Source organism: Enhydra lutris, unplaced genomic scaffold (genome assembly GCF_002288905.1).
Source record: "Enhydra lutris kenyoni isolate GAN:26980312 unplaced genomic scaffold, ASM228890v2 scaffoldscaffold37, whole genome shotgun sequence".
NCBI classification, from domain to species: domain Eukaryota; kingdom Metazoa; phylum Chordata; class Mammalia; order Carnivora; family Mustelidae; genus Enhydra; species Enhydra lutris.
This window is the reverse complement of record NW_019154121.1, coordinates 22,903,566-23,047,744: the sequence shown is the minus strand read 5'-3', so window position 1 is coordinate 23,047,744 and position 144,179 is coordinate 22,903,566. Positions and strand designations below refer to the sequence as shown.

The following is a 144,179-nucleotide window of genomic DNA, read 5'->3' as shown; positions in this document are numbered from 1 at the left end:
TGAATAAGTTCTAGAGATCTTATGTACAACATTGTGCTTGTAGTTAATCATATTGTATTGTACATTTAAAAAATTTAAGAAGTTAGATCTCATGTTAAGTGTTCTTATCACAACAAATTAGGTTAAAACACATACAGACACACATGGACACACAGAAAGAGAGAGAGAATGCACTCATAAAAATGAATCCCTTAGTTCTGGGCTCACTTTAGTTATTTTCCTCTCCTTATGTTATGCTAGTAAGACCTCATCATCAGTTTACCTTTTTAATGATCTTTGGGTGAATTCATTTTACATTTTGCGCAGCTTTTCTATTTGCCCTCAAAGCAAAAAGGAGAGAGGTTGGCCTGATATATGATACTCTGCTATCATCAAAATGGTACTTTTACTTTGTTTTTGCAAATTTGGGTTTGTTGTGGTTGTCAGTAAAAGTTTCTTTTCCTAAATTTGTTTTTAGAATCACCCTTTCCCTTATTGCCATATTAATACCACCATAATTATCAAATAAGATCTATGGTAAACCACAGCTCTCATGTTATGAACAATTCTTTGTACAAAATCATCTCCAAGTGGAAATGATCACTTAATTACCATCACAGGAGGCAGCCACAAGCTTTTTCATTATGATCAATTGTTTCCTAGCTTCACCTCTGCTGTGAGCTAGCATTTCAGGAACTTTCTATCCAGAGAAATATGGAATAAAGTACCAAAGGTTCATAAGTTAACTAATATCTTTCTTCATACATATTGACATTTAAAAATTCTATTTATTAATTATGGCACATCTCATAATTAAATACTAAGGGCAACTCCAACCTCTGAAATCATCAGGCTTCAAGAGAAGGTCAAATTATGGTGATAATTAACTTGTTCTCAAATGCAAGACATTTCCTCCATGCCACCTAGTTATTCCCCCATTTTTTATTTTGCCTGGAGGACAGAGAACAATGCTAGTTGGAAAATAAAGTTTGATCTCTTATAAGAACCCCTAGAAAAATGCCATTTTCTCTAATTATTAAATTAGCAATTCTCAATGCTTCTGAAAAATAGGCAGAAATGAACAAAGCAATCATCGAAGCCACAATTTTAATATCCTCTCTTATTTTCAGCCTCCACCAGAAGTTTGATTGCCACTTTCTAAACCTCTAACTGCTTGGATCCAAAGCCAATGCAACATGTTTTGGGACTTTATTGTGTCATTCCACTGTTGGGGATATATAGCCATTTTTCTAATGCTCTGTAATAACTATACCAAAGCTAAATGCCTTAATAAGCACTGTTTTATTTTTTGCTCATGGTGGTTTGTCCACCTGCAGGTCTTACCTTTTTCAGTAAATGGAGCTGTGGCCGTCTAGCTCATCCATAGGGCTGGGTTGTGTGTAATGGCCTCATTCACATGTGTGGCAGTGAGTGCTGGCTGAGCTACATTGTGGTACTACTGAGTCACGGTAATGGTGCAAGTTCCAAACATTTTAAGGTTTAAGTTTAGAAACTGCACAGTTTTACCTTGCTCAATTAGTCAAAACTTGTCAAAAGGCCAGTCGAGATTTAGGTAGTGGATAAACCAAAGCCCCTCTACTGAAGAGAGGAAGTTTAAAGAATTTGTGGATATTTTTAATCTATCTATGTCCCATTTACGTTAGGTGATCTTATTCTCAGAACTCCACTTCCTTGTATCCATAGGAATACTAATTAATAGGTAATGTTCAAATCCTGCTTATGGTTGATATTAATTTCATTTGGTGTTCTTAATCTGTTTTGTAACAATAATTTTTTTTATTTTTATTGTTACTGTTTTCAAAATTCCTTTCATTTTAATAATTCCTAAAATTAATATTTTTAATTTATCTCCTAATGTAAACATTCTTGAAATCATATTTAATTCCTCTATATCCTTTATTTCCTGTATTTAATGTGGCAAATCCATTTGAAATAACTCTTGAACTTCTCTACTATTTTAATTATCTTGCTCCACTATGATCACAGCCGTACACTCATCAGCACAAGACTTTGATATCTGGCTTTTCTCTTACTACCTTCTCTCAATTTTACCCATATTATTTGATTAAACATCCTAATCCACTGATACTTTAACTATCCCTTTTTCTTGATCAGAATACTTGATCTGTTCTCATTCATACTACTAGATACTCTAAGGATTTTCAGGTTTTTAGATTTTTTTTTAATGATGTGGTTCCAACTAACCAACTTAACTTTAATCAGTCTGTATTTTTATGTCCAAGTTTCATTACTTGATATTTTTATATATGGTGTTTTCATGTCTGAATCTTTATATTTGCTATTCTTTTAATCCCAAATGTGAAATGTTTTTTTCATTTGTTTGCATATATGAATATAAAATCAATGCCCAGTTTAAGTAGAGTGTCTCCTCTAAGCTTTCCCTTACTACTCAAACTAAAACAGATATAGACCCTTCTTAAAGTCTCAGTTTATTTTACTTAGAAGAATACAGCTTAATACTAAATTTTCATAGATGTGGTTTTTTTTTTCACTTTGAAAATGTTTATCCAGTTATCACTACGTGACAGGCATTGAGATAAAGATTTGGGACACAAAGGTGGGCATAAACACACAAAAAAATTGACAGTGCTCTTTTGTATACCATAATCTAGTGTAGTGGGGATATATTAATAACATAATCACATAAGTATATACTCATAAGTGGATAATTTCTTTCAAAAATTGTATAATGCTATAAACACACTTTAATTTGGAGCTGACTTCATCTTTGAGTTAAGGAAGGTTCCTTGAGGAATTGTTAGTTGATATGTGAAAGTTTAGTTACAGCCAAAGATAACTAAGCGAAGAGGAAAGAAAACAATATTGAAAAATCGAGAACAGTGGTCAAGTCTCTGTGCTGAGAAGGGAAGAGTAAAGAAACTCAATGTGCATGATCAGTGTGACCTCAGTACACAAGGAGTAGCATGATATTCTGAAGTGGGGCTGGAGTGAGAGGCGAGACTTTGTTCAGTAGAGTTCTCTAGACTATGTTAAGAATTTTGGTCTTTCTGACAGAAATGGGAAAATACTGGGTGATTCATGTAGAGAAATGATAAGGTTAGATTTGCATTTTGAAAGGCCACCAGAGGTGTGGATTAGGGCAATAATCAGAGGGGTCATACTTTTAATCAGTGTGGGAGCTATTTTACTTGGTTGCCTAAGTAAGGATGGAGAGGAATGGGAAACATGGTGAAGTTGGAATGCTAAGCATTCAAAGGCCAGAAGAACAGTGTCTATATTTACTCAGGACCGAATAGGAAAAGGGTGGGAATCAAAGGAGGAAATCTTGCTGTATGTAACTCAGTAGAGTGAGTTCTTATCCGATGGCTTAGGTTTTATTTTTTAAATAGAAGGCATGTCATATGCCTCTGCTGCCCCCAGTTCTCATCAGGCCGTCAATGACCTCCAACCCAGCCATAGCTTTGACATAGTTATGTGTGGCATTGGGTTCAATTACACTGACAGTGTCTCAAATATGCACTCTTTACTTTCCTCCAGGACTCCATGATGCCCATGAGCATAGGCTAGAGTCTGTAGGACAAGCACATCGACCAGTGTTGAAAGATAGAATTGTTAACAACCCTAACAATAACCTTAGTCAATGTATTAAGAACCCCCCCCAAAAAAAGTAAAAGAAAGAAAACAAAAAAAACAAATTTCTTATTCAATTATAGGGTAGACAATTTGCAGATCACAGGCCCAGTCAAGTCTCTGTTGTCCACAGCTTGGAACTTTATAATATATTCCTATTTTGGTTTTTCTTAATTTCCTCATATTTCTGTTACCTCTCTGTTATCTTCAAATGGACTGTGTGCACACATGACTTTGACTACAACTTTGAGGGAAACCCAGACTAAGACTATAATAAGTAGGCTCTTTTTCTGAAAATGAGAAGTGTGTACTACAATGAGAGGTTTGAAATAGTTGATTTGAATAGAGAAAATAGGGAAAACCTAATTGTACAGAAAAACATAATAGAAATAAATGCAATATTTTTCTAAAATGCACATTTGTTAAAAAAATGCACATTTATATTTTCTCCTGTTAGCTTATCTCCCTGAAAATAGACTTACATCTAATAAATCTTATATTTTTTCTTATAGCATGTTACTGAGTATATGACAGATACTAATAGATACTTGTTGATTTTCTAATAAAACTGATTGATAATGAATTACTATATTTTGGTAGGGACTATAAAATCCTATACATGTCAGTATTGTATTTTCATTAAGGAAAAAACCTATACTGAAAGATAAATGTTGTTAATCCAAAAGGATATATATACATTAATATAGAATGATGAATTTAGAATACTTGCAATTTGTGGCTATTATGATTACCTTTTAAATCCTGGGAAAATATAATAGTTATAAATTCAAAAGATTGAACTGTTTTTACATTTACTCTTTCTGTCCTAAAGCAATTGATTTTGTTTAGTGGTATTGTGAGACAATGTGAGAGAAACAATAAGGCATTAATGAAATAAAACTAAATGCACTCAATGAATTATTTCAGTATGCCCAAATAGTGGCCCATTTTGTATTACATAAAAAATACTGTGAACACTTTGTTAGCGGTTAAAAAAGTAAACCTGGGGACAATTTCCAGAATAGTGTTAGATACTTCATGGATCCTCTTCTCACAAGTAACTATAACTGGTGAAATTTATTTTAAAAATCAACCATTTGAAGTCTGTGGAAATTGTCCAAGGGACATAGAGCAAATGACAAAACATTCACTCAAGAAAATCTACTAAATCTCAGAAGAATAGTGAGAATCTGTAGTGCTTGAGCCATGACTTACTCCTTCCCATCCAATCCATCTCAGTATGAATGAAGACTCTATTCAGTATGACTGAAAAGTTGGGGCTCCCTCTCCCAAAAGTTCCCATCAAGGCCTATAGTACCACCCTGAGATGTCTAGGTGGCCAACATTTTTCTTTATCTTCTCCTACTTCCATGTTGTAGAGGCTAAATATCCAATGACTACAACTGAGAGGCCTAAGGAGCCCTTTCTCAACCTATCCACCATTTTGGGGAGATGGTAGGCCAAGAATATTGGGGTCCTGATTGCCCTTCTTCACTCATGAGACGGATGTTCCAATCTAGGAGAGATAAATCAAGGAGGCCATAGGCTATCACTCTGAAGAAGCAGGCCATTCTTCCCCATCCCAGCTCTGGAACAGTGGTGCAGTATTGATACCTGGTACAATATGGATGAACCTTGAAAATATTATCTTAAGAAGCCAATTACATGGTAGTGCATATTGTTTGATTCTCTATCTATGAATTTATGGAATAGGTAAATCTATACAGAGAGAAAGTAGATTAATGGTTTCCTTCTGGAGTGATGAAATTGTTCCAAAATTGATCGTGGTGATGGTGGCCCAATTCTGTGAACATACTAAAAACATTAAGTTGTACACTTTAAACAAGTGAATTGTATACTATGTGAATTAGATCTCTCAGTTGTTATATAAAAAGTCATCTTAAAATGGCTATGACATATTTTATTTGGAACACTTAATGTAATAGGTAAGCATGTAATGATTTTAATAATTTTTTTGATTTTTTACAACATATGGATGAAAATAGAAAGGAAGTTTAGAAAGTTATACATCTTAAAATGTATAGTAGACTTGAATTTTAGTAACAATTTAGCACAGTTTTTGTACTCTAGAGTATTTTTTTTTACTAAAATTCAAGTCAAAATAACTATTCTTTCAATGATAGCATATAAATAATTAATAGCTTATGTAATTTTTAAAAATATTAAGATTGTTTTAATTCCAGTATATTTACCATATAGTGCTATATTAGTTTCAGGTGTACAATACAGTGATTCAACAATTCTATACATTATTCCGTGCTCATTATGTTAAGTGTATTCTTAATCCCTATCACCTATTTTACCCATCCCCCCCACACCCCCACCCCATTCTGGTAACCATCAGTTTGTCTTTATCAATTCAGCATATTTTAAAGACAAGCTATGGAGCTTTTATATCAATAAAAATACATGGTAGATATTTGCATGTGACTGTTACCCAATGCATAAATCAACTGAGGAGTTCAGATCCTGGTTAAAAGCCTATGTGTCGCTTTTCACGCCAGATCACAGGCAATTTCAAAAGCTTTACCTGGTGGGCCTCATGGCAGGAAAGCTGTACTCCCACACCACACTTGGTGCTCAGCCAGTGCACTGCAGTTTCAGAAGGGAATTGCAGTAAAGGACTCAGGCATCCCTGGCTGGTCATGCTCTGTCACAAATTCACATTCTTAACCCTGAGACTTTATCCTTAGGACTCTTTATTTGAGATCTTGGGCAGAGGATCTCTATGAGAGGAGGAGGGGAAACTCTGATGACACTTTCCCCTACTCTGACTCAGTTTCCAATACTTTTCTACTCCTAGCACCCTCCTCTTGCCCTTTTCCTTTGACCACAGGATCCAAAAACCTGCCAGATTCTCTTGCTCCTGTAACAGGAAGATGACCTCTATGTCTTTGTTGATCTACCTGACCCTTGACCAGTGAACCAATGCATGAGGGAAACCGAACAGGAGGCTTTAGCCCCTTCTCTGGTTTTAGACTCTTGCCTACGACCACTGCAGTAAGTGATTAGAGGCTTAACTCTTTCATTTTGGCTCTTGCTTTAATTGTCTACTCTGATACCCAGCAGCCCAGCTCTCTCTCACAGCTTAGCTGAACTGACATCAACTAATTGACTTGATCACCCTGTTGTATTTCTTCGAATTATGATCTATTCATTCTTGGTGGTTTCATCTTCACTGGGCCTGTAACCCATTATTTCTGAGCCTTTCCTGAGTTTCTGAGACTTATTATCTGTTGAGTATCATTACCCTCTTGCCAGAAAGGCACACTAAAATAAAATTATGCATATATTGTTAAGTACTTTAGGATTTGCAAATATGGAGTTGCTTCTATTATTGAATATTCTTTTAACTGCAATAAGTGGAAGTTTCAAGACACTAGTAAAAGGAAATTAATCCAAGTTTAATTGTCCCTTGCTAAACAACATTCACATATTACCTGGAATTCTTCCAGTCTGCCATTAAAAGTAAGTTTTCTGCGATCAAAAATTTCAGGACCTTAGGCTGCCATAGAATTAGAGACAGACACAGCCAAGACCTTGAGATAACATTCTGAGACAAAACAAAAGTGGATAAATATTTTTTCTACACTCATCATTCCCTCCAGTTAAAAATAATATATGAATCATTAATATTATTTGAGGTTGATTCATTTGTTCCAATTGATTATAAATGCCTTATCTCAGCTGAAGAAATAAGAGTGAAATTCTTCTGTTTTCTCTAGAAGTTAAAAAATAGATGATTATTTTTTTGACATAGAATACGCAAAGAAAGTTTCTATACTTCAACTATTCTCTTCCTTTGGTGTAATATGCACATTTTATGTTCTGTTTGTTGTTTGTGGTTCAATAGCTATAGTAATTATACCAAATTATCCAAGAAAAACAAAAGAACAAAAACTGCATGGTAATGTCACTACATGGAGTATTACAGATCCTTTAAATCCCATCTATGGATGGAGTTCATTGAATCGAGGTCAAAATCCCTGTTGTAATATTTCAGGTTAGGTTTTCCAAAGTATAGTTCCAAGGACATTAGTCCCTTGGAACTACATACACTTAAAAGTATATATGGATGTAAATAAAAAGAGCAATACCCATACACTTGAGTTTGGAAAGTGCTTTCACATTAGAGCTCCATATTGGAGATTCACAATGCATATTCATAGATAAAGGCTTTTAATTGTATCCCTTTAATGCTGAATACTCAATTCAGTAATGAAGACATACAATCCTTTTATCTACTCCAAAGGGAACAATATTCTTATCGGTTTGTTTTTCCCATGCCAGATATTAACAATCAACAGTTTAGGATAAACTATTTAAACTATTGAAAAGCTGATTTTTTGACTGTTTCCTTTGCTGTGCAGAAGCTTTTGATCTTGATGAAGTCCCAAAAGTTCATCTTCGCTTTTGTTTCCTTTGCCTTTGGAGACATATCTTGAAAGAACTTGCTGGGGCTGATATTGAAGAGGTTACTGCCTATGTTCTCCTCTAGGATTCTGATGGATTCCTGTCTCACGTTGAGATCTTTTATCCATTTTGAGTTTATCTTTGTGTACGGTGTAAGAGAATGGTCGAGTTTCATTCTTCTGCATATAGCTGTCCAGTTTTCCCAGCACCATTTATTGAAGAGACTGTCTTTTTTCCACTGTATATTTTTTCCTGTTTTGTCGAAGATTATTTGACCATAGAGTTGAGGGTCCATATCTGGGCTCTCTACTCTGTTCCACTGGTCTATGTGTCTGTTTTTATGCCAGTACCATGCTGTCTTGGTGATCACAGCTTTGTAGTAAAGCTTGAAATCAGGTAACGTGATGCCCCCAGTTTTATTTTTGTTTTTCAACATATCCTTAGCAATTCGGGGTCTCTTCTGATTCCATACAAATTTTAGGATTATTTGCTCCAGCTCTTTGAAATATACCGGTGGAATTTTGATCGGAATGGCATTAAAAGTATAGATTGCTCTAGGCAGTATAGACATTTTAACAATGTTTATTCTTCCGATCCAAGAGCATGGAATGGTCTTCCATCTTTTTGTGTCTTCTTCAATTTCTTTCATGAGTGTTCTGTAGTTCCTCGAGTACAGTTCCTTTACCTCTTTGGTTAGGTTTATTCCCAGGTATCTTATGGTTCTTGGTGCTATAGTAAATGGAATCGATTCTCTAATTTCCCTTTCTGTATTTTCATTGTTAGTGTATAAGAAAGCCACTGATTTCTATACGTTGACTTTGTATCCTGCCACGTTACTGAATTGCTGTATGAGTTCTAGTAGTTTGGGGGTGGAGTCTTTTGGGTTTTCCATATAAAGAATCATGTCATCTGCGAAGAGAGAGAGTTTGACTTCTTCATTGCCAATTTGGATACCTTTTATTTCTTTTTGTTGTCTGATTGCTATTGCTAGGACTTCTAATACTATGTTGAACAAGAGTGGTGAGAGTGGGCATCCTTGTCGTGTTCCTGATCTCAACAGGAAGGCTGCAAGCTTTTTCCCATTGAGGATGATATTTGCTGTGGGTCTTTCATAGATAGATTTGATGAAGTTCAGGAATGTTCCCTCTATCCCTATACTTTGAAGCGTCTTAATGGGAGAAGGTATTTGCAAATGACAGTACAGACAAAAGGCTGATATCCAGGATCTATAAAGAACTTCTCAAACTCAACACACACAAAACAGACAATCATATCAAACAATGGGCAGAAGATATGAACAGACACTTCTCCAATGAAGACATACAAATGGCTATCAGACACATGAAAAAATGTTCATCATCACTAGTCATCACGGAGATTCAAATTAAAACCACATTGAGATATCACCTTACACCAGTTAGAATGGCCAAAATTAGCAAGACAGGAAACAACATGTGTTGGAGGGGATGTGGAGAAAGGGGAAACCTCTTACACTGTTGGTGGGAATGCAAGTTAGTGCAGCCACTTTGGAGAACACTGTGGAGATTCCTCAGGAAATTAAAAATAGAGCTTCCCTATGACCCTGCCATTGCACTACTGGGTATTTACCCCAAAGATACAGAGGTAGTGAAAAGAAGGGCCATCTGTACCCCAATGTTTATAGCAGCAATGGCCACGGTCGCCAAACTGTGGAAAGAACCAAGATGCCCTTCAACAAACGAATGGATAAGGAAGATGTGGTCCATATACACTATGGAGTATTATGCCTCCATTAGAAAGGATGAATACCCAACTTTTGTAGCAGCATGGACGGGACTGGAAGAGATTATGTTGAGTGAAATAAGTCAAGCAGAGAAAGTCAATTATCATATGGTTTCACTTATTTGTGGAGCATAACAAATAGCATGGAGGACAAGGGGAGTTAGGAGAAGGGAGTTGAGGGAAATTGGAAGGGGAGGTGAACCATGAGAGACTATGGACTCTGAAAAACAATCTGAGGGTTTTGAAGGGCAGGGGGTGGGAGGTTGGGGGATCCAGGTGGTGGGTATTGGAGAGGGCACGGATTGCATGGAGCACTGGGTGTGATGCAAAAATAATGAATACTGTTACGCTGAAAAAATAAAAAATTAAAAAAAAAAGAAAAGCTGATTTTTCAACACTATCTGTTAATAGTGAAGTGTGTTGTAATGAGATGCTCTCAGAACAACCTCAGATGACTGCTATTTAAGAATAAAGACTTTGCCTATCATAGGTGTCAATTAAACATGGCAGTATTTTTTTGGAGTGGGAATAGAGATATATAGTAGTCAGAATAACAATTTCTTACTGGTTTCAAAAATATTGTAAGATGCTGATATGCATGAAGATATGACTAGTCTCATTAAATGGCCAAATGGACCATTGCTGGAATATTAAAATGTTTTTAAATTGATATGAAATATGGATGGAATAGTTTAAAATATTGTAAAGAGCTAATAAGAGTAACAGCCATGCCCCCAAATGATCTGGGCTAACTCCAGCAATAGAGTCTTTATTTTGTTCAATGACAGATATTGCAATGATCAAAATACTAAAATGAAAAAGCTGTGAAAGTGAAGACTCGGTAGTGTGCTTTAAAAATATATGGAATCTTGTTACTTTTACTATTTTGATTTTTCTATGTATTTTAAGTAAAAAAATACACATATGTTATCATACTTGTAGTCCTGAATCCAATGAAAGTGCTTAAAAATAAAATGAGATTCAAACAGTTAAAAACAAATTACAAACTCTTGTTTGGGAAACTCACAGAGATTTAAAAAAATAGCACACTAACATGTTTGGTGTGGAAAAAATCAGCATACTTTCAATGAAATATTTGCAATATTCTATCTGTTATATGGTAGTCAATTTCTTCCCAGTGCTGTTGCTTTTTATTTCACTTTTGATGTCCGGAACTAAGAAAGCAAGGATCTTCAGTTTTTATGAGGAAGTTAAAATGCTTTGGGAATTCTTGGGCTATTTTCAAGATTATTGTGGAAAGAGGAAGCACCCACTAAACTAGTGAAATGACATTCGTTATATTCCCCTGTCCTCAATTTATTTCCCACTGCTCTTATCGACACATGTTAGTTTCCTCAGTATTTGATTCTCTTGTGCTTTCTCTCCATTGAACGTTGTCTTAATTCCTTTACTGGTAATTATTTAGTCATGTTAAAATTGACATTGTCCAGTTAGGGAGTTGGAGAAATACAGTATTTAATCAACAGAGTAGAAACAAAATTCTAGCCTTAGGACTGTTACTGTCTTTTTCTATGATTTAGGGGAGACTCTCTATATCTCAAATTGACTATAAAATAGTGGGAAGAGAATTCATACTTGTTGAAATATTGATGCCTATATTGAAGGGTGTATAATAAGAAAATAGTTTTATTTCTTTCATTTTTAGTGGAACACTATGTGAATACTCTTGTATTCTCCTATATTATTAAAAGAATACTTTAGTAAGTTTCAAATGGTGTCAAATTGCATGCTCCGCTGGATTTTATTTACTAGATTTGGGGTATTAATTTATCACATATGAATATGAATGCTTTAAATTAATTTACTTTAAAATTCCATCTCTTCAATTGGAGAGAATTCAGTATTTGAATTTTAGAGAGAAATACTGTTCTTTGATAGTTTGCAGTTAAACTTCTTTCAGCAGCAATATCTTTATTAGTAGTTTAATGTGTACTTTTTTTTTTTTTTGCATTTTCCTCAAAGCTTGTCATCTGAATAATTGAAACTTTTTACAATTAATTTATTTTTCTGGTCTAGTATCTAATCAAGTTTTATAAATTTCCCATGAATAATTAAAAGTGATATTAGCCTTTGACTCTCAAAGATTCGTGAAAAGGTGAAAGTGGGTAGAAAAAATGCAGATTAGTCTCCGTTCCTTAGCTCAGTTGGCTTGTCAATGAGGTCCTGATTGCCCAAGGCAAAGTTGTCCATTTGAGCTCAGCTCTGTAACAGGACCATCACCAAGGCTCCGAATTCTGTGACACTGAAGGCTTAACCACACCTAGTAAATAACTCTATCAGGAATTCTGTCATGTGATAGGGCACTGTGGAGGAACAAGGCAGACAGAACTTCTGGAGAAGAACAGCTGTATCTGACTCAATACAAGAACATGTGTGTTTAATTTAGAAATTAGCGTGAACTGATTTCTCAATCCATAGTCATCACTCTCTCCTAATTACCTGGGCTCTACAGTTTGGGTGGGAGGATCTTCCTGCTCACATCTGTGAACTTTCTCTCTTAAAATAATAGACTGGGATCTTCTCACCAGCCATACAGTGGTGGAAAAGGAGGTTTGAGGTTGGCCAATAGACCAGAGATTCTTCTGGGTACTCTCATCGTATTTCTGAAATCATTCTCTTTCACTCCCAAGATCTAGGCCAACAGGTCCCACAAAAGGTTTAAAAATTCTTCCTAAGACCAGGTTCATATGGAAACAGGGTAGCCTCCATCCCGTTCCATTTTACGAAAGGTTCTAAACAGCCCCTCCTTTTGCCTAATAAGAGATTCTCTTTGGAGTATCGGAGGCCATAAGATGTGCATTTTCCACATAAGACAAGAGGAGGAAGAAACCCTTGTACTTCCTTAAACTGAGCATGACTATTTTTGAAATCTTTCCTCTTATTAACATGACAAAAATATTCCAAATCTTGCTACAGATGTAAATCATCTATTTCAGGTTACAGTTTCTCTGCCTGTGTCTGAGGCCATCACATCATCAGCTGATAAGAAACATGCCCATATTGCCCATGTTTGCTCCTATATCACAGAGTCGTTGTATGGATTAGATGAGGTAATTTATGCAAAATTGCTAGAGAGTGCCTGGTGCAGTATAAACTCCATATAGGCATTTGCTATTATTATGTATAATATTATGACTATGGTTATTAAGAGAATTCATTCTCTGCATGGTGTCTCCCATATGCCCTAAGAGCAGGTGTTCATACTAACCCTGCTGAAATGCCATAAAGTCAAAACTAGAGTCTTGACTATTAGGATAATACCCAATCTGTTTTAGGTCCAGAGCTGAATCCGTTCTTGCAGCCGGCTCCTGTGACTCATGGAGACACGGTGCCACGTGTTCCTTCTCTTCTGCCTTTGCCAGCTTCAGAAGATGGTAAAAGTGAAAAAAAAAAAAAAAGAATCACATGTAGTCAGAATGGGCTTGGAGTAAAGGGCCATTCTGCATTTACTCTCCATATTCCTGCTTTAATAGTTCAGATCCACCCTCCTTCGATTTAAATATCTCCGAAGCAGCACATTCTGTAACAATTTTCCAGTATGTGTATAAATTCAACCCTGAAAGAGATTCACAAGGGTGATCTGTAAATCTTCCCCTTTGATTAAAAAAAAAAAGCTTTTCTGAATGTCTCAGATACGCAGTCACAGTGAGATGTAATTCACCTAGCGTGAACACAAGACCTTAAAAAGGCCAGTTGGCCATTTCTTCAGGTTTTAACCCTCTGAACATCAAAGCAGTATTATTATTAAAGCTTCTTGGTATTGTGTCTTACCTGGCACTCAAATGCCTATGACTTGCATATCTAATTTCTGGAAAGCATCTTCTGTACCTGACAATTCATTGTTTCTGTTTCTGGAAGGTATACAACCTTTCCCACAGCCCGACTCAATATTACAGGCTTTCTGTAATCAGACTGAGTCAGATTGGATATCATTAGCCACAGTGTACTCTTTTCACTATAAGGAGAAATTTCACTTATTTTAGAAAATCAGAGATAAGGGTCTTTTTTTTTTTTTTAATTTTCAGCATAACAGTATTCATTGTTTTTGCACCACACCCAGCGCTCCATGCAATCCGAGCCCTCTCTAATACCCACCACCTGGTTCCCCCAACCTCCCAGCCCCCACCGCTTCAAACCCCCTCAGATTGTTTTTCAGAGTCTCTCATGGTTCACCTCCCCTTCCAATTTCCCCCAACTCCCTTCTCCTCTCTAACTCCCCTTGTCCTCCATGCTATTTGTTATGCGGTCTTTTCTTTTTTTAAAGATTTTATTTATTTATTTGACAGAGAGAGATCACATGTAGGCAGAGAGGCAGGCAGAAGAGAGAGGGGGAAGCAGGCTCAATCCCAGACTCTGGGATCATGACCTGAGCCAAAGGCAGAGACTTTAACCCACTGAGCCACCCAGGTGCCCCGAGATAAGGGTCTTAAAATCACTTTCAATTGCCGTCATTTCTCAAGTTCTAGGAGTCCCTGAGAAAGCAATTTTGCAAATTTCACTATGACTGCAGTGGCCCTTGCTTATTTCTTTAAATGAATATTAATTATTCTGAAATTTCCCAAGATTTTTGAAGCATATATTAGTATACTTTCAAATTCAGTTTCCTTTGAGCCTACTGTTTTCTCCAAACATGAGATTTTGAGAACCTTTGTATTTTTCCTGAATTCAGTTTTCCATGTACCTTAAATCTACTATATCACAAAGTCACCTGGTTTAAGTCCTGGGCATTAGTAAGTATGCCAGATACTTTCTCTTCATGGTTTGTCCATAATCTTTTTTTTTTTTTTTTAAGATTTTATTTATTTATTTGACAGAGAGAGAGATCACAAGTAGGCAGAGAGGCAGGCAGAGAGAGGAGGAAGCAGGCTCCCTGCTGAGCGGAGAGCCCATTGCGGGGCTCGATCCCAGGACCCTGGGATCATAACCTGAGCCAAAGGCAGAGGCTTTAACCCACTGAGCCACCCAGGCGCCCCGGTTTGTCCATAATCTAAGACAACACTTCCCCTCCCTTAATGTAAACACTATAGATCTCTGCCATAAAACAAATGTGTAAAAAACATCTCCTTATTAATTTTCTAAAACAAATAACTTGATTCAGTATCAACCTTCCTGTCTGGGAAGTTCACGTGGTTGGGAATTGGGTCATGAAAGTGGGAGCTCTACTTTTCTACTATTCCTATAGCATTAAATAATCCCCCAATTTTGAGAATTGTCCTTTGCTTTTGGGTCAGCTATGATTGCCATTAAAGCATTTATTATCTACATCCTCAAGGTCTATTTAATAATTATATTGGTCAGAATACACATTGCAGGGGCGCCTGGGTGGCTCAGTGGGTTAAGCCGCTGCCTTCGGCTCGGGTCATGATCCCAGGTCCTGGGTTCGAGCCCCACATCGGGCTTTCTGCTCAGCAGGGAGCCTGCTTCCTCCTCTCTCTCTGCCTGCCTCTCTGCTTACTTGTGATTTCTCTCTGTCAAATAAATAAATAAAATCTTTAAAAAAAAAAAAAAGAATACACATTGTATACTTGTTGTTCAGCCACTAGTATGTGCTGCTTTTCAAGGCGAACAAGACTATCAGAAATCCTGCCACTTGAAAGGTGCATATATCCACCTGTTTCAAAATTTAATAACTTATAAGAGATCCTTATCTCAGTGTGTACTAGTTACCTAGGGCTACAATTAAAAAAAAAAAAAAAGTTTCCAAAACTAGATGGCTTACATTGATGGAAATTTACTGTCTCACAGCTCTGGAGACCAGAAGTCTGAAACCGAGGTGATGGTCTGGCTGTGCTGTCTCAAGGGTCTAGTGAAGCATCCTTGTCTTCTCTAGCTTTTCTCTAGCTTTTTCTGGTATTCCTTGGTTCGTGGCAACAAGCTGCAGTCCGCCTGCATCTTCACGTGGCCACCTTCTCCTGGGTATCTGTGTCTTGGTGCCCAAATTTCCCTCTTCTTATAAACAAAACAGTTATACTGGACTTACGGCCCACCCTACTTCCATGTAACCTCATTTTAACCCAATATGATGTGAAATGACCCTGTTTCCAGCTCACATTGGTCACATTCATAGGTTCTGCATAGATGTGAATTTTGTAGAGGCACTCTCCAAACCAGTATATGGGAAATCCAACTATTCCATAACTTTGCACTTCCCAGTCTCTCTCTGCTCAAGACGGGAAATTTTCCCCTTCTCGGATAATTTTGTCTGTCTGCAAAGGTAAGTTTAAAAAAAAAAAAAAAATTCTGCTACATTTCTGCTAGAGTAAAGGAAAATCACCCTCTAGGATAATAGACTGCAAACTAGGGCACTGATTTTTGAAGTACCATTTTGTTGCACACAAAAACATTCCAAGGGGTCTATAGACAAGAGTATTTTAAATATATTACATTCCCGAAATTCAAATTCCCTACTTGTTCTTTCCTAAAATTCGTCAGCCTGATTGTACTATCCAAAGAGACGTAATGGTGATTTTCTTTCTTTATTTCTACTTGAAAAAAGAAAGGATTTGCTAGAATATAAAACAAAGCAATAGTTTGAAATAAGAATTATTTTTCAGAAGGATTCCTTTAATTAAGGCATGATTGTTTTCCCCTATCTTATGTAATCTCTCTTTCTAAAGTGGCCTTAGGAACAGTGTATTTTGTTGGATATATATATATATATATATATATATATATATATATATATGTATTAGAGCAGGACAGTGGAGAAACAATGACAATTTTAATTTGGAGAACTTGCCTCTTCCACCGACAACTATTGTGAAAAAATTAAGTTCTCCTGGGAGAATCCCATGAAGAAAAGCAAGGGAGCTTCAGTAAGAAATACTAAATAATAGTAATAGTAATACTAATACTAATACTAATACTATTTCAGTAAGAAATACTAAAGTAGTATGATGTTTCATCCATCCAAAAAAATTCATGGGAAGATTGTCTTATCTATCTCAGAACTAACTTCAGAAATTAGATGGTTGTCATAGAAATGCATTTTTAATATGTTTATTTGAATTGAAAAATGGAGTCAGATTTTCTGACAGAAAAAAATTCTGATCTGACTGATTAGTTTTGAAAATTTTGAATATTTTTGAAATATTTTTGAAATATTTTTGAAATTGCAATATTTTTGAAAATATTGACTGGCTTTGTCAATTAGGTTATATGGCTGACATTTTCCAAATTGAAAAAGGTAAATCTGTAGGTCCAGGTTTTGACAAACATGTATAATAAAGAATGTGATAAGATTAAAACATTTTAGGGGTGCCTGGGTGGCTTAGTTGATTAAGCAACTGCCTTCAGCTCAGGTCATGATCCTGGAGTCCAGGGATCGAGTCCCACATCTGGCTCCCTGCTCAGCGGGGAGTCTGCTTCTCCCACTGACCTTTCTCCACTCATGCTCTCTCTCTCAAATAAATAAAATCTTTAAAAAAAAAGATTAAAACATTTTATCCAAAACATTTATTGGCAAAGACATATTAAAATGAATAATATTTCAGTCTTCCCAAATATTTCTGAGCATATAGGGTTAATTGAGGATTGTCAGTGTTAAATATTAACATATAATTAAGAGGCATTTGGTAAGTCTCAGTAAAATTTTTGTTTGTGAGGGTTTGTTTTTTTTTTTTTTGCATAATCTTAAGAAATCGAAAGCAGGATGACTGCAAAGTAATAAATTCATTTACCGATAAAGTAGAAGTTTCTACAAATTATGTCCAACATAATTTAAACTTGTCCATAAAACTGTCTGTATAAGATTATTTAAACTATTTGTTTATTAAAAACTAAAAATATATTACAACTATTTAAGCCAATGATGGATAAATTTAGATTCCAACTTAAAGAAGACACACAGTACAATTTTTTAAAGTACAAACTAGCAAAAAGTTTTGAAAAACTGCTGTTCTGGAAAATGGAAACTGGGTTGTTATCTACAAATGGGAATGTGGAGCAGAAAAGAGGTACAGGGAAATTCTTCCATTCTTCTATGATGAAACTGTATCAAAAAGTTGGGTGCACATACTTATTAATCAGATTATTCAGTTACGTTGTGTTACTTGGAAGATTTTTTGTGACTTTTTGACTATTTTTGTTCTTGTTTTTCTCTATAACATAACTCCTATTCTACTTAATTCTTCTTAGAATCTACTAGGACTATGGTTGTTTTATTTATTTTTTTTTTTAAGCACTCCGTAAGAAACATGTCCGTGTTTCTTGTTTTTAACCAGGTTTGACTATCCTGAGACAAAGAATCTTGATTATAATAGTCAAGTAGGACCTACCAAGCCCCAATATTGCTATATGGTGAAATATATAACTCATGTATTAAATGGGCTAGCATTAGTAGAATATACCCAGCAAATAGTTCTACCAAATATACGTCACCGCATGTGCTTCTTCTACCACTTGGTGACATCTTGGATAAATCCAACTGACTTTTGCCCCATTTGCACTTACATAAGAAGATAACACAGATTCAGGTATTTAAAGTAAAATAAGACATAGTTGAATTTATATTAAAAAACCCCTCTAAACTAAAAAAAATAAATAAATAACCTCTAGGCTAAGTCAAATGACAAGAGACAAATAAAGAAAATGTGTCAATCATACATACTGCAAAGGACTAATCTTACTACACACAGAGCACCTAGCAATGGAGAAGGAAACACTATTAAACCAACAGAATAATGGGCGAAGTTATTAAAAGAGAGTTCTCCGAAGTGCAGGGACCTTAAACTATGAAGACGGCTCGTCTCATTCTTAACTGGAGAAATGCAAATACAAATGAGACTAAAATATAATTTCTGTTTTAGCGGATTGGCAAAAATCCAAAAATTTAACATCAGTGGTTACATAGGGTGGTGGGAAATAGACCTACTGATATGCTCTTGGACTGTGAAATGGTACTATTTCTATGAAATGAAATTTGGTGATATTTATCAAAACAAAAAATTGCATTTACCCTTTGACCCAGAAATCTCAGTTCTGGGAATTAGCCTAACTCTGCTAAGTTGGTTTTCGTAGCAGCAATAAACAACTTGGAAGTCTCAGTAGCTTACAGCAAAAACATGTATTTATTGCTTGTATTACACCGAGGCCGCAGGTCAGCTTCTATTCTGTCTGGTGGCTTCTCATTCCTGAACCAGGCTGAAAGAGCTCCCACTCTCTGGCACATTTTGTTCTTATCGCGGAGCCAAACTAAAAGGGTGTAGTGGAAAACGCACAAGACTTCTTAAAGTCTTACTTGACATTAGCGCGCAGTTACTTCCGCCCGCGAAGAAGTCATGCGATTAAGACCAAAGTCATCAGGGCAGTGAAATATACTCTACCCACCAGGGAAGCCTGGCAAAGTCACGTGGGCAGAAGTCTGGGTGTCTAATCCTATTACAGGGAGGAAGCAAAGCATTGGAGATTATGCCTGCCTGCCCGTGGATGATAAGAGATATATACAAGGTTATTCGTGGCAGCATTGTTAGTAATAATAAAGGCAGTGATTTGTAAACGTTTGTGGAAAGGTATCTGACAGTCTCGCCCTCTCTATAGATCTATCCTGTCTCTGTGTTAAGAATTCCTCTTTCCACAGCAATTGTTCTTGAGTTATTTCAAAGCACAAAGTGATCTTTCCTAGACTACAAATCTTCCATCATTTAAAACATGAAATTGTGCTTCCAATTCATTCATTCAATAAATATTTATTGAGGACTTGGTATGGTTCCGGTTGATTTATGTTGAGGAGATCTGATGGATTGGTATGTATGATAAGCATAATTAACCTATAGAAAAGACAAATTTAGTATCTCCCAATCCCAGATTTTTCTGCTAGTCTGCCTCTCTCCATCTGTCCTAGCTCAGGTCATAGGTACAGGAATTTGAGGGTGTTGAAAGAAGGTTAGGTTTTTGGCACCGGAAATGAGAAGTCTTTGAGAAGAAATTATTTTAAAGAAAATTAAGTCAGCTTTAAAAAATGCACTTGAGGGGTGCCTCCGTGGCTCAGTGGTTAAACGTCCGTTTTTGGCTCAGGTCATGATCCTGGGGTTCTGGGATCAAGCCCCGCATCAGGCTCTCTGCTCAGTGGGGATCCTGCTTCCACCTCTCTCTCTCTGCCTGCCTCTCAGCCTACTTGTGATCTCTGTCAAATAAATAAATTTAAAAAAAAATGCACTTGAAGGTGTTTGGACCTAACATTACTGCAAAAACAGCTGTGGGTCCCTGTTATGAGAAGATAGCCTAAACTTTTTTTGAGAATTCCGGGCAGGAGATGCCTCTGAAGGAGCATTCTAACTTGGAAGGCAAGCAAAAATATTTTATAGAGCTATAGAAGTAGGGATTCAAGCAAAATTTAGCTTGTTTTGTATGTAATTGTCCAAGGATGTTTCTCAAGATGGAGAAATTACACTTGTTGATTAGTAGCCATCATTGGGGTAGAGAACAATTAGAGGTTAAAGATGTGAAAAAGCAGGTATGGAAGAAAAGATGTTGCAAATAAGAACACAGGAGGACCACAGTAAAAATGTTCTCAGTCCCTCAGTGTTTCACACACTTTACTGGAAGGAAAATATTCAAGTTCCCTTGGTAATATTGGTAATGGGATTTTAGGTGTCTTCCAGAAGCAGATGCTTGGGATTTATTGATTCAAGGTATTGTTACTCAAAGATTTTTTTATTTTTATTTTTCTTTTCCTTTTTTTTGGCCAGGGTTTGGCAAACTATAGGATGGAAGGGGCAGAGGGAGAGAGAGAAGGTCCAGAGCCTGACACGGGATTCAATTCCAGGACCAGGAGATCATGACCGGATGCTTAACCAACGGAGGCACCCAGGCATGCCCTGACTTTTTTTTTCCTAAATAAAGTTTTATTGAAACACAACTATACCTAGTTATTTACATACCATATATGGCTGCTTTCACAATATAATGGCAGACTTGGATAGTTGACACATTTTCTTATGATCAACAAAGCTGAAAATATTTACTATTTATCATTTTGTAGAAAAAGTTTGAAGATCCCTGTTCCGGTGGTATGCTAGTGTTTGCATTAATCTGCTTGGGTTTCAATAATAAAGTACCATAAACTGGGTGACTTAAATAAGAGAAATGTTTTCAGTTTTGGAGGCTGGAAGTCAAAGAGATCTAAGTGCCATCAGGATTGATTCCTGGTGATGTGTCTCTTGTCTTCTCAGTGGCCACCTTTTTGCTATTTTCTCACATGGCCTTTCCTCGGTGTGTGGAGAGGGAGAACACAGAGATGGAGTAGGGGCGTCTGAGTACAGGCTTTGGTCTCCCTTCTTGAAGGGTACAATCCTATTGAATGAGGGCTTCACCTTATGACCTCATTTAACCATAATTATCTCCCTAAACGCCCTATCTGCAAATACAGTCACACGAGTTTAGGGTTTCCAGTGAATCGAGGGGACCAAAATTTAGTCCATAACAGTGGTTCTAACCTTGAATCAGGGAGTGAATGGGAAAGTCACTTCTAGAGCATGCTACACATACACTAAATATAAAAAAAAATAAAAAAACAATGAATTATTAAAAACTAAAGTAGGACCAAAGGCATCAGGTCAATGACATTTGTCAAAATTTCTTTTCAGGCTAAAATTGTGTTATATTTACTTGACATGTTCCCTTCCTGAGAGAACTAGGTTTTAAGGGATTATATAAGTCATGCTTTTTCTAATTTGCTTCTTTCCCAGAAAATACAGTATTTAGTCTTTTAGGACCTCTTTCTAGGGCCTCCTAGGAATTAGTAGAGATTTAGAGCAATTAAAGTTTTAGATGTCATATGGAATTCAGTATATATTCTTGAGTTGCTAAATATTAGCTTTTGTAATGTTCAGAAAATCATTTTACTTATTTATAGTATTCTCTCTGGCAAAACAACACAACAAAAACAATAATAATCGTGTCTCCCTCACAGATATGTGTGGTATTGAAATAATATATGCCAACATACTTGAAAATTAAGCACTAGCTCAAAAAAATAGTTTCCTCTTTTTCCCAGAACAATTGCCATTATATTTCTCTGAACTTTTTTTTATGAATCAACAGACTTTAAAAGCCCTACTCACTGATAAGTTATATTTTTTGATACTTAAAGTAATTAGAAATATTTTTATCCAAAAGGTGGCTACAGTCCACTGCTTAATACACCACCAAATTCTTTCCACTCTGGCAACCCCTTGACGAAGGGGAATGTTCTTATTTCTTCAAACACTTCCTTCCAACCCCTGGGATTTTGTGAGATCATCTGATTGTCTTGAAATAGACAATATTATGTGTTTTTAACTCTTAGTTAAACTCGTACAACTTCCCAGTTATATTATCCTCAAGGAGCTTTTTTCCCCTTCGGTTTTTCTTCCTTTGTCTTCAGGTGTCTCTGTGGATCCAGTTATCATTTTACTCAACTCCACCTCAAATAGACTCTGAAGATATGAAACGTGAGTATAAACATTTTCTAAATTCTTAAAGAGACCGAAATATCTTTCTAAACACCTGGTGAGATGAGTTCTTCTTGGATGACTGCAGAGTTCTTATGTTTTTCTCTTGAACAACTTTCATTCTCCTTCAGACTCTTCAATTGCTTTCTGGTTCCATATGTTGCATGTAAAGAGTCAGAACCATATTTGATTCTATTTCCATTGTATGTGGAAAAGTATTTCTACATTCTGTCTGGAAACCTGTAACATGTTTTTCCCTTATCTTTCCATGTCTGGAATTTGCCCAGAATATGTTGATTTTGTATGAGCCTTATTATTTAATTCTGTTAGGGTTATTAATTCTTATTAATTAATTAAATAAATAATTAATAAGAATTAATTAAATAATTAATTAATACTTATTAATTCTGTTAGGGTTAGGGTTCCTCTGCAGCTCAGGGAAGGATCCAACGATGACTGTTGATTATTACCCTGTTCTTTCTCTTCGTGTTATTTTCTTTCTGGAGAACTCTTTGGGAATTCCCCCTTGGAAATTCACTTTATGTCCATATTGGTCTGTTCAAGATTTCTTTCAGCTTTCATATTTTTTCCCTTCTGATATCTCGCCCACCTTCAATCCACCACTAATTATATTTTCAGTAATGACAAGCATCTTTCTGGTTCATCTATAGAATTTTACGTGAAATATATTAAAAAAATAATTTCTGTAAAGTCTTTCTTTTGGGCTCTAATCACATATCTCTGGGAGTACTGTATTTTAGGTTTTAATCTGACTCTTCCTTTGGTCCTGAGGGAACCTTTTCTACACATCCAGCTTGATTTTTGTCCTATAGGTTTTGATTCTCTTAGATGTAAGGTTTTGTTTTGTTTCATTTTGTTGGGTTTTTGGCCATCTTTATCATTTTGCTACAGTCTCTTGACCAGAGTTCAGCCAGCTGGTGCTAAAAGCGCAATGATTTGCTCTATTGAGGATTACCAGTAACAGACAGGCTTTGTTGGGCCAAGTTTTCTTGCCACCTCAGAAACATGAAATAAGTCTTCTTTTTAGTCTTCTGGGCAGTTCCTCATCCCAGGGTTGGTAGAACTGGCAACTTGTTTTGGAAGCTCCAGCAATAAAATCATGTTGGGATTCTTTCCTAAGAGGATTTGCAAAATTCTGCCACTGGATTCTGCTGGGAACCAGCAAAGCATCAGCTCTGCCCGAAGCAGTAGCTCACTTTAACTTGGCTGCAAATTAAAATAACTCAGGGATCCCTTAAAATTCCCAAGGCTCAGGTCACAGCCAAGACCTATTAAATCAGAATTTCCAGGCTTGAAACCCTAGCATCCATTCTTTTTATAGCTCCCTAGTTGATTCTAATGTGCAGCAAAGTAATGAAGAACACTGGCCTAAGAGCTCCGAGAAGAGCAGACCCTCTCCTTGACCTCTGAAACCCTCACCTGTCCTCCTGCACCAGCACTCCTGCAACTAGGAGACTTACTACCTGTTTGGCTCCTCCAGACCCAGACGGGAATAGGAGATGACATGTTTGCTTGAGTTCTTACCTTCCCAGAATTCCAGAATTGTAAGTTCTTTTTTTTTTTTTTAACATTTTTAAGATTAATTGCTTTTAAAAGATCACACATATAGTCACGTTATTTTTTTTTCCAAAACCCATCATCCTCTCTTTTGAGAAAAGAATTTTTTTAAATTTTTTATTTTTTAAATTAAAAAAAAATTATGTTATGTTAGTCACCATACAGTACTTCATCAGTTTTTGATGTAGTGTTCCATAATTCATTATTTGCATGTAACGTCCAGTGCTCATTGCAATATGTGCCTTCCTTAATACTCATCACTGGGACAACCCATACCACACTCCCCCCAAACCCTCAGTTTGTTTTCTGGAGTCCATAGTTGTTGAGAAAAGATTTTACTTTGTTTTCTCTTCAACAGTACAAGTTTGAGGTCACTCCCGATGTTACTGTTCTTTATTTCAGTGTTTTCTTTTCATTCCCTAAGCATATGGACTTGTTTTGCTCTTGTGATATGGTTTTCAACCTTATAAAAGTGGAGGAGAAATCTTTACAATTTATATTTTATATGCCTGGTATTAGGATTATTTTTCAAGTTCTGGCCTACCCTCTTTCTAACTTGGTACATTTAATTTATCTACGTAAATAAAGGAAATAGTTTCTCAAAATGACAATGTGACACATTCTAACCAATTTTTATTTCTCAAAATACATTTCTATCATTCAGCTTGTCATGGGAGCACATCAAATAGTTTTTCTCCATCCTTAAAATTTCTAACACTCTTCTTTCTAAATGTTCTCTGATGTTTAATGAGCCATAAGCTATATATGATTTACGGGTCTGGAAATCTCATTGCTTACTTTTGAATTAAGTTTAATTCTAGAAATTTTCAGCATTTATACCATTATTGACCTAAAATACTTAATCTTTAAGGTTAGATCAAATAAGATTTAATGAGTTTCACCAGGAGCCATTCTCTATTTTAAATAATTGTATTGCTTTAAAGCAAAGAAAAAAAATCAGAACGAGAGATTTTCCATTGATAATATGCAAAAAAGTCACAATAGATATTTCCTTATTTTATTTGCCACCTTCTGCTGTGAAGACATAGCCAAGTTTTAATTTGGAGGGAATTTTACAAGGTAAAAACTTAAAGAATATAACAAAGTGAGTTCATCTTTTCCCAAGAACTGTCTATAATATGAACACGTATCGTATGTTAGAAGCCCAGCAGCACATATTCGAGCAGATTTCTTGAAACTCATATTGAAAAAGACAATTATCCATAGGCAGCATAAGGGCTAACAGCAGGGGCCCTGCAGACTTAAGGTTACTATACATATGTATTATTTGTATTTTGCATACCCAACACACTTTAGTTGACACATGTATTGCTGGTTTGTCAGTTGATTTGTTAAACCATGGAATAATTCAATACACAGATAGCTAAATAATAGTAACCATATTTCTTCATTTTCCCCCCTTGATTTTAAGTTGTCTTATTTCCAAAATTTCTTGAAAGATTACACTCCTCGTTTTCATGACTCATATAAGAAGTTGGCCTTTGTAATATAAGTCAATATAGTACAATAACTTCTGGTGGGATTTTGAAGGGCCTAGAAATGTTAAATTTTTATTTTGGGAACTTCTTATTCAGGGAGAAATCATTGAGAAAACAAAGAGGCACACTTTAAACAGATTTGTAAAATTCTAAGTTTACGTTAATTTAAAGATTAGATCTCTGTCACTGATGCAATGTTGTTTTTTCCTTGTATATAAACTACACCTTGGAAGGTTTTTAGTAAATCCACTATGACTACAAGGGGCTCCTATTTGTAGTATGTTCAAGAATGAGTTAATTATAAAGCCAGTGACCTGCCAAAATTTTCCACTGCTGCTTTTCCTCCATTCTTTCTTAGCACTGACTGTGATGCATAACCCTCGGCCTGTCTGGGAGCAGTGTGCCGTGGTGTATCCACTTAGCTTAGAGAACCCTAGTGCAATATCGCATCTGATTTTTATCTCTAAATGTGGTCACACAAGATATTCAGTTCTCAGCTGTGCTGGCACAGTTGGCACAATAATACGAGGCAGCAAGATCCAGGTTCGCCCTGTCTCCTCTATTCCTCTTTTGAACAATTGTGGACATAGATAATGATAGCTAGCGCAGATGACCAAGGAGAGAAAAGTAAAACCATTTTTCTTTTCCGTGACTTCTACTGGGATTAAAAACCATTAAAAAAAAAAAAAAAAAGAGCATAGTTAACATTTACATCTCATACAAGTTTTTTCCAGCTAATCTTTTTCTCTAGATGACCCCTAAAGAAAGTTGTCTTAGTTATATGGAGAGAAATTTTCACTCGAGCAGTCATTTTCTGAAGGCTATTTCATCGTGAAAAGTCTTTGAAATATCATTTTTCATCTACCCTCTAAACCTATTGAAAATGTCTCCACAGTACCTGAAACATTTTCTCTGTTGAAATATATCATTTTACATTACTCAGATGTTCTGAAAATTCATAAAGTGGCAATCATAATTTATTGAGATTTCTTTCTGCCAGTCAGAAATGAATAAAACTATATAGTGCATTCAAGAGGAAAAAGAATAAAGAAAAATGAATAGAGTAACCACGGTACCTTTAGTTTGGAAGTAACAGAAGATTGTTCCAAGTAAATAATCTTAATTTCAGCTATCCTCTGCAAATCTTGTCATGTGTTTATTTCAAGCTAGTGGAAGACTGAGCCTAAAATGTGTGGCAAGCTGCACTAGGGATCTCTGATAAACCTGTTCTTTTACTTAAACCAACAATTACTCAGTAGTTGTCCGCTGGATTCCAACAATTTAGCCTTGTTTCCTTTGTGCCTCAGCTGGATTTTACTTATTTTATTTACTTTCTGGAAGATTCCTGAAGGGCTCCCTGTTGCTCTTTACATTTGCTGATTTCGAGCCTGGAGTGTTTCTAGGATTGTTTTTACCTACCCTGCAGATTTGGGGCTTTTCTCTTATACTGACATCCGGGCTTTTGTTCTCTATTAATACATTTCCGTCTGATTGATGCAAAAATAACCGTATATTGCATGGCTCCTTTTCTTATTTTATAGGACAGTCAAGGATCTAAATGCTGACATCAGAGGACTGGTATAAGGATTATATGAATTGGTAATACTGATAGAAACATGAGTCTGGCATAGCTGAATACATGTTCTTAGTATTGTTATTGTTATTATTAAATATGTTCTGTCATTTCAGAGAAAGGGAGAGGCAATAGAATTGTTCTCATTTTATTACCTTGCTTTGTCAATGCCCAGTGTCTGTGTTAGAAATTATATAAATTTTAGAGGTGAATTTCTCAAAAATTCAACTGTGTGGGTATCGAGAAATGACACCATTTTACAATTAAACTTAAGCCATCCAAAAGGAAACGCAGTTTACTGAGTGGTTTCACCATGATTTGTTTAACTATTCCCCTGTGCTAGACATTATGTTTTTTAAAATATGTGTATTTTGGCTATTATATACAATTCACAGTAATGGACATGTGTCTCTTTCTTTGCCAAGTTCTTCTGCTCTATCTATAAATCCAAGACATAGACTTGATCGGCTAAAGGACACAAGACATTTTAAGTTAGATCTGTATTACCAAATTGTTCTCTGAAGTTTGTGCTAATTTACATTAGCTCCAAGAAAGAACGGGTGTTCCGGCAACCCCATGCTTTCCGCTGTTAACACTGTTAACTGTTTCCTGTTTCAAAAGTGTTGAAATTTTACTTTAGATTTCTTTTACTTTAGATTTCTCCAATCATGACTACTACCTGGCGCAATTTCATGTTTATTGGCTATTTTGAAGGGGAGGGAGCATCTGCTCAGCTTTTCCTTTTTTTAATTGTAAAGCTCCCATGTATTCCTCCTGCTCTGAAGTTGCTTTTGTCTCTTTTGTATATCCTGCCTTATTTTTTTTTGTTGTTTCATCTTCTTTGGGTTCTCATTTAATACAATTCCATCTGTTCTCAGAAATGTCAGGTGTATCGATTGTAACCATTTCTTGTTTTCTAGCCCATTTAAAGGCATGTGTCTCTCTTACACTGAGCTGTCCTTGAGTCCTAGATGAGCTAGCCCAAGCGGATGCAGAAGTTTAAAACAGTGCCTGGCACACAGGCACAGATCAAAGCACAGCATGGGATTTCTTTTCCTTTTCTGCATTTTTTCTATGAATATCATATAATATGCTGATCATCATAATACAAACTGTTAAGTTTATTTCTTTCTTGTTTATTTTATTTTTTTTTAAGATTTTATTTATTTGACAGAGAGAGACACAGTGAGAGAGGGAAAACAAGCAGGGGAAGTGGGAGAGGGAGATGCAGGCTTCCCGCCAAGTAGAGAGCCCGATGTGGGGCTTGATCCCAGGAGTCTGGGATCACGACCCAAGCCGAAGGCAGACGCCTAACGACTGAGCCACCCAGGTGCCCCTATTTCTTTCTTGTTTATAAGAGCACTTTTCATTAAGACAGTTATATGTGGCGCCTGGGTGGCTCAGTGGGTTAAGTGTCTGCCTTCAACTCAGGTCATGATCTCAGGGTCCTGGGATCCAGCCCTGCATGGGGCTCTCTGCTCCACAGGGAGTCTGGTTTTCCCTCTCTGTGCTCCCTCTCTCTCTCAAATAAATAAGACATTAAAAAAAAAGAATTATCATATGTGCTACCTTTTAACTTTTGTGTTTTCTTTGAATATGAATATGTACTCCCATTATTTTTGTGTGGTTTTCATGTATAGGATTTTTTTAAGTGAATATTTGCTAATAAATAAAAGGAATGAGAAGAAAAATTGAAAAATGTTAAGGGGAAAATTAAAAAGATAAAGAACACAAGTAAGAAAAAGAGTTGTTTAACTAAAATATAAAACAAGTACAAAAATCAAGAAAGTAGAAAACAAAAAAAGAGGTAGGTAATTTAAAAATTTGGCAAGGGGAAGAAACGGGAAAACAAATGAAAAATATTGTGATAAAATTAAACAAGACTGAAGAGGAGGAATTAACAGAGAAATATAGGTTGTTCTCCCCTTCCCAAAAGTACGTTGTCCCTCTGTGGCCATTAGAACTAATTTGTTTCCTCCATATATGTAGTGTTATGGTTAACAGCCTGCCGTGTGGGTATCCTACTTCCACGCTTAGGTTGTATACCGAGATCTTTGCTGCTTCTCAACAAGACTAGGAACATATCCAGGGTAAGATTTCCGAATCAGAAGGCCCAGATTCAGATCCTGCCAACTGGGAAAATAAAGTTCCGGCAAATTCTTTGAAGTTGCTAAAACCATAGTAGTAGAGACACACTTAATTTGGGAACCATAATTCTAGCACATTGGCAGGCCAACTTTAAAATTAACTTGAAAATGCAAAGGACCTAATAAAATTAAGAGAATCTAGAGAAAAAAAGTAAAGTCTAACAAACTTACATTACCAGATTCAAGAGTTATAACGTGAAAGTTGTCAAGATGGTATGATACAGGGATGAGGATAAACACACAGAACAATGGAACACAGTAGAAGAGATTAGAGATTCTAGAAAAAAGATCCTCCCATATATGGAGGTTTGATTGAGCACAATGGCACCAATGAGGCAATGTAGTGAGAGTGAATGGTGATATTAGTAAGTGGGCCAGATTAACTGGTGTTAATTAACTGTTAATTAACTGGGTGTCTGCATGGTTAAAAAACAAAACAAAATGAAACAAAACCACCCTGAAAGTTGAACCTCCATGCCTTACACAGAGTTTAATTCAAGATATATTATGAATTTAAGGATAAAAAGAAACAAAAGAGTTCCCAGATGGAAACATAGGGCAATATTTTCATGACCTAGCGTAGGAAAAAATTTCCTTTTTCCACAAAATCATATTATAAGAAATTTCAAATATACAGTAACATTGAAAGTTTACTGCAAAAACCTATATACAGACGCCCTAAATTGTACTATTAACAATTTACTCTATTTGTTTTATCACATTAAATTGTATCAGCTTTTTCTGAGGAAGAATTCCTAGGTTCTCCTAGGAACAAATCCCATAGTTAACCCTTTCTTTTTACCCCATAATATACTTGTAACAGTTATAGACTAATAATAGCATACAACCACAAATTATATTATTTGTCACATGTTTTTAATATGTTAGGGTTTTTATTCTTTTTAGATGGTATTCCACAAGAGATGTAAGAATAATTATGCTTGAAATTCATTTGAATTTGAAAACCCAGGCATGATATGCTGCGCAACGTGCTGTGGCTAGGTCTTTAGTAATGTGAGGAGCTGTGGGGGTAGGCCTAGGAGGAAGGGTCAGGTTTTAGTAGCCTGGGCCCCTGGACGGTGAACTTGGCAAGTACTTCTCATTTTTTCCCTCTCCCCATGGTGGGGGGGTGGGGTAGGGACAGGTTGGCTAGAGCCGGCCGCGGCTCTGGTTCTCCTGTCCTTCAAGTGGAAGTCTAGAGACAGCTGGGTTGGGTGTGTCGCTTCTCCCGGGTTAGGCTTGATAATACCCAGCGGGATGGATACAGTGCAGTTAAATAGTTTCTCCTGGGGGCGAGCCTTGTTGGAAGAACTACACGCCCTTGTGGGTTTCAGAAGCACGGGGTAGGGGGTGGGATTCTTCTCGGCCACAGAGGGAACCTGGTAGAGCTCCGGGAGATAAAACCCCCAGAAGGCGAGAGGTCTTCTTCCCTCCTTCTGAGAGCTGGGCCTCCGGGGTTTCAAGTCTCAGGCTTGTCTACACTGACCTCCAGCAGTTTCTCGCTGCAAATTTCGGTTTCCCTCCGTGGGCGCTGTTTCCCGCAGAGCTTCCCGCTGCTTGGGTTTCTGCTGGTGAGTCACGCTTCTCTTCTCGGTGTTCTCCTGTTTCATTCTCTCCGGTTACGGGGAACCACTTAACCGCGTGTCCGCCCTTCTCTGTGGTTCTAAGAAAAACTGTTGATTTTTCAGTTCAGCATTTGACCGGTTGTCGGTACAGACTGGCGACTTCCAGCGTCCTTACACGCTGCACCTGAAACTGGAAGTGTCTTGGCTTTGCTTTTTTAATAAGCAATATAGTATAGAGCGATCTCCGTGGCCGTATAGATATTTTTCTTTCATTTTGAAGACTGCATGATAATGGTTGTTTTACGTTATATTAATTATGCATTTTATAAATGCATAGATTCCCTATTGATAGACATTTGGGTTTCTTGTCTTCACTAATACAAACAGTATGTATCATCATTTTATATATATATGCATATATATATATATATATATAAAACCATATATATATAATGGTTTTAACAGGGTATCTTTACGATAGATTTCTTGAAGTGTGATTCTGGATCAAACGGTCCATAAATCATTAATTTTGCTGGCTATTGCCAAGTTCCTCTGCGTAGAGATTGCATTATCTTGAAACCCCACTAGCGTTGTTTGAAAAAAATGCCTACTTTGCCAGAGCTTTAACAGCTTTATTCAATTGTGTGTTTTGTCAAATATACGAACTTTGCTAATCTGATAGGTGATAATGGCCTCAGGGTGTTTAAATTTACATTTTTTTCTCCCTTACTGTAGCAAGGTTAATCATTTTATCATCAATGTCATGGGCGTTTGAATTTATTTTGAATAAGGGTATGCACATACTGTATTTACCTCCTGCCCACTTCGGTCAGGGTATTTTTTTGTTTTTCTAGTTATAGGAGCTCTTTCTGTATTAGGAATATTAACCTTTTCAGTGATGTAACTTGCAAATAGATAAAACTTTTCAACAGAGATCTATTTCAGTAGGAGCCCGAAATGGGATGTCTACAGTTTATTTTCCTCCATCTGTGCTTTCCAAGTTTTGAAAACAGGGCAAAATAGGAATTATTGTGGAAAAATGATATGGTTGTTTCCATTTATTAATAGGCATTTTTCTCCTAACTCTTTAACATTCTTTCTGTCATGCATTTTATTTCCCATGGAGAAGGAAATTTAGACTATAATTTTCTTTAAATATTTCTATTAAATTTTACACTAACCAAGAATTCATAGCTAGAGCCATAATTATATTTCTGAGCGTGGGAGATGCTTTCCCATTTTGAAAAAATCCAACCGCCTTGCTTGACATTAGTAATTGTGGCCCGGAGAGATCACTTAGATGCTCCAGGGCCCCAAACTGGTCAGCGGTTCATTTATCCCTGCATGTATTCAGTTGGGGGGCGTGGGCTCAGTACCAGCGGTGGTGTGGTAGGTGATAGGTGGGAAGACAGAGGCGCAAGAAAACAGAAAATTGTATGTTTTCTTCTCTCATTTTACTTAAAATCTAGTGGGAAAGTAGGGCATTCAGGTATATAAAATGGCATCCCTGGGCTCCCATCATTGATTCTGCTTGAGTTGATCTTAAAAGTGAGAGGAACGTGGTGATAGATCCGGTAAGATGTGACAATAGGACGTTCAGACTGGAGTTCTGTCCCATCTCAGCACAATATGAATCTAAATAAGTTTTCAGGCAAGTAAGTGTTGGGGTTCCCAGCCTCGTAACTTCGACCACTACTGAGAATACTGACTATTAGGCAATCACTTTAATTTCGTTCGTCTTTTTGTCTGTAATTTTCAGGTTAATTTTGTAAGAGTTCTTCAGAAGATCAGTGCAGGGAAGGTGGTGGTACCCTAACAAATGACAGAGAAATTTACAGAGAAGTTACACAAATGTTTCTATTTAAAAACAGATAAGATGGTAGATATTTTTTGCCATTTCAATTATGTATGTTCAGGGATAAGATTTTCTTTAACCTGGGAATATTTATGGTATATAATGCAAACAATAACATAAACTTATTTGTCCTTGAAATAATTCATTTAGTGTACTCATAGAAGAGAGAATATCGGATATGACAATCTTGTTCTGTTTACTCATGCATTTTAATTGGTTTCTGACATGTGTCCTACCAAAAAAGATGCCTTGTAATAAATCAGTAATGAAAAACTGTATTTGATGCAGATAAATTTGTTATTTGTTGGGGTAATGCATCAGATGACTTAAGGCACTCAAATAGCAATTTCTTTTTTCTAACAGGTCTTTTTTTCTTTTTTTTTCCCCTCTCTTAGTAAAAAAAACATTTTCTGTTGTTCTGGAAGGGTGTTTGTTAAAAAAAAATAGGAAATGAGCTTTGCTCTTAATAAGCTTGATTTAAAAATAAAATCTGCCATCCAACATTTAAAAATATGATACTCATTTAATTTGTTTTCCAGATACACGTATGATCCCTTAATTTTTCCCTTTGTTAGCTCCGCATTTAGATTTAGTGAAAGAAAAGACAGGCTCCAGATTTAGCCATATATTTCAATTTGGAAAACATGATGTGAGTTTTAATAAAAATTGACTTTTTGATTAAAATGAATTTTCCCACTTCTGTATTAGAAAATAATTTTTAAAAAATTTTAAGTAGCTATAATTTTTCTTCTTTCCTTTACTGTCTTTCTTCCCTTTCTCTCATCTTCCTTTCTTCAGAGGATTTTTATCTTTAGTCATGTTCTAACTTCTTCAGATATATATGCCTGGAGCTCAGACCTCTCCCCTGTGTTCTGGATGGCTATATTTAGTTTCCCAGCAGGCTTCCCCAAATAAATGTGACCAAGAAATTTCAAATACATATATAGCATTAAATGTACGCATTTTCTGTCAAAACTTCCTTTCCTAGTCTATTTCTGTTATTCACCCGGTCAGTTAACATGCAACTCACAAATATTAACAATTAGTTCATTTTTTTCTCCTCCAGCTTGTTTAAGTCTTGTTTGTTAAATCTCATCCTTATTGCGATAATATAGGACTGCATTTGGTTATCTATTTATAACTAGGAAATGTGTTTTGTGTCTTGAGACCAATTCCCCTTCCTGTTATGAAAGAATTTTCCCCCTAAATTAGAAGCCTTACCACCTTATTATCGTGTGCATAAATCATGTGATTTTTTCCCCTGGTGCACAGAATGAAGGATAAACTCTTCATAACATTCGAGAACCCTCATCCTTTGGCCCCCATCTAATCTCAATCTTAGCCTCCCTCACATGATCCATACAGATTAAGACTGGTGTTAGTGTGGGTTAAAGCCTCTGCCTTCGGCTCAGGTCATGATCCCAGAGTCCTGGGATCGAGCCCCGCATCGGGCTCTCTGCTCCACAGGGAGCCTGCTTCCTCCTCTCTCTCTCTGCCTGCCTCTCTGCCTACTTGTGATCTCTGTCTGTCAAATAAATAAAAATCTTAAAAAAAAGGGGCGCCTGGGTGGCTCAGTGGGTTAAGCCGCTGCCTTTGGCTCAGGTCATGATCTCAGGGTCTTGGGATCGAGCCCCGCATCAGGCTCTCTGCTCAGCAGGGAGCCTGCTTCCCCCTCTCTCTCTGCCTGCCTCTCTGCCTACTTGTGATCTCTCTCTGTCAAATAAATAAATAAAATCTTAAAAAAAAAAAAAATCTTAAAAAAAAAAAAAAAAGACTGGTGTTAGTTTGGGCATGGCCTTTCCTGTGTTGTTTCCCACTGGAGGATCTTGTCATTCCTTGACATTCTTTTAAGACAAAGTTGCATCCATAAGCGTGTCTCTGTGAAGGTATCTGAGATACCATCTCCATCCTCAAGGCAAAACTCAGACATGTACTACTTCATATAGTCATACGCTCGTCACACATTATCCAGTTTATTTGTAAATGAGCTCACCTTTGCTAAACTGTGAGCATTTTGAGTACCCAGTCATTCTGGCATCTGTAGCATACTGCTCATCTAATAGGACTGATTATTACCTTAATGAAGAGAACCTAGTTGAAAGCCAAGACACTTCTGTCTCATCACAGGCCATGTTCATTTCTCAGTTTCTTTGAGCCTCAGTATTTGCAGCTATCCTATGAGGACATTTGATTAAATTGGAATACTCTTTCAAATACTCTTTCAACATGAAAAATAGCTGACTTTTCTCAGTTTTTTTGACACTTGAAAATATTTGCTGTTCATTCCACACAAACAGATTTTTTAAATTACGACTACTTACTAAAGATAGATGCACCGGCCTAGGTGGATATTAAATATCTGCCTCATTTGGAAGTATTTGGCTTTTGTTTATGAATAAGACACCGTTTGAAGAATAGTGTACACTCTTAGCATTAAAAGTGATGTTAAAGGGAGTCTTAACACTTCTACTCATTACTGAAATCTGAGACAGACTACTTGGCAATATTTAATGTATTCTGTGTCTTGAGTGAGCTCTGATTATTTTCCAAATGTGACTTTATTAATCTTTCAGTATTGCTGTGGAATAACAACAGATTGGTCAGATCTATTACAGTGTATATAAGAATTGTTAAGAAATTGAAGTAAAGCAATATCCTATTTTTATTAGACCATGTACTTGAAGCATAGAGTTAGGTAGCATGAAGTTTCGTCATTGATAACATCAAATTTGTGCCACATCCACCAGGAGCTGTAGATATACATTTCCTTCCTTTCTTCCTCCTCCTCCTTTTCTTCAAAAATGTTTTCAAATGAGTAAAATAATTCTCAAGTGGTTATTTGATATAACTATATTTACATCGATACTGTATAGTACCCATGTACTGCTGGTCCTTAAAAGGTAAATTATTTCATTTTATATTACTTTAATGAGATGGTGGAGAGTTCTTAGAATTTTACGAGGTGACTTGGGTACATAAATTGCAATGTATTGAAATTGTTGAGTATTTTCTACATTCTTACATTTATGCATCGCATTAATTCTGTATCTAAAATATTTTTTGTTTTTGGGAATAATATTCTTTCTTGTCACTTTATTTTGTTAAAAACTTTAATCTTAGTGATGGTGTTGAAATAAATGTCTGTTTTTAATGACTGAAAATGACTTCCTAAGATTTTTGGATAGAGTTGTCCCAGTTGATTTCAGTGGGAAGATGTTTTCATAGTAAGTAGAATAGTTCTAATAAAAAGCGTAGGGTATGTATGAGGGACACTTGCCTTTTTTTTTTTTTTTTTTTAAGATTTTTATTTATTTGACAGAGATCACAAGTATGCAGAGAGGTAGGCAGAGAGAGAGGGGGAAGCAGGCTCCCTGCTGAGAAGAGAACTCGATGCGGGGCTCAATCCCAGGACCCCAAGATCATGACCTGAGCCAAAGGCAGAGGCTTTAACCCACTGAGCCACCCAGGCACCCCGGCACATACATTTTTTTGACACTTATATTTTTGCAGCAATGATAAAATTACTCTATATTTTGAGGTACACATTTTTATAGGGTCTATTACTTATGTATGTCACGGGGACCCAGATCATGGTCACTCTTTGACTTCATTTTGAAAAGACAGGGCTTTTTTTTTTTTTAATTAAAAAAAATATATAAAAGGATGGAAAAGCTGTTTTCTGGATGTTCTTACGTTTCTTTGGAAAAAAAAATTGAGGAGTTAACACATAGGTGAGGAAGACTCTGAAAAATTACCAGTAAGGATTGAAAATGAGAGATTATGTCTCCCTAGAGAATTAACAGTTCCCTCTTCTTCATGGCAAAGAATTTCCCAAAATAAATAAATACATGGAAACAAGAGAACTTTAATTTAAAAATTGTGAGAACTAGGTAAATCCGTATTCTATGGGTCATCAAGATGTTGCATGGATGGAACATAGAAGGAAAAGAAATTCAGAATTTATTGAGATTCTTTCTCAACCTGAAATAAGATATATCAGCTATACCATAAAAAAAAGTACTAAGATGGCTTGTCATGATCCAAATAATCTATAGGTTTATAAACACATTTTAACTAGGAAGAAACATTTCATGAGCTGTGCAGTCTAAAGTGGGCCAAGGTTCCCTAAAGCTTGAACATTATTTATAAGCGATCAAGGAAGATACTTAAAAATACTTAGGACAGTGATGTGGAACAGCCTGACTATATATTATTTATTTCTACCTCAATTTTTTATTTGAAATCTTTCAAAAAGGGAGAAGAAAGACCAGTTCAATAAACACCTGTATTCCCCCGTCTACATTTAAAAAGTGCTAACGTTTTCCTACATTTTTCATCTGTCTCACTTTCTCTCTTGCAGAGAACCGTTTTAAAAATAATTTGCTAACATTATGGAGCTTCACCTCTAAATATTTTGGCTTGACTTTACTACAAATAGAATATTCTCTTACACTATCAGAATACTTCTTATCTTTATAAAGAATTGGTAATTTGCCAGTAATATCTAAGTCAATTTTCAAATCTCTCACATTACGTGCCCCCACAGTTTATTGTGCCCATTCCCAACAAGGATCCGTATTTCATTTGGTTGCTACAACTTTTAACTCTACAAGCAAACCCATGCTTCCCCCCCACAAAGACTTACTATTTATTTCAGAGAGAGCAAGTGAGTGTGAGTTGCGGGAGGGGTGGGGAGGGTTTGGGACGGACAGAGGGAGGTGGAGAGAGAAATTTTTTTTTTTAAATTTTCTTTTAAATTTATTTATTTATTTATTTTATTTATTTTTTTTTAGATTTTTTTTTTATTTATTTATTTGACAGACAGAGATCACAAGTAGGCAGAGAAGCAGGCAGAGAGAGAGGAGGAAGCAGGCTCCCTGCTGAGCAGAGAGCCCCATGCGGGGCTCCATCCCAGGACCCTGGGATCATGATCTGAGCTGAAGGCAGAGGCTTTAACCAGCTGATCCACCCAAGCACCCTGTAAACCCATGCTTTAAAAAACTTTTCAATAACCTTGATTTTTTTGAGTCCAGATCGGTTTTCTTATAATTTATAACAAATACTGGATATGTTTGCTTGCTTGTTCATTTTTGTCATTTACCTTGTTCCTTTATCCCCTAAATTTCCGTAAACTAGAAGTTATACAGACTTGATTAGAGTCTGGTGTACCTTGGGCAAGAAAAAACTTAAAAATGTTGCGTATTATCTGGAGGCCCAGTGAGAATTCCTGAATGCTAACCTGTTTCCTTTCACAACCCCTTAGTCGTTAAGCAGTGTCTTGCTACTTGGCATACAAGATGGTGCCAATTGACCTGCCATAGACTAGATTCTTTCTATGCAGGAGGAATGAATGTAAATATATATGAGCAGGAAGGCAAAATTTGAGAAAGCAAAGTCTTCTCCAGCAAATACACATTCATCTCTTTCTCTCTTTTTCATTTTCCTTGGGGCAAAGTATACTTTCCCAACCCTGTTACTTTGGGGCTGGCCAGGTGATTTGTTGTGGTCAGTGGAATAGAGCAGATGTACAAGCAGAAGCTTTAAATGTATTCATATGGCCCATCTTGTTTATTGTGATCCTTGATTTAAAATGAGAATAAGCCCTAGCTAGGATGTAATTAAAGGGAAATGAGGCGTATGTAGAACAGAAGTACATTCAGTTCACAGCCAACAGCTGAACTGAGATAATCAACAAGTGGGAACAGCCACAGCTAATGTACACAGCAAATGCACAGTGCATTTTATTTTTAAGAAGAGCAAATGAGAAAATATAATGATAAATTTTGCAATATTTTCTGAAGCAGTTTTATTGCGATAATACCTGACATAGGGCAGAGCATATGTGTCAGTAATCATGCTGTATATTGCCAAATTTCTATCCATATGGGAAAATAACTGTTTTTTACTCCCACCAGCAATGTAACAGTGTTTGTGTTTCCATTCATTATGTCAAAAAAATGTATCCTTAAACTTTTGTATTTTAGTCAAGTAATGAAAAGTACTATATAGCTGAAATGTGCATTTTTGTTCTACTAAAGGTGAGCATATTTTATGTTTAAGGGTCTTGCATATACATCTTCTGGATTATCTGTTCATACGTTTATTTTTAACAAGCTCCTTTTTTTCTTTTTTTTTTTTTTTTTAAGATTTTATTTGTTTAACAGAGAGAGAGATCGATCACAAGTAGGCAGAGAGGCAGGAAGAGAGAGGGGGAATCAGGCTCCCTGCTGAGCAGAGAGCCAGATGTGGGGCTTGATCCCAGGACCCCGAGATCATGACCTGAGCTGAGGACAGAGGCTTAACCCACTGAGCCACCCAGGCACCCCAGGCTCCTTACTTCTTGATTTTTTAATATTGCTCTATATTTTAAGGATGTTAATGCTTTGTCTCTAAGTTGCAAATGCCTTTTTTTTTTCAGTTTGACTTCCCAGATTTTTTTTGTGTGAAGCAGTTTTTAAATGTATTTTCATAAATTACACTTCTAGATTAGATAGACCTTGCTACCATGTTATAAAAAATATAGCTGTATAAGCTTCTGGGGTATATATGGTTAACTTGTAACACAAGGTACACACACAGACACACACACTAAAAATCATAGTACTTGATGAAGTAAGCCTCAATGAGTAAAAGTAAGCCAACAAAGAACTGAATTATTCCTTATAGATTCTGGATACCAAAATTTTCTTTGAGAAATAGAAAATATTTTAATTATGTCTAAATAAATAAGAGTATCTTAAATGAAAATGAAGGCATGACAGGCAAGTGTATTATAAAAGATTCAAACAATACTTAAAGCAAGAAAAATTTTTAAAGTTTTTATTTAATTTCCAGTTAGTTATTACAGTGTAATATTAGTTTCAGGTGTACAATATAGTGATTCCACACTTCCATACATCACCCAGTGCTCATCACAAGCCTGCTCTCTAATCTCCATCATGTATTTAACCCTTCCCCTTCCACCTCTTCTCAGGTAACCATCAGTTTTTCTTTAAACTTACAATAATAGTAGGGGACTTTAAGAAAAAACTTTTGACATTAAAATTTCAGAGTCCCACTGGAAAAAAAGATTGTTGTAGCAAGTAGAACACATGAAATTATTCAAAGTGAATCACAGAAGGAAAATTGGATTGAAAATATGGCAGAATGTTGTAGAATTTGTAAAAATTGTAGAAATTTATATATGTGTATATATATGTATATATATAGAAATTGTAGAATGTATAAGGAGCATAAAATAAAATATGTAATAATTGAACAAATAAAGGATTTATTAAACTTTTAGAAAAGAAAAATGAGAATGGAAAAAAAAAGTTCAAGAACAGTATAGTTGAGAATATTCTAGAATTAATAAAAACTTGAATCCTAAGATAAAGGAAAAACTGAAGAAGGACAATAAAAAGTAACATATACCTAAACACAGACACTCGATAGTGGAACTTCAGATCTCACACACACACACACACACACACACACAATCAGAGTGGCTAGGGAGGAAAGCTAGATTAAGTATATAGAGTTGACAATTACAGCAGACCGTGCAGTGGGAACAAATGAAGCCATGAGGAAATGGAATGTGATCAAAACATTGTATTGACAGAATATAGCTTTCAAGTCCGCAAAATCATTTAAGAAAAACTATGAAGTAAACTTCTCAAATAATATATACAATAAAACTTAGTATTAGGGCACCTGGGTGGCTCAGTCATTAAGTGTCTGCCTTCAGCTCAGGTCATGATTCCAGAGTCCTGGGATGGAGCCCTACATCGGGCTCCCTGCCCAGCCGGAAGACTGCTTCTCCCTCTCCTCCTCCCCCCTCTTGTGTTCCTTCTCTTGCTGTGTTTCTCTCTGTCAAATAAATAAATCTTTAAAAAAAATAAAAAATAAAAGTATTACAGGGGCACCGTGGTGGCACAGTTGGTTAAGTGTCCCAACTCAGGTCATGATCTCAGGACCCTGAGATTGAGCCCTGTTGAGCTCCACCCTCGGGGGGAGTCTACTTGAGATTGTCTCCCATCCTTTTGCCCCTCCCCACTCAACTCATGCTCTCTCTCAATCTCTCCCCCTCCTGCAAAGAGCAGTATTGCATTTAGAACATTACTATTTAAAATTCTGAAAGTACTTCAAGAATTTAAAAGAAAAAAGATTTCAAAAGGAAATGTGAAGTAAAAATACAAGGTAAAATGAAGGAAAAAATGGTGGAGAAACCTAAAAAGGGACTCTATAAAATGACAATATCTAATTGAAATACAGGGAAATAATATACACATGAACACATTTCAAAATATCAGTATCACTTAAAGTTTTTTTTAATGTAAAGATTATAAACAAAGTTAGAAATGAAAATATTAACAAAAAATACATATATGGGAAAGAGTTTACAATGCAGCTAAATCACTTAGATTTCAAAGATTAAAATGGCCTTATAAAATTACTAAAAACTAGATGGATATATGAAAATATACATATTCATTATTTCTTAATTTTTTATAGATGTTTCTTTATTTTTAATGCATTTTTAAATAATTTTGAAAGTATAACTCAGGTATTGTATGCTCTAAATGAAATGGAAGAAAAATATATATTTATATATGCCTATGTTGTGTCTATATATATTTAGATTTTGGATTTTTCTGTTATATGTTATGAAAAAATAAGATTTCCATCGTATAAATTTTAAATACTTAGAGAATTCACTTTCTGTTTTCCAAGAACTAACCTAGCTATATTTTAAATTACTTTTTAGGATCTAGTGAAACATTAAAACTATGAAGAGATACATATTTAGAAAGTGAAGAGCTCTTTGATATTTTGCTCCTGGTCCCTATATGGAAATTATTTAACAATATTCAAATAATATCCATTCTTTAGACACTCAAAATAGAACTTTGCTTTGTAGAATTAACATATTTCTTTTATATAATCAGGAATTATATTTTTAAAGATAAAATAAGTATGATAAAAAGCCAAAATTCTCACTGTCTGAATATTTCCCTAGAATTTAGATTTTAGAAAGAAAAGACTACTATTTACAATTATACATATTAATGCCTATTAGAAGACTTAATAAAAAAACTATTTAAAAAGTGTTAATAAAGTTAATGGTGGCTAACACAATCTTAGCCCTAATATGCTCCAAATGTTTTAAGATTCTTACATGTGTTAATTGATTTAATTTTCAAAATACTGTTACTATTTCACTTACAAGCGAAAAGCTAGTTCAGTGATTTAAAGTATTTAGGAATACATATATGTTAGAGTTAATACTGAACAGACAATTTAACAACATAACCTGTTCTCCTTATTGTACTAAACAGGAGTTAAAAAATACACATTTTCCTACTCTGTAACCGGGCAGGGAAGAAGCATAAAGAAGTAAATGAAATAAAAGAAGTAAATGAAAGGGACCAAGGCTCTTTCTATCTGCATGGCTCAATTGGTTTAGGTGTCTGGCTCTTGATTTCAGCTCAGGTCATGATCTCAGGGTCTTGGGTTCCTTGAGCTTAGCAGGGAGGGAGTCTGCTTCGATGCTGTCTTGCCTTCTGCTCCCCCCTGCCACTTGCTTTCTCTTGCTCTCTCAAATAAATCTTTAAAAAAATATAAAAAGGACCAAGAGGGGCACCAGGGTGGTTCAATGGGTAAGCCTCTGCCTTCAGCTCAGGTCGTGATCCCAGGGTCCTGGGATCGAGCCCTGCATGGGGCTCTCTGCTCAGCGGGGAGCCTGCTTCCTTCTCTCTCTCTGCCTGCCTCTCTGCCTACTTGTGATCTCCGTCTGTCAAATAAATAAATACATTCTTAAAAAAAAAAAAAGGACCAAGAGAATTTGAATATGAGTAAGATTTGAACGTTTTTTTGTTTTTTTTTTTTTTAATTCAGTGACAGACTGCAGGGGCCTATACTAAAATAGAATCCTAGAACAACGGGGCGCCTGGGTGGCTCAGTGGGTTAAGCCTCTGCCTTCGGCTCAGGTCATGATCTCAGGGTCCTGGGATCGAGCCCCGCTTCGGGCTCTCTGCTCAGCGGGGAGCCTGCTTCCTCCTCTCTCTCTGCCTGCCACTCTGCCTACTTGTGATCTCTGTCTGCCAAATAAATAAAATCTTTAAAAAAAAAAATCCTAGAACAATACCAGAAGAAAATCCTTGAAGTCTGAAGAATTGAAAAAGTGCAAGTGTTTTGCTTGGCAGGAGGGCTAATGAGGAAAAGAGGAGAGAGATGTAGATGCGGGTGCTTAGGAATGAAGGGCGGCTGAAGGAAGTCTTACTTGAATGCAGCCTTGTTTTCTTAAGGTAAGTTTGAGTGGGTAGATTGATAGGAAGAGAACACACGCTTGGTACATGAATGACAACTGTGCAGAATTAGTGAGAAGTCGGTAACAGCGGGGAGTGCAGGCTAATATTCACTAAGCGCAGGGAGAAAAATTAGAGATTAATTGGTGTAAAAATATGTTAGAGTGATTGGAGACATTTAGTATCATTATAACAGCACATTTTTCAGAGCTCAGAATCCCAAAGCAGGCGAGAGGCAGAAGCAAGTAGATTTACCAGGGTCTAAAGACTGGTGAGGCTGAGGCAGAAGTGGTGAGATAAAAGGCTTTACTCCTGATGATTCACAGACCTGTACCCCTGAAGCAAATAATACATTATATGTTAATTAAAAGAAAAAAAAAACTTTACTCATTTAAAAGTCTCTGGTTAAAGAAATCATAGTAATAAACTATGTAGGGCCAGAAAATATAAAATAATTGTCCTCTCTTGGTTACTGCCAGGGGCTATTTAATAATAGAAGTTTCAAGTTATCACATATCTGCAGAAGAAATTTTTAAAATCTATATATGAATGACAGAAAATTTCCGGTGATTAAAAACCAAACACATGAACCTAAGGACCAAACAGGATTGGGCTACTTTCTGGGTTTTGTAAAATGTCAAGTGCATAGGTTTATTGTGCTTTCTCTATCCAATAAATATATTTACAAGTATTCACAGTTGGCATAGCTCTAGGAAAAGTGATTGTGGCGTACATGGAGTATAGACGAGAGTGGACCCCTTAGTTTGGAGGGTAAGAACTGGGCGGGCAGCATTAAGCTGCCTCATCCAATCAAATTCCTTCCACCTGTCCTCCCCCCACTGAAGGTAGAAGCTCAAGTGAAGTGGGAAAGGGTTGAACTTGGCACAAGTTTACTTAGAAAGTTACTTTTATTTTGAAGTAAAAACAACTTTATAAAAGCCTGATTGAACTTTGTCTGAGACATGGTTTGCAACCATAGTATAGAGGAAAATCGTGTGGTCTTTCAAAATCCTGGGATACTCTTTTTCACAAATTCTGTCTTCATTCTTCTTACCATAAATTTTTTATCAGCATTGTTGGAGTTAGGGTACAGGTCATTGGAATTGGAAAGAACAAAAGACAATAAAATTAAAATAGGGAAATAGTGTAGCATAGTTAGTAAGAATAAAGTGTATGTTTCTGATCAGCTAGCCCAGGATGAGTAGAGAAGCATGTGAATATTGCAAAAAACTGATGGAGGGAATGGCAATGGTGCTGAGAAATGGAAAGCCAGAGTGATCCTGAAAGTGTGCATGTCATAATCTCAGAGGAGTAGGAAAGGTAGAAGGTAAGGGTTTTGGCTAAAGTTAAGTTTTCAGTGTGAGATCATAGCATCAGAATATATTTGAGTTGAAATGGTCTTATGGGACTATCTAGTCATTTACCGTATTTAAGAAAATTGCCCCTAAACAAATGACCATCTAAACTTTTATTAGTGTATTGGTGGATGAAACCACCTGATAGAAAGGCTAGCTCACAGGTTTTCAATATGAAGTGGTAAGGACCTAGCTTGATCATTATACGAAGCTATATTTGCTTTCCCTGTAACCTGAATTCATTGAGTCTACTTTTATTGTCTGGGCCAGCCTAGAATATATTACTCTTTCTCATGTTAAAAAGATTTAAGTATTTTGGAGCTCTTTGGTTTCCTCCCAGTGTTCTTTTTTCAAGATAAATCTTTCCCATTTTGTCAGCTATTTTTTAATTATGTCCTTCCAAAAACACAAATTAACTCATTTTTTTTTTTTTTTTTCTTGGTCTAAATCTTCTATACCAACAGCTCTTAACAGGTATGGTCTCTAAGCCTAAACTAAGTAAAGTACTAGCTAAATCATCCCTCCAAAGAAGAGGGATGATTATTTCTCTTCTTGTATACTTTATAATCTTGAAAGTGGTCTACACTCTGTTTTTATCATTTCCATACTATTTTGACTCATATTTAATACACAGTGAATTAAATTCCCTACATTTTGTTTTCCATGGATCATGTTGTGAAGTCATACCTTACCAACTTGCGCTTGACATTTTTGCTGCCCCATTAAATGTCCTCTTATTTCAATCTGTATTGGATTTTTATTTTTTGCTATTTTTTCCCACATTTATGTCATTTAAAAATTAGTTCAGTTCACAATCAGTGTTATCCTTGAATGAGTTAGATAAAAATTATTGAAATTATATGACTGCAGGGCATGGTGAAGATAAAATCACTAGGATGTACATGTTGTCATGAGGAAGAAGGTGAAATAGGGGTAAACAATGAGGAGACAAAATATTCTTCCTGAACCAAAATTCTGATATCAAACAGGGTGTTCTGCAAGACACAGTCAAATTTTAGGGAAGGTTCTAGAAGTAAGACATTTGCACCAGGGAGATTCACATGTTGGTATTTCAACATGAGCAGATTTCCAAGAGGAAGGAAGGGAGACAGAGCAGGAGAGGGGGAAGGAGGAAGAGATGACCTATGAAAAATATATTCATTTTGTTTAAGCTTACCTCTGGTTGGTGATTTTTCTTTTCCAAGCTAAAGCTTATTATTTTTCTATTGGAAAAAATGTTACATATTTGAATCAAGGTAGTGCTTGAACTAAGTGGTGTGATAAAACCAAAGACTGCCATTAGATAATATCCCAGAACTGAAGCATAAATCAAAAGATTTCCTTTCCTAAATAATTGAATTCATAACCCATGACTTTGAATTTCAAATTTTATTCATTCATTTTATAATAGCTTTCTAAATTGGCTTTTTCCAGCTGATATGCCTAAAACACTTGATAGCCCAAATTTTCCCATTATAGAACTTTGATAAACTAACTTTGAAGTCAATAGGATCATTACAGGCAAAAAAATAAGTGATTCTGCAGTGCTTGCAAATTTAGGTCAATGTGCAAAGATCACCTTAAAAAAGATTTTGTAGTTACGGTCCTTTTCATGTCACCATGCTAAGTAGTAAGAGGAATACAAATAATTAAAGTTCCAGAGCTTACCCTTAGTGCGTTTGAAATCTCGTAAGGTTGAAAAGAAATGCAACATTTATGCGTTCATAATTTATTCAACATCACTTATTAATTCATCATTTATTCAACAGTTTATGTTGGCAAAATACATTTCCTATTCCAGACACTTTTAGGCATTAGAGATACTTTAGTTAACAAAGCAAATATTCTTGCCTTCAAGAAGCTTGTTCTGCAAGCAGCGATAGACAATAAACAGTACGGGAATTAATAAGTAAATGAAGTGATGGGCTAGAATGGGGTACAGCTGTGCATAAAATAAGAACAGGAAAAGGAGTGCTTGAGACTTTAGAGGTGAGGAGGGATGTTGTTTTGTATTGATGCTGTTTTTATTTTATTTTTTGGGGGGTTGCTGTTTTGTATTGAGTGGTTAGAGCAGGGCTTACTGAGAGGGATAGGTCTAAGATTAAGGGATGGAGTTGGCATGGCTGAAGAACATTCTGGACAGAAGGAAATGGGTAGAAAACACCATGATAAGGGTATTCTTGGCATGTTCAAGGAATCAGTAGAGGAACCACTGGGACTAGAGAAGTGTAGACAGTGGGGTTAGAATAGGAGATGAGGGAAAAAAGGGATGGATTGAGAGACAGAATCATGGTTGTAGTTGGCAACTTCTAACATGGCTCCTGGGATCCCCCAGTTTCTGGGATTCATTCTCTGTATAATCCCCTTCACTTCAGTGTGGGATGGATCTAGTTAATTGCTTCTAGCTAATAGAATATTGCAGAAGTGATGAGGGGTGACTTCAGTGGATTATGCTACTTAAGACTGACTTTTGTCTTGCTGGTCCATCCTTTCTGGAATTCTTTCTTGCTCTCCTGCTTACTTGCTCTGATAAAAGCCAGCAGCTGTACTGTGAGGTGCCCTATGGGGATGTCTAATGGCAAGAAATTGAAAGAGGCCTCTAACCAACACTACACTAGGAATTAAATCTCATGAACAATCTTGTGAGTGATCCAGAAAACAGTATCTTTCCTGTTGAACCTTGAGATGGTATAAGTCTTGTAGAGCTGTCATATAAAAAGCTCAGTTAAACTTGAAGTTCAGGTAAATAATGAAATTTTTTTGAAAGTAGACCATATTAGGGACATACATTAAGAATTAATTGTTGTTTATTTGAAATAAAAGTTTATTTGTGTATGCTGTATTTTATCTGCTGAGTCTTGCAATGCTACTTGTAAGTGACCCAGAGAAAGAGAACTCAGCTAAACTCTTGATTCCTGATCCACAGATAAAAAAAGAATGTTTATTGCCATTAGGTTTGGAGACCATTTGTTACACAGCAACAGCTAAATGACATAGCCTGTTTTTGATGAATGTCAAAGAGGAGTGTTAACCCAGATTTGAATGAGGGCCAGGGAACTGTTGAAGAAAGTGAAGTAGGTTGTAGTGTTTTAATTTATTGGCAAGAATGCTAAGACAGAGTAGAATATAGTTAGAAGTTTAAAAATCTTGTTTCTTTTAATCTGGCCTAGAGGGGGTTACGATTCTTCTATTTACTCATCCTAATTTACTCAACAATAATTAAATTGTCTCCTTGAACATATTCTTAAAGTTGCCTCATTGTATCAATTTTGCAAGAAAATGAGAAAAGAGTATATGATATATCCTTGTGTCCCTGTTATGTAAAAAAAAAAAAACCCAAAAAAAAACCTACTATATAGAGCACTTTCTGTGTGACAGTAATTTGTAAATGTATATTTACTTAATTTCATAAGAACTACAAAATAAAATAAATGTATAGATGGGAGACGAAGACACAGATGTAATTTGCCTAAGATTATATAAATATTTAAAGGCAGACCAATATACACTCAGCAAACACCAAAGTTTTTTTTTTGTTTGTTTGTTTTATTTATTTTTATTTTTTTTTAAAGATTTTATTTATTTATGTGACAGAGATCACAAGTAGGCAGAGAGACAAGCAGAGAGAGAGGGAGGGGGAAGCAGGCTCCCTGACGCGGGGCTCGATCCCAGGACCCTGGGATCATGACCTGAGCCGAAGGCAGAGGCTTTAACTCACTGAGCCACCCAGGCGCCCCCCAAAGTTTTGTTTTTAATGAGCATAAAATTTCTTTATTTCTGTTGTTTGTAATCTGCCACAACCTTGAGGCTCATCTTTTATTATTTAGACTACTAATATTTTTTAGCATAAGAATATACATTTCGGGGCGCCTGGGTGGCTCAGTGGGTTAAAGCCTCTGCCTTCGGCTCAGGTCATGATCTCAGGGTCCTGGGATGGAGCCCCGCATCGGGCTCTCTGCTCAGCAGGGAGCCTGCTTCCTCCTCTCTCTGCCTGCCTTTCTGCCTGCTTGTGATCTCTGTCTGTCAAATAAATATAAAAATCTTAAAAAAAAAAAAAAGAATATACATTTCATCCCTTAGAAGCTTCATTATTTTTCTTATGAAATCCATCCCTTGAAAAATCAAATAGTCACAGTCAGCTGTATGTTAAAAATGAGGTTTCCTTTCATTGGATTCATTTTCCCCCTCAGGCAGGTGTTTAATCAATTTGGATTTAAGTCCTGACTCTGTCACATATGAACTTCCAAACCATTAGCAGTTTCCTTAATTGCTCGTAGCCTCAGTTTTCTCAACTATAAAATGGAAATAATTATTATTATTATTATGGGATGCTGAAAAGATTTAAAAAATTCATTGTACAGTGCGTGTACAGCATCTGATCTAAGAGGTGCATGCTAAATGCTAATTCCATGCCATCTCCCATTTTTCACTGTGCTGAGTATCCAGTCATTTCTTTCTTAATCACTTGAAATCTGGCCAGAATTCACAGCTAACACTGAGGAGCCCTCAGTGATTTATATCTGTTCAAAACCAGAAGCATTTCTTCAGCCCTCATTCTCCTTGTTATCTTTAGAATTTTTGACACTTTTATTGTCCCTTTGACTTCAAAATGTATTGCTCCCTGACTTCCGTTGTATTGTCTTTTACTGTTCTCTCACTATTCTCTCTGCTCCTTCCTTTTTGTACTGTGTTAGTAGTGCTACTAAGATGAATCAGTCCATCTCTAAGTATTATTAAGCATGTCCTATGTGATCATCAGTAGCCCGGGCTTCTCAAAATCGACATCCGTACGTGTTTACTTAGTTTCTTCTAATTTTATTAATTTATTTCCAAAATTCTTATGGTAAATAACTTTTTTTGTTCCCCCCCCCCCCCCCCCTTTTTTTTGGTGCCAGGTATTCATTTGTTTGACCCAGTCCACCCTTACTTGCCTTGCTTTGTGGTACTGGAGCTGGACTCGGTGACTATTTTGGCCAGCTGAGATGTTAAGCCCAGTCAGTGAGACCGCTGGAGGGATCCTGTAGGAGGAAGGGGATTCTCCTGGTTCTGGTGTGCTTTTCCCCTTCAAGCTCTGGCATTGTACACCAACCCAGCCTTTGAGCCGCTGCGTGCACACCAGGGAGTGCTTGTCCTCCAGCGATCCTGTCCTGTGGTTCCTGCTCATGGACCTCAGCCAGCCAGCAGTCTGGCAGGAAGCTTCCTGCTCATCAGGCTTTATTTAGTACCTGTGGGCCAGCTCTAGCAGGAGACAACCTAGGCACCGTCTTCTCCATCTAGTTGGTTTCTTACTTGCCAGCCTTGGCCTCACTTGGCCCCTCGGTGGACTAACTGCTTTGGCAGCTCAGTATCAATGGGCCGTATCAATGGGCCGTAGCCACAGCCTGCCCAAGAAGGCTTGACTCTTCTCTTTGGAGGGGATCCCTTTTCTTCCTTGCTGCTTCCTTGCTCTTTAAAATTCTTTTTTATTCTATTGTGTTTGATATGAATTTTATTTTCATATTCAGATTACTGGTGTGGTTTTTGTGTTCTGACTAGATTCTACATGATACCGGATAGGTATGGGGGATCTCAGGAGATAAACCCTAAAATACGGTATTTTAGAATGAGTTCAGTCATGTTTGTGTGCCTGAGCATGGTGCTGGGCTCTTTGTCAATGGGAAGTGAGATGCTAACAAACCATGTGTATAAATTCTACTTAGTGTGTTAGGCCAGGTAATTCTCTGAAGTGGTTGTACAAATTTGCACTCTGACTAGCAGTGTAGTTTGGTTCCTATTACCCTATAACCTTGCAAATATTTGCCATCGTGTATTTTTCTGACTTTACTTATCTTGGCAAATGTGTAGCCATGTCTATTTTTAGTTTTAATTTTAATTTTTAATTAAGACTAATGAGGGTGAATACCTTTTCATATGCTTATTGGGATGTTCAAAATATTTTAAAAAAACATTTCTTTTTTGAATAACTTGTCCGTCCCCCCCCATGGCTCAACTACTTTTTTTTTTATCATTTTTTTAAAATTTATTTTCAGCATAACAGTATTCATTGTTTTTGTACCACACCCAGTGCTCCATGCAGTCCGTGCCCTCTCTAATACCCACCACCTGGTTCCCCCAACCTCCCACCCCCCCACCTCTTCAAACCCTTCAGATTGTTTTTCAGAGTCCATAGTCTCTCATGGTTCACCTCCCCTTCTAATTTCCCCCAACTCCCTTCTCCTAACTCCCCATGTCCTCCATGCTATTTGTTATGCTCCACAAATAAGTGAAACCATATGATAATTGACTCTCTCTGCTTGACTTATTTCACTCAGCATAATCTCTTCCAGTCCCGTCCATGTTGCTACAAAAGTTGGGGATTCATCCTTTCTGATGGAGGCATAATACTCCATAGTGTATATGGACCACATCTTCCTTATCCATTCGTCCATTGAAGGGCATCTTGGTTCTTTCCAGTTTGGCAACCATGGCCATTGCTGCTATAAACATTGGGGTACAGATGGCCCTTGTTTTCACTACATCTATATCTTTGGGGTAAATACCCAGTAGTGCAATGGCAGAGTCATAGGGAAGTTCTATTTTTAATTTCTTGAGAAATCTCCACACTGTTCTCCAAAGAGGCTGCACCAACTTGCAGCTACTTTTTACTTACTGATTTGTAGGGGTTCTTTATATACCATAAAATATAACTATTATTATTTGTATGTGTTGTAGATATTTTTCTTCCAGTCCATGGAGATAACCATTTAGAGTAAGAAAATTCAAATGCTAAGGAATAAATGTTAAATTTACAGGACATGAGTGTAAAACTGTAAACTGCAAAAAACAATACAGTTTATATGAGCTGCTATGTTCTTGAGTTGGAAGCCTACAAGATGTAAAGATACTGATTCTCCCCAATATTATTACCTATAAATTCAGTAAAATCTCAGTCAAAATTTAAGCTAGTCTTTTTTGGAAATTGAAAAACTATTTGCAGAATTCATATGAAAACATGATCTTGAAGAATGTTTTACCAGATACTAAGACCTACTCCAAAGCATCACTAATACATACAGTGTGATTTGGGCACAAATACATAGAAATAGAACAATGAGAAATGACACTTTAGGAACAGAACCAGCATTCTTTTCCTTAGAAAAGAATCTCTAGGCATGGTGCCTAGAGATAGTAGATTAACAAATTCTTTGACCTCTACATATATAAAAATGTTTGCTTTCCAAACTTTTTCCCAAACAGGTTGTGTTTGGAAAACAGGTTTTTCCCAACAGGTTATGTACTGGTATCTTATATTAGTGCCTCTTCCATTAGGTAAATTTCCCTAAATAGGGTTCATGAAGGAAATTTTGAGTAGCATAGTTTGCATGTAACTGTAACTCACAAAAATTCCCCTTTGACTTTTATTTATAATTTATTCCCACTGGAGATTTTCATATATTTTATTTCTTAAATTGTTTGAAAGTAGTATTCAGCAGACTAATGTCACAAACATAGTATATTCCTTGTATTTCCTTGTAAATAAGTTCATTCCTTTTTTGTAGTCATTGTGATACTTTATCAGAGGTTAAATTTAACATCTCTCAACTGGTTTAGCGGCCTATTTGTAAAGGCTGGTCGGGGTGGGGGGAGATCTGGTGATCTTGTTTGATTAGCAGTGTTTTTAAAAAAGCATTTTGACAAATTTGAATGTTTTCATTTAATTTCATTTAATTTCAAAAGCTATTTAATTTCCAAGGGCTAGTTTTTTGGAGAATATGATTGCCCGTTCACAGAAAATAGAAGAGCCAGTGTTAACAACAGGCTGCCCTTTGAAGATACTGTTGAGCTTCTGACCTTTCTTGAAAAGATCATGCCAATTTACAAAGACTTTCCCAATAGAAGAAATGGAAAACTTTGTTACAACCATCACTCACATATTTTGTCAATTTTGATCGTGTTTTCTTCCCTGGTGATTGATGTAATTATTCTTAAATAGTTTCACAGTTTTTTTTTTTTTTCTTTTTCTACAATTAAAGTCAGTGTACTGCTCAAAGAATTTTACATGCATGAATATTTTTTTTCTTTTTTTTTTTTTTTTTTTTTTTTTAGTATGCTAGATCGATTTTTTTTTTTTTTAAGGGAGGGGGAGAGAGAGAGAGAAAGCAAGTGGGTGGGGAGGAGCAGAGGAAGAGGGAGAGAGAGAATCTTAAGCAGGCTCCATGCCCAGCACAGAGCCCCATGAAGGACTCGATCTCACAAACCTGAGATCAAGACCTGAGCCTCAATCAAGAGGTGGGTGCTTACTGAATGAACCATCTAGGTGCTCCAAGATCATTTCCATCCCCCCAGTCTTTCACCTCTTCCTTATTTATATTAATCTAAAATAGTTGTATTTTTAAAGAAATAGAATGTGGGGTTCCTGGGTGGCTCAGTCCTTAAGTGTCTGCCTTTGGCTCCAGTCATGATCCTGGGGTCCTGGGATTGAGCCCCGCGTGGGGCTCCCTGCTCAGCGGGAAGCCTGCTTCTCCCTCTCCCACTCCCCCTGCTTGTGTTCCCTCTCTCGCTGTGTCACTCTCTGTCAAATAAATAAATAAAATCTTTAAAAAAATATAATGAATAAAAGATTAATAGAATAGGACTTCAAAGGATGTAAGAACTAAAACGAAGGGTGATTTATTCTGAATTAAAAGTGGAAGGAATTTTTACTTTTGAAATAGGTATTTAATGGATAGCTTTTTGTTTACAAATAAAGGATTATTAAAATTTATGGAAATATTTAATATTTATGTTAAGCCAGCTGTGAGAAGGGAGGCGTTAGCAGATAGTTCCCAGCTGTTAACTGCTTTAAGCTCTGCTTCAGCCACAACAAAATGAGATCTTGCTTTGCTCATACCACTGCCAAGGCCGAGCAAGGTGGTGTAGTTAAGGATTTGCCTTTCCGGGGTGGCTTGCCGGCAGTGTTTGAGCAGATAAGTCAGTGTTTGAGGAGATAAGAGTTCCAACAGGGACTGCTAATTAATTGGGTTTCAAAAGTAAGTTTGTTTGAAAAAGATTGTTTCTCACAGCTAAAAATACCCATCTTCTCCTTCTTTAGCACAGGATTTACATGGAGTTCTGTCTCCATTCTTCAACCTCTTTAAAACTCATCAGAGTTTTCTACCTCCTTCAGGAAGCTTCCTCCCACAACCAGATCAGCATTTATATTCCTTGTGGCTGTTCTTTGGATTATGTGATTTCTTCTTAGCATTTGATTATATTCCATTTAGCACTTTTCTTGCTGTATTTTTACATTATTTCCTAAGTTGAAAGTACCTGACATGTCATCTTTTTCCAAATAGTGTAACTTCTTGCAGGGAGGAATGATGTCAAATATTTGTTTTATATCTACTTTTTTTTTTTTTTTTTTCATCACAAGCTATTGTAACTTCTAACAGGGATGAACCATGTCAAGTATTTAAACAACCAGGAGAATGTTTAAAGTTTCATAACACTTTTATTAAATTGAACTGACAGTAAATCTACTGTGGGTAATACTGTTCTTGGTGTTCTCTTTGGTTAATACGGCTGAATGAATGGAGTGAGTCATTCACGGATACTGAATTTTATATGTATATTTTCCATGAATAAAATTCACTACCTATGAAAATGACTCTATTGAGGAATCTGAAGATTAAATAAAAGTATAAAATAAAACACATCTGTTTTCTCTTGTAGTGTTGGAATTTAGTTATAGCTACAGGTGAGAAAACATTACGTATCTATAGTTTTCACTTAAATATAATTTGCTTTCTTTGTCTTTCATCCTTCTTTTACCTCTCTAAATTCCATTGGTGATAGAAACAGGTGCTATAAACTCCCACCCCAGTTTTTATATCTCAGACTGAAGAAGCCAGGCATATTTGCATGACCCTAAGTGAAGTAAAGATCGGACTAATTTGTATAGTTGCATCCTATCTTTGCACAGTCTACATACTGGGTGTTAAAGACTTTCAAGACTCTTTTAGAGTTAATAAAGAGACATGAGGGCATTAAACAACAGTGGTATTTTTACAAGATCAATCAATTATATATTTATAATATATAATTTAAATTAAAAATGTGTATAATCATATATGAATTATGTATCTTTATGTATAATTGAATCAGCATTATTTAGAAATCCCTTCAATATTAAGTTTTATTTATTTTTATTTGTGTGTAAGAGTAGTAAAATATGGGAGTGCGTGGGTGGCTCAGTGGGTTAAGCCTCTGTCTTTGGCTCAGGTCATGATCTCAGGGTCCTGGGATCAAACCCTCATCGGGCTCTCTGCTCAGCAGGGAGCCTGCTTCCCCCTCTCTCTCTGCCTGCGTCTCTGCCTACTTGTGATCTCTATCTCAGTCAAATAAATAAATAAAAAATATTTTTAAAAAAAGAGTAGTAAAATATGAAGATATAACATGACAAAAACAATTTTTTTAAAGATTTTATTTATTTGACAGACAGCACAGGTAGGCAGAGAGGCAGGCAGAGAGACAGAGGGGGAAGCAGGCTCCCTGCTGAGCAGATCCCAGGACGCTGAGATCATGACCTGAGCTGAAGACAGAGGCTTAACCCACTGAGCCACCATGGCACCCAACAAAAACAATTTTTACTTCATATTAAGTCCTTACTATGTTCCAAGCTTTGTTTCAAGCTCTTGGGATATGCTGGTAAGTAAAAGAGGGAAAAAAAAATAATCTCTGTCCTCAAGGATTTAGATTGTTGAGTCCTTGAGAATCCAAATGATTGCACTCTTGCGTATATATGAACAGTTTTTAATTGTTCTAATTCCAGGTAAAATTGAACTGCTTGAGCCAACCAGGTAAAACATTGTTGGTCTTACATTGTGAATTATTTATCATCACATCAGCATGGTATTTAATAGCTTAAAATCCACATTGAAACCTGTCTTTGTGGGTAGTATTTGTGGGTAACCGAGGCAAGCACATCTGTACATAGTCAGGAACACTGTGGAAACCTACAAGGGCATCAATACCATATTAAAAGTACAATGTTCATAAAAACAGATGATAGGTTCTGTAGTCACAGACACACGTGTACACATACAACCTCTGTGAGTATGTGTTTGTGTGTGTGTCCCACAAGCCGATGGTGTAAGTGCAGAAATTAAAGATTTAGTAACTACCAGTTTTCTTGGGGTTCACTCCTCTCATCACCACACAAAAGTGCTGGCTTAAGGCAGAGCATTTCAAGAAAGCTGCAATTGCATTCCTTCAGGCAGATATATGACAGATGAAATGAGAAAAGATGGATTTAATACAAATAATTCAAGGAAGTTGTCAGCTGTTCTTACTTTTTTCAGAGCAGCCTTAGGGGAAAAAGAGAAATTACCAACTAAAATATGGTTGTGGGAATCAACAAAAAGGAAACAAAGAGGGTTCTGCTAATACAATAGCACTTTCATCTAAACCAACTGCATTAATGAGAAAGTAGAGTGCTCAATTAGAAGAGTGGCAGTGCACTTTTGGGGAGATATTTTTTTGCATTTGGAATTTTAATTAGGTAAACTGTTCAATTCTGTTCCCTAAAAACCAGACAAAAGTAATAGAATAATTGAACTAAAAAAAAAAAATTAAGGCATTTGAGGCCTGGTGATAATCCATTATGGAAAGAAATTACATATTCTCTAGCTCTGTTGAAACAATGGATAAAAGATCAGTTAGTGCATTAAATTTGCCAGTCAATATTGTACTTTATTTTAAATTATCTTTGTTTCTTTTTAACTCCATAATACTTGGTGTATACCCACACTTGGATGTATCTTCATGCAATATTTTTCATAAGCAAAACTTACTAGTGACTTGAAAACTGTAAAAACAAAACTGCTATCGCTTTTGAGAACTAGCCTAATGAGAATAGTCAGTATAAAATTTATAGATGATAACATAGCCACAGGAATCTGTTTTGAGCTCTAGAGTAATGTAATGGTATTAGGTATTATGGTATTATGCCAAATGGTATTAGGAATTAGGTATTATACCAATGGTATTAGGTATTAGGTATTATGCCAAAATTTCGGTGCTACACTTATTGGTAGTATGATACTGTACATGGCTATTTCAATATTTAAAAAAAGGAAGGAGACCTAACTTCCTTGGAATATTTTTTTTTAAGATTTTATTTATTTATTTGACAGACAGAGATCACAAGTAGGCAGAGAGGCAGGCAGAGAGAGAGAGGAAGGGAAGCAGGCTCTCCGCTGAGCAGAGAGCCCAATGCAGGGCTCGATCCCAGGACCCTGAGATCATGACCTGAGCCAAAGGCAGCGGCTTAACCCACTGAACCACCCAGGCGCCCCTTCTTTCTTTTTTTTTTAGTGGACTTTTAAAGGATGACATTTATATAAAAGTGTACCTATTATTAATATAGAGCATTTCAGATACTGACTCCTCTGAAAACCAGTTACCCAATCTAAGAAACAGAGCACCCACTGACACCCTAAAAGCCCTTCTTATACTCCTTTTCAGTCTCTGCCACCTCTTAAATTTAGCTACTATTATTTTTTTTTCTACTTTTTAAAATTGAGGTGAAACTCAATAACATGTAATTAGCCATTTAAAAAATACAAGACTGGTAGTTAGTACATTCACAATGTTGTAAAGTCAAATCATTCTTTATCAAATGCCAAAACATTCTTACCACCTCAAAAGAAAACTCCATACCCTCTAAGTAGTCACTTCCCACTTTTCTCCCTCTAGCATCTAGTAACCACTAAACTCTGCTGTTAGTCACTATGGATTTACCTCTTCTGGATATTTCATATAAATGGAATTATATACCACTTGACCTTTTGTGTCTTTCTTTTCTTACTTAATGTGCATATTTTGAGGTCCATTCATGTTGTAGCATGTATCAAGGCTTCATTCCCTTTTGTGCCTTCATGACTTCACAATAACAATAACAACAAATTCAGCTGAATATTGACAAAGAACTTGAACAGACATTTCTTCAAAGACATTTCTTCAAAGACGTTGGACAAAGGATAATAAGAATATGGAAACTTGCTCAACATCATTAGTCATTAAGTAAATGAAAATCAAAACCACAAGGTAGCACTTTTTGATTAGCAGTAAAAAATAGGAAAGGAAGACTAATAAAAAGTAGAGAAAACACAGAAAATGGGGAAGAAGTGTTGACAATGATGAATGGGGAAATTTGAATCCTTATACATTGTTGGTGAGAAGGTGAAGTAATGGAACCACTGTAGAAAGCAGTTCGGTGGCATTTAGTCTTTCATCATTAAATATGCCGTTAATTATATGATTGTTGGTATTTTTTATCAAGTCGAAGAAATTCCTGGCTATTCTCACTTTCTGTTTGTTATTGTTGTTGTTTTGATGAATAGGTGTTGAATATTGTCCAGTACATCAGTTAATGTGAACTTTTTACTTTTTCTTTACCCCAATAATATGGTAGGTGGATTACAATGATTGTTTTCCAAATATTGAACCATCCTTGTATCCCTGAGATAAACCTCATGTGACAGTGTATGTAATTATTTTTATAGATTGCTGAAATGTATTTGATAATGTTTTATTAGAGGCTTTGGCATCTATATTCAGGAGAGATATTGGTCCATAGTTTTCTTCTTTATTTGGCTAATTTGTGTATTAAGGTAATATTCACTCATAAAATGAATTGGGATGTGTTCTCAATTCTGTTTTCAGAAGATCAAGTAGAATTAGTGTTCACATTTTGGTAGGATTCTTTGGGGAAATTATCTGGACCTGGAAATTTCTTTTCAGGAGATTTTAAAGTTAGGAATCCAATTTCTTTAGTAATTATAAAGCTTTTCAAAACTTCTGTTTCATAATGGGTGACTTAATAAGTTACTATTTTTTTAAGATTTTACTTATTTATTTGACAGACAGAGATCACAAGTAGGCAGAGAGGCAGGCAGAGAGACAAAGGGGGAAGCAGTCTCCCTGCTGAGCAGAGAGCCCAATTCAGGGCTCCATCCCAGGACCCTGAAGCTCATGACCTGAGCTGAAGGCAAAGGCTTAATCCACTGAGCCACCCAGGTGCCCCAAGTTATTATTATTTTTTTTTTAAGAATTACTTCACTTCATCTAAGTTGTCCAATCTATCTGTGTAGGGTTGTTTTTATCATTATCTTGTGTTTTTAATAATGAGGGGTCTGTAGTGATAACCCATTTCATTGTTGATATTGCTAATTTCTGTCTTCTCTTCTTTGTCAATATTGTCAATTTCTGTCTTCTCTTCTTTGTCAATATTGCTAGAAGCTTGTTAATTTTATTGATCTTTACAAAGAATCAGCTCTTTGTTTTGTTGATTTTCTCAATTTTTGTTTTTTCAAATTCATTAATTCGGGCTCTTACTCCATTCTTCTGCTTATTTTAAGGTTTATTTTGTTCTTATATTTAGTTTCTCTAATGAAAGTTTAGATTCTTATTTAGAGATTTTACTTTTTTTTTTTTAATGTCAGCAGTTAGTGCTATAAATTTCCCTTGCAGCACTGCTTTGTGTCTTAAAAATTTGTATAGGTTGTGTTTTCAATTTCATTCATTGACGCATTTTTAGAAATTTCTTCTGAGATTTGCTCTTTGATGAATGGGTTATTTAGAAGTATGTTGTTCAATGGCCAAGTGTTTGGGGATTTTTCTGTTATCATTCTCAATTGATTTCTAGACTGATTCCATTGTAGTTGTATATATTCTGAATTATTTCAGTTATTTCAGATATACTGAGGTTTGTTTTATGGCCCAGGGTATGGTATATTTTGGTATTTGTTGTATAGGAACTTGAAAATAATGTATATTCTGGTGTTGCGGGGTGGAATTTTCTGTAATGTTTATGATATCCTGTTGGTTGATGGTATTGTTGTTTTCTTCTGTATCCTTACTAATTTTCTCTCCAGTTCTTCTAACATTTGAGAGGAGGGAAATCTCCAGCTATAATTGAGCATTTTTCTACTTCTTCTCTCTGTTTATCAGTGATTACTTCACATATTTTGCAGCACTTCTGTTTGGTGCATACACATTTAGGATTGCTGTATCTTCTTGGTAAATAGATTCTCTTACCAATATGTAATGTCCCTCTCTTTCTCTGGTAATTTTCTTTGTTCTGAATTCTACTTTATATGACATTAATATAGCCATTCATCCTTCCTTTTGGTTAATATGCTCATGATCTATTCGTTTCCATAGTTTTACTTTTAACATCCCTGTATCATTTTCTGGAAATGAGTTTCTTAGATAGACATTTAGTTAGTTTCATGTCATTAACCACTCTGCAATTCTGTCTTTTACCTTCTGTATTTAGAACATCTGTGTTTAATATAATAACTGATAATTTTAGGACTGAAGTCCACAATTTCACTTTTTTGTTTTCTGTTTCTGATGTTTTTTGTTTGCTTGTTTGTTTCTGTTTTATTGTTTCTGCCTCTCTTTGGGTTCCTTAAAAAAATTTACAGTTCCCTTTTTATTTAGCACTATTGTTTTTGAGTGTATCCCTTTGTGTAGCTCTTTTAGTAATTACTCTAGGTGTTACACATACATACTTATTTAATCTATTACTATATTATATATATATATATATTTCAAGTATAAGTTATAAATATCAAGACTTTGAAAGTCTGTTATATTTATCCATGTTTTATCATTTTTTTTCACTTTTTTTTTCCTTTTGGATGTTCTAAGTTTCATTCTTTTATAATTTCCTTTCTGTTGAGAGAATTTTCTTTAGCCATTCTTAGTGTGTGTGTGTGTGTGCATGTGTGTATGGCATGCATATATATACATATATATGACAAGTTCTAGTTTTCCTTCATCCAATTATATCTTGATTTCCCCTTCTTTACTAAAGTGTATTTTCACTGAATATAAGATTCTGGATTGATGGTTCTTTTGTTCGTAACTTGGAAATACAGTGCCTCTTTATTACTGTCCTTTCCTTATTTCTTCTCTGTTTTCATTAGATTAATTTTTCCCTGGAGTTAAGGTGGGTTTTCTGCCCCCCACACTGCTACTTTCAAGATTTGTTTTCTGTCTTTAATTTTTCAGAAGTTTAATTTAATGCATCTTGCTGTGATTTATCCTTATTAGAGTTTGCTCAGCTTCTTAAATCCATAGGGTTTTTTGTTTTGTTTTGTTTTTGCCAAATTTAAGAAGTTCTTAACCATTATTTTATTGAATGTTTTTTTAGTCCCATCTTCTTTCTTCTCCTTTCCTCCTAGGATTTTAGATCTTTTGTTATAGTCCCACATGTCCCTCAGGCTCTGTCCCTTTTTTGTTTTTGTTTTGTTTTATTTTGTTTTAAAGTACATTTTCTCTCTGTTGTTTAGGCCAGGTAATTCCTTTTTCTTTTAAGTTTTTTTAAATTTTATTTATTTATTTATTTTTTCAGTGTTCCAAAATTCATTGTTTATGCACCACACCCAGTGCTCCATGCAATAAATGCCCTCCATCATACCCATCACCAGGCTCACTCAACACCCCGACCCCTCCCCCATCCAAAACCTTCAGTTTGTTTCTCAGAGTCCACAGTCTCTCATGGCTTGTTCCCCCTCTGATTCCCCCAACTCACTTCTCCTCTCCATCTCCCAGTGTCCTCCATGTTAGGTAATTTCTATTCTATCTTCCAGTCTAATAATTATTCTTCTGTTCTATTCATTGTGTGAAATCCATCCATTGGGTTTTAAAATTTTTGTTACTGTGGTTTTATGTCTTTCAGTTTCCATTTGTTTCTTGTTTATATCTTCTATTTCTTTAATAAGGCTGTCTGTTTATTTTATGAGACACTATAATTTTTAATACAGTTGTTTCAAGAAGGAAAAAAACAATGCCTGTGACTTTTACATGTGAATGGAAGTCCAGGTTTCCTGTTCAGCTTCCATTGATATCCTGAGGTGGTGGGCAGAGGACCATCATTACTGTTGGGCCAGGTTAAGAGTTTAGACCCCCGACTAGGCTTCTCTCAGTACTACTCCTTTGTTACTGCTCTTGACACTGCTTCCACTGATGCTGTGTGAATGGGGATCATTACTTCCAAAATGTGGGGAAAGTCCCACCTTTTCAGTCAGCCTCCTTAATATCACCCCAGTGGGGACAAGAGGGGCATTTTATTACTATTGGGTGGGGGTAGAATCTCTGCTTTTCACATGACTCAAGTAACACCATGAGAGATTTTTTTTTCTATGTTTCTTGGTTTTTCTATGTTGCCAGTTTCTCTAGCACCCAGTCTTGTTTATACTTGTTATGAAGAAATCCTAGGAAAATCATCATATATCATTTCTCAAGGGTCAAGATTCCTAGCTTTTTCTCCCTTCTTCCCATCTTTCAAATTCTTTTTAGGTTTCCTTTATATATTTAAAACCTATGTAAACACAGGGAAAAAAATGTGTCTTCAGGGGTTTTAGCTATAATCATCAAGAGAAATAGAAATCTATCTACTCCAAGAGTATGAGTTCTCATAAAGTAGATCTTAAGTACCTTACTAAGAACCCTCCATGGGTGGAGGAAAGAAAGAAAACAAGTTTTAAACTCTGAATTTTATTTAGGATAACTTGAAAAATTTGGAGCCAGCTAATAAAATACTCTAGGGTGAATATAAATGTTTGCATTTAATTTTATATTTTGTGTGTGTGTGTGTGTGTGTGTGTGTGTATCCTGTAAAACACTTCCACTGACTATTTTATTCAGAGAAAAACAAACAGAAAGAGACAAACAAAAATTCTGGTCATTTGCAGTGTCTATCAGCTTTCAGTTTTGTTCTGTCCAGAAGTGATTGATGAAAAATCCATCATTCTAGGCCTTTTGAGAATTTTACTGTCTTCTTTACTTATTTTAAGCTTGTGGTCTTAGAAACTCTGACATTTCTTTGCACAACTGTTTTCACATTATCAACATTTCTTTTGTCTTCTTTTGGAATATCATCTTTTTTCTTAGTTTTCTTTCAGCACAGGATCTAAGCTTTATCTTCTTCTCCTGGTTTTTTTACTTTTTGCCTCCATATTGCCCGCTTCATTGCATCCTCTAAAGCAGCTATTTGAGGCCAATAAAACCTTTTTCTCATCCTGAAAGACCAGTTCCCATTGTTGTCTTGGTCCGGTTGCATCCGAAAACCCCATAACAAGTCCACATGAATTGATACCAAGGTATCAATGGAGACATAGCCAGATTTCAGTGTAATTCAGGAATCAGGCAGGATGATAGTTGTAAACTGCTCTGAAGGACTAGGGCCCTCATCATTTTCTTTATGTGGTGCTCCCAGTATAAAAAATCCATTCTCAAGTGTTGTATGTTCATTCCTTTATCCATTTCAGTTGCTCTGGTCCCTGAAATTTCACTGAAGTTTGTTATGGTCCAACAGATTACAACAATACCAAGTTGAGTTTCTTCATCTTTTTCTTTTCTTTTTCTTTTTTCTTCTTCTCTTTACTCTTTTTCTTCTTACTCTTAGCCTTGGTTCCCTTGAATAGGAGTTTGGTGGCATTGACATAGGAGTATTCAGCTTTGGTTCTTGTTATACTCTGTATGAAGAGGTAGGAGTTGATTAAGAGCAAAATACCTCCACTGGAGTAAACGTGGGTAAAGGAGGCCATAAAAGGAAGAAAGCGTGCAAACGCCCTGAAAAAGCATGCAACAAGAGGAGTGGACATGTCTCTCCTGAGTCCCTGGTGTCTCTCATCCTACACTTAACTTTATTTTTAAAAGTCTCCTTATTTTTCAAAATTTCTTTCCAAAGCTCTTTTCACCTTCCCTTAATAAAACCCTCTCTCTCAGGAGCACCTGGGTGGCTCAGTTGTTTAAGTGTCTGATTCTTGATCTCAGCTCAGGTCTTGATCTCAAGGTCATGAGTTTAATCCCTTAAACAAAAAAATAGTAAAATAATAAAAAATAAGACCTTGTCTCAAAACAATATTTTTTTGGTAATATTTGAGTTATTAAAGATTGTTGATTGTTAAGCAAGAATTGCCATTACTCTTATGGACCATTGTCCAAAGTATTTCTAATTCAGATAATTCAAATAAAAACCAATTTAACCCATATCCAATGCCACCCTTTATCCTTCATGAATAGTTAGGGAAAGAAGGAAGTCCTGTGATGAATCTTTGGTGCTGTGACTCATGATTTGAGGAAAGCTTTCCCAGAATACCTCTTAAAATGATATTTATGTGGCATTATAAAGTATTTTTATTTGCCAGATAAATAAATTCGCCGTTGGTGAGAGGTATGTGCACGCGCGCGCGTGTGTGTATGTTTTTGCATGTCTGGCTTAATGTTAGAAAAGTTGTATTTAAAAGAGAAACAGGGAAAAAATCCCAGGTAATGCTCAAAAATAATGTATTCAGAATTTTAGCAGCTTGGGACTTACTTAAAATGAACAGTGTCTCATGCTTGCACCTTAATATCATTCCTATTTTACACATTCTGCTGGAAGACCAAAATTTAAGAAGGCAACAATTTTTCACTAGAAGCAAAGTTGGAATTCTCCACATGAACCTATGTGAAAGTTGCTCTTAGGAGTAACGTAGAAATAAGATATTTGATTAGTGGAAATTGGTACCTTCAGCATTGTTAGATAATCTCAAATTAGATTCCAAAGTAAGTGTAATAATTCAGTTTCCAAAATATCATATAAATTTTTCTTTGATACCCAGACTGTTTCACATCAGGAGACTTCAATTTTGGTCAATATGGTGGGCATAAGTAGTATATCACTTTCTAAAAAAATTGCATTTCTCCACTTTTGATATTGAGCAATTTTCATGTAGATAGAAACCAATTCAGTTTTTATATAATTTCTCTTTCTGCATGATTTTCCAATTTTTCAACTGGATTGACTTTTAGTGATTTGTCATGTCTTTAAATGTATTATAATCACAAAATGATCATTTTAAATATATGTTAAAATTGTCTTCTTACAGAGTATAATTTGTCTTTCTACTTTGAATATGACTTTTTTGAGATTTTCAGTGTACTCCAATTTATTAATGTTTTCCTTAGTTTTTGTGTTTCTTAATTTTTCTCTTTAAGAATCTTTTTTAAAAAATCTGAGGTTATAAGACATTTTCCCATACTTTTTTTTTAAATGGAGCTTTTTTTTCCCCCTTAGGTTTCTAATTAATTTACTGATTATTTTTGTAAGTGGTATGAACCTGAGGCTTTAGATGTAATAGTAGTTTCCTATTTTTGCCTGACAGTTTTCCACAAACTTAGCAACTTAAGACACCACCCATTTATTACTGCACAGTTCTGTAGGTCAAAAGTCTGAGTGGGCATTAGTGGGTGCCCTACCTAATGTCTCACAAGTTTGAGACCCAAGTGTCACTGGAATAGCCTCTTACTTTGGGAGGCTTTGGGAAATAATCTATTTTCAAGTTACTTTAGGTTATTTGGTAGAATTCAGTACAGATCTGTCATGGAACTAGGACTTAATTTTCTTGTTGGATGTCAACTAGGATCATTCTCTGCTTCTAGAACTGACTCAACTTCTTTCCATAAACCTCCTCCATCTTTAAACCAGCAATGAAATCTCTTTCCCTCCCTCTTTCTCTCTCATAATATCCTTCTTGAACTTAAATTTCTCTTACTTCCTCTTTCATTATCAGCCTGAGAAAATACTGCTTTTAAAGGACTCACCTGATTAGGCTTGATCCACCCGGATAATCTGTTGATCTTGTGGTCAATTGATTAGTAATAGTAATTACATCTGCAAAATATCTTTTATCATATAATGTATACCAATCATGGATGTAATAACAGAAAGTGGAGCTCACGGGTGGGTCCATCTTAGAATTCTTCTTGCCACAGAAGTGTTCTGTGGGTTGGGTTTGTTACCCAGTTATTTAAGATTTTCCTTATGGCTTTTGTTTGAATCTTCCCCATAGAGAGCTGAAAGAATGAGAGAGAGAGTTTCAGACCACATGCTTCCTAAAATCATTAAAATTATATTAAAATAATCTTTTTAAATTCTGTATTTTAACTTTGTAATATAGTCAAGAATGTAACATAGTATTTTTGCACATAATTTTTACCCCGTTATAAAAACTTTATATACATGTCTATTTTTAATGTATTTAACTTAATAATTGACAAAAATTATAAGATATATATTCTATGCTCCTTTTGAGATTTAGATCACTTTCATGAATATGCATGCCATCCATACTGAATTTTTTTTTCCATATTGAATTTAAGGCAGTAACTTAATTATGACCATGTTGATAGGATAGGAAAAAGAACAGAAGTATTTGTGTGTTTAGCATTTTCAGAAACTAATGTTCTGCAGGCAACATTAATTTTTTCTCATTCTTAATTGTAACAAATGCAGCCAAGTAGATTTTTGTAATGGAGTCACATACTCTGGAGCTCCTTAAATTACTGTTTGGTTTCACATAAAGTGAACATTACATGTAAGAATGACCTTGGGAGAATTGCCTGACCACAGATCCACAAATCCTTGATTTAATAGAAATAATTGAAGTAAGTGAGCTGTGTTATACTTTCCAATTGAATTGTGTGGCTTTTAATATATACATATAAAGAATACACACACACACACACACACACACACACACACAGAGAGACACACACTTTTTTTTTTCTTTTTCTTTGTTCTCAAGGCCACTATTCAGGACTGGGCCCTAGAGATCAACAAAACAACATAATCACTTCCAATGTAAATCAGTGAAACCTATGAAGATAAAATGTCTTGCCTAAAATTACATTTACTTGACTCTCAAATCTAGGCCATGTGGCTTAGCCTTGTCTTTGTGACATTATGCTAGCTTACCAAGTCATTCAACTTTATAACTCTGGTTATATAACACAAATTATTTGAAGGTTATAAATCATGTGTTAAGTTCTAAGATATAGAATGGTTGAATATTTGGGGTAAAAAAATGTCATATAAAGAAAAATCATCCACTTGTTGGAAACTGATTTCTCTTTTATGTGAATGGAAAGTAACTCTGTCTCTGTCTAAGTTCTATTTCTTAATTCAACCTTTTCTTTAGACATTTAATTCAAGTTCAGTTAAATTTTAATGGAATATGACAATGGCACAGCTATACCTCTTCCATTCTAGACTTTCCTTTTCATAGATTTGATATTTTTATATCTTTGACATTTCAAGCTATGGGATATTTTATATACCTTATTCATAAAATCACTGCAAACAAAAGTAATCCAGTCTTTGCTGGAAAAAGATGTTGTCTTTTCTTCTGAAACACCTGGGCACCTTGCTTTTCTTTGGTTTCCCTAGGAAATGATGTCACTTTTTGGTGTGTTGCATCAACCTTTACTTCCTAACTCTGTTTATCCTGCAGATTTCCCACCCCACAATTATTCTCACCTTTACAATCTTGTCTCTTAAATATGGTCATAAATCCGGTTTCTCATTACTTTTCTCCTGCTTCGGTCAGCACTAGAAGTGAGCATTTTGGCTTAAGAATATTGAAAAACCACTAAAAATACCATGCTGGTGTGTGTTAACATACAGTTAGCCCTGTTGGGTCCCCAGTGTTGGGTCCCCCAATAATGGGTCAATGGGTCCATGGTCAAAGGAGCGAGACTGATACAAAGCGAAGGACAAGCAAAGCTTTATTTTGCGCCAAGCATCAAGAATCAGACCGACGGTCAAACAGACCGGTCCCTTACAGAGAGGACGACCCCTCCCTGCTTTCCAGACTAACTTTTGTAGAACAAAGGCCATGTGGTTGGGCCTGGCCACGCACAGGTGGCTAATTGAATTACAGTTCACCCCACAGTAGCCATGGAAACTAGCCCATCACCTTGGTAGCTGGAGACAGTATGTGCCCCCACTGGTTGAATGTCTCCACCTGACCTGACCCACCCTTGCATTTGGGCTGTTACTTGGGACTGGTTTCCTGGACTTGCTTTTAAGTAAGTTCCCCTGTGGGGGGTAAGGTAAATTTAAGTTTTGTTTGTTTGTTTTTTTTCCCAACATTTAGATTTTTTTTTTTTTAATGTTTCAAGCTTTTTTTAAAGTTCCAGTTAACATAGAGTGTAATATTAGTTTCAATGTTAGAATGGAAGTTGTTTTTTTTTTTATCTAATGAAAGTGACCCACAAATTACATGAGGAGTCATTGTAGATTAGATGTCTTTAGAATTTTTTATATGGAGAGGATAAAGTAAATTGTTATTTTTTTGAAGTCTTCATTACTATTGATTTTGTGATCGTTTGACCAGGATTAGCTTTATTTTTTTCTTTTTTCTTTTTTTTTTTTGTTTCAAGTTTTTTTTTTTATTAATATTTTATTTTTTCAGCGTAACAGTATTCATTATTTTTGCACCACACCCAGTGCTCCATACAATCTGTGCCCTCTCCAATACCCACCACCTGGATCCCCCAACCTCCCACCCCCCGCCCCTTCAAAACCCTCAGATTTAATTTAAGTTTTACAACAAAATGGCAGTTCAACCGGGGGTAGGGCTGCTCTGGCTGATAGTTCCTTACAAGCCCCACTTGGAACCAGGGCTAAATTACTACCCAGTTAATACGGGACAGTAAAGGAAGGGGGGCGGTGATGGATGATGAGATTTAAGAGCTGCTGTAACACCTCCTGCCAGTTACCGGTTCGTCCTGCTAGAATAGTTTAATGGAAGACGGTACACTCAACCGCAGTGAAGGTGAAGGTGGTGTGTGAAGTGGGTTGTGAACTAGAAGCTGGGAGGCTTATGAAGGCTGTTACGGTAGAGTGTTATGGGATAAAAACTGAGCTAAAGAATTAGAACTGAGAACGAAAAAGACTGTTTTTAGAGAATACCTGAGCAAGTCTTGATGGTTAAACTGATGAGAGTAATTAGGGAGACTTTTAAAAAAGTGAAAGACAGCTCTGCTGTTCTGTTCTTACATGACCATCACCAAGTAGGAAACTCTGAGATAAATTTGGATTGGGAGAGGAGGATGTAAGTTGGGTTGAAGATAATATCAGTTAAAAGACATGATGCTGTGAAGGAAAATCATATGAACCTCTATGACTTATGGAAGAAACATCAGAAATAAGTTCTTTTAGAATACTGCTGAATTCTTTTAGAATACTGTGTTTTATAAGCTGTATGAGACATACAAACAAAATTGAATATGAAATAATTTAAAAGAAAATGTATAGCTTTAATTCTTTTCATCAGTGTCTTAACAACTTAGAAAAATATTTCAGAAGATTTAAAAAGTACAGAAGTTCCCACATGATTGCCCTGATTAACCCAATTCCAGCCACGTAGACCTCCCTGTTTACCGAATGGTTGCTTTCACCTTGGGGCCTTTGCTCTGGCTTTACTCTGTACTTGGCTTATCCTCCTGAATATTCACATGGCTAACACCCTCACTTCCTACAAGTTTGTGTCCAAATGAACCTTCTTGAAGTTGTCTCACCATCTTTTTAAAAACCGAAGCCTTTTCCCCCCAGTACTGAACTCTCAATCCTACTTTACCTTTTTATAGTACTTGACACGTTCTGACATACAACTTATTAATTATGTTTATTGGTCATTGTCTCCTTAATCTGCTAGAAGTCAAACTTCATTCTTTGAGGATTTCTGTTTTGGTCATTGAATATTAAGCTGCTGTAAGCAAATGATAGACGCCATACACACACACACACACACATAGTAAAAATCAGTACAATAATTTTGTATGGATAATGAAGGCAAAATTAAATATCCACTGAGAAACTTACATTCATAATATTAAATATATTTTATATTCCATTTTGATAAGAATAAATCACATTACAAAATCTGTTTTCAGATGAGGAATAACTTGATATAGAGGATGAGAAAGTCTGTTTTTGCCACTTATTTTTGCCCTTCTGCTGTGATTTTCTTTTATTGTAGCAGAAAGTTCAGTATCAATTCAGATTTTATCATTAGTCTCAAGAGAAAGATTAACCTATGGTTGAATCATATATTTAAATTATGTGAAATGGGATGTACACTATGAGGAAAACTAATAAGCCATATTTAACAAATAAAATATAGTTGTTAATTATCTTCTAGTTCCTTTAAATTTTTTTTTTTTAATTTTCCAACTGAAAAGTTGATGCAAATAGTGTTTGTTGTACCAAAAAAAATTAATTCTCCCTAAAAATCAGGAAATTTATTAGTTTTTTAAATCACAGGAAGTGAGATCCACCGCTTCTCCCCAAATTATCAACTGCCAGTTCTCCCTATGACTCTAAATATATTTGGTCATTATGGAAATGCCTGATTATATAAGCAATAAAATGTTCATCTACTTAAAAGTTTGATTTGCTTTCTAAGCTAAGCCAAGCAAAACAAAATCAAATACTCTTCTTAATTCTCTTATAAATAATTACATTAAAATTATATCTAGATTTCAGGCAGACTTCAGATGGAAGAAAGGTATAGCCATAATTTGGTCAGAATTTTAATAAACTATTGTAGCCATACACTATTTTTTTAAAGATTTTTTTTATTCATTTGACAGACAGAGATCACAAGTAGGCAGAGAGGGAGGCAGAGAGAGAGAGAGAGAGGAAGCAGGCTCCCCGCTGAGCAGAGAGCCTGATGTGGGGCTGGATCCCAGGACCCTGAGATCATGACCTGAGCCGAAGGCAAAGGCTTAACCCACTGAGCCACCCAGGTGCCCCAGCCATACACTATTTAAAATTAGAAATCAGTAGGATATTTTCAGAATCTCAAAACATTCATTCTAAATAAGTCTTAGTTTTAAATAAAAGTTCTACATTAAGATAGAAGAGATAATTTACCCAAAAACATTTTTTGGAAATCTAAAGTTATTTTTGTTTCTCATTCTTTATTTTATCTAACTTTAAGGATAGAGTTCTAAAGCCCAAACAATCAATTCCTAGACCTTTTCAGATCTACCTCAAGCCAAAATGCATTTACAACATTCTGGGAAGTTCTTTTCTCACAACATAGGACTATATTTTCAAGGCCAGAGAACTTCAGATAAAAGAGCCTCTTGTCAAAAAAATTCAACGCCAAAACTCAGGTTTATGTGCTTGCTGCCATAATCCATGAAATTTATAGAAAACATGTTACATATTTTTTCCTAATGCATAGCCTTTTTCTGACGTAGCTATTTATACGTGAATTTGGTGGAATGGGTTGTTTTTAAGGTTTGTACTTATAGTTAAATGAAATTCTTATTTAACTCAGAAACATTTTTCCTATAGGTCTTTATATACATAAAATTTTAAGTAAGAGAGAATAAATTTATGACAGAATTATAAGAAATAATACACAGTTCAGGAATATGGAGGGCCTGGCAATATATCCAACAAATGATTTTAGAACAGTGTTAGAAAGATAGCTTATTAATTTACTGCCGATATTAAGCCAAGTCCTTTCCACCCACCAGTGATAGTACTTTTTATGGAGGAGGAAATCCTGTAAAGAGGTGAGGAGTAGAGAAAGCAGAAGAAAGTGACAGGAAAGTTTGAAAAATCAGTAAAGGGTCATCAAAGAGTAGGTATTATGCTGTGGGCAACAGGGTTTTAATCTAACTGGAGTCCTCTAAGAAACTTAGTGGAGTAAGTCTCAAAATTGTCTTCCTGGGTTTACTTCCACAAAGGATGTGGAAAGCTGGTAAGACCACTCACTGCTGCCTTCACAACAAGAAAAAGCTGGATTAAAAATAGTTTCTTTGGATTATCGAAGAACAGAGGTTTCAGGACAAGCAAGTAGCCTGAATTCTTGGGGAAAAAAACAACAACAAAAAAACCAGCCCCTTCAAGAGAAATGGAACACCGATATTGGCAGAGCATGAGCCACATGGATACCAAGCACAACGTGATTGGATGAAAATAATGTAGACACAATACTTTAAAAGGTGCTAAACGTTGAGTGTGGAGACAGTAGAACCCCTGTGAACTTCAGACACAAAAGGAGTTAGGGTGCATTGGCAGGCTTTTTTCATAGATCTCTACTGGCTACTTAGGAGGATGGTTAGGGGTGAGACAGGCACTGAAGAAAGCCTCCCTCAATGATAAAGGCCTAAAGAATAAAATTTGCTGACATTGAAGGAAGAAAAATGGCCCAGAAGGACAGTTCTCTACAGAACAAACACTTTAAGCTACCGGGAAAGGGCAGCAATCTCTGTGAGTGCATGGGAAGATCCTATGTGGCTAGAGGAGAGGAAAGTAAGACAAAACAAAATCCAGAAAATGTTTGCCACGGGCTGAGGGGAGGAAAATGTGGAGAATCTCTACTTCTGAAGGAAAGATAAGAAATCCTCTCTTACATAAGAATTGCCCAAAAAGGCAGAGTTTGGCTTCCAAGAGAGTAAGAGTATGATCACAGTAGCTCTCAGCAACACTGCACACACGTAGTTCCCAGATTCCTGTTTCTAAACACTGTGGTTTTGGATAAAATTAGCAGTGAAATAACTTTGATTGGAAATTCCACTAGTTTGGGGGTGCCTGGGTGTCTCAGTCGCTTAACCCACTGACTGTGGATTTCGGCTCAGGTTGTGATCTCAGGGTTGTGAGATCAAACCCCACATTGGGCTTTGCAATGACCTTGGGGCCTGCTTAAGATTCTCTCTCCCCTTACTCATACTCTCTCTTTCTCTCAAAAAAAAAAAAAAAAAAGGAAAAAACCCACTAGTTTAAAAAAGTACTTTTTTCTTGTTCAAATTTTGAAAAAAAGTTTGTTCAAATTGCTTAAAGGATATATGTGTGTATAATTTTATAAGTATACATAATTATACATTATGTATGATGTATAATGATGTATAAATGAACTGACAACAGACATAAACAGAAAATGTTCACAAAGAAGAAAACAATATTAAGTAATATTATGTCCTTTTATTTATTTTGTGAATGTATATGCTCAAGCTGGAAGTAGCATTTTGCGACATACATAATACATTCAGTTTTTGTCACAAACTTCTCATCATCTTTTCTTTAAGCAATTTGAAATTACCATACATTGTAAAAACTGATCTTGTAAAAAAAAAAACGACATTAGATGAAACTGGTCATTTGAAAATAATATGAAATGAACCCTCCAGAGTACAAGTATGTATAGAATATATACTTGGTTTTATTGTTTTCTAGACTGATCAGTCAATTCCAAAATGAAGCTAAAACACACAACATGAATTTTTTCAGAACCACCAAATCTAGGAATATCTTACTCTTTTGAAAATTGATTACCATCCTTGAGTTGCACAAGAGTTACTACCATTCATTAACATTGATGGAGCCACCAAAAATGCAGTCTTTATTCATACCCTTTCAGAAACATAATAGATTCAAAGGTTTGATTTTGTGTTTAAGTTTAGAGATAAATTTAACTATCATTTTTAATCTAAAATTTTTCAAATCTAAAATTCATGAATAATGGGAATTTTAAAAATGTCTTTCTATTCTTGCTTGGTTTTGTGTAACAAATATATTTTGTAATAAAACAATTTAACATACTTTTTAGGTCATATCTCGGCAAGCTAGATAACTAACTCATTTTCAGGAAAAATGTAGTCAGTGATTCAGGTGTTAGACTTAAAAGTTTTTCTTTATTTTTTTCCTGGATTTACATGAATTTTATGAACATACGCTTGGTGAAAATTAATCATAAGGTGATTAAGCCAGAACATAAATCGACATAGCATTCAAAGAATGTGTATGTTTCCTTCAATTGGCTACCTTGCACATAGTAGGTAATTTTATTTTCTTGAGTCCCATGGATTCTAGACTCTTGAATATTAAAAAGGGATCCTTCTATTTTCTAGATTTTGCTACCATGAAAGATTATCACATATGGTATTAGAAACTTTCTTCTGCCAAAATCAGCTGGGAGTTGGAAGAGTATTAAAGTATGGAACTAGGTGAAAGAGGAAATGCAGATACATAGGCAGGTTCACATCAGAGGATGGTATAATAGTATATATATATATATATATATATATATATATATATAAAATCAGGAACCACAGGGGTGGTCTGTATAGTAGCAGGGATGGATATTAATGGATAATGTATTATCTGTGACCAACACCACAGGTCTTCTCACACCTGAACAAGATTTTGTGATAGTGATTTTCTTTCCTAAACCTCTTTTTCTGGCGATGTTCTCAGTAGTGTTCCCAAGGAGCTGTCTTTTGTGCAATGTAACCCTAGCTTTAGTTGACCCATACACAGAAGAGTCCTAAGAACATCTGACACCTGATTCTGATAATTCCCAAGGGGCATTCCTCACTGACATTCCCGTAGCTGATATTGTATCTCACTAAGATTACAATAATTTTTCCCCTTTTCTTGGGTTTCTTTCTACTCAGTTAGCTTTCGCTGCTTAACGTAGAATGATGTAGAAATAAATTCCGGCTGGCTGCCTGCCTGCCTTCCTTCCTTCCTTCCTTCCTTCCTTTCTTTCTTTCCAGTACACTCAGTACCCAGCAGGGAGCCCATTGCAGGGCTTCAACTCATGACCCTGAGATCAAGACCTGAGCTGAGATCAAGAGTCGGACACTTAAGTGACTGAGCCACCCAGGTGCCCCAAATTCCAATTCTTTTTTTTCTTAATTTTTTAAAAAGATTTTATTTCTCCATTTGTCAGAGAGAGAGAGAGAGTGCACAAGGGAGAGCACAAGCAGGGGGAGGGGCAGAGGGAGAAGCAGACTCCCTGCTGAGCAAAGAGCTCCATCCCAGGACGGTGGAATCATTACCTGAGCCACCTAGGCATCTCCCAAATTCCAATTCTTGATGCAAAGAACTTAAAAATCACAATTGAAAGGAGCATAATCTGAAGATTGGTGGAGAATTATGGCTGTATTTGCAATCTACCACACTGTCAACTGCAGTCTAACTTGTCTTAACTAATATAAAGTCCTCATTATGAAGAGAATTCTGTCCTAAAACAAAAGAGTCTTGCAGTAGGGCTCAGGTTCACATGCTTTTTATACTACAGTGAGAATTTACTAACCCCTTATTTAATTAGATTATTGGATGATGCTATAATCCTTCTTTGTAGCACAGTTATAGCCAGTAGTAACTACAGAAAATTTTTTTGCTAAGACCAGTTATGAAAAGAAATTAATACAGATCTTAAATTTGAGGTGTGGTATTGCTGGTTAGCTGAATGTTACTAAATTGTTCTGCACTGTGAGAAAGGCAGTTGTTACCAATATTGAGAGAGCAATATGAAACTTTTTAACAGGGTGCTTAAAGGATCATATGCAAGGAAAGCAAGAACGGTTAAACTTGAGGGTATTAAATGCATGGAGCACAGATGGACTGAGTAGATGAGGGAATTACAGAATTATTACATGATTAGTTAACGGGGGAAGATAACAGTGAAGATATCTTCTACATTATAATGTCCTATCACCATAAAGAGAAAATGAAACACCAAATATAATAGATTTGAATCCTGTTTACATCCATTGCAGTACTGATGTCCATTTTGATATTAGTGATGCAGACAAGAGGTCAGAGAGAGTTGAATTATTATTACTATTATTATTATTTTGCTTTGTAATAGGTATCCTAATGGGTATGAATTGTGATTTTTATTTATCTATTTTTTTCTTAACATATAATGTATTATTTGTCCCAGGGGTATAGGTCTGTGAATCATCAGGCTTACACATTTCACAGCACTCACCATAGCACACCATAGCACACACCCTTCCCAATGTCCATAACCCAGCCACCCCCCCAGCAGCCCTCAGTTTGTTTCGTGAGATTAAGAGTCTCCTCAGTTTGTCTCCCTCCCCGGTCCCATCTTTTATCCTTTTTTCCTTCCCTACCCGCCATGACCCCCTGCCCTGCCTCTCAAATTCCTCATAATCAGAGAGATCATATGATAATTGTCTTTCTTTGATTGACTTATTTTGCTCAGCATAATTATTTTTAATTTAACTTACCTTACATAGTCCTTATTCATAGCAGTGTAAAATATTATTCTTTGCTATAAAAGATGACTGCAGGGATGCCTGGGTGGCTCAGTCTGTTAAGTGTCTACCTTCGGCTCAGGTCATGATGCCTGAGTCCTGGGATCGAGTCCTACATCAGGTTCCTTGCCTAGTGGGGACCCTGCTTCTCCCTCTGCCTACTGCTCTGCCTGTTTGTACTCTCTGTTTCTGACAAATAAATAAAATCTTAAGAAATTTTTTTCAAAAAAAATAGTGACTGCAAAATCATACCAATCATCAATAAGAAACGTTAATAAGTCCTTAAAGAGGACACTTTGCTGGATGAGCCAATCAGGAATCTTTCTGAAATGAATTCTAATCAAGACCCAAGTATTTCTGGGACTGAGACCTTCACCCTCCTCACTCTGCCAACATTTCTGAAAGTACTTCTCTTGCCTCTTTCTGTTCTCCTGAGACTCAGAGTAAATTTCCATTGATGAGTAGAAGCATGCTATTTTTTTTTTTTCTCCTTAGTCTTTGGCTGCTAATTTTCAGGATAAGTAGGGAATATTAGCAGTTACAGAACCTCTTTGCCAACATCTCTTCCTGTTCAGTATAAAATAAAATTTTAAGCAAGTCTTCATGAAAAAATGTTGCATGTCATAAAGAAAATAAATAGCTTGGACACATGGCGGTGACCATATAAAAGGAAAACCTCAGGACGCCAAGTCTATCCCAGCTCATTTTCCCAAATACAAGAGACAGGGGCAAAAGCCCAACCCATCAGGAAAAACAATTAGGTGAATTTATCTTTAAAAATAGTAAGATACAATATTTGTTACCCCATTTTAATGTAATTGAGAATTATGAAAGTGATTACTACTGATGAGAATGTCCTATTATTTCATGACTTAGTAGTTTCCAATTTTAGAATATAGGAGACATTATTCATTTATTTTGAGCCCATTATTACATAGTTAGAATACTATTAGTATATTACAAATTATAGTTAGCATATAAACATGAATATATCTTGATTATCTATGAGTTTATGTAGTTATTTGTATAGTCAACACCAGACATTGCATCTAACATTTGTGTTCAGTTAAAAAATGTAGTACCTTTCAATGAATGTTAATAACAAGATTGAGACCATCAAGAAAATAAATGTCTTGGACACATAACTGTAACTATGTTATAGAAAAGCTTCATAAGACATCAGGTCTAATCCAGGTCATCCTGTGACCTACAGGAAGAAGGGAAAATCCTTGGATAAATACTAATCATAAGTTACTTAACTTTGAGCTTTTCTTGGTAAGATCAAACAATCATTTCCTGTTTTTCAGTCACTTAAATTCTAGTTCTGATTCAATAACATGCAAGATGAGTTTACTATTGAAATAGATTTACTCTTTTTTTAAAAAAAAGATTTTATTTATTTATTTGACAGAGATCACAAGTAAGCAGAGAGGCAGGCAGTGGGGGGTAGGGAGAAGGCTCCCCGCCAAGCAGAGAGCCCAATTTGGGACTCGATCCCAGGACTCTGGGATCATGGCCTGAGCCGAAGGCAGAGGCTTAACCTCCTGAGCCACCCAGGTGCCCCAAAATAGATTTACTCTTAAAAAATAGTTCTTAAGAATAAATTTGTCAAAAAATTTGTGATTTTTATTGTTGTTGTTTTGTTTTTTGGTAGGGAGGAAAGATACATCTTTTTTTCAAAATCTAATTTATCCATTTTAGAGAGCAAGAGAAAGCATGTGGGGGAGGGGCAGAGGGAGAGGGGAAGAGAATCTCAAGCAGACTCCACACTGAGTTGGGAGCCCAGTGTGGGGCTTAGTCCCACAAACCTGAGATCAGGATCTGAGCCAAAATCAAGAATCAGACATTTAACTGATGGTGCTACCAAGGCACTGCAGAAGGGCACGTCTTAGTAGTTATAGGACTAAGGACTATAATTTCCAAAAGTTAAAAAAAAAAAAAAAATCTAGGGAAAAAAATTTTTTTTTTCCCCACTAAATATGGAGTAGAGGCTGAATGAGAATTCAGCTAACAACAATTAGCTTCTTGTTATACTAAAGAAGAAAGAGACATCAAATTATTCCTAGTAACTGCATTTTTGAATGTTCAAACAAATCTTACTTTTAAATAGGAGTGTAAGATATGCAGTCTTGTTTTCATACATTAGTATTATCTGATGAATTCAGGATTGACAACACTTTAAAGAACTTTCAAAGAATGGGAATGGGTGTTCTATAGTTATCTATCGGCTTTTACATTTTAAGAAAGGGCAAAGGTGAAAATTCCAAACCCTTCACCCCTTACTTGAAAGCTGATTAAAATTATTCTCCGTTCATTGTGAAAAATGAGGAAAGCAGAGTAAATATAACCTCATTTATGGCAAAGGTGTTTCAAAGATTTTTCTAGATAACCTAAGTTTTCTCTCCTATAATGTTCTTCCCCACCCTTCACTTTATTGAGATATATTTGATAAAGCCTGCATATATTTAATGAATACAATTTGATGATTTTGGACATATGCACATACTGGTGAAACTGTTAGCACCATCAAAGGACTACACCTATCCATCATATCTTTCTTTTTTTTTTTTTTTTAAGATTTTATTTATTTATTTAACAGACAGAGATCACAAGTAGGCAGAGAGGCAGGCAGAGAGAGAGGAGGAAGCAGGCTCCCTGCTGAGCAGAAAGCCTGATGTGGGGCTCGATCCCAGGACCCTGGGATCATGACCTGAGCCGAAGGCAGAGGCTTTAACCCACTGAGCCACCCAGGCGCCCCCCATCATATCTTTCTTTATGGCCCTTTAATTTTGTTTTTGTTTGCTTGTTAACCCTTAACATGGGACCTACTCTCTTAACAATTTTTTAAGTGCAAATGTACTATTGTTAACTGTGGATACTATTTTATGCAACAGATCTTTAGAACTTGTTCAGGATATATATTCAGAAAAATTGAAATCAGGACCATGAAGAGATAGAATGGTGATTGCCAGGGCCTGGAGAAATTGGGAAATGGGGAGTTGCTGTTCAGTTGATGTAAATTGTCGGTTATGCAAAATGACTAAGCTACTGAATTCACTCTATCCAAGCTTTGATTCTGATCACTAAACTGAAGTTGTTTTTGTCAGAGTTACTAAATCCAATGCTCAACTCTCAGCCCTCCTCTTAATTGGTTTGTCAGTGTGTGTAATGTGGTTGATTAGTCGCTCCTTCTTGAAACTCTTGCTAATTTTGGTTCTAGGTGAATACATTTTATTGGTGTTCCATAAATCTTACTGACTCTGACTTCTTAATCTCTTTTCCTGGGACTTCCTCCCCTTTTCGAATTCCAAGTGTAGTAGCATTTCATCCAATCTGAACTAAATGTCTTAAGTGAGAGACTCAAGGCTTTGACACCATGTATATGCTGAAAAATTCCAATTCTTTTATTGAAATATAATTAACATACAATATTATATAACTTTCAGTTGTACAATATAATGATTGGACAATTCTATACATTGCTCAGTGCTCACCATGATAAGTGTAGTCACCATCTATCACCAAACATTATTACAACATTATAGACTGTATTCCTTATGCTGTACTTTTCATCCCTATGACTCACTATTTTATAAGTAGAAATTTGTTCCTCTTAGTCCCCTTTATCTATTTTGCCATCCCCTCTGATGACTACCAGTTCTTTGTATTTAAGAGTCTGGTTTTTTGTTTGTTTATTCATTTGTTTTGTTTTTTCGATTCCTCATTTAAGTGAAATCACATGCTATTTGTCTTTTTTTGACTTACTTTACTTATGAGTGTATTATTTAGATCCATCCATCTTGTTGCAAATGGGAAGAATTCATTATTTTTTATGGCTGAGTAATATTCCACCACACACACATGTGTACGCACGCACACACACACACACACACACACACATCATCTTTATTTATTCATCTGTTGGTGGACACTTGGGTAGTTTCTATATCTTGGCTGTTATAAATAATGCTGCAGTAAACATAGAGGTGCATATATCTTTTTGAATTAGTATTTTCACTTTCTTTGGGGAAATACTCAGCAATGGAATTACTAGATCACATGGTATTTCTACGTTTAACTTTGTGAGTAACCTTCATACTGTTTTCCATAGTGGTTTCACCAATTTATATTCCCTTCAACAGTGCAAATGCATTCCTTTTTCTCCATATCCATGCCAACACTTATTATTTCTTTTTTTTTTTTTTTTTTTAAAGATTTTATATTTATTTGACAGAGAGATCACAAGCAGGCAGAGAGGCAGGCAGAGAGAGAGGAGGAAGCAGGCTCCCCTAGAGAGCAGAGAGCCCGACGCAGGGCTCGATCCCAGGACTCTGAGATCATGACCTGAGCCAAAGGCAGCGGCTCAACACACCGAGCCACCCAGGCGCCCCAACACTTATTATTTCTTGTCTTTTTCATTCTTATACAACTCAGCACCAGAAAACTAAACAATCCATTTAAAAAATGAAAAGAGATGAATAGACATTTTTCCAAAAAAAAAAAAAGATTGCCAACAGACATATGAAAAGATACTCAACATCACTTATCATCAGTAAAATGCAAATCAAAACCATAATGAAAAATCACCTTACACCTGTCAGAATAAAAACTCCAAATTTTATATTTTAATATATTTTCCACTAAACCTGTTTTAACATAACTCTCTACCTATGTGATATGTATACGCAAATGCCCTCTCAAACTTCACAAAGCTAAAATTATTATTTTTTCTTTATGGTAGTCTATATAAGAGTCGATGCTCCTTGGATTAAGGTACTAGAGGTATAGGGGGAGTCTGAAAACAAAGCCAACAGAATTTGCTGAAGGTTAAGATGCTGTGGAGAGAGAGAATTAAATGAGCAAAACCATGCTTTATGTATTTCTTGCCTGAACTGTGAATGGGAGTCTCATTTATTTGAAATTTTAAGGGAGATGGATACATGAGATGGTGTCCGTTGTAAATTCATCAGGCAATATGAATCATATGAATTGATAATTACGTAAGGTTGTATACATTACACTTAAAGGTAATACATGCATTAAATCATACAAAAATATTTGGTGAGGGCTCACCAAGATAGAGCAATGAACAAAAACACAAACAATTTGCAGTCATAGCACTTATATTTTAATGGGGAGGAGGAGGAAGTAAAACAAAAATAAACAAGGTAATGTAAATAAAGCTAAATAGTAATAGATTTAATCTAATAGGTTTAAGAAATTTAAAATCCATAAATATTATGAAATGAGGTGATAACTTGACAGGATGAGAAGGGGTATTATTTTAGCTAAGGTGGTTAGGGAGAGCCTTTCTTCAGAGGTAAGAGACAAAGATCTGGGGTAGCATGTTCCAAGCAGATTTGAAGTCCACCATCTAAATGGGTGCTAGCCATGATAATCCCTGGAGAGCAAGGGTTAGGAATTTTGTTTCCAGTGAAACGGGGAAGCCCCTAGAGAGTTTCATGCAGGAGAATTAACGATGGTATTTCGATTTTACCAATAATGATTTTACATGTGTGTGGTTTAAGGAGGGATCAAGAATGGCAGCAGAGAGAAAATTTGGGAAACGTGTGACACTTGTACATATGACAGTGACTTGGATTAGTGTTCCCTGGCCAAATTTTAAGGCCCACAAATATAAATATTTGGTATTATAACAGATAGTGCATATTTCTGGAGCTTTAAAGATTTTTGAGAAAGACTTCTTTTGCTTTATGTTAATTTATATCTTCAGAAAGTATTTTTTGGACATCTACTTTGTGCTGGCATCTTAGTCCTTTTTAGTCACTTTTATAAGATTTAGGAATACTACAACTGGCATTTTTTTTAATCAAAAGTTTTTTTGTTGTTTTTTTTTTTGTTTTGTTTTTAACTCATCTAAGCTTCTAAACAATAGACAATACCTAATCAGTCTTTCCCTCAGTTAAATGGTAAGAGCCAGACACAAGTTCTTCTTTTCCCTGATGTAAGTTATTTTATCTTACTATTTTAGGAATAAATATAATTGTGCCTTCTTATATTAGTGGTGAATATTTCATTTCTGTAACTGTTTCATAGGTAGTTTGTGCTAATGTGTTGGAGAAGCAAAACATATATGCCCCCTCTAGGAACCACTTAAAGTTGCTGTGAATTCTTTGAGAGTGGTATTTAGAATATAAATGTATAAAGAAGTAAACAATATTTGTTTCTCCAATCCATCCTTACTTATTTCAAAGCTGTGGACAGAATGTTATAGAATAAGAGGAAAGAGAAGAAAAATCTGAAGAGTCAAGGTAACTGCATTGTATTTGCTAGGACTTGATAAATTGCACACAGTTTCTATTACAGTGCTGTTTTGGTTTGCAATCTAATACAAAATAGGCAATTTTACCAAAATATAAATTCTATTTGATAACTTTTATTTGTAATGGAAATGGAAACAATATCATGCATTGTTGATACAACTTTGCATTATGTTAAAGCTTTGGGTTCTTTTATTTCCCCTATTGCATTATGTCCAACAAAGAAGTCATCAATTACCCTCACCATTTTTATTCTAACTTCCACTAACTTCATTCAAGATCTCATCTTATCTCCCTGAGGTATTGTCCTACGCTTCTTACTAGCATCTAGCCCATCTTCCATACCACTTGCAGAACAAACTATGGAATGTAGCAGTAGGTGTAGAATGGTTCCCCAAATCTCCAGAGTCTATAAATATGTTACATGTCAAGAGGGAGTGAAGGTTGCACCTGGAATTAAGTTTGCTAGTCAGTAGACCTTGATACAGGGACGTTAATCTGGATTATCTAGGCAGGTCCAAAGTAATCAAAGCGGAACAGGGAGGCAGACTAGAATGTCAGAGTGATGTGATGTAAGAAAGACTCTTCCAGACCTTGATGGTTTTGAATTAAAAAAAGGGGACATGCGTCAAGGGATGTGGTCAGCCTCTAGAATGTGGAAAAGGCAAGGAGACCAGTGTTTTCCTAGAGCCTCCCAAAGGAAAGCAGACCTGCAGGTACCTTGATTTTAGCTGACTGAAACCCATTTTGGATTTCTGACTTCTGGAACTGTATGATTATGAATGTTGTTCCAAACTACCAAGTGTGTGGCAAGTTGTTACAGTAGCGAACTAGATGTTGGCCCCTAATTTAGAGTCGTTTAGTGATTCCTCATTACATTTTAGATAAAGTCATTAGTGTGCTAGTAAATGTTTAACAACTAGATCTCTGGGATAAAAAGCTCTGGTGTGTAGTGTTTGCCAATTTCACTGTTACAACGGCTCAAATTATAGCCTATTTCATGCTACTAACCTGACCTAACTGAAATTTAGGTTGGAAAGACAAAGATGTACACAGAGTGGTGTCTCACAAACTGATGCGAGCACATCACTGGACAGATTCCATCCCCAAAGATGTGGCTTTTAGACCATCCTTAATCTAACTTCTAAGTCTCCAATTGCAGTTTATACATCTTTCCCTGGTTTCTTTCATATTGTTTGCATATACTGGCCTTTTCTCAGGGAGAGCTCCTTTTATCTGTCCGCTAGAATTGCACTCATCATTTACAGATCAACGAAGGCAATGCCTTCTTGTGAAGCCTTCCCCATCCATTTTACCTCCCACCTCATTAAATTCCCCTGCAGCATAGAGACCACAGCTGTCTTTTTTTCCGTCCTGAAGCTGAAAGTAACTTGAAGCTTCTTCTGTTGCAGAACGTATCTCAAATTGTAGCAATTTATTTTAGTTTCTTCCCCCAGTCTGAGACTCCAGGAAGTACAGATATTTCTGTTTTTCTTAACTTAATATGCTAACATACCCATAGGCCCATAATAAATACGTGGAGATTTTTTTAGAGAAAAGAAGTTAATGTTTTGGAAGGGCTAAGCCCTGAGAATAAAAGGCCCAGCATAAAGAATACACTCAGTAGTATGGTGATAGTGATATATGGGGACAGATGGTCGCTACACTTGTGGTGACCATACAGTGGTGTGTAAACTTGTTGAATCCCTATGTTGTACACTTGATATTAATGTATTGCATCAACTATATTAAAAAATGCAAAAAAATGAATGTGCATTAAGCTCACATTCTTAATATACATAAGAGGTACAAAAAGGTTCATTCTATTTGAGACAGAAGTGAAGAAGGTGAGAGAATTAAGAGATTAAGTATGAATAGAATAATTTTGGTAAATGAGCAAAGGTTAAGCCCCTAATTTCTTAATAGTCTCTTTAGTACTCCACATTGTGCTGGCAATGCAGGGTAGCAGCGCCTGCTCTGTGCATTCTGGGATATCAAATAGAAACCAGATTACTAAAAATGAGAAATCCTTAGGTTAGATTTCTAAAGGAGAAAAAAAAATCTTTGTGGTCTTTACAGGGGCCAAATTAAAAAAAAAATAGATAAAAAGCATAAGAATTAAAAATCTGAAATTGAAGCAAATGAAGAAAGCCAGTATAATATCATAATATAAACTCTAACATGAAGAATAGTAATAAAGTAAAAGAATAACAGAAAATGTTCAAACATTACACAAAAAATAATGTATCCATAATGTACTTAAAAGCAGATCAACTAACAAGATAGGATCAACCTATAAGGTGAAAAGTATTTTATTGGAATACATTGGCAAGTTTACAAATACTTGGGAAAAGTTTTTATCTCTTTGGCAGTCTTACAGATCAAGAAGAAAAAAGGAGAGAGAAAAAGAAACAAAGTAAATTATTCCAGTTCCAATAATAAGTGAGATAGAAGAGTGGGTCCTTCCACTGCGAGAACCAGATATCTTATATAAAACATTTGAAAAATAATAATTTAAAAAAAAACCTCTGATAAACTAGCAAAAACATAAAGTCTTAATTGTACCATTTACTGAATGTGTGCATGTGCATTGATTCAAGGACATATTAACAAATGTTGATTTATAGTTCATAATTTTATCTGTACTAAGTTTTTAGTGTTAATTAGCACATGTTTAAGAGTTCGTAGATGGTATTATTCAGTTAGAATCTAGAGCTTCGTGAGAAATAACATTATAAAAGAATGATCTACTATGAAATACAGGAGTCCACAAAATCTATTTTATTATCTCTAATATCTTTTAAGTACCCAGCTTTCTAATGTTGAGATCAGTTTTGCTGTTTGATAACATGTAGTACTGGTGGTCCATAGTGATTCAAGGAGGGGAGGACGCTCATTGGCTGAGGTGTCTTTCAGTGGCCTGTTTGTTTCTAAGTGATGTACACGTCACACTTGAAAGGCACATCAACATGGCAAAGAAGAATTATAGATAGTGACTGTGAGGTCCTCCACTGTTCAATATTTTTTTTGATTGACTTTTCTGGAATACTTGTGATAAGGATCCAGGTCTCTGGTGTGTTCAGAGATGGAATTTTTTTTTTTTTTTTAAATGAGTTCATGGCTCATATCTGAATCTATATTAGCTCAAAAATCATTTACAGCTCACCAGGCACTCTTAGAAGAACTGTGCTAATAATGAATCATTGGAGCCTCTCAGTACCCTCCAATAATGGTGTCCTCAATTGATAAATGAGAAACTTAGGCAGAGGCAGGTAAGATAAGTAGATAACTCTCCGGAGTCACTCTGCTAAGTGGCCGAGTTGGGATGTTAATCCATATAGTTTGTCTCTGTGGTTTGTCCATTTACATTTTACGCTGATTTATCAGTTCCTTTAACAAACAGAACAGTGATTTTAATTGCATGATAGAAAATGAACATAATTTAGCCAGGACATTTCCTTAGTCAATGTACCTTTTGTTGCAAGTACCAGAAATCCACATTTACCAGATAAAACAAGTAGAGGAATGTGCTGCAGGGGTCTAACAAAATGTATCTGGTTGCAGAGCACAATTTCCAATCAAGTCCTGTGAGACACTAGTCCTACCCTTTTCCTTTCCTTCTAGTATAACCTGGTTTTTGTATCTGCTTCTCTTGGTTTCAGCCTCATTTAATTCTTATGGTAAAACAAAACAAAACAAAACATTCCTCCATAGGGACTTTAATTGTGATTTCCCATTAGCCTTACCTCCAAGTCTGTTTGGTGTAGTTATTCAGGCTTTGTATTTTGTGTTAGACTTTTCATAACTCTGGTGCTCCTAGAATTATTGCAACATGCAATAAATAAATAAATAACAAACAAGTGAAAAACAAAGACAGCTAGATTCTTTGTAGCCGGCTACCCATGGTCAAGTTGGCACCGTGATCACCACTTCCATCCCTCCCTGGGCACTGTTTCTGTGTAGTTGTTAGTTAGAGATGCCCAGTGATAGGAATTTCCTCGGGATTCACAAAGCAGAAGTGAGACAGTAACCACTGGGAGGTCGCGGTGATTTCCTAGAGGCCTCATCAGTTAGGCAGCTTTGCTGTTTACTTCACAAATTCCCACGTGACAAATGTGGGAGCTTCTGGGACCTGCCCTCTAGCTTCCAGTCTGCCTTTGCCTTGGGAACCGCAGATTTCCCCACAAACTCCCTTTGCAACCTGCATTCCTGTGCTTCTGTCCAAGACCTACACATACCTCTATCTGACTTTGGGTGCAACTATCCACATCTTCAGAGGCACCTGAACTTTTCTATTCTTTTTCTAGCAGTCATGCAGGGTCATGATTTCCTTTTAAACTCTTCTTAACAAGTATACATAAACTCCTTTTTTTTTTTTCATTATAAACCCTTTTGCTATACCTTTGTAACATGTCAAGACATTTTTGTGTTTGTTCTCCATATGCAGTATTTATTTGAAATCATGAGCCAATAAATTAAAGTTACTGGCTATTTTTAGGACAGTGGCAGTATATATATATATTTTTTAAGATTTTGTTTATTTATTTGACAGAGATCACAAGTAGGCAGAGAGGCAGGCAGAGAGAGGGGGAAGCAGGCTCCCCACTGAGCAGAAAGCCCGATGCGGGGCTCGATTCCAGGATCCTGAGATCATGACCTGAGCCAAAAGCAGAGGCTTTAACCTACTGAGCCACCCAGACGCCCCAGTGGCGGTATGTTTAAGTTTTTTTTGTTTTCTCTACTTTATCTACAACACACATTTAATGGCCTAAAATACATTACCATGTATGTGTATAACAATACCGCTACTTGTGTGAGTTTTTGGATAGCTCAATTATGTAAAGTAGAGAATACTCCACCCTATGAGAACACTAATGCCAGTGTCCCCTGAAATTGATGCACACTGAGAAGACTCATATTATTAAGAAATAATTAAAATTTTTCCATACTAGATTTAAAATCTCCCTTCATGGTCAGAAAAATTAAAAAAGTGAGGGCATGAAAATTTGGAATGCTCCCTGTTTAGGGTAACTCCATTATTTTAACAGGCAGAAGCTGTAGACCTAATAAAACTTTATTAGGGGACCAATATGGTCAGCTATGCTTATCTTTTCCACCCTAGATTTTATCCAGTAATAAAACTTTCAACTCTCACACAAATGCTATTTTTATAAAGGGAAAAAGATAATCAATCCAGAAAGAGAAATCAAACTTACCTCCTAGTGATAATAATGATGAGAATAAAAGAAGAATGAGGAGACAAAGTCTGGAACCCAATTTGTTGGCTGCCATCCTGGCTTCCTTTTCTCATAACTTTTATAAATAATCACATGCAGAGGAAATAATTGAGGAAAAAATAAAGTCATTCAAATTAATTTGTATCAAAGAAAATAGATTTCACAATTAGATTAATTTTCATAGTATATTATTATTTCCAGTATTTAATCAGATGATGTTTCTAGCCTTATAAAAAAACTATACTAGTAAATCCAAACTCAGGATTTAAAAATGAGGAATGAGGGGTTCCTGGCTGGCTCAGTGGGTAGAGCTTGTGATTCTTGATATCAGAGTTGTGAGTTCAAGCCCAACGTTGGGTGAGAGATAACTTAAATACAAAGTGCTTTTAAAAAATAAAAAATAAAAAAAATGAGGAATCTTCATTTCGATACTTTACAGAATTTCTAAGTACAAATATAGAAATATTCACAGTACATCTTCATGGTGTATTGCTTTAACTCTAAAATTGGTCAAAAGGTAATATTTACTCAACAATGATTGAAGATTGATTCTATGTATGTACAAGGAAGGCTTCCAGGTTAGGGTTTTTCAAAGAGAGATTTTGGGCAAGATTATGAGGGTTGTACATCTGAAATTTGTAGGGCAGATCAGTAGGCTAGAAACTCAGAGAAGATTTCTGTTAGACAGAATTCCTTTTTTTTTTCCAGGAAATAGCAATTTTTCCTCTCAGGATCCTTCAACTGATTGGATGAGGCCCATTCACATTATGGGGAGTAATCCTCTTAAATGTAACTGGATTGTAAATGTTAATCACTTAGACAAACTACCTTCACAGCAACATCTAGACTAATATTTGACCAAACAGCTGTGCCATAGCCTACGCCAAGTCAATGTATACAATCAACCATCACAGAGACCCAACAAAACACTTGTCACGCATAGACAAATATAGTTCTCGATGAGAAATAAACGATGTTTGTAAAATTAAGCTGATCCATAAAACATAACTTGGGGAAATGTTTAAGTATTAGAAGAAAGCTTCCTATATGGCTGTCAACCTTTTATATCTTAAATTTCAATGAGGATAGATTATGGGTCCACAGCTGGGTGATCTCACGCTTATGTCATTAACTGCTTCATGCCTCAGTTTCCATACAGGTGAAATGGAGCTGATAATAGTACATACCTCATAGGGTTTTTATGAAGCTGAAATTGTGAAAAACATAGAAAGTACTTAGAAGAGCACCTACTGATAGTATGCGTTATTATTGTCATTATTATTAGGAATAGTCTTTTTTTATTAAAAAAAGTTACTTATAGCAGGCAGTCTCTTATTAATTATTTAGAGTAATTTATAAATGAAAAAGTTGGTGTAGTTTTGCAACTATCACTACCACTGGAAATGATAGTTTTAAAATAATAAAAATTAAAAATAAATAAAATGAGGGAAGATAAGCATTTCACTAAACATGACAGAATAGTTGTATTCAGTGGAATGTGCAGCCAGAAATTTAAAAATTTAAAATAGATATTGAACAATTTAAATTGAAGAAGAGCCAGAAAACAAAAGGCAAGAAGACCAGAATATTAAAATATCGGACCCATCTCCATGTTTTCCCAAGGGTCATAATGTTCTGAAAATGTTTCTAAAACAATTGAAGGTGTTAATATTTAGGTATGAAAATATCAAAAGAAAACCTTTGTTACTGCAAGGGAAGCTTTCTATTGACTGAAGTTTCTGGATAGCCACGTTTTACCAGATTACAACAGAACAACACAATTGTTGTTTCACATTGGCTTTCTTACTCGCCAGTGTTCAGTCAAGCATGCATATATGTCTAAAAAGTTGTCCTTGGACATTTCCTGTTTTATGAACACAAATGTGGTAATGTGTGGATAATATCTCTTGAGGCTTAGATAAGATATAGGACACTGGTAGTTAAAAATACGATATGTTAGATAAACTTTTTAATGTAAAACTTGAGGCATGGGAACTCCAGCCTATTTATTTTAAGAAATGTCATGGATTTTAAACATTATATAATAAGGAGATTGAGAACCATATCATCGTAATAATAATGTGAAATGTAAACCTTTCCTATATCATGATATATATAAAATGATACCATTAAGTTTAAACATTACTTGACTCTATGGAAATAATATTTAAGTAGCGCTATGATTTTGCTCATAAAATTAGACATCATCGCAGGTGTAGGTGAAAGTTACAAGTTATTTTATAGCTAGGACACTTTTCTGAGTGAAAGAAAGTTTATTGAATGGAATAAAATTCAACTTAATTTTAACATGACAGTATTTGTGTTATATATAAATGTAAAATGCCAAGTATTTTTATTCTATATATTGATTTTGTATTTTTATATTGTACTTTTAAAAATTATGATATTGTTTTTTTGATTCGTAAATTCAAATTACCAGGTGCATATTTAAATGGGTATATAAGGAAACACATAAAGACTTAAAACTTCAGAACTCTAAATATCATAAATGCCAACCCCTCCATTTTGCAATGAAATCAAGGTAGTTGGTACCTGTTTTGTACTCCCAACATCCTGTATTCTGTCTCAGAATACCTGTTTCCAAGCAACAGTCCCCCTTCCTTGTTTGACTACATGTTAAGTGCATTCTACAGATATTAGTAAGTACTTACTGTATGCTAGGTATTGTTCCAGAACAATAAACAAATGAAAGAACCCTAGACTTTAAAGAGTTTAAATTTTAAAAAGAACAGGGGCGCCTGGGTGGCTCAGTCAGTTAAACATCTGCCTTTGGCTCAGGTCATGATCCCAGTGTCCGGGGGTCAAGCCCCATGTAGGGCTCCCTGCTCAGTGGGGAGTCTGCTTCTCCTTCTCCCCCTGCTGCTCCTCCTGCTCCATTTCTCTTTCTCTTGCTCACTCTCTTAAATAAATAAATAGAATCTTTGAAGAATTTTAAAAAGAACAGATTTTGACACATAATCAAGTGTGACATTTTCCTAAGTGTTTTATTTGAAGTGTGTGACCACTGACTAAGAAGTTTTCAATGAGATCTGAATGAGGGCAGGAGCAGATAAGGAGTGTTAATTTCAATCTGAGTGCTGGAAAGTTAATATATAACGATACTGTGTATAAACAGAAGAGTTGCAGCTCAGGGTTTGAATCAATCAGGAGAGAATTGAAGAATGAAGTAAGGAATATGGAGAAAGAGAGGGGAAATCACAGATGGCTTTATTTTTTTTTAAGTAAGAGTCAGATTTCTCTGTTAGCCCATTGTCAGTCTGTTATCCAGGTTAGCAACAGACTTGGTTTTTATGAACTCTCCTGTTCTTTAGCCATTCCATACTTCTGCTTTCAGAGATAAACTGTTCTTCTTACTGATCTCTGTGTGGACTGTGTATACTTCTTTTTCAGAAGTAAACTACTCTTCAAGATCCCAAAAATGTTGTAGGACTTCTTAAAAATTTCATTTGTCAAGATTTTCTTTGGAATCTTTTAGTGACAAATAAGTTCAGAGAGATATGTTGCCTTTATTCATCACATTGTTTTAACCCAGAAGAAATCATATTGTCATAAAGAAAGTTAGGTTACTAGTTTGTTTCCAAAAGGCAATAGCAACCAAAAAACAAAAACTTACAAAATGATGATTCATCACTCAAGTGTTTAAAGGAAAACAAGTCAATCTAAACTTCTTCCATTCCTTTTGGTATACACAGCTAAGAAAAATAAAGTGACCACGTTCTTGTCTTATAGGACATGCTATTACAGATAGCTGAAGAGGTTTACATTTCTAATGGGAACACAATGCTGATGTCAGTAGAACAGTTCAAAGTGACCTGGAATACAAGTAGCTTTTCCAATTTTAGTATTAGTGAGTTTCCATGACGTTTTCCCAAGCCATCAGCAATCGTTCAATGATGAAGACTGAGTAACGTTTTCATATGCTTGACTCTGCATGATCAAACTGGTGAAACAGATTGAGAGAAATGTGCTCCCCCCCCCAAGTTATAACCTTGTTTTCTTTTTTTTTTTTTTGAGCTATTTTTATTTTATTTTATTTATTTATTTGACAGACAGAGATCACAAGTAGGCAGAGAGGCAGGCAGAGAGGAGGAAGCAGGCTCCCTGCTGAGCAGAGAGCCCGATGCGGGGCTCGATCCCACTGGGATCATGACCTGAGCCGAAGGCAGAGGCTTTAACCCACTGAGCCACCCAGGCGCCCCATATAACCTTGTTTTTTAATAATTGCTGCTTAATATATCTGCCGGTTGTTAATCTTTAACAGATATGATAATACACAGGTGTGGCTTTCCAATTTTATATGATTCTTGGAGGTTAGACACCTGTTCCTCCAGTAAGTAGAAGTGGGCTCATACAGTATGTAAATGTGTAGAGATGAGATGTTGGAAAGGTAGAGAAGATAGGAGATTTTATGTCTGAGTAAGTGAGAATAGGAAATCTTTCCTGGCAGAGAATTTTGGTGTACATATTCATCAATTAGAGAGAGAAAGAGAAAGAGGTTGATGTCTCCAACTCTAGTTGTGGACAGGTAAATTTCTCCTTTCAGTTCTAGCAACTTTCACTACATTTGTTTTGAAGCTCCTATTAGCCTATAGAGTTGAGTCTTTAGGTTTCTTGGAGAGCTGACCCCTTTATTGCTGTGTAATACACCTTTTTAGTTCTGGCTGAAGTCTTTTTTTCTGAATTAACATAACAGTTTTAGGCTTTTTTTTTTTAAGGGTTTACATGTTAGATTTTTTTCTATCATTTTTCTTTTAACCAATTCATGACTCTTTTTTTTTTTTTTTTTTTTGACAGAGAGAGAGAAAGCACAAGTAGGCAAAGAGGCAGGCAGAGAGAGGTGGGGAAGCAAGCTCCCTGCTGAGCAGAAAGCCCGATGCGGGGCTCGATCCCAGGACCCTGAGATCATGACCTGAGCCGAAGGCAGAGGCTTTAACCCACTGAGCCACCCAGGAGCCCCTCATGACTCTATTTTTAAAGTGACTTTCTTAGCGAGAGTCTACAGTGGGCTATTTATCTTTTATCTCACACGACAATCTCTGTATTTTAATTGGTACTATATTGTTTAATATTATTATTGGTAAGGTTGGATTAAAATACAATTTTGATAGCTGTTTCCCATTTTTTCTGTCTTTTCTTTCTTTTTCCTTTTCTGCCATTTTTGCTTAATTAGATTTTTTAAAAATTCAGTTTTATCATACTATTTTTAGTTTATAAATATTTTAAATATTTTTCTAGGGTTTATGGTGTACATCTTTAAATAATAAGTATTTATCTTCAAGGGGTGCCTGGGTGGCTCTGTCATTAAGCATCTGCCTTCAGCTCAGGTCCTGGTCCCAGGGTCCTGGGATTGAGCCCCGTATCGGGCTCCCTGCTCAGTGGGAAGCCTGCTTCTCCCTCTCCCACTCCCCCTGCTTGTGTTCCCTCTTTTGCTATGTCTATGTCAAATTAATAAATAAAATCTTAAAAAAAAGAATCTTTCTTCAAATAGTATTATACTACTTCATATGTGGTGCTAAGGGCCTTAACAATAATATAGTCCCAATGGTTCTTTCCATCCTTTGTACATTTTTTGTCCCTTATTTTTTTTTACATGTGCTACAAACACATAGTACCCTGCTACTCTTTTGCTTTAAATCATTTTCTTTTATAACAGTTATAATTAGTGGAATGTTTTATTTATTTTCCTCCATTTCCATATTTTGTGTGGAACCTTGTTCCCGTCAGGTGTTAAGCTACATTTGCCTTGAAAGTCTCCCTTAACATTTCTTTCAGGGCAAATCCGTTGGCAATTAATTCGCTGTTTTTGTCTGTCTGAAAGTCTTTATTTCTCCTTCAGTTCTGAAGGGTATTTCCCTGAGTTGCCAATAAACACTCTTGTACAGGGGTGAGAAAAGGCACAAGAGCAAATGTCAGTTTTCCGTTATTACATAAAAGTTCTGGTTAGCAAACAATAATCATGTTGTATTGAGCATCATTAATCCAAGGATTAGTAAATATTGTCTCAGCAAATTAAAATGGTTGAGTTAATGAGAATTAGGCAGCTACTTTTAATGACTTGAACTTAGGTGTAAGTAAGCCCATGTAAACCTAAAACGGCATCTCTTACGTTAACGATCTTGGAGCAGGGAAGGGTAGGAGAAATGCTGAATGAGAATTGATTCCTGGTCTTGGCAAACTGTGTGCTATCCTGGCCTGCTGGATTTTATAACGTATTTATTGAGCTACAGCTGAACTCTTTTGCTTCTGCCTCTGCCCAAATGACCAAAGATGGGAACCTAAGGTGATTAAGCCATGGTCCAGAAGGGCCAGTGTCCACTGCCAGATAGATACAGTCGTTAAGGAAAGAAATACTCGTCCTGGTTTTAAGAATGGGAATTTAGAGGGGAGAGACAGTCGACACCACTATTTATTCTACTAATTAATCTAAAAATTAGCATTTTTTTTCCTTTGGGGAAGAAAGTATTGATTCATCATTTTCCATGCGTGAAGTTTAAAGAAAATTGGAATAAGGTCTATTACCTTGTCTGAAATTACTGTAGCCAATTCAGGAGACCAATGGGGAAGAAGAAGAAAAAAAAAAACAACTTTTAAAGGATTCTAAAACCCGTATTTACCTACTTACCAATTTCATATACAAAATAAATAAATAAATAAATAAATAAATAAATAAATAAATAAATAAATAAATAAATAAATAAAATAACTTTTTATTCCTCCAAGAGCGATGCGAGTTAGGTCCTAATGTATGCTCCTCCACATATTTTTGGCACATTTCCTGTATCGGTGATTATTAGTTTACTTGTAAGTAATTTGCTCTGAGATTACAAAAAGCCAGGTAACTGCTATTTTGCCGCTAGAGAAACAGTAGCTTACAGTGGTATAGAAAATGTAATTCAGTAGCTAAGTTTTAAACATGACAAGAAAAACATGAGAACAACATGAGTGTGTGTGTGTGTGTGTGTGTGTGTGTATGCAGTTTTAGAGGATTTTAAAGAAAACCCAAAAGTGTAATGCCCCTGACTTCTCTCTCTCCGTACAGAAAGTACCAGGGAAGCCTACTTGTGCCAGACTTCCTCATGTTGTCCTGTTGCTACAGTCACTTTCTTTCCAGGTCCTTGTTCTCCAGTGCAGTGCTCTGATTGACAGGATGTCTCTTCCTTCACACCTTGCCTTCCTCTCTCTGCCTTTGGCTCCTGCTGTCCTGCTGACTAGGCAGACAACCCCTTGGGTGGTTGAGTCTTCCCACTTAGCTCAACGAAATACAAACAAAGCCAGATGTTGTAACTGTGAACTTTCTATGTAGACACAGTTTGTCAGTTTTTGTGAAAGCACTTTCTGTCAAAAGTCTGTCATAGGATTTTATAAGAAAGAAGAACAGAAAATTTTTTAAAATGCAAAATGCAGACTTGAATATTTGAAGGCAGACTTAAAGGGATGAACTAAAATGACCATAGTAATGAGGCGACTATAATAATAACATAATGTATTTGCTTCTCTTGTTATTACCTTAGGAAATTGCAGCTTATAGTGATTAAGTTAACTGCCCTCATTTACTTATTTATAAAAGAGTGGAACCAAAATTTGATTCCTTCAGAAACATCAAGCTTATGTCCTTTCCTCTACAAAGCATGCTTTAGTCAGTGCCAGAGCATGGTGGTGGCCTTTCCAGATTGTGAAAGTTCCAGCATATCTTGGCCATCTAAAAAACATGTTTGGGGGAAAAAAAATTCATATGAAAAATCATAAATATATCTTTAGTATATAGAATACATATCACCAGTTTAAATATTATGGAAAATAATTTTCAAAAACAAGTCTGGAAGTAGGTGGGGAATGTGTGAAACAAAGGGAGAAACAATATGTCAGACTGAGAAAGACAAATACTAAATGATTTCATTCATGTGGAATCTAAAAAAGAAAATAAATGAATAAAGAAAAAGCAAAATCAGACCTAACAAACTGATGGTTGCCAGATGGGAAGGGGGTAAAGGGGGAGGTCAAAATGGGTGAGGGAAGTGAAAGATACAGGTTTCCAGTTATGGAATGAATAAGTCAGAGGAATAAAGGGAATAGCATCAGGAATATAGCCAGTGATACTGTTACAACATTGCTTGGTGACAGATGGTAGCAACACTTGGGGTGAGCATAGCATAATGTATAGAGAAGTTAATCACTGTGTCTTACACCTGAAAGTAATGTAACATTTTGTGTCAACTTAGGGAAACAAAATTTTTTTCTAAATATTTTCAAAATAAGAGAAAGCTAAAATTATTATATTTTGTGTGTCAATCTTTTATTTTGGAAATATAGAGTGGGCTTTTCTTCTACGTAAAGGATTTCTTTTAAGATTTTTTGTAGTGCAGATCTGTTAGAAATAAATTCTGTCAGCTTTTTTACATTTGAAAAAATTTCTGCTTTCATTTTTTGAAATACATTTTTTTTTCTGAATGGAGAAATTATATGTTGAAAATTTTTTTCTTCCAGGACTTTAGAGATTTTAATATACTGTCTTCTCACTTGCATTGTTTCCAGTGAGAAATCTGCTATTATTCTTAAGTTCTATATAAGTAACATGCCTTTTTCTTTCTGCCTGATTTCAAGACGTTATCATTTTATTTTGAGAAATTTGGCTACAGTGTATGTTGGTGTCATTTTCTTCGTATTTCTTGAGTTTAGAATCCATTAAGATTTTTGGATCTATGAGGTTGTAGTTTGCATCAATTTGAAATGTTTTGATCACTATTCAAATATTTTTTGTTGCCTTTTCTTTCCTTACTGCCTGAAAATTCTCTAAAATCTGTGAACTGGGGCAACAGTCGAACTAACCTCATTTGTTCTCTATCTGTTAAGGATTAGTGTCATTCATTGCCTGTTGTCTGCTGTCCTGAAAACCACTATTTCATATATTTTTGTCTGGTTTTGTTGCTATTGTTGGTAGGAGAGCAAGTTTGTCTTCTATTACAAGTTGGCTGGAAGTAGAATCTCAAAGTTCTAAGGCGTTCTCCAGAAAATGCAGCTCATTTATTTTACATATGATCTATGTAGAAAAGTAAACTAATGCATACATTTTAGGTTTCGCTTTATAATCAGAACTGTATTAATTACTGTTAATTATCATTTTCCTTATTTGGTTAAAATACATTTTCAAAGAAAAATCATATCGATTTAGCATGTTACATATGGTTGATGTTATATGAAAAGAAAATTGAAATATGAATATTCATTGTATACTAATACTTTGAAATACAGAAAATGTAAGAATTCAGAAAATTTTTCTTATTTAAATAAAAATTTCATGTGCACTGAAATGAATGCTGGTGACGACTTCAAATAGTACTGATAAATTTAGGAAATACAGCTAATATATGAAAATAGACATTTTATCAGTAAAATACATATATGTTTCCAAAATTAAACCAACACAAATGGAAAGCAAAATCAATCACCATGTTTATGTGGTATGTACTTGGCTGTTGTTATAATTCTTGGCTGTTGTTCGTTCAAATTAAGGCTGTAGTCCTCTCAAATTTCCCAGTATTTAAACTGTCTGTGATGTGCTGGTGGGAATACATCTGGAGATCTTCATACTCCTGTGCTTACTTGAAGATACACTTGTCATGATTACTGCTCAGATCCCAAAAATGAAGTACTTTTTCCATCAATTTCTTCAGCAGAAGCCTACTGAAATAGATGGAAGAAACAATCCTTTTTTATTATCATATGCTTGCTCGTTTTCATTTTAAGCAAACAAGACCTACCGGCTGTATTTCTGTACAGAGAAATAACACCATATTTCTCTAAGGAGTTGCAGATAAATAGAAAAAATAACCCATTTGATCTTATAAAATTTCTGATACTGTTTTATTACAAAGTATATTTTAAAATTGATTCATTAATTACAAGAAGAGGATTTTTGTTAGTTTTGATAATTATAGGAATAACAACTATGGTAAAGATAACACTGAGGGCTCACACCATGTCAGTTACAGAACCTAAAGGTTTTGCTTATAATTAACTAATATCATCTTTAAAAAACTCAGATTATTCTTATCTCTGTTTTACTGATGTAAAAACTGGAGCATAGGCTGGTTATGAAACTTGTCATCGATCACACCTAGATGGGTGAAGCCAGGATTAAAAATCAGAAACATGACATAGACCTGGAACTCTCTACTACTGTCTTACTCTTATGTATACCTACCTTAGAAAATCAATACATTATAATTTTTTCTTGACAAGTCAGAGTCATCAATAAGATTACTCAGACCCATTCTATATTTCTAATTACTCTATTTTCCTGACTTCACAATTTTTATCTTTTAATCTAGAGATCGCTCCTAAAATACCTCAGACATCCCCACCTGGTCTTCAACATCATCGTGAATGAGCTTTATTATCTTTACCCCCAGGATGATTGTCCTTATTTTTATATGCAGGTTGAAACTCTCTCAATAAATATTTATACTCACTATTTCTAATTTCTTCTTTTCATTTTTTATTTCTATTTTTGAGAGAATTTTAAACTTATCACCCAGTTGCAGGTGTAATACAGAAAACTTTTTTTCCCCCCCAGAACCATTCGATAGGAAGTAGCTGATAAGATACACTATTACCTCCATATAGTTTAATATGTCCTTCCTACAGACCAGGATATTTTTATGCATAACTGCCGTACAACCATGAAAATCAGGAAGTTTTTACCATGGTGCATTATGACCCTCTAATCTTCAGATCCCATTCAAGTTCTACCAGTAATTTCAAAGTACCCTTATAGCAAAAGCACCTAATTCAGAACTGCGAGGCATTACTGGGTGGTCATGTCTCTAGTTTTCTTCAGTCTTTCTTTAACTTTTACAACCCAGACACTTGCAAATACATACACTAGTTTTACAGAATGTTTTACAGCTTGCGCTTGTGTGAGGTTTCTTATGGTTAGTTTCCAGTTGCATTCCTCTAAGTTAGTTTCTTCCACTGTGGAAGTGATAACTCTGGGTTTTTAATTTTTTATTTTTTATTGAAATTCTAGTTAGTTAACATACAGTGTAGTATTGTTTTCAGGTGTGGAATTTAGTGATTCACCACTTACATATAACACCCGGTGCTTGTCACAACAAGCGTCCTCCTTAGTCCCCATCACCCATCTAGCCTAACCCCCTGCCCACCTCTTATCATCATCCCTCAGTTTGTTCTCTGTTGTCAGGAGTCTCTTATGGTTTGCTTCCCTCTTTTTTTTTTTTTTCTTTTTTTCTCTTCCCTCCTGTTCATCTGTTTTATTTCTTAAATTCCACATGAGTGAAATCATATGATATTTGTCTTTCTCTGATGTACTTTGCTTCGTGTAACACACGTTAGCTTCATCCACATCATTGCAAATGACAAGACACCATTCTTTTTGATGGATGAGTAATGTTCCTGTGTGTGTGTGTGTGTGTGTGTGTGTGTGTGTCTACTGTATCTTCTTTATCCATTTGTCAGCCCAAGGACATTTGGGCTCTTTCTGTAGTTTGGCTATTGTTGATATGCTGCTATAATCATTGGGGTTGTATGTGCCCCTTTTGAATCTGTATTTTTATATCCTTTGAATAAATACCTAGTAATGCGTTTGCTGGGTTATACAGTAGTTCTAGTTTTAGCATTAACAGTATGGAACCTCCATACTGTTTTCCAGAGTGGCTGTCCCAGTTTACATTCCCACCAACAGTACAAGAGGGTTCCCCTTCTCTACATCTTCACCAACACCTATTGTTTCTTGTGTTGTTAATTTTAACCATTCTGACAGGTGTGAGATGGTATCTCATCATGGTTTTGATTTGTATTTCTTTGATGATGAGTGATGTTGACCATCTTTCCTGTGTCTCTTAGACATCTGGATATTGTCTTTGGAGATGTGTCTAATCATGTCTTCTGTCCGTTTCTTAATGGATTATTATTAATTATTTTTTGGACTGTTGAATTTGAAATGGTCTTTATATATTTGGCTAATAATCCTTTCTCACATATGTTGTTTGCAAATATCTTCTTCCATTCTGTAAGTTGCCTTTAGTTTTGTTAATTGTTTCCTTTGTTACCCAGAAGCTTTTTATCTTGATAAAAATAGTTGATTTTTGCCTTTGTTTCCCTGACCTCCCACACATGTCTAGTAATAATTTGCTATGACTGAGGTCAAAACGTTGCTGCCTATATTCTCCTCTAGTATTTTAATGGGTTCCTGCCTCACATTTAGGTGTTTCATCCATTTTGAGTTTATTTTTGTGTATGGTCTAAGAAAGTGGTCCAGTTTTATTCTGCATGTAGTTGTCTTTTCCCAACACCATTTGTTGAAAAAACTTTTTTCCATTGGATATTCTTTCCTGCTTTGTTTATTAATTGATCATATAATTGTTAGTCCATTTCTGGGTTCTCTATTCTGTTCCATTGATCTACGTGTCTGTTCTTGTGTGAGTACCGTACTGTCTTATTATGTCTTCATATAGTTTAAAGTCCAGAATTGTGCCTACAGCTTTACTTTTCTTTTTCAGATTGTTTTGACTATCTGGAATCTTTTTTCCACAAAAATTTTAGTATTTGAAAAGAATAGGTATTAACTCTTCTTTAAATGTCTGGTAGAATTCCCCCTGGGTGGCAATACAGCCCTGGACTTTTGTTTGCTGGGGGATTTTTTGATCACTGGTTCAACTTCTTTGTGGTTATGGGTCTGTTCAAATTTTCTATTTCTTCCTGCTTCAGCTTTAATAGTTTGTGTGTTTCTAGGAATTTGTCCGTTTCTTCCAGATTACCCAGGTTGTTGGTATATAATTTTTCATAATATTTTCTCATAATTGTTTGTATTTCTGTGGTGGTGGTTGTGATCTCTCCTCTTTTATTCATGATTTTATTTAGGTCCTTTCTAGTTTCTTTTTGGTAAGTCTGGCTAGGGGTTTATCAATTTTGTTAATTCAGAGAACTAGCTTTTAGTTTTGTTGATCTGTTTTTTTCTTTTTCTATATCCTTTATTTCTGCTCTAATCCTTATTATTTCCCTTCTGCTGGTTTTAGGCTCTATTAGCTTTTCTTTTTCTAGAATGTGTGTGTGTGTGTGTGTGTGTGTGTACACCTTATTATGCCTGTTTATTTCTCTGTATATCTGTTGCTGTTGAAAACTGTGAGTTCACACTAATACCTCCAATTTCAGTCTAATACCAGGGTTTATTCTAGGGTTATTTGTTACTCCTTTTCCTAATAGTGTGAAATGTGATTCCCATGTATCTTAAAATATGTTTTTAGAAGTCCCCTTGCATGTGTCTTATCTCTCCTAACCATCATTGTTCCTCCCCTGAATATGTGCCCTCCTCATGCCCCTTGGCTTTAACACCCACCCTCGGCTGTTACACATATAAATGTATTCCTCATTCCACCCTTAGGCTGACACTCAGTGCTGGATGCCTTTTCCCAAGGATGTACTCAAAACTCTACACATACTCCAGTACCCTAGACCATTTTCCCACGTAACACCTCTTCCACCCTGATCAGGATCTGCCCCCTTGATCTCAGCCATGTTAACTATCTTCCTACCAAGGTAGACACTTATCTTGTCAAGCCCCTCCTAATGATCTCAGGTTTGAATTGTTCAGGAAGGGAAGGGGAAACCTCTTTTTTTTCTTAAATCCAAATCAGTATTGTTTCACTCATGGGATTCCACCATACATGCATTGCCAGAGGGACAAATAACTTTCATCTGCTAAATCCAACTCTCAGAGCCCAGTCCTTACCTAGTATGACCTATTAGCAACATTTGGCCCAGTTAAACACGTTGTTCTCCTTCATACACATTCTATAGTTGACTTCCAGAATACCACACTCTTGTGTTTCTCTTCCTGTTGCTCCATTTCAGACCTATTTACTGGATTTTCCTCTGTTCCCTGACCTCTTCATGTTGAAGTGCCCTGTATTCAGTCCTTGATACTATTCACATGTTTGTGTACTTCTTTGATAATATCATCAGCCTTATCATCCATATACAAATAACCCAGAAATTTCTATCTGCAGTCCAGATCTCTATGGACCTCCAGCATATATATTCAAGTGCCTATTCGGCATTTCTAATTACGTCTAATGCCCCACATTGATATTCTAACTCAAAGTGGATTCTACTTCCAGACATTTTATACTAAATTGAGGTAATTCCATGCATTCATTTGCAGGGGCTTAGAAACCTTGTACTCAAATTGGACTCTTTTTAGTGCCTAACATACCATCTCAAATCTATAAGAAAATATTTCTGGTTCTACCTTCAGAATGTAGCAGAATATGCATATTTCTTCCCAAATCCACTGCTGACTCCTTGGTCCAAAGAGACCATCATCTCCCCTGATTTTCTGCAAAGACTTCCTAACTGGCCTCCCTGCTTTTAGAATTGCTTCTGTATAGTTGGGTCTTAACATATCAGGGCAATTCTTTTAAATCAAAAGCTAAATATTCTCTACTTAAAACCTACAGTAGTTCCTTATTTAATTTAGAATAAATTCCTAAATACCTACTATGGCTTACAAGATCCCACACAATCTGGCTTCTTTGTTCCCAATAAGACCAGATTACTTAGTACTCCCTACTCAATTTGCGCTGGCTACCCAGCCTTTCTTGCTGTCACTAAAAACACCAGGCATGTGCTGACCTTAGAGATTTTGAACTTGTGTTTTTTGCACTATGTACTTGTTCTTTCTCTCTTTCTGGAATATTGTTTCAGGATATGTTTTCATAGTTAACCACCTTACTTCCTATCAGTGGTCAAATGTTACCTTGTCAACAAAGCCTGCTCTAATCAGCCTTCTTAAAATTTTAATCTGTGCATGGACATTGTAACCATTAGTGTTATCGATACATCTAACTTCCCTTGCTCTCCTTTCATGAAAACATGTTTGATGGCATCCATCTCATTCTAGCATACTATATAGTTGTTTTTATGTTCAGTTTTTGAAAATGAAATATCCATATTGAAAATCCATATTTTGTAATGAGATACATAACTTTCTACATTATCTTACCACTGCCTAGACTCCAGGGCAGTTTCTTACTACTTCCATTTCTAATCCTTATTTCCTAGCAATATTGCATAATACCTGATTTTCCAAACTTAACAATATCATATTGTGTTTCTATTTTATTTATCTTTACAATGTTGCTAAGGCACAAACTTTTGCATGGAGCCCTCTCTTACCTTTCTTCTCCCAGATACATTACTCAGCACAAATTAATCTACATAAATTAATCAATTGGTACAAATTAATTAAGCTGTACAAATTTCAGTGTTTGGCTGTTCATCCATTCTTGCCCATGAAATATTGTTTTCTAGTTAGTTGTTCAAATATCTATTGTTTATATTAAAAAGTACATTAATTATTCATAGTTATCTTTTTTTCCCTCTAATTCATGCTAGACATTTTAGTAAGAATCAGCACCAGGAGTGAATTTAGCTCAATATTCAGCTTCAGTTCTTTTACTTGCTAATTTATCAGAGATAATTATGATCTTGTGAAACTTTGAAACAGTTTTATTGAAAATTAGAAAAAAATCTACTTGCATAGCTACATATGTGGTATGGACATGAATATAAGTGAATATACTTAGGGGTTTGTATTTTTGCTGTGCCAGGTAGTGGAATTTTCACTGATAACTGAGCTTTGCCTTTTTTTTTTTTTTTTTTTTTTTTTTTTTTTTAGTTTTTATTTATTTGAGGGAGAGATTGAGAGAATGAGTGAGGGGAGGGGTAGGGGGAGAAGCAGACTCCTTGTGGAGCAGAGAACCTGATGTGGGAATCAATCCCAGGACTCTGGGGTAATTACCTGAGCCAAAAGCAGAGGTTTAACCAACTGAGCCATCCAGGTGCCTCAGTTTTGCCTTTTTGATAAAAAAGCAATCAAAGTCTAAAAAGTTTACCCTAACATAGTAAATTAATTAATGACAATTACATGATGTATAATTTTAAAAATAGGGAGTTTTTTTAAGGTTCCTCAATCAAAGATGAAACTCATTCACTCATTATCACATGATTATTTAACACCTTCTATCCATCAGATACAGCTCCAGAGGTTGGTAATATATTAAGAAATAAATAACTCTGGTGTTCATGCTCTTTATGGTGTGTTCTAGAATATTGAGGATAAGAGTCACTGTATCTTTATACCTAAAAAATTTACCAATATAATGCAGATTCACTTCCAAAGTATTAGCAGATGATGTGAAAAAGGTTTGAACAAATGATTAAAGATAGCTCCACTCCTGACTTTGATACTCTGTCAATACAGGTTGGTTTTAGTTTCCCTCCTATAAAATGATGCATGTAATTGGGCATAAAGACAGATGTACCATTGTACTCTTGTATTCATCTTTACAATTTTCTGGTTATGCTTAGTTTGACTGGAAGAAATAGGGAATAATTTTTCATTTATTTTCTGTTATCCTTACCCTGAGAGGGCCCATCTAGTTTAGGAAAATAAGACTGTGCTCTTTTTCAACTTCTGTTTGCATGGACATTTCACATTGCCACCACGAATCATTCCAAAATAAGATACGGTTTCCATTACCTCACAGATTTTGCTTATAATTTATGAAAGAGGTAGGATTTTGTTTGATTTCCCTAAGCTTCACTGAACCTGTAAGTTTGAAAACAACATTTATTTTGACTGGAAAGCTGAATAAACACAATTTTACAGTTTTAACATGAAACATTTATCAAATCCATCAAGTTAAAATAGTGGAATAATTCAACAGAATATTTATGTGTTTTCCTCTTTCTTTTAATGTTAAATGTGTCAATAATATTTCACAGTATGGATTAGGCTACAGACACAAGACTAAACAGAATAAAGTGTGATTATACACTGATTCTAAGATACTCACATTTGTTTTAATCTGTGCTACTTATTAAGCATGTTTATGTCCCTAATCTCCATTGAATTTACTTGGCTAATTTGATTTTTCCATGTGTTCTTGAATATCATAATTTATAGTTTGATCAAAAAGACCAAAGAACTAACTTAAGAGATTTAGGGAAATTTCTATAAGCACTTGATTGTTCTTAAGTTAAAATTTTAGTGTTTTCAGGGAATATTTTTATGACTTCAGATCTGTTTTAAAACTTCTTTATATGTAATTTTCAAAAACATGTACCATTCAAATAGAGTATGCTCTGATAATTTGGTGAAAAAATATTGCAAATAGATTTCAAGTTCTTTAAAATGTAGAGTAAGTCACAATTTTTACCCTGTAACATAAGCTCCTTTGACATGAATGAAATATAACTGTTTTTTTTTTCTGATAAGACAGAAACACATGGTAATACATTAAACAGTTTTTAGAGATTTGCTCTTTGTTTTTCTTTTTTGATGTTTGCATTCTGTTCAAAGTGAGTTGATTTTTGGATACTAGATGAAGTTTGTTTTAGGTGAAATTATTAACATAGAAACTGATAAAAATTCACCTCGGATAGATTTATAATTGTATTTAACATCCATAAAAGCAAATTTTAGGAGAAGCAATGGGTATTAGTTTAGGACATTATATAGATCCAGTGGTATTGGAAAGAAAAACAAGGATTGTGTAAATTTAAGCCAAGCTGAAGAAGTAGGATAGGGGATGTACATGGAATTATCTGGGTTTGATATAGATATCAGAATGTTAGTCAGGACATGGTCAAGAGTATGTAAACCTATCAATACATGACATTAATCCTAGATTGGAATTTTTTTCATTAATCACATAGTACCTCCTATATGCTAAGTATTCTTCTCGGAACTGGTGCAATGAGGTGAAATGCACAAATAAGACTGGCTATCAAAAAAATTACATTTTATTGACTGGGGAGTTTTCACATCCTAGAATAGGACAATAACCATGGTGCATGTCAAAATTTGACCCTGTCAAGCATGATGGTAAAAATAAAGTTAGACACTAGTAAATGAATACTCATATAATAGCTCACATTTTAAAAATGAAAATAGAATAAATAAATAAAAAAATGTCTTTTGGGAATATGTTTATTAAATTCATAAATTTTCTTTCCGTTTGCTTGGGGAAGAGGCTTAGTTTATATTTTTATTCTTCCTCTATCTCCTGGGAAGTCTAAATTAACAGCTTCTATTGATTCTGTCTCTTTAATATCATTATATTCTGTTCAGTTTTTCCAGTTAAATGCAACCACATAGTCTTCCTGCCTCCAATTTTGTTCATTTTAGTTGATTGTAAAACTTGAAACCAGGCTCTTTCAAACACACATATCTGATCTGAAAAGACAAGTCATAAACTTGAAGAAGATTTTGGCTAAAGACAAATAGGAGAAAGGATTTGCATCTGGTATATAAATAAGAGTCTCTAAAAACTCAATAACAGGAAAAGCAAATAGCCCAATACAATATGCAGAAGGTTGGAAGACACTTCAAAACTGTATATGGATGGGGCACCTGGGTGGCTCAGTTGGTTAAGCAACTGCCTTCGGCTCAGGTCATGATCCTGGAGTCCCAGGATCAAGTCCCACATCAGGCCCTCTGCTCATCAGGGAGCTGGCTTCTCCCTCTGCCCCTCGCCCCTTTCATGCTCTCTCTCTCTCTCTCTCTCAAATAAATAAAATCTTTGAAAAAAAAAAAACTGTATATGGATGACATATAATAACATCTACATTAATAATGTTAATATTGACACTATACATGAAAGGAAAATAACAACAAAATAGAGATACTCGATATCATTAAGAAAACGCAGATTAAAACCACAATAAAATACCTCTATATACCTGTTAGAATACCTAAAATCAAAAAGACAGTCAATGGATCCAGGGCTACTGGATCCAGGACTATTGGATCTCTCCTAGATTGCTGGTACAGATGCAAAATGGCACAGCCACTTGGGAAAATATTTTGCCAGTTGCTATTAAATATGTAATTAACATGATCCAGCAATCCCAATCTTATATATTTAATCAAGAGACATGAAAACTTAGGTTCACATATGTATTTATAGTTCTATCCATTATATCACAAAGACTGGAAACAAGCTAATGCCTTTCACTGGTGGTGTATCAATGCTATTGTTTCTTGGCGGGAAAACAAACAGACTAGTGATTCACAGCAGCATGGATGAATTTCGAATGTGTCAGTCTGCAGCCTGATTAAATAGGCTATATAGTGTGTGAGCCCGTTAATAAGGTATTTTGGAAAAGGCAAAATTATAACTACAGAAAATGGGTCATAGAGCACTAAGACCTGGGGATGGAAGAGAGGACAAGGGACTTCTTGGGAGATGGAATTCTTCTGTATTTTGAGTGTTGGTATGTCTGACTCTATCCATTTGTCCAAACTTATACAACCGTACAGCAAAAAATAAAATGTGTTATGGAAATTATATCTCAATAAACCTGACTCTTAAATAACGTGGTTATTCCATTCTTTAAAATCCTAAATGATTCTGCATTGCCCAAAGAATGAAATCTACATTCTACCATATAACATATATCTTTTATAATTTACTGATTAGCTTATCTAAGCTCCCCTTCTTGATTTGTTAACCAAATCTCACATTCAGTTAAACTCAAAAAGCAAGTTTCTACACTAAGTGTTCACTTTCTACTTTTTACATAAGCCATGTGTTTTAAATTTATACACTACTACTCTGATGTGCAGAACTATGATTTTCTTACTTTTTTTTTTTTTTCTGTAATTGCAATCAGCTTGCTCCTAAACTCTCATTTCCACTCAATGGAGGAGAATAGAATCTGGCCTCTTTCAGGAAACCCTATGCCATTCAAGTTAAAACAGTCTCTTAAGGTGAATTTCTCAATCAGTATTGCATTTAATCTTAGTCAATTTAAAATTTAAACTTACTATCAGAGATATTGTCCCCTCTTAATAATCGTTCCTTTGATGCGTCTCTCTGAGCTGCAGGGAAAATGTTTATAACCTTGCGGCTTTAGAAGGGCTTATAGAGTCCTGAATTGTCGTGGAGGCCAGTGGTGGCCTCTCCAATGTATCTTAATGGATTTATTTAGTCTCTGGTTCATCTTCTTCCCCAGCATCTGTTGTTGCTGTGGCTTGCTATATCTGTTGAGAATAGGCATATATCACTATTGTCTTGTCTATGGTATTTGCTATGATATCCAGTCGTAAGGTCCACAAACTGTCCTCCTTGACCAGACTGCAGGCATCTTCTGGGTAATTGAACAACATAGTCAGTGAACTTAGCCCCTGAGTCATGACTTAAGAAAAAAGCCTAAGTTCAGTCTTCTGCACACTGAATTTTTACCATTTGAGTTAAACTTTAGAATAAAGAACCCATTTTAACTTTTGAATGCCTGGATCTTGTAATCTGAAAATCTGGTTTTTAAAAGTTTCTTTTGACTTTCTAAGAAAAGAAAAAAAAAAAGACTTTTTTTCCAATACTAAAAAAATCGAATCTTTCCCAATAAAGTAACTGCTACTGGATGAGAAAAAGCAGGAAACAGAAATAAAAAACAAGTAAATAATTATCTTGCCACATATTCTGCACTGTGTGTCTTATGTATGCTCCACTCCTTTCCTGAGCAATTTCTTCTCTTCCTTCCAGAGTTTCTCAAAGTAATATTTAAAAAAATATTCTGATCTCTGAAGACTGTGTTGGTTCCTGTGCCTCTGTTTTACATTTGCATTTTTTTTTCATTGTCAGTAATTATCACATTTACTGAAAACTCTCTTTAATTAAAATTAAAATTATGATTTATTTTTGAATTTATGAGACATTTAGAAGTATTTTCATTTCATAATTATTCAGTGTTATTTTTCCTTTTTTTTAAAAGACTTTATTTTTTGACAGAGAGATCGCAAGTAGGCAGAGCAGCAGGCAGAGAGAGAGGGGGAAGCAGGCTCCTGCTGAGCAGAGAGACCAATGTGGAGCTCAATCCCAGACCCTGGGACTGTGACCTGAGCCAAAGGCAGAGGCTTAACCCCTTGAGTCACCCAGGCGCCCCTCAGTGTTATTTTTCAAATTCATTTCTAATTTGATGACATTTTATTAAGAGAACATGGTCTGACAATACTAATGAGTTGATACTATAAAATGTGTTAATATCTCAATGGCCTAATATATGTGGTGATACTTTAGACATTCTATATATTCATTGAAGAATACAATCTTCATATATTGGGTTTTACATATTGCTCAGAGGCAATAAAAAAAATATCTGAAAACCAATGGTGTGTTGATCCAGCCAACCAGAATGTAAGTTTAGTCAGAACAGCTGAGGAATGTATAACCTACCCAGAGATGACGGCTGAAATTAGCTCTGTTTATGGCCAATGGATAAGACTTGTTTATTGTGTTGTTCAAGTCTCCCATATCTCCAATATCTTGTGTATTTAGCATGTAATTATAATTGAGGGAATAGTGTTGAAATCTCCCTGAGTGATGCTGGATTTTACAATTCCTCAAAGTGTTTGTATCTGTTTTACATATTATAAAGCTTTCTTTTTGAAAATTTGTGTACATTTTTAAAAATAATTTCTTTTTTTTTATAAACATATAATGTATTATTAGCCCCAGGGGTACAGGTCTGTGAATCTCCAGGTTTACACACTTCACAGCATTCACCATAGCACACACCCTCCCCAATGTCCATAACCCCATGAAATTTTGTGTACATTTTATGTAATTATATTGTCCTCGTAAGATCTTTTTTTTTTTAAATTAAGTTCAACTAGCCAACATATAGTACAGCATTAGTTTTCGATGTAAAGTTCAGTGATTCATTAGTTGCATATAACACCCAGTGCTCATCACATCACCTGCCTGCCTTAATGCCCATCACCCAGTTATCCCCCCACCCTCCTCCATTCTGTAACTCTCGATTTGTTCCCTGGAGTCCAGAGTCTTTCACGGTTTGTCTCCCTCTCTGATTTCTTCCTGTTCAGTTTTCCCTCCCTTTTGCTATGGTCTTCTCTGCTATTCATTATATTCCACATATTTGTGAGACTTTATGATAATTGTCTTTCATTGTTTGACTTATTTCACTTAGCATAGTTTCATCCAGGCCAGTGCAAATGGTAGGCATTCATCTTTTCTGATGGCTGCGTAGTATTCCATTGTGTGGAATCTTCTTTATCCATTCATCTCAGGACATCTTGGCTCCTTCCACAGTTTGGCTTTCGTGGACATTGCTGCTATGAACATTGGGGTGAAGGTGTCCCTTCTTTTCACTGCATCTGTATCTTTGTGATAAATACTCAGTAGTGCAATTGCAGGGTCATAGGGAAGCTCTGTTTTTAACTTCTTGAGAAACCTACACACTGTTTTCCAGAGTGTCTGTACCAGCTTCCATTCCCACCAACAGTGTAAGAGTGTTCCTCTTTCTCCAAATCCTCGCCAACATTTGTTGGTTCTCTGTCTTGTTAATTTTGGCCATTCTAACTTGTGTTGAACATTTTTTCATGTGTCTGTTAGCCATTTGTATGTCTTTGGAGAAGGTGTCTGTTCATGTCTTCTACCCATTTCTCATAAGATCTTTTATCATGGTATCATGAGATCTTTTATCATCATTTTTTAATTTTCTTTATTTGGAATAATATATCTTTAAGTGTAGTTTTTTTCTAAAAAAATTTGTCTATATTTTATATCTCTTTACAGAGTTTTTTGGTGTTACTCATTTATTATACTTATAGATCAAAATTTTCTTGGAATTGTACTTCGAGACATCTAGTATTTTGCCATCATATCTGTCCAGTTATTCAAGTCTTGCTCTTTACTTATTTATTATCTGTGCTTTTCTAATTTAAATTCAATTAATTAACATATAATTTTTATTTGTTTCAGAAGTACAGCCCTATGATTCATCAGTCTTATTTAATACCCAGTGCTCACTACAACCCATCCCTTCCCCAGTGTCCATCACCCAGTACCCTATCCCTTTTCCCACTCTTCCCCTCCAGCAAACCTCAGTTTGTTTCCTGTGATTAAGAGTCTCTTATGATTTGTCTCTCTCCCTGGTCCCATCTTGTTTCATTTTTTTCCCCTCCCTTCCCCCCACAACCCCCTGACCTGCCTCTCAAATTCTTCATATGAAAAAGATCATATGATAATTGTCTTTCTCTGATTGACTTATTTCACTTAGCATATAATACCCTCCAGTTGCATCTACATTGATCACCAAAAAAAGTCTATTTATATCTTTCTTGCCCATTGCTTTTTTATTTTTCTTAGTTACTACTTTTTACAATAATGTGACAGAGATCTCATAATAAAACATAGATAGGATCTTTTATTTTCTAGCTAATGGTGCAGAGAAAATATGTATCATACATATGTTTATATGTCAACATATATGCCTATTTTATCAATTTTACTGTATTTTTGTTTAACATAATACTATTAGATGACTTTCTTGTAAAATCATTTTTTCCTTTATAAATTTTGCATCAAATGAATAATGAGGGAAATCTTATTTTTTTTTCTTTTTACTGTGTTTTTAAAAAATCTTCAACACTTTAAAATTTTTATAACATGGAGGACATTGGGAGAAGGAGAGGAGAAGTGAGTTGTGGGAATCAGAGGCAGAGACAAACCATGAGAGACTATGAACACTGAGAAACAAACTGACGGTTTTTGAGGGGAGGGGCATATGGGGTTGGGTGAGCCTGGTGATAGGTATTAAGGAGGGCATGTATTGGATGGAGCAGTAGGTGTGGTACATAAACAATGAATCTTAGAACACTGAAAAAAAAATAAATTTAAAAGAAAAAAAATTAAAAAATTTATCTTTAGCATGACATAAATAACATGCAAATAATTTAAATATAAAATGTATCAATTTTAAATAAGCATTTGAAGACATTTTATAGCTGTACATTCCTCAAATGAATTTAATACTAAAAATATTCTTGATGATTGTTTAATTATTTTATTATATGCTTAAATTGTCAAAGCAATTGAGACCAAGAGGATATGTCTGAAGGGCACAATTATTTAAAAGGCATTTGTGTGTGTGTGTTTGGATCTGTAAATGTAAGGCACAATAGGATTCAGCTAAATCAAATAAATTTGTTTCTCAGGGTGAATCAGCTTGGTTCCCTAAAGAAAAAAGATAGAACAAATTGAGTGCTTCAGTGTCAACAGGGTCTATCAACCAGGGTTACAAGCGTGTATGTCTAAGACACCTCAAGGTTATAAAACAAATTCCTAAAAGTTCAGGTTTATTGCTTCACACTGAGTCACTGTAAAACCTTCTGAATCCCATTGGGAACCTTTTATTTCAAAATCAATGTTGGAGTTGTTTGAAGAGAAGAGAACTATCTCTGAACCAATGCTCAAGCAGTTAGAAATGATTATAGGTCTTTGAAATAAACTTTTAAGAAGCTTTTCAAATCTTGAAGAATGGACATAAGACCTACCTCTTACATCTACAAAAATGCTATCACCTACATATAATTAATACATATTGTGATGGAAAATTTGTATGGACTTTATGGGAAGCATTTTGATTTGTTCAATATAGGGATTTAAATTTGTAGGTTTTCAAGTAGATGCCCAAGATGTTGATGTAGGTTTAGAGAAGGAGGGAACAAAATTACATTTAGAATTTACAAAGTTTTTACAGATATTTATAGTAGGTGGCTATACACAGAAAAAAGGTAAAGAATCAATATTTATTTAACTTCACTTATATATGCGGGTTCTGATTTAATATGAACACATTGAGATGATACATGATGCTTGTTCTTCAGAGATGAGGAAACATCATTATGAATGTTTAGAGTTATTTCTTATTTTGAATTACTTCTTGTTTGTTAGTTAAGGAGGTTATCCATTGACAAATATTCCGCAAAAATGATGGAGTAATGAGCTAAAAAATTTCCCTCAGCCTTTGGAGGCTGATTTTATTTGCTCGCATGTCTCATTTTGTCTAACAATGACATGCCGTTGAGTGTCCTACTGTAGAATTGCAGATTCAGAACCATTTTGCTTTTTGGAGTCAACATGGAATGCTGACATAGGACTTCCTTGAGTCCAGGCTGGAGGAATATTTTCTCCTTATTTTTTTCCCTCCCATATACAATTGATCGAAAATATTCCATGAAATATTGAATGTTTTAAAATGATATGTCTAACATGGTAGAAAGATCAGCAATAATATAAACACTCATGGACACTATATGCAGGGTTTTTCACAGTTCTGGAGAATAGAAGTCTGAGATAAGGTGTCAGAAGGATTGACATCTGAGGGCTGAGAAAGGGAATCTGTTCCAGACCTCTTTTTATGGCTTATAGCTGGCCATCTTGCCCCTGGGTGTCTTCACATTGTATTCTGTGTGTATCTCTGTGTCCCAATTCCCTCCTTCCATTGTGGTCCTTCTTAGTCTCTGTTGGCCAGGGGATTGTTTCCGTCTCACACCTGTGTTCTAGGATTTTAATTCTGGTGTTTTGTCCATGTATAGTTGCTAGTTGGTCTTCTTGAGTGGCGGATTGGAGTCCAGAGCAACATGTGACACCATCTTGATGATATCACTCAACACAGTTTTAAAAAAAATAAAGCATAACACATGCTCTTTTCCTATGATATAGTCCTTGCTTTTCTTTGTGGTACAAACACGTATGAACGATTAAGGAATACAGTGTTCATTTTTCCCTTAATTTTGAATTTTATATAAATACAGTATTTAAATAGCTTTATTTGTTCTTTTCCTTCAAAATTAAAAAATCATAAGATCCATTATGTTGATATATAATTATGGAGTTGATTCATTTTATTAGTGCTGTTTTCTTCAGCTTTACTGAGGTATAATTAAAACATCAAAGTTGTATATATACTTAAAATGTACAACTTCATAGTTTGACGTTCATAGACTTGAATTGCACAACATACATGTATATGTGCAGTGATCACCACAGTAAGCTAATTAACATGTCCATCACCTCTCATAGTTACCCCTTCCTTCTTTCTTTCTTTCTGTCTTTTATGGTGAAAACACTTGGAATTTACCCTTGTAACAAACTGCTGTTTATAATTCCATTACTTGGATATAAGGCTATTTATTTTTCTGTTGATGGACCTTAGTTTGTTTTTGATATATTTTTTCTATTACAAATATTCTTGTACGTGTTTCTTGTTGGCTGTATGCCAGTATTTCTTTAGAGTGGAATTGCTATGTTGTAAGATGTGAGAAAAGCCAAATTGTTTTCCAAAGTAATTGAATAAATGTAATCATGAATTCCTATTCTTACCATTTAGTTTTCTTAATTTTTGCCAATCTGATTGCAAAGTAATTTTAATGCCTTTAATTTTCATCTTCTGATCAAAGTTAGATTAATTGTCAAATATTTATTGGCAACTTGTGCATCCCCATCTATATTACTCCCAATTTGTTGAAGTTTTAGAATTGACTTACAGAAGTCCCTTATTTATTATGAGTATTTTTGCGTTTTTAGTTATCTATGTTGTGTTTATTTTCTCTTAATTTTTGGTTTGTCATTTCCATTTTAATAGAAATTCATACATACTTTTTTGTTTTCAAATGGCCAGTCTTTTCCCAGTTGTTTTTTGTGCTTATCTAAAACATTTTATTCCTTAAATTATAAAGATGTTCTCCTGCTTTTGTTTCTAGAAGATTACACATTTGCTTTTTACATTTAATTCCTTGATTTATATAGAATTATCTTTTGGATGTGGTCACAGTTTCAAAATTTTTCTTAAAGATTCCCTAAAAAACTTGAAAGTTATATACTGTTTTGAACGTTCTAATTTGACATGTGTGATATTTCCACAACTGTGTTTAGTTGCAAAAATAAAACTAGGGGGATTTTATCAGGTTTGACATTCAGCAGAGAACTCACGTCAGTTTTAAAACAATGCTCAGGGGCACTTAGGTAGCTCAGTTGGTTAAGCTTCTGGCTCTTCATTTCACCTCAGGTCATGATCCCAGAGTCATGAGACAGAGCCTTCTGTTGCGTTCTGCTCAGAGATGGAGCTTGCTTAAAATTCTCTCTGTCTGTCTCTGCCCCTCCACACTCATGCATGCTCTTTTTCTCTTAAAAAAAAAAAGTATCCAGTGAATCAAAATACTGTGACAATTTGATCACCACAGTCCTCCAGTTAAAAAAAATTCAGCAATTAGAGCATACTGAACATTCATATTTTTTGCCTTGTATTCAGTATTTAATGTTTTATGATTCAAATTGTTTTAATTACCTATTATATATATATGTGTATATATATATATGTATATAACTAATGAAAATGTAAACATGATTCATAATAATACTTTGAGAATTTTTGTGCGTTGAAAGCGCTCTACAATTTAAATTTTTTTCAGGATTTTTTTCATTGCATTTGAATTAGTATGAGGTGTGAGTGTAAGAATGAGCAAAAAACATTTATCTGAGTAACTGTTACAGATAAGGAGTAAAATATAAACTATAAATTATATAAGATAGAGATGGCTTTTTTTTCCTATTCGTTCATATATGCCTGATGAATTATTGCTAATTGCTAGAATGAGATCTTTTCCTAGTTTTCTTTAGTATAGATGTAAATGATGAGAAAATTTATGTATTAAATGGAGAGATACAAAGGAAACAAGCTCTGTAATAGCATTGTTACTCAGTGCTTTAAACTCTTCAAATTATGTTCCAAATAACATAGTGGTTTCTCGTAAAACCCATTTTTAATGTTATATCAGCTGACAACTTGATTACTTCCTCCTTCAGTTTTATTGATAGCAAGAAATTGGAAATGACCTAACTTTCAAAAAGATTTGTTACCTAGTCATGAAGATCAATCACATATTGTATCTAGGAATTATACCTAAAAGTCTTTACTTTTCAAAAGACCATTAGTTATTTCTTTTAATTCTTTCTCAATTTAGAGACAACCTGTTTAACCTGATATACTAAAAGTTTATTAGAAGAAAATAAATGTATATTGAAATCAATTCTATTTTTATCAGTGCAATATATAATTTTAATTAATGGTTTTCTCTTATCTCATGTTTTAAATATATTTGAGCAAAAGTCATGGAGCCATAGTTAAACACATTTATTTTATTTTAAATGATGGTCATATAACCTAATTGGCAAAGTCAATCCTTATCAAGCAAATCAGCCATGTGAGATTTATTTTCTTTTAGAAAGTAATATAAATGTGTTAATAAGCTTCCCCTTCATAATCATTGAACTTCTAAATTCCAGCTCTAAAATGAATAGATTCCTAGCATAATTTTGTGGTCTGGATAAAATAAATAAATAAACTTTCTTAAGTTTTCATTCACTCTCATTCATTTCTTCCCTCTCTCCCTCTCCTCTGTATTGCTAGACTTTCCCCCCAGGAGAGATGCATTAAATATTTGACAATAATTTTGAAATATCTGGGAATAATTTGGGACTTTATCAGTTCTGTACTCCGTGTGGAATAACCTGATGAAGAATATTTTGAAATAGAACGAAATGTTACATTTCTCAGGCTAAGCTTTTTTCACAGAAAGAATATGTATACAAGAGGAAATGAGACAGCCTCAGGTCTGAGTTTTGGCATATCGGTCCAATAAAGGCAGCATTTTAATATCTTCCTTTATCAGGTACTTGGGCATTTTTACACCACAGAATACTTCTGGATGAGTGAGAGGTATGGCCCTCTTTTGCAAATAGGCAAAAGGCAAAAGTAAAAAGGACATTAAAAAAAAGAGAGACTAACAATGATGCCTTCACCTCAAGTGCATTCTTAGAGTAGTTTTATGAAAGAATACATATGGAAGTCAAAAATTGAGAATCTTTTTCTCTTCAAATTTTCTGTGCTGATATGACTTCAGTTCTTAAGCTCCCAGTTTTCACATATGTCTCATTGAAAGTGATTGGTATATGGTGTGAGACAGGGATTTATTTCTTTATTTTTCTATACTTACAGTCAATTGAGATATCACCATATACTGAATAAGTACCACTGGTCTTCAGTGGTAGCTGGGTCAGTAATCAGATTTCCATTTATTATGCATGTGTATACTGTCCTGCTGTCTCCCCCTGTATCTATACCACAGTGTAATTACTTTGCACTTTGCAAAAATTCTTGATATATGTATAGCATATATCATAGATATATGTATATGATATACGTATAGCAAATCAGTTACTTTTACTCTCCCCCTGCATTTTGTCTCCCCTTCAGAGTTTCATTGCTACTTTCTTTTATTTAAGCTTCTAAATAGCAGTTGAGAATTGATACATTAATGATGCTGTGTTTTCTGTTTATGAAAGTGCTATGTTTCTCCATTTATTTAGGACCTTTTTAGGGTTTTATATATTACAATTTTTCCCGATAAAGGGTTTACCCTAGTGCTCAGCTTTATACCTAGGTACTGTGTGTTTGTATTGTTATTTTTAGTGGCATTTTATTTACAATCACCTATAAGTAAGAAATTATGTCCTGGGCACCTTTTATATGTTTCAGCAAACCCAGAAAATAAGTATAGCTGTCCAATTTTTAAATTTTATAATTTAAGTAGTTAAATCTCAGAGAAGTTAAACAACTGAAGGGCAGAGACTGGTTTTGAACATAGGACTGACCCATTTCTTTTCTTTTCTTTTTTTAATATTTTATTTATTTTTGTTAGAGCACAACAAGGAGAGAGGCAGAGGGAGAAGCTGGCTCCCAACTGAGAAGGAGCATGAATATGGGACTCAGGGACTTGATCCCGGGGCCCTAAGATCATAACCTGAGCCCAAGGGAGACCCTTAACCCACTGAGCCACCCAGGTGTCCTAGGACTGACTAATTTCTAAGGCAGTGTCCTTGCCTGCACCTTCCAGTCTGGAGAAACATAAGTATGTACAGGGGAGACCGAATGTGAAGAAATTACAAGGCCATGTAAATAGTGTCAAATGCTGGCCTAGGAAAGGATCAGTAAAATACAGAGGAAGAGAGAGATCTTCCTTGCTTACATTAGAAGACATTTATATTAGATAAAATTATATATAATGTATTATTTCTTACAATATAGTTATATAATTAAGTAAATATATACTATATTATAATATTAATTTGCTTCTTCCTATCTGAGGTTCCATTGGCCTATCAGAAATTTTATTTATCTTTCAAATATACTAAACTGTCTTATTTATGAACAAACTCAGAGGACAGATCCACAGAAAAGTCATAAGTAGGCTGGTACCATTCCTTTTTAACTTTGTCACTTCAGTGTATTTACCCATTCACTCTCTACATGTGTGGACAGTAGTCATATATTTCACTATTTGTAGAAATTTCTTTTGCAACACTCTTAATACGACCAATTTCTTCGCTTGATCTTACAGTTGTTCCAGGCTAAATGTGTATGGGGCAGTTGAACAAACCAGTCCTTAGATGGTTCTGTAGAATATTGCTAATGGTCATCAGGTTAGAAACATAGAGTCATGGTTTCAAGAGAACAAGGAAACATGACTTTCCTTAGCAGGACACTGAATATGTATATACATAAGTTTACTTCTAAATGATCTTTTCCCTGCCCTTTAGTTTTCTTGCTTTTTATTTATGTGGTTTTATTTATCTTTTTTTTCCTTATATTATTCACTCTCTTGTCTAAATTATGTTATCTCAAAGGTTGTTTGTAGAGTTCTTAGCTGCTATCAGTGTGCTATGCTTCTGCTAAGGATGAAAAATACTGATTTCCTATAGACCATGCAACTAAAGGAATTTTTAGTCTGTAGTCTATTGTGAAACACACTTTATTCTCAAAAGTGAAAATCAAAGCAGAAAGCTGTGGTGGAAGAAAGGGGTGAAAACAGATATGAGCAGTCAGGAAGAGACCACCTCCACATGTGGTCACCCGGAAAGACTCAGAAAGTAGCTTTTGGTCTCCCTCTTTAAATAATTATAGGATCTGGTAGGTGTGGGCAAGAAAGTAAGTAGTGTCTTTTTTTTTTTTTTTTAATCTGGCTCAGCTATAACTACTTCCATATTACTTATGTTCTTAGGGAGGCAAGTACATTAGGTTCTTTTCTCTCCAGGAATTTGTGTAAAAATTTGCAGTAGTGTACTTAAAAAATCACATCTGACTATTTATTTTGGGGATGTTGAGTTTGAGAAGTTCTTTATAGATCTTGGATATCAGCCCCAAGATGCCCTTCAACAGATGAATAGATAAAGAAGATGTGGTCTGTATATACAAAATATTACTCAGCCATTAGAAAAGATGAATACCCAACTTTTGTATCAACATGGATGAGACTGGAGGAGATTATGCTGAGTGAAATAAGTCAAGCAGAGAGAGTCAATTATCATATGGTTTCACTTATTTGTGGAACATAAGGAATAGCATGGAGGACATTAGGAGAAGGAAGGGAAAAATGAAGGGGGGAAATCAGAGAGGGAGAGGAACCATGAGAGGCTGTGGACTTTGAGAAACAAACTGAGGGTTTTTGAGGGAGGGGAAGTGGGGGGATGGGTTAGCCTGGGGATAGTTAGCCCAGTAAGGAGTATTGAGGAGGGCACGCATGGCATGGAGCACTGGGTGTTATACACAAACAATGAATCATGGAACACTATATCAAAAACTAATGATGTATGGTGACTAACATAACATAATAAAAAAAAATTTAAAAATCACATCTGGGGGCGCCTGGGTGTGTCAGTCAGTTAAGCATTTGACTCTTGATTTTGGCTCAGGTCATGATCTCAGGGTTGTGAGATTGAGCCCCATGCAAGGCTCTGCACTAGGCTGCCCCCTTCCCTCTCTAAAAAAACAAAAAAACAACCCACATCTGAAGTAGCTTCCATAGTTGTATACTTTACTTGTAACTTTCTTAAAAGAATCTAGACACGATAGGCTTTTTAGAAAATGTGTAATGGTAACTCGTCTCTGCTTATGGAAGTGCAAGTTTTATGCAAGCATACTCTCCCTTCATAAGTTGTTTTATCAAATTTACTATTGAATTAATTCTCTTCTACAATGTATTGATTACATTAAAAATCCCCAATTTTTCTGACATATTTTGTCTGAACCATAATAATGCTTTTTCTATGTCACAGTACCTCTTATAACCCAAATTTCCTTCTCCAAAAGAAAGAACAAAGTCATCTGTCTGACCACTTTAATTCTCATACTTTTTCTTTTAATGGATATCCTAGGTACCAATCCATTCTTTCACTGGTGAAACTCTTAGAAAAAAATTGTTTTAGAATCTTCCACATGGTCTCAATATGTTCAAGAACTTATGTACAGGGGTGCCTGGTTGGCTGAATCAGTTAAGCATTCAACTTTTGATTTTGGCTCAGGTCTTGATCTCAGGATCATGAGTTTAAGCCCTGTGTTGGGCTCCACACTGGGCATGGAGCCAAAAAAAAAAAAAAAAAAAAAAGAATTCATATATAAATTAATTGCTTAGAGAGGAAAATATTACTATAAAAAACATTCAGAAGATTCCATCTCTTTTTCTTAACAGACTAAACTGTTTATTAATTTTTTCCTCTTGTTTAAATTTTGTATGACTGCTGTTTGAACACTCCATCATCCCTATGTTTTCATAAACCAGAAGCTTTATTTTCCCCTAAATTCTGAACATTGATAATAGAATGGTATTTTGGACTTTTTTCCTAGAGCTATGATATTTCTGTTTGGAAAAATTTATTTTTCTTCATGTTGTTGGTAGAAGGGGTGGGTATATGGACAGGGAAGGAGTATTAATAAGAAATAGTGTGAGCATAAAACAAGTTCTATGTTTGGAATTATATTTCTGTAGAATATGGAATATGTGTTTTGGGACAGTAAAGCTTGTTGAACAGAATTACTCATACTTTTTATGTGTTCTTTGCTTATGGTTACATTGGAATAAAAGTGGATGTCCTTATGTTATGATAAGCACATTTCTATTAAGGTGTATAAAATTAAAATTGTGGGAAATACTCATAACAAATCTACAACACATGGTAATTTATTCAAGACATCATTGTAGAAACAATTTTTACAAATTTTTATCTTCTTGGATTTGTTTTCTTGATATTAACACAGTTCACCAAGTGTTAGCTACCACAGTGGTAAGTATTACAAAGCCAGTCTTCTGAGACCTATCATAAAACTACCTAGATATTGTTTAATTCACATTGTTATTGGCTGGGAGAGACTACTACTTAGATAAGGTTACTGATCCCTAAAAAAAGCAAACATAAGCCTCAAAGTTAAATTTCTTTTATATGCCACTGTGACATTTTGAGACTCATTACCTTACTTGATTCAAACAATGGATAATGTCACAAAATTTTACATTTTTAAGTTTGGAATCTATCTCTTTTATTTTTAAATTGCAATTCCAATACAATTAGCATACAGTATTGTATTACTTTCAGTTTATAATAAAGTGCTTCAATAATACTATGCACTACTCATTGTTTATCACCATCAGTATACCCTTAATCCCCTTCCCCTGTTTTACCCATCCCTCCACATCCACCCCCCTCCCAGCAAACACCAGTATGTTCTCTATATTTAAGAGTCCATTATTTGGTTTATCTCTTTTTTTCTTTGTTTGATTGTTTTGTTTCTTAAATTCTACATATGAGTGAAATCCTGTAGTATTTGTCTTTCTCTGACTTACTCATTTTGCTTAGCATTATACCCTCTAGATGCATCCATGCTGTTGCAAGTGTCAAGATTTCATTCTCTTTTTTTTCAAAGATTTTATTTATTTGACACAGAGAGAGAGATCACAAATAGGCAGAGAGGCAGGCAGAGAGAGAGAGAGATGTGGGGCTTGATCCCAGGAGCCTGAGACCATGACCTGATCCCAAGGCAGAGGTTTACTCCACTGAGCCACCCAGGTGTCCCAAGATTTCATTCTCTTTTATGACTAATATCCTATTATGTGTATATGTGGGTTTGTGTGAGTGTATGTACACCACTTCTTCTTTACCCATTCATCTATTGATGGACATTTGGGCTGTTTCCATAATTTGCCTATTATAATAATGCTGCATGTTTCATATTCCTTGGGTAAATACTCAGTAGTGTAATTACTGGAGCATATGGTAATTTTATTTTAACTTTCTGAGGCACCTCTGTTATGTTTTCCAAAGTGGCTGCACAGCTTCTATTCCTACCAACACACACTAGGGTTCCTTTTTCTCCACATCCTAGCCAGTACTTACGGTACTTGTGTTTTTGATTTTAGCCATTCTAACAGGTGTGAGGTAGTATCTCATTGTGGTTTTGATTTGCATTTCCATGATGATGAGTGTTGTTAACCATCTTTTCATGTGTCCGTTGGCCATCTGGATATTGTCTTTGGAGAAATTTCTATTCATGTCCTCTGCCCATTTTTAATTGGATTATTTATTTTTTGTCTGTTGATTTGTGTACTTTCTTTATATATGTTGGCTATTAACCCCTGATAGATATGCCATCTTCTTCTGTTCACTATGTTGTCTTTTGCTTTGTTGATTATTTCTTTTGTTGTGGAGAAGTTTTTATTTTATTTTTTTAGAAGTTTTTATTTTAATGTAATTCTAATAGTTTACTTTTGCATTTGTTGCCCTTGCCTCAAGAGACATGCCTAGCAAAATGTTGCTACACACCCAGTGTCAGAGAAATTACTGCCTGTGCTGTCTTTTAGAATTTTTATGGTTTCAGGTCTCACATTTAGTTCCTTATTCCATTTTGAGTTTATTTTTGTTATGGTGTAAGAAAGTGGTCCAACTTCATTCTTTTGCATGTAGCTGTCCAGGTTTCCCAACACCATTTGTTGAACAGATTGTCTTTTTCCCATGGCATATTCTTCTTCCTTTGTCAAAAATTAATTGACCATATAATTGTGGATTTGTTTCTGGGCTCTTTATTCTGTTCTATTGATCTATGTGCCTGTTTTTGTGCCAGTACCATACTGTTTTGATTACTACAGGTTTGTAATTTAACTTGAAATTTGGGATTGTAATAGCTGCAGTTTAGCTATTTTTCAAGATTACCTTGGCTCTTTAGGGTCTTTTGAAGTTCCATAAGTATTTTGGGATTGTTTTTTCTAGTACTATGAAAAATGCTTTTGGTATTTTGATAGGGATTGCATTAAATATGTAAATAACTTTGGGTTGTATGGACATTTTAATAATATTTGTTCTCCCAATCCATGGGCATGGAATATTTTTCCATTTATCTAATCTTCAATTTCATTCATCAGTGCTTTATAGTTTTTAGTGTACAGATCTTTCACCTCCTTAGTTAAGTTTATTTCTAGGTATTTTATTCGTTTTGGTGCAATTATAAATGAGCTTTTCTTAATTTCCCTTCCTGCTACTTCATTATTAGTGTATAAAAACACAGTAGATTTCTGTAGATTGATTTTGTATTCTAATTAACTAAATTAACTTACAAGTTGTAGTTATTTTTTGGTGGAGTCTTTAAGGTTTTCTGTATATCGTATCAAGTCATCTGCCAATAAAGCAAGTTTTACTTCTTCCTTACCAATGTGAATGCCATTTATTTCTTGTCTGATTGCTGTGACTAGGATTTCTAGGACTATGTTTGGGGTGGTGGGGGGGGAAGTGGTGAAAGTGGGAATCCTTGTCTTGTTTCTGACCTTAGAGGAACAACTATCATTTTTTTTTCCCATTGAGTATGATGTTAGTTGTAGGTTTTTCATATATGGCCTTTATTACATTGAGGCATGTTCCCTCTAAACCTACTTGGTTGAGGGTTTTTTCATGAATGGATGTTGTACTTCATCACATGCTCTTTCTGCAACTTTTGAATTGATCTTATTATTATCTTTTATTGATATGATGTGTCACATTGATTAATTTGTGAGTATTGAATCACCCTTGCATCTCAGGAATAAATCCCTCTTGATCATGGTGAATGATTTTATAATAAATTGTTAGATTCAGTTTGCTAATATTTTGTTAAGGATTTTTGTGTTGATGACCATGAGAGATTCTAGCCTGTAGTTATCTGTTCATTTTCTTTCTTTCTTTCTTTCTTTCTTTCTTTCTTTCTTTCTTTCTTTCATCTGGTCTTGGTATCAAGGTAATGCTGGCTTCATAGAATGAATTCAGAAACAATCTTTCTTCTGTTTTTTGGAATAGTTTCAGAAAAATAGGCATTCATTCTTAAGTGCTTTGTAGAATTCACTTGTGAAGCCATCTGGTCCTAGACTTTTATTTGTTGGGAGTTTTTTGATCAGTGATTTGATTTCATTGCTGGTATTTTGTTTGTTGAAATTCTGTATTTTCTCCTGATTCAGTTTTGGGAGGTTACACATTTCTAGGAATTTATCCATTTCTTCCAGGTTGTCTAATCTGTTGGCATACAACATTTCATAATTTTCTCTCAAAATTTTTTGTATTTCTGTGATATCAGTTGTTACTTCTCTTTTATTTCTGATTTGGAGTACCACCTCTCTTTTTTAAATCAATCTGGTAGACATCTATCAACTTTATTGATCTTTTCAAAGAACCATCTTCAGGTTTCATTGATTTGTTCTATATTTTCTATTTTTTAGTTTCTAGTTCATTTATTTCTGCCCTAATCTTTATTATATTTCCCTCTACAGGTTTGAGTTTTGTTGTTTTTCTAGCTTCTGGAAGTATAGGCTTAGGTTGTTTAAGATTTTCCTTTCTTCTTGAGGCATATCTGTAATGCTATAAACTTCCCTCTTAGAACAGCTTTTCCTGCATCCTGGAGACTTTTTTTTTTTTTAAGATTTTATTTATTAATTTGACAGAGAGAGAGATCACAAGTAGGTAGAGAGGCAGGCAGAGAGAGAAGAGGAAGCAGGCTCCCCACTGAGCAGAAAGCCCGATGCGGAGCTCGATCCCAGGACACTGAGATCATGACCTGAGCCAAAGGCAGAGGCTTTAACCCACTGAGCCACCCAGGCACCCCATCCTGGAGACTTTTGACCACTGTGTTTTCATTTACATTTGCCTCCATGTATTCTTTTATTTCTTCTTTGATTTCATGACTGACCCATTTATTGTTCAGTAGCATGTTCTTTAGCTTCCATGTATTTGTGTTCTTTTCCAGCTTTTTCCTTGTTGATTGCTAGTTTCTTGGCATGGTGATCAGAAAAAAATGAATGGTATGACTTTGTATGTATGTATGTATTTATTTATTTGTTTGTTTGTTTTGAGAGAGAGAGAGAATGAGAGAGCATGAGAAGGGGGAGGGTCAGAGGGAGAAGCAACAGGGAGTCTGATGTGAGACCAGTCTAGGGACTCCAGGACCATGACCTGAGCTGAAGGCTGTTGCCCAACCAACTGAGCCACCCAGACGCCCATGACTTTGTTTTTTGAAATTATTGAGACTTGTTTTGTGGCTTAATGTGTATATTTTGATGTTTTAGGATGAAATATTGTGCATACATCTGTTAGATCCATTTGTTCCAGTTGTCATACAAATCCATTATCTGTTGTTTCTTTGTTGATTTTCTGTTTTGATGATCTATCCATTGGTGTAAATGGGATGTTTAATTCCCCCATTATTTTATTACTATCAGTTACTTCCTTTTTGTTTGTTATTAGCTGCATTATGTATTTGGTGCTCCCATGTTGGGTTCATAAATATTTACAACTGTTTTATCGTCTTGTTAGAGTCTCCCCTTTATTATCATGTAGTGTCCTTCTTTGCCTCTTGTTATAGTCTTTGTTTCAGAGTCTATTTTGTCTAATATAAGTATCGCTGCCCAGCTTTCTTTCCACTTCCATTTACATAATAAATGCTTTTCTGTCCCTTCACTTTCACTCTGCAGGTATCTTTAGGTATGAAAAAAGGTCTTCTTGTAGGCAGCATACAGGTGGGTTTTGCTTTTTTATTTATTTGGTCACTCTATATTATTTTGATTGGAGCATTTAGTCCATTTATATTCGAAGTGTACTTTGTATCACTGTGTTACTTTTATGGTTGTTTTCATAATTCTTCTCTGTTCCTATATTCTCTTGCTGCCTTCCTTCATAGTTTTCTGTCTTACTTAAGTAATATACTTGAATTCCTTTCTCTTTATTTTCCACATATTTATTATTGGTTTTTGATTTATGATTACCCTTAGTTTTATACATAATATCTTATTCATATGCAGTCTATATTAAGTTGATGGTTGCTTAAGTTTGAACTCATTCTCAAAGCACTAAATTTTTACTCTTTCTGGCTCATTTTAGGTACATAGTATCATATTTTTGCATCTTTTTATTTTGTGAAACCCTTAACTGATTTTGCAGATATACTTAATTTTACTGCTTTTGTGATTTGTACATTTAGTCCTACTTACGGTTTTCATTTTCCATGTAGAGTCACTTTAATATTTCTTGTAATACTAGAATGGTGGCACTGTATTCCTTTAACTTTTGTTTTTCTGGGAAACTCTTTATCTCTTCTGTTCTGTTTATCTCTCCTTGCTGGATAGAGTATTACTGGTTATGGGACTTTCTCGGTTTTGATTTTTATTTTTTCTTCCAGCACTTTGAATATATAATGCCATTCCTTTCTGCCCTGCATTGTTTCTGCTGAAAAATCCACTGATAGCCTTATGGGGCTTGCTTTGTATGTAACTGTTTTCTCTTGCTGCTTCTAAAATTCTCTATCACTACTTTATGCCATTTAATTATTATGTATCCTTGTGTGGATACACCTTGCCTGGGTTGATTCTGTTGGGGTCTCTCTGCCTCCTGAATCTAGATTCCTGTTTCCTTCCCCAGATTTTGGAAGTCCTCAGCTGTTATCTTTTTAAATAAATTTTATGTTCCATTCTCTCTCTCTTCTGGGATCCATAGAATGTGAATATTATGCATAATGGTATTGCCGAGTTCCCTAATTTCTTGTTATGTTTTCCCTCTCCTGTTCGGTTTGATTGCTTTCCATTATTCTGTCCTCCACAGTGTTGATATTTTTTCCTTCCTCTATTTAGTATTTACTCCATCTGGTGTATTTTTTTTTAAAGATTTTATTTACGTATTTGAGAGAGAGAGAAAGAGAGAATGAGAGAGAGAGAACATGCACATAAGAGGAGAGAGGTCAGCGGGAGAAGCAGACTCTCTGCTGAGCAGGGAGCCCCACGTGGGACTCAATCCTGGGACTCCAGAATCATGACCTGAGCTGAAGGCAGTTGCTTAACCAACTGAACCACCCAGGCAACCCATCTGGTGTATTTTTAATTTCAGTTACTGAGTCCTTCATCTCTGATTGGTGCTTTTTAGTGTCTTGTCTCTTGGTTGAGGGTCTCACTGAGATCCTCCACGCTTTTTTCAAGACCAGTAAGAATCTTTATGGCCATTATTTCAAATTCTCTATCAGGCATATTATCTGTGTTTCATTTAAGTCTCTTCCTGTGATTTTGTCCTGTTCATTTATTTCATACATGTTCCTCCATATTCTCATTTTGTCTTACTCTCTGTGTTTGTTTCTATGTGTTAGAAAAGTCATCTATGTTTCCTGCTTTTGAAAGAAGTGGCCTTATGAACAAGGGGTCCTGTAGTACCCTGTTCATGTCCCCAGTTCACCAGAACCTGGCACTTCAGGGGTTTTTCTATGTGGGTTGCCTACACCCTACATTTGTGGCTGAGCCATGTTTACTTTTTGTTCAGTGTCTGTAATGATTCTCTTTGCCTTTTGTAGTCAGGATTTGGTCTCTATTGTTAATGAGCCATCTGGGACCAACTTTGACTTGAGTTTAGTGTGACCAGACATTTGCCAGAGATGCAGTATCACTGAACTGCAAGGCACTTACCTGTGTTGTCTCCTCAGAAGCTTTCATTGGTGGATAGAGCCTTATTTCAGACCATATGTCTTCCCCCAGCCCACTGCTGGAGCTGCAGTGGAATTGATGTGTGTAGTTTTCCTCCTCTCTCCCTGGCTGAGGAGTCACTTTATGATGATGCTGACTCCTTTGGGGCTACTTGCAGACTGCCATGCTTACGGCAATGTTTCACATGGATACCTGCCAAGGGAATGTTGGATGACACAGGTCTGTAGGAGACAGAGGTGGGCATGTGATGTCAGCAAGGTTGTGCTCCTCTGCTGTGGAAAACTCCTGCTGAGGGCAGACTGGAGAGAGCCCATCTATAGAAGACCACAGGCAGTGCACTGTACAAGCTAGATGGAGAGTGTTGGGGCTATGCTTGGTCCAGCAGGTGGTCTTTGTGTCTAGGCTAGGGAGGGGGCAGAAGAGGGAAATGGTGCCTGTTAGGTCTTTTGTTCTTGGAAAAGTCTCCTAAAGATCCCTGCCCCCTCCCCCAGCAAATGCTCTAAGATTACTTAAAAAAAAAAAAAAAAAAAAAAAATCTTCCTGTATACCCTAGGCATTTTTCTACTGCCACTTCTATGCTGTAATGATTCTCTTTGCCTTTTGTGAGACCAGACATTTGCCAGAGATGCAGTATCACTGAACTGTAAGGCACTTAACAGTTACCTTAGTAAGGCCTATTTGTTATTCTGTCTCTTTAATGCCAGGCACTCAGTTTCCTCTTGCCCTCTGGCTCTCCCAATGCTGAGCCTCCTGAGTTTTTTTAAAGTTCCAGGTTTTAAGACCCACTGATTGTAAAAACTAATGAATTTAAGCCCTTTTGGATATTTTCAAAACCAAATATTATAAAGATTTGCCTTCCTAGTGCAGGCCCCCCATCCCAGTGTAGGCCCCCCAATGTCTGCTCCTTTCACTAGTCTGAGCCTGCAATATCTGTCCCTCCCAAGGACAGTCTCATGAGTCTGTTTGGCTCCTCACCATATCTCCACCCTTCCTACCCTCTTTGGTTTGGCCTTTGCATTTAGGTGTGGAGAGTCTGTTCTGCCACACTTTGAGTCATTTTCTAGGCTATTGACGCTGATGAGGGTGCTTTCTAGGTGTATCTGTGGGATGAGGTAAGCCTAGGATCCTCCTACTTCACCATTTTCCCCTCATCACAAAATTTTAAAGCAGTTTTGTAATTAAGGAAATTGAGATTTGTTGAAGGACAGTTCATGGGCTTCACATTTCTGAATCTTTGGAACAGAGGCACTGGATCTTTTTGTTCAGGATGATCTTTTCAAAGATGTTTGTATGGCACAGTCTTGGAAGATAGAGATAGCATTCTTCTCTGGAGCACAGGGCAGGTTTGTGTACTGGTCTGTATAATAAAGATATCGCTTTCCAATGCAAATATTGTGCGGGTTTTCCTATAGCCCATTATGAAGAACTGGATTGTCTAAGCTTGCATTTCTTTACCTATGATGAAAACTCACTGCACATGCAGCATTCACTTGTGCTGCTCAATAACACAAGGGGAAACAATGCCAATGTGAGTAACAAAGTCTTTGTCTCTGACTCATGAGTATCGTGTCCTTTGCCAGCATCTAAGAAAGCTCTGAGGGCTTACTTTTTAGCTAATGTGTCAGGTAAAAGTCTCATGCCCTTTATAGTTTTTAACAAGGCCCAGAGAAAATAGGTGCAAGTGAAATACTGGATACGAATGAGAGTTAATAATTTGGTTATTATATATCACTTGATTATAGTTAATTATTTAATTTTTTAGAGGTATTTTTGTTAAATGTCATGTATCCTGATGCAGTTTTTGCATGAAAAAGTACTTTATAATGCAAAAATTCCTTATTTGCTGACTTTAAAATATCTTTCTTTAAATACTATTAATTATGATTTTAAGATGGAATAATATGGTATAGTTCATTTATAATATTTGGAGGCTATCTTTTATAAAAAACTAAAATACATGAAGATTAAAAAAAAATAAACATGGCAATTTCAAGTAGAGGTTCCCATATATTTCTATATAGTCTTCTGTGAACATATATTTTTTTCATCCAGCTAAGCTCATGCCTCAAATTTTATTATTAAAAATTCAGTTATGGCAAAACTTTTTTGGAAAATATATGAAGCTAAATATGTAATTCAGCATTAATTTTATGTTTTTCCCACTTACCGCTGTACTGCAAATGGTTCAATATGCTACTAAAATGATTAATAAAAGTTATTCAACTGGTGCACATTATTCTATCGATTGGATACACAGCAATTTATTTAGTATTTTCTTCTTTTTTGGGAATTTTATGTTTTATTTTTCACCATATAAATAAAGTTGTGATGATCAGTTCCATGCATAAATCTTTATTCACAAATACAGCAAAATGATAGAATAGATTTTCAGAAGGGAAATTGCTTGCTCAAAATTTGAACAATTAAGAACTTTGAATTTATATTAATATTTTTTCAGAAATGTTGTACCATTTAACCTTTAGTGTTAAGAAATATCAGTAATATGGCAAGGGAAAGGTACAAGTTACACTTGTTCTGTTTGGCTTTTGAGTTTGTGAGGTTAGACAGGAAAAGTATATTAATTATTTACTTATATATCCGATTTTTAAAATCACCTGCCTGTTTTTCAGCTGCATTCCCATTCTTGCTCTCCCCACTGTGATCAATTTCTCTCTCATCTAGCTCCATAAATTATGGAAGAGGAAAAGGAATTGCATGCTGAAATAAACCCCATTTACTTATCCCTGTAGCCACCCGAACAGTTTGTACATTTTATGTTCACATACTTTTACCAGCATAAATTCTATGAGAATCATTTATGTTATTGCATATATCAGTATTTTGTTACTTTTTATTGTTGAATAGTCCACTGTATGTATATATCACAAACTTTTCAGTATTGATAATTTTTCTAACTCAAGGTACACTTGCATTTCTGCTTTTAAGTTCCTTTTGAGTAAATTGTCAATCAAATATTCTTAGATAATGTCTTCTTCCAACGCAAAGGTGGGACATGTTTTCTTGCAGCCTATTACGAAAAACTGGAATTTCTTAAGCTTGGACTTGCTCCATTATTATGAAAACTCATTACACATACAGCATTCATCTGGGCTGTTCTGCATCACAAGGGGGAAAAATACAAATGTAAGTAATAAGGTCCTTTGTCTCTGACCTACGAATATCATACCACTTGTTAGTACATATGAAACTGCTGAAGGCCTATGTGGAATTCTGTTTGCTGTAGACCAAATGTTTTAGCCTTCTCCCTGGCCCTTAATATGTTGATTCCCAGTGTGAGGGTACTTAGAGGTGGAGATTTTGGGTGGTGATTAGGTCACTTTGGAAGGTGATTAGGAAGGGCATTAGTATCCTTATAAAGAAATCTCAGAGAGCAACCTTATTTCTTCTGTCATATGAGGTTACAACAAAAAGTGGCTCTTTTGTGAAACAGGAGGAGTCTCTCAGCAGACACTGAATGTGTTGGTGTCTTGATCTAAGACTTCCCAGCCTCCAGAACTGTGAGAAATCAATTTCTGTTGTTTATAAGCCATACAGTTTATGGTATTCTGTTATAGCAGCTTGAATGGACTAAGAGACTGCTTACTATTTACTAGCAAAGAGGGCTCATGCAATTGTAAAAGTTTCCAACTAGCACAGCCAATGAAAACTGGGTTCAGGACAGGTTAGCTGATGGCTCCTATAAAGGACAAACACATTATGATCTTTCCACACATAGTGGCCATTCAAAATATGCATCAGGTAAAGCCTACTTAGTCTCTGAAAAATCTTTCCAGTCACTTTTCCCCCTTTGTTACTTTACATTTATATTTGTTCCCTCCAGCACGGAATCTTTAAACCCATACAGTTTCACATTAGAACGTTAAGCATTGTCCCTATCTTCCATAATATTTGTGTCCGTTGAACACAAGCGTCTTAAAATTCTAAGCAGTTATGCATATTACCCGTAGATTTAACCCAAATCACTGTATGCTTCCTAAGGTCCCTTGACAGTGGCACTAATTTTTGCAGTGCTATAGGAATGAGATATGCTTCTGGTTTACAATATTTAGCTAGAGTGAAAAAATTCCAGAAGATTCCACTTAGGCATTCCTATTACATTGTCCATTTCTCCATGGGTCAGAGAGCCAACATGGAAATTCTGAGAATTGTGAAATATGTCGATCTTAACTCTACATTCAGCACATAACCACAAGATGGGTCACTTTCTGACCCCACTATGAGTTCATCTTGAACCAAGATGCCATCTATCACCTGACTCCAAAAGTACACACTTTGTCTGATAAGCTGTTGTACCATTTTTGGTGCTCAGGAGTTAGTGTCCATTCAAAGTCAGGATCTAACCATCTTTGACAAGTCTCAACATCCCTTTCTCCCCAGGGCACAGTCATTCTATTAAATGGTTTTAAACCCCTTGGGAAGATTTGGAGGATGCTCTTTGTTTTATACTCGGGGCAGTGCTGCAGAGTCTTTCCTCAAATGGTCGGTCCTGCTTCCCTTTATGTTTTTAATAGACTTTTTTAACAATTTTACTTTATAGAAAAATTATGCAGATATAAAGACAATGCCTATATACTTATCCAAGTTTCTCCTATTTACAGTAATTAGTGTAATTCATTTGTTACAATTAATGAGCTAATATTTATGATTTTTAACTACATTAACAGATTCCCTTAGTTTTTATTGATGCCCCTTTTTTATTCCAAGATCCCATTCAAGATAAAACATTACCTTTCATTATACATCTTTTTTTAAGTTCCTTTTGGCTGTGACAGTTTTTCTGAATTTCTTTTCATTTGATGGCCTGGATAGTTTCTGGTAGTATTGGTTGGGTATATTATAGCTGCTCCTCTATTGAAATTTTTCTGTTTTCTCATGGTTAGACTGGTGGTGTGAATTTGGGACAAAAATTATAGAGGAAAGGCACCATTTTGTCACTCATGGAAAGGGTACACAAATCAACATGATTTATTAATGCTAATAGTGACCTTGTTTAACTGAGTCAGGGAGTGTTGGGTTTCTCCACTACAAAGTTACTATCCCACATCTCCACTTCATACTCTACTCTTTGGAAGGAACTACATACAGCCTACAAATAAGAGTGGGGAGTTATGCTACACCTTAAGGATGCTATGGAGTTTCTAAGTAAATTATTTGAAATTCATCAGCATGGGGTGTTTTTCTCTTCTCCCCTTTATTCAGTCAGTTTTTACTGATATAAACTCATAGGTATTTATACTTTGAGTTAGAATCCAACATTGCTTTATTAATTGTTGCTCAGATTATTTTAGCTTTAACCATTGGAAACTCTCAGTTGGATCCTTGTACCTTTGCCATACTCCCATCATTGAAATTTTTTGAGAACTTCTTACTTGATGGTTCTGTAAGATGCTCCAGACTCCTCTTGGATTTTTCCTGCACAGTCTTATAAGTAGCCCTTTCCCACAGGAGCCCTAGGTGTGTGCATTGCTACTGGGGTGTCCTAACCTCTAGACCCTTTCAGCACAGAGAGCAAAGAAATATATCTGGGTATGCAAACCTGTGTATATATACATATCTATAAATATTTCTATTAATAATATATATCTATATTAAGTTAAAAACAAGTTCTTACATTCTCCAACTATAATCCATTACCACATGGATCATTCTAACATCTTTCACTTGCTTACCTATAAATTTCCACCTCAACAGTGAGAAACCGGACTCTCATAGTCACCCATTCATTTACCTAATCCGTTAAGTCCAGCATATCCATTAGTAATTGGAGAGTAGTATCAGAACTGTTAACCTGTACCTCAATAGAAAATAAATTTGTCAAGTAGAGGACAGAAATTATGAGCAGTCCCTTTGACTTTAGTCTTAGATATACTTCTAACTCCTTTAGTGTCATTGTTTAATTCATATGTAATAGATTCTCTTATCACAGTCTGCATTCTTTCTGGGGATCCTATAATACCCTAAATGATTTTTTCTCTTAAATCGCATACCCATAGTATGTAAATTTGCTTGCTATTAACTTCTAAAGTTTTTGACAAATATATAGTGTTGCATATTAATCATTACATTAATATACAGGACAATTTTACTGCCCTAAAATTGCCTGTGGTTCACCTATTCATACCAACCTAGTCCACAATCCCATTGCAACCACTGATATTTTAATATTTTACTTTCTTTATAATTTTGCCTTTTTTAGAATGTCATATAGTTGTAATTGTACAGACTGATTTGTTTCACTTAGCAATATATAATGTTCCTCCAAGTCTTTTCATAGTTTGATAGTTCATTTCTTATTATTGCTGAATAATATTCCAGGGTATAGTGTAGTACCATAGTTTATCCATTCATTTTTTGAATGCCATTTTGGTTGTTTCCAATTTGGGTTGACTGTGAATAAAGCAACTATAAACATTTAGATTTGGGTTTTCCTGTGGACCTAAGTTTTATAATTAGTTGCATAAACACTTAGGGATATGATTTCTGGATCATATGTTAAAACGAAGTTGAGATGTGAAAGTAATTGCCAGAGTGTCTTTTAAAATGGTTGTACCATTTTGAATTTCCACCAGGAAGGAATAAGAGTTCTTGTTATATATCTTCATCAGAATTTAGTATTTTAGTGTTCTGGATTTTAGCCAGTCTAGTAGTTGTGTTGTGGTATCCTGTTGCTTTAATTAGCAACTACCTAATGACAGTAATATTGCTTATCTTGTCAATGCTTATTTTACATCTGTGTATCTTTACTGGTGAGGTGTCTGCTCAAATCATTTGATCATTTTCAATTGAGTTGTTTCTCATTACTGAGTTTTAAGAGTGCTTTGCAAATTTTAAGTACAACTTAAGTAAGAGTACTTTTTAAATTTCAAATCCTTTATTAGAGGTGTTTTGCAAATGTTTTTGCACAGTGTGGCTTGTTTTTTCATTCTCTTAAAAGATTCTCACAGATCTGAAGTTTTTAATTTTACTAAATTCAACTTTATCAATTTTTTCTTCCTGAAATGTGCTTTTCTTGTTATATATAAAAAGTCATTGCAAAAGTCATGGCCACCTATACTTTGTCATGTTTTCTTCTATAAATTTATATTTTTTTAAAATTTTATATGTAGAGCTATTAAATATTTTGATTTAAATTTGTTGAGAAGTGCTTTTACATGTATGTCCAACTGTTCAAGTTTCATTTGTTGCAAAGATAATCCTTTCTTTACTGAATTGCCTTTGGTCTTTTGTCAGAGAACAGTGGACTATAGTTGTGTAGGTTTATTTTTATTTTTATTTTGCTTTTTAAGTTTTTATTTAAATTCCAGTTAGTTTCACATGCACAGGATAGTGATTTCACACTTCCACATATCACCAGTCATCATCACAACAGGGGCACTCCTTAAATCCCATCACTTATTTCACCAATCCCTCTACCTACCTCCCTTTTGGTAACCATCAGTTTGTTCTCTATAGTTAAGCATCTGTTTCTGGCTTATCTCTTTCTCTGTTTTTTTCCCCTTTGCTCATTTGTTTTGTTTCTTAAATTCCACATACAGTGTTTGTCTTTCTCTGAATGATTTATTTCACTTAGCATAATACTCTCTAGCTGCATCTATGTGATTGCAAATGGCAAGATTTACTTTTCATTTCATGGCTAATTAATATTCCATTTCATATATGAATATTATATATATCTCACATCTTTATCCATTCATCAGTTGGTGGACATTTGGGCTCTTTATAATTTAGCTATTGTAAATAATGCTACTATAAACATAGGAGTGCTTGTATTCCTTTGAATTAGTGTTTTGGAATTTTTTTTTTCCCATTGGTTGAATTTTTGTTATTTAACAGAACAAGGATGTGTTTTTGTTTGTTTCTTTCTCCACTGTGTTCAATTAGGCAACATATATAGTACATCATTAGTTTTTGATGTAGTGCTCAACAATTCATTAGTTGCATAAAATACCCAGTGCTCATCACATCATGTGTTCATAGCAACAACATCCACAATAGCCAAACTGTGGTAGGAAACAAGACGTGCTTCAGTAGATAAACAGATAAAGAAGATGTGGTTTATATATAAAATGGAATATTATTCAGCCATCAGAAAGGATGAATACCTACCATTTGCATTGACATAGATGAACTGGAGGGTATTATACTGAGTGAAATAAGTCAAACAGAGAAAGACAATTATCATTTGGTTTCACTCATATGTGGAATACAAGGAATAGAGCAGAGGACCATAGGGAAAGGGACAGAAAACTGAATGGGAAGAAATCAGAGGGAGAGACAAACCATAAGAGACTCTGGATTCCAGGAAACAAACTGAGGGTTTCAGAGGGGAGGGGGGAAGGGGAATGGGGTAACTGGATGATAGGTATTAAGGAGGGCACATGATTTGTTTTGGTATTCTTTAGGTAAATACCCCATGGTGTGATTGCTGGATTATAAAAGGAAGTTCTATTTTTAACATTTGAAGAACCTCCATACGTTTTTCCACCAGTGGCTGTACCAATTTGCATTTCCACCAACAGTGCATGAGAGTTCCTTTTTCTCCACATCCTAGCCAATATCTGTTGTTTCTTATATTGTTGATTTTAGTCATTCTGACAGATGTGAGGTGATAGTTCATTGTAGTTTTGATTTGCATTTCCGTGCTGATGAGTGATGGTGAGAAACTTCTCATGTGTTTATTGGCCATATGTATGTCCTCTTTGGAAAAATGTCTATTCCTGTCATCTGCCATTTTTTTAACTGGATTATTTGGGTTTTGGGGGGGGTGTTGAGTTTTATAAGTTCTTTATATATTTTGGATACTAGCCCTTTCTCAGATATGTCATTTGCAAGTATCTTCTCCAATTCAGTAGGTTGCCTTTCAGTTTTGTCAACTATTTCCTTTGCTGTGCAGAAACTTTTAATTTTGATGAAGTCCCAATAGTTTATTTTGCCTTTGTTTGCATATGGGCCCTTCACTGTGTTCTCTGAGTCTGTTCTTCAACTAACACCAAACTATGTTGACTTCTGCAGCGGTATGAGAAATCTTGTGGTTGGGTGGTATTGGTTCTCTGAATTTATTCAGTATTATATTGCTTTTTCTGTATCTTTTCCCAATCCATATAACTTTTAGTTTCAGTTTATCAATAACATAAAATTGCTTACTGGGATTCTGATTGACTTGCAATGAATCTATGTATCAAGATTGGAAGTATTCACATTTTAATAATATTAAGTCTTCCTATCCATAAACATGGAACATCCTTTCATTTGCTTAGATTTTTAAAATATCGTCTATCAAAGTTTTATAGTTTTCTGCACATAGATTCTATATATATATTGTCAAATTTATGATTGAGTTATTCTCTTTCTTTATTTCTTTCTTTTGGGGAGGGGTGCAAATATCAATGATATTGAGTGGAGGAAGCCACTCAATAGATCAAACTGATTGACAGTGTTTACAACAGTTCAGATTAATTGATGTTGTTTGCCATAAGGTTATAGCTGTTTATTTTATCCTTACTAATTTAGTTTCTTATAGTAACATAGAGCTGGGTCTTACAATTTTTAATAAACTCAGACAGTGCCTTTTAATTGATGCACTTCAGGAATTCACATTTAAAGTCCTTATTGATATATTTAGATTAACATCTGCCATATTTTTAACAGTTTTCAGTTAATTTCACTAATTTATTTTTTATCTTCCTTTTTCTGTCTTTTTTTTTGTTCTGTTTTTGTTTTGAACATTGGTGAAACAAAACTCTATCTGCTGGAAGGAAATGGTACAAAATTTTTAAAAAGATTTTATTTATTAGAGAAAGGGAGAGGTGAGGGACAGGAGGAGAAGCAGACTCCCTGCTAAGCAGAGAGCCTGACACAGGGCTCAATCCCAGGACCCTGAGATCATGGGCTGAGCTAAAGGCAGTTGCTTAACTGACTGATCCATCCAGGCACCACAGGAAATGGTATGATTTAATGAGAACCTTTGTCAGAAATATTTGAGGCAGTTTGGAAAAGCAGAATAGACTTCTGAGCAAGTAGGTCTGAGTTTGGAAGGATTAATAGGAATTAACTCATTGAAGCCATGGGTGTGAGGATTTATATGCAAGGGGGCCTTCTGACAGGAGTGAGAAGATGCTTCTGAGAAAAAAATAATGTGTGATGAAAGCATAAATATCAGGTAGACAGGTAATTCCAAGCGCTCCTGGAGAAATCAGGTTCAGTGCTCAAAGAACCGAGGAGGCCTAGCCTCAAAACACTAGTCTTACACCATTGAAAGGTATTAAAATGGGGGCTTTGGGGGAGGGTACAACCAAATTCTCTTTAATAAATTGTCACTCTCTTAGTATGAAGAATAGATTAGAAGGGCGCAAGAAGAGAAACATTAAGAGATAAACATCTCTCTCTCTCTCTTTCTCTCAACACCCCCCTTCTCTCTTTGCATGGTTTGTGATGTTAATTCCAATGTAATTTTTATCCTTAGTCCACAACTGGTGAAGTGTGATTTTTTTCCTCTGCTTTCTTTTAAGATTTTCTCCTTGCCTTTGATTTCCTACTGTATAAATATGATACTCCCAGATGTAGGATTGTTGGTATTTATCCTGGTTGGTATTCTGTTAGCATCCTGAATCTATGGATGGCTTTAATTAACTTTGGAAAATTCATCATTAGTACTCGGAATCTTTATTCTCATTTTCCCCTCCACTTCTGATATTTCTATTGCATGAATATTATATCTTTTGTTATTATCCCACTCTTCATATAGGTTTCTTTCTATTTTGCTCTTAAATACACTTTTTTTTCTCTTTGCATATCATTTTGGGAAGTTTTACCTGACCCGCTGTGGCCATGCCTATTGATGAGCTCCAAACAAAGGTATTCTTCATTTTTTTTTTTTTAACATTTTATTTATTTATTTGACAGAGAGAGAGATCACAAGTAGACGGAGAGGCAGGCAGAGAGAGAGAGAGGGAAGCAGGCTCCCTGCTGAGCAGAGAGCCCGATGCGGGACTCGATCCCAGGACCCCGAGATCATGACCTGAGCCGAAGGCAGCGGCTTAACCCACTGAGCCACCCAGGCGCCCCTATTCTTCATTTTTTAAAGTGTTTTTGATTTCTTATGTTTATGGCACTTTATTTTTTATTTTTTTTCAAGTTTTTATTTAAATGCTAGTTAAAATTATGGTAAAATTGATTCCAGGCATAGAATTTAGTGATTCATTGCTTACATATAACACCCAGTGCTCATCACATCAAGTGCCTAATACCCATCATCCCTAATACCCATCATCCATTTAGCCCACCCCCCCCATAAACCCTCGTTGCTTTTGATTTTTTCTTGGAGTTTCCATTTCTATAGTTATGTTCCTCACCTAGTCTTTAATGCTGTCCAATTGTATCTCTCCATTTAAGTCCTTAACATACTAATCATAGTTATTTTAAGTTCTCTGTATAATAGCTCAGTCTCTATGATACTGGAATCTGGTTTAGATGACTGTTTTGTCTCTTCAGACTGTGCCTTTCTTGGCTTTTGGCATTCCTTGTAATTTTTTATTGAAAGCAACCAGTAATCGTTTAGGAAATTGTACTTGAGGTAAATGGAACTTCAGTGAGAGGCTTTGTGTTAACCTGGCTAGAAGCTAGGCTGTGTTTAATGTTTGCTGTAGTTTTTGATACCAGAATCTACACTTTGGTCTCTTGTTCTTTTTTATTTCTCCTTTGTTTCTTTAGGTTTAAAAACAAAACCAAAAATCTGCTTTATCCCCAAGCTATAGTAATATAAAATTGACATATAACATTAGATAAGTTTAAAGTGTACAGCGTGATGACTTGATAAATGTATCTGTTGTGAAATGATCACTGCAGTAGGGTTAGTTAATGCTTCTGTTTCCTCAAATAATTACCGTGTGTGTGTGTGTGTGTGTGTGCTGAGAACTACTCTTTTTGCAACTTTCAAGTATATAGTATAGTATTGCTACCGTAGTCAGCATGATATACATTGGATCTCCTGAATTTATTCCTCTTAAAACTGCAAGTTTATACCATATTCTTGACCAGCATCTTCCTCTTTTCCCCACTCCCTCAGTCCTTAGCAAACACCATTCCATTCTGTTTGTATGACTTTGGCTTTTTTATGTTTCACAGAGAAATGAGATCATCCTTAAGGTTTATCCGTGTTGTCACAAATGTCAAGATTTCTTTCTTTCTCATGTCTGAATCGCATTTCATTGATATGCACACAACTTCTTTATCCATTCATTTGTTGAGAGACATTTAGGCTGATTCTGTTACTTGGCTATTGTAATATTGCTTCAGTGAACAAAGGAGTGCACGTATCTCTTTGAGTTCCTGATTTCATTTCATTGAGATACCTACTCACAGTGGGGTTGCTATATAAATTTTTTAAGACACCGCCATACTGTCTTCCATAGTGGATGCACCAGTTTATGTTCCCATCAACAGTTCACAAGGGCTTTCTTTTTTCTACATTTTCACCAACACTTGCTCTTTGTTGTCTTTTTGAAAAGAGTCATTTTAACTTGTGTGAGGAGATATCTTGTTGCTTCTGATTTGCATTTCCCTGATTCGCATTCTCCGATTAATTTGCATTGTTTAAGCATATTATCATGTATCCATTGACTATTTGTACATCTTCTCTGGAAAAATGTCGTCTTATCCTCTGCCCATTTTTAAATTGGATTTTTTTTTTTTTTTTGCTATTGAGTTGTATGAGTACCTTATATAATTTGGATATTAACCTCTTATAAAGATAGTTTGCAAATATTTTCTCACAATCCATAGGTTGCCTTTTTTAGTTTGTGGATTCTTTTGCTGTACAGAAGCTTTTTAGTGTGGTATAGTCCCATTTCTTTATTTTTGCTTTTGTTATTTAAACTTTTGGTGTCCTATCAAAAACTCATAGCCAAGATCCATATCAAGGAGCTATTTTTCCTATGCTTTCTTTCAGGAGGTTTATGGTTTCTGCCATTGTTTAAGTCTTTAACTCATTTGTAGTGAATTTAGTGGTATAAGAGAAGAGTCAAATCATTCTTCTGCATGTGATTATCCACTTTTCCCAACATGATTTAAGAGACTGTCCTTTCCCCATTGAGTATTCTTGGATCCCTCGTCAAATGTTACTTGAACATATATACAAGAGTTTATTTCTGGGCTCATAATTCTGTTACATTGGTCTATATCCTTATTTTTTTCCATTTTTTATAATTTTCAGCGTAACAGAATTCATTGTTTTTGCACCACACCCAGTGCTCCATGCAATACGTGCCCTCCTTAATACCCACCACCTGGCTCCCCCAACCTCCCACCCTCCTGCCCCTTCAAAACACTCGATTGTTTTTCAGAGTCCATAGTCTCTCATGGTTCACCTCCCCTTCCAATTTCCCTCAACTCCCTTCTCCTCTCTATCTCCCTATGTCCTCCATGTTATTTATTATGCTCCACAAATAAGTGAAACCATATGATAATTGACTCTCTCTGCTTGACTTATTTCATTCAGCATAATCTCTTCCAGTCCTGTCCATGTTGCTACAAAAGTTGGGTATCCATCCTTTCTGATGGAGGCATACTACTCCATATTGTATATGGACCACATCTTCCTTATCCATTCGTCCGTTGAAGGGCATCTTGGCTCCTTCCACAGTTTGGCGACCATGGCCATTGCTGCTATAAACATTGGGGTACAGATGGCCCTTCTTTTCACTACATCTGTATCTTTGGGGTAAATACCCAGTAGTGCAATTGCAGGGTCATAGGGAAGCTCTATTTTTAATTTCTTGAGGAATCTCCACACTGTTCTCCAAAGTGGCTGCACCAACTTGCATTCCCACCAACAGTGTAAGAGGGTTCCCCTTTCTCCACATCATCTCCAACACATGTTGTTTCCTGTCTTGCTAATTTTGGCCATTCTAACTGGTGTAAGGTGGTATTTTTATGCCAGTACCATACTTTTCTGATTACTATAACTTTGTGATATAGTTTGAAATTAGGAAGTGTGATGATTCCAGCTTTTTTCTTAGGAAAAGACTGTTCAGTCTTTTGCAGTTCCATAAGAATTTTAGGGTTTTTTTTTCTATTTCTGTAAAACATGCCATTAGAATTTTTTGTAGAGATTATACTGAATGTATAGATGACTTTGAGTAACATGGGCTTTTTAACAATATGAATTTTTCTGATCTACAAAGATGGATCATCTTTCCATTTATTTGTGTATTCTTTGATTTCTTTCACCAAAGTCACAGTTTTCAGTATACTGGTTAACCTCTGGTTAAATTTGTTTTTCAGAATTTTATTATTTTTGATACTATTATCAATAGGATTGTTTTCTTTATTTTCTTTCAGATATTTTGTTGTTACTGTATAGAAGAAACACAACTGACTTCTGTAGGTTGGTTGATGTGATTTCTGCAACGTTGCCAAATTTGTTGATTAGTCCTCAGAGTCTTTTGGTGGATCCTTTTAGGATTTTCTCTATATAAGAGCATATTATCTAGACAGATAATTTTACCTCTTCCTTTCCAGTTTGGATTTATTTTCTTTCTTTCTCTTTCCTAATTGCTCTGGCTAGGACTTCCAATACTATATTGAAGTGGAATTGTGGGACTGGGGCACACTTTTCCTGTTCCTGACCTCAGAGGAAACACTTATAAATTTCATCATTGAGTATGATGTTAACTATGGGTTTGTAATAGTCTTTATGATGTTGAGGCGCATTCCTTTTATATCCCATCTGTTGAGAGTTTTATTATGAAAGGATATTCTGTTTTGTCAATGACTATTTTTGCCATTATTGAGATACGACTTTCATCATTCATTCTATTAATATGATATGCCATATTTATTGATTTGCATGTGTTGAACCATCCTTGAGTCCCAGGGATAAATTGCACTTATCACGGTGTATGATCTTTTTAATGGGCTGTTGAATTTGGTTTGCTAATATTTGAAAATTTTTGCATATGTATTTTTCAGGGATATGGGCCCATAGTTTTCTTTCCTTATAGTCTCTTTTTCTGGCTTTGATATCAGGGTAATGCTAGTCTTGTAATGTGAGGTTTGGGAGTGTTCCTTCCTCTTCAGTTTTTTGGAAGAACTTAAGATGAACGGGCATTAATTCTTTAAATGTTTAGTAGAATTCACCATCTTTTCCTGGGCTTCCCTCTTTTGGGAGGTTTTTGATTACTAATTCAAACTTCTTACTTGTTTTGGTTTGTTCACACTTTCAATTTCTTCAAGATTCAATCTTGGCAGGTTGAATATTTCTAGGAATTTATCCATTTTTCGGTTACTCAGTTTGTTGGTGTGTATTCACAGTAGCCTCTAATGATTTTGTGTATTTCTGAGGTATCAGTTGTAAGATCTCTTCTTTCATTTCTAATTTTATATACTGAGTCTTCCCTCTTATTAATTAGTCTAATTAAAGGTTTATAGATTTTGTTTATCTTTTAAAAAGCAGTTCTTAGTTGTGTTAATCTTTTCTACTGTTTTTCAGATTTTTATTTCATTTGTGCTCTGATCTGTGTTTTGAGATACAGTTAAGGGTTGGTGTGAAGGTTGCAAAAATTAAATACATTTCCACCTTCTCGTCTCCTGGAGTTGTTTGACTCCTTTTTCCATGTCATGGCTGGGAAGGTCTTTCATACCCACCTCATAAAATATATGCTACCTTTAAATCCATGTTACTATTAACCAAGTAGGTAGGTGAAGGAGCTACTGTGCATGAGCTCACACATTAAATCCAGATTCTCTAGTAAAAGCATGTCCTAGTGTTTTATTCTAACCTTGGTCTAATGTTTAGGATCCACTTTCATATGTATTCCCAAGATTCTTTTGACATATATTTGTTAAATCTTGGAATTATTTTGTGTGTAAGCTATTTCTTCCTGGGTCATAGTTTGTACCTGGCCCAAAGATCATGCTGATATTTAACTCAGCTATGGATCTGGTGCCAACACGGGGTAATGGTGGTCTGTTTGAGGAAAATAAGTATCTTCCTATAAGACATATGACCCAGGTAAGGTTAACAAAGAGTTTTCAGCAAAGAAAGGCAGCTTTTCTCAGACAGGTATGGACAGTAACTTCACCAGCAAGGAAGGCTCAGGGTAACCGGGTACACAAGATTCTAAGTTCCATAGGAGCCCCACCAGATGCCTTCATTCTAAGTGTCTCGGTCCCTATCCTTTTCAGTCAAAATCTTAACTTTCATATGAGAAACTGGGCAAGATTATGAAGTAAATCAGCATTCTGATTCTGTAACCAATGCAATTAAATTTTGTTTGATAGTCAAAAATCTTGGTTCTGAGACTGCAAAAAAAAAAATTATTCTAGTATTACTATGAAAGCTACCTAGTTTTAAGATCATGACTTGAGCTGTTAACCATCTGAACTCCTTAGGATCTTGCTGCTTTTGTCATAGATCACAGTCAACCACAGGAAACGACTTGACTCGGTGTGTGCCAGTGTACACCATAGATTATTACTATCCCATTTTCCAAAGGCAAGACCATGACTACCCCTTCCAAAAATTCCATAATTGATGTGTGGCTTCCAAAGATAACTGTTGACACCAATTCTGTATTGGTTGGGATCCTATCACAAGGGAGAAACCACATTAATGATTTGAAAAGACATAGATTTACTAAAATATAACTTTCTTAGTGAAGCATTCTCTTAACACCCAATTTAAAATGTCTATGATTTATTTTCCTACAAAATTCTCACTACCACTTATTCAAATACAGATTTTATGTGTTATCTGTGCTTTATTACACTAAAATTTAAGCTCCACAATGCCAGAGATGTTTACCTGTTTTGTTTATTACATTATTCTCATCCCCAAGAATTGTGCCTGAGATAGGGCAGTTCTTAGTAAACATTTGTCAAAGAAATTGAACAAACTCCATTCCAAATGAAGAAAGAATGCCTCCTATACAAGTTGGGGTGAAGGGTATTTAGGGCTTGCATTTCCTTCTTAAATTGGGAAAAATTATAATCTCAATGTATTTAGGAGCCATATATGTAATTTTAAAAGTCTGATAAAATGTTTTCATTAGAGGTTATCCTAAGAATGATGATGTTGAATTTATAAATGGTTTTTGGCTTTAAACATTAAAAGCATTTTTTGTGTGTGTGTGTGTGGGAATGCACAAAATGTTTTCTCTATCATTTGAGAAAAAGTAGAGAGGCTTTTAAAAATATCATTTTAAAATTATTTATAATAATAATAAAATTGAAATGTGGTGGTAAAGAGCTGATGGTGTTGCAGTGAAGTTGTACATTTAGAGAATGTTTATATGCTTTTAGCTTCACTAAACAAACTAATATTTCTGACACTGAAAATTAATATGTCCTTACATCCTGCTTTACAAAAAGTACTCCATCTACACGTTGGTTATATTTGTCTTTTCCATTTATGTCCTGGCCTTCTTGCCCAGGGCAAAAGGAGTGAAAAAGAGTTGGTAATGGTATTTATTACAAAGAGTAATCAACCATAAAGACTGTAATTGAACACACAAGTGTAGTCATTACATGATTAATTACTTTGGTGAATCAGCCTCCTACATATATCATAAAAATATTCAAAGGAGCTAGAACAGAGTGTACAAAAAGCAAACTTTTCATCAGCATAATCACTGCCATTCGTGGCTTGTTTTCAATATTTCTCAGTTTTCATCATTTTTTCCTCCCTGCTAATCGTTTATATTAACTACATTTTTAGATAAATGTTTTGATGATTAAATGGTAGCTATGCAGGCATTGGCTGAGGCCAGTCTTTTGTCACACACAAAAGATTAAACTCAAAGGTGTATTTGGCATCTTAGACGTCTATTGTTGATTGATATATTACTGCACTCATTGCTAATATTTCTCTAATGCTTCAGTTTAGTACTAGTAGATCAATAGAACTTTTTTTCTTAAGTTAAAAACCAAT

At 35.4% G+C, this 144,179-nt stretch overlaps 1 pseudogene; it reads right to left on the bottom strand.

The window, feature by feature from the left end:
• Positions 1-61,830: 61,830 nt before the first annotated feature.
• LOC111154385 lies at positions 61,831-62,752 on the bottom strand (annotated as a pseudogene).
• Between the last annotated feature and the right edge of the window lie 81,427 nt (positions 62,753-144,179).